The sequence below is a fragment of the Gouania willdenowi genome, chromosome 13, assembly GCF_900634775.1.
Source record: "Gouania willdenowi chromosome 13, fGouWil2.1, whole genome shotgun sequence".
NCBI classification, from domain to species: domain Eukaryota; kingdom Metazoa; phylum Chordata; class Actinopteri; order Blenniiformes; family Gobiesocidae; genus Gouania; species Gouania willdenowi.
In genome coordinates, this window is record NC_041056.1 from 9,746,565 (window position 1) to 9,890,743 (window position 144,179).

General features: G+C 37.5%; 1 protein-coding gene across 1 annotated transcript; it reads right to left on the reverse strand.

Moving 5' to 3' along the window:
* Nucleotides 1–6,829: 6,829 nt before the first annotated feature.
* On the reverse strand, nt 6,830–67,669 carry LOC114474580 (roundabout homolog 1-like). Its single transcript, XM_028464991.1, has 4 exons — nt 66,938–67,669; nt 41,920–42,009; nt 7,066–7,392; nt 6,830–6,915 (listed from the first exon to the last, which is right to left on the reverse strand). The coding sequence occupies exons 1-4, from the start codon at nt 67,062–67,064 to the stop codon at nt 6,830–6,832; spliced, it is 630 nt and encodes a 209-aa protein (XP_028320792.1). The 5' UTR covers nt 67,065–67,669.
* Between the last annotated feature and the right edge of the window lie 76,510 nt (nt 67,670–144,179).

Consider the following 144,179-nt stretch of genomic DNA (forward strand, 5'->3'; position numbering starts at 1 on the left):
ATGTATGTGTGTAATATTGTGAAACACTTTTTGGCATTTCGTTATCAACCAAACTGCAAATGTATTCTCCAGGTTTAATTACATGGATCACATTGATTTATGCAAACAGCCTGAAGCACTAAAGACGCTGGGCTGAACAGACCACACGTATCCTGCATGATAAAGACTAATCCGTGCATGAACGTGTGGATAGAAAACTAATTGAAATGCTTGCATTGGTTACTATTTTTTTTTTTTGATAAAACTGAGCTGAAACTTGTGAGTATTCTGCAGTGGAGGTGAAATCACGCAGTGAGAACATTTATTATTAGCGTCAAACATCACACCATAAGCAAACAAACGTTTTCTAACTTTTTAAAGAAGCAAAAGAGAACTACACGGAAAAAAAAAAAAAAAAAAATCATTGTTTAATATTGCACAACAACTTACAACAATGTTTTTCAACCTTGGGGTCATGAAATGAGTAAAAATAGATTAGTGATTAAAATTAGACTTCTAAATTATTATTCTTTATCACACACAATCTCAAACATCAGTAATCTATACTTTCACTTTCTCACATATTAATTATAGTTCAAATAAAATGCAGTAAAAAACAAAAAATCTTGTCACTTTGTGCACTAATCCTGTGTAAAAATCAAGAACAAAAAGTAATTCCAGAAAAAAAAATGTCTATGGGGCCGCCAGATATTTGAGATATAAAAATGGGGTCACGACCCGAAAAAGGTTGGGAACCACTGACTTACAAGCTAGGATGTAGGATGTAATGTGATACGACGCAATACAATATGATATGGTAAGATACACAACAGTGTGATGAGAGATAATGACACAATGAGATGTTGTTAAAGTCAATAGATGAAATACAATACGATACAATGTTTTAATACGTGATACAACTCCATGATTAACTATAGAATAGGGCTGGGCGGTATGACCAAAAACGTATATCACAATATTTTTCAAAATGGTTTCACAGTATATGACTGTATTTTTTTTTCATGCATAATCAGGTGTTCACAGCATTTTCTCCTGGTTGAGAGATGAATTACTGCAGTAGATTGATTTAGGATGGTCTATTTTACTGTCATGATGAGTGAATATTGTAGAATAATTCCACACTAGTAATAATACATGTTTGCAACAGCAGCCCAATGGCTCTTTGCCTTAGCTTAGCTTTAGCATTAGCTTGATTTCTAGTTTTAAATGCTGCATACTCAGTGGTGTGGTGGTTTCTTATGGTGAATACGGTAGCGTTTTGTTTGCAGCTCCACCACGACTTATTTCCGCATTACAGGAATTACAAATTGCAATCCTTTGTTCTTTTTTTGTGTATTACTGCCGAACTGCCGATATGCTAAGCTAACGGTGCCTCCGTGTCCGTGAGTGTTGTTCTCCTGTCGCAGAGGCATGCGCATGCAGGCACGTGCTCACAGCTTTTAATTGTGTCTTTCTTATCTATTTACACGTATGATTTACACCACAGCTAACACCAGAGCTACTGTTTACCTTCCTATTTAGAAGTGCAACGTTGAAAAGGGTCCGGTCTGAAACTCGATGCAGCGTAGCGTTCTGAAAGTTGTGTAATCAAATACACCGGTACGGTGCTATATTAAAAATTCATATCATAACGAAAATATATACTGGTATTCGGTATAAATCGGTATACCACCCAGCCCTACTATGGAACCTTCAATAATATGAGTTTGTTAAAATGGTTGCAGCAATTTCTAAACCTAAAGCGGGATTACAAAAATACAAATCAAGTACACTGATCAATCATTTTTTTTTTATATTAATGGCAAAAATTGATTAATCATTAACAATGTAAAAAGAAAAAAAAACTAATTTCCAGGAATGACTTTATACTTAATTTAGTGCAAACTCTCTCTAACACACATACACACACCATAGGGCTTCATAAGAGGGGGTGTACTGTGCATTCCAACACGAAGCAGACCTGAAGCGGAGGCCGAGGCTTGGCGGTGGAGCCCACACGCCCCCACACCCCCACTGCATGTTGACTCATGAGGCAGACCCTGGCTGTGCCGGTTGCACCAATTTGCTCTGAACCTCCCTGAAACAAATAACTGCCACAGAGCTGCAGTACGCTGTGCCTCCAGTCTTCTGGCACCACGCCAGCTCCGTCTTCACCTCTCCTGCTGTTTTTTTTAGTTGTCCTGGTTTTACATCAGCGTGATCATTGCTCTGTTGTTCTTGGCTGGCTTTGATTCTAGTCCTTTTTTTTATATTTGGAGCACATTATTTGTTGATTTGGAAGACAAGACAAAAGATCACTAATAATTAAAGAAGGCATTTATAGCAAATGTTTTCCTACTGCTTTATATGCAAATGTTTTCAAACTTAAGGCCTGGGATCCAAATCTGGCCCTTTAGAGATTTTAATTTGGCCCGCAGGAGAATGTATAAATGACAGAAAATATAAATCATGGCATAAATTATGAATTAATTCAGTTGTAGATAGGGCTGACCGATATGGACCAAAATGCATATCTCTATATATTTCTCAAAATAGCGATATACTGTATGATATAAATTCTCTATTTTGAATACAAATAAAGTCTGACCAGAAACACAATTTAGGGTTAAATTTGCTGATGCGAAATGCCACACAGGCATATTTATTAATAAACATCTGCACAATATTGGCCACTTTTGGCTTTTTCTTCTATAAGTGACAGCAAATGTGAGTGAGTTCTGTGGTGTGGCTTGTTTAGGGAAAGGTCTGGGTTAGGATGCACTCAAAAATCCATTTAACTGTGTTTTCCATTCTGCATAATGGTTGTATATATTTGATATATCTTGAATCTCGACATATTGCCCAGCCCGAGTTGTAGGTATCTGAACACCTCAAAATATACAAATTCAATGGAACTCCACAATATTTGCTAGAGTTCACAGTTTTCCTGTGCTTCTATCACAGGTTTGATCGCAATTGTTGAAAGAACTCAAATATTTTCCAGAATCCTGCAATTTTCCTCAAATTATTCTACAACAAAAATCACAAAATCAAATAAATGTAATGTTAATGTTCTACAGGGACTGATATCTGTCATTCATTGCTTGGATATGGTTGTTGCCTTACATACTTTATATCATTTATATGTGGAAGTACAAGCTAGGACACGATAAATTTAAGACTTTCCCACCTAAAATCAGATCAAATGTTTGGCCACTGAACAAAAATGCGTTTGACACAAAGGCATTGATAGTCTAACACTATTTCATCAATAACTAATCAATCTAGTGGTGAAAAAACTGTAGAGCGTAGAGAACGTACAAAAAAATGAGATGGAGTCAAAAGAAATGGAATGTGTCAAGAGTCGACTTTTCTACGTGGGGGAAGGGTGGTGGTGGGGTTAAGCTAGAGGCTACAACACAACACTCTGGTTCTTGGACAGTCGACAGATGTGATACTAGGGATGTCCTGCAACACAGAGAGGCAAGTAGAGACAGCAGCGGGAGGTGGCTACGCTGCCTGTAAAGAGAACTCCACTAAGCAGATGACCCTCAAGCATAGCTCAAAACCTGTCAGGTCGGACCCCACTGCAGCCTTCGACATATCTGAAGCTCTTAGCTTCCCTAATCAGAGGAGCAGGGAGACCAGCTGGCTGTGCGAGGTGAAAGAGGCTACACCACAGCATGCACATAAATGGGATGCAGGGATAAACTTGGCAGAGGAGAATTGTAAACAGTGGGTCCAAACTGAAGTTGCCTCTGTTGTTAGTGGCCCTAAAAAGTAAACCAAGTGAGGCCTGCGGCCAACCTTATGTGGCTAAGCATGGAGCTGCATTCAGCCAAGCCACTCGGCAGCGGACGCTGAAACCATCGCCATCTCAAGTGGAGTAGTGCGTTGTCCATTACCCCACTTTTACTATCTCCACATGAAAGAAGACACAAGCTAATTATAGAGCCTCTCAGCACAGTAGTGCATGAAGTCATCATCACAATACTGATTAACAAAGCACTACAGTGCCACCAAATAAAAGTTATTTAATATATTTGCCTCTGTTGATCCAAATTAAATCTATTTTTCACTAAGGGTGTAAAAGAAAAAAATATTCTGCAATATAATTGTGATATTTCATTTGCGCAATTATTGTATCAATCCAAATTGATTTTATTTAATCATGTTTTCATTAGGAAAACTAACATATGCGTAGCATGTAAACGCCAGGTTACTACGCGTCAGTGAACCACATCAGACCTTGTTAAACTCCCTCACTCTTCAATGCATTTTAACTTGGAAGTTGACTATATTTTCATAAATTATGGGCACTTTTATAGATGTATGTGGTTATATTTTTTAAATAATTGAGGAACTTAACAGAATCAGAATCTGTTGCAGAAGCTAAAGTTAAACTCTTTTGAAAAATGCAATTTGACAGTTTGATAAACATACCACTTGTTTTTTATATAGATACTTGAATTACAGTTAGTTATTATTTACTTGTTCTTGCAAATTTAAACAAAATGAAATAAATTGTATTTCATACCATTTTGTACTTGTAAATGTCAAATTTGTAATTAGTGATATCGCAATGTATATCGTATTGTTTAGTATCGGGATATATCATAATAGTGAATCGTATTGTATCGTCAGATTCATGGTAATGCACACCCCTGTTTTTCATGGCAAAAAAAAAAATCCACTTCTTGAAATGTGCTGTATGATTAAACTCGCCTTGCCTTTTCATTTTCACAAATCACTTACTGACAAACGAGTTTCTGTTCTGTTTGTTCATGGCATTAGAGAAACATTTAATATTAATAAGGGATTACATTCGTGAAAATCCTACTACGTCTTGGCAACAATGCAGAACAAGCTTCAATGGTGTCTGTATTTTATTCTACACTAACCATTCTCAAGCATTGAATTCGTTTTACGTTTGATGTGGAAATCTCTAAAGCAAACACAACAATAACATATTAGGAAAAGAATCCCTGAAAATCTCTTAAATGCGCATGGCAAACAGGGTTCGGTGGTGACGGCATTAGGCTTGGCTTTGGGTTAAAACGCTGAGCTGCAGAGATTGTGGGAGGTATTGTACATGTGGTTAATGATAAACCAAACATCTGCGCTTGTAGCCTAGCAAAACAGGACTTGTTGAAAGTTGGATTATGTTAGCAGTCAAATGGGAAACTGTAAAAGCCAAGATTCCTACAAAAACATTTCCAAAAGGTGTGTTTAGCTTCTTAAGTGAAAACGTCGAGGGGGAAAGGGATCAGATGAAAGTAAACACCATTAAAACCATAACTTCCTTTTTGGGAATTTCATTGATTAGAAGCTTAGAAGTGGTTTCTCCACTCAATTATTTTGAAAAGTACTAATATAACAAGAAAACAAAAGGGAAAAATAAAAGTTTCACCCTGCATAATTATGATTCAAAGTTTACTTGGGTCTTAAGTTTAAAAGGCGATTATAAAGACATTGCTGGGTTGCTTTTCTTTCTCCTTTTGGTTGGGAAGCTTCCATCCTGGTGGCTCCAACAACATAATTATATGTAGTTTAGCACGAGTTGCATGGAGGGGTGAGTAAGACAGACTATGTGAGAGACTGGAGCACAGTGGTCTGTTCTTTTGGGTACGTTTGAACCTTATACAGAATAAACAGCATAAATGGTGAAATAGGTCAGACGTGCTCCCGTCCTCATCTTTTCCACCGAATGGTCTCTTTTTCAACATAAAAAGCCATGAGTCTACATCGTCCACAGCATAATTCTAGCATGAAAGCTTTCAATAATGTGTAAATCTGCCAACGCTACTGTGCATTTTTGTAAAATTGCATAGGATTGTCTTTATATTGTACAGTTTCCAGAATTACAGATGTTTAGAGCAGCTTGACTGAATTCAAGCATATAAAACTTCTTTAACCGTATGAATAAATACTGCATTCAATTGAAAAAAGGACAATCCGATGTGGTTCAGGAAAACGATGAGGTCACAGAACGTGTTAGGAAGTTGAATGTCTAGGTTGATAACTTTGTAATTGTGGATGTGCCATATTTTAGGTGTTGAGTCGAGACACTTTCTTTTGCAGAAAGAGCCTAAATCCCTAATCTTTACAACTAGTATAGCTAATGTCTCATGACAAAAAACACCAATACACTCAAACTGTCAGTAGCCAGTGTCAAGCACATTAACCAATCCCGCACACACGCACAAACGCATTCTTCCGTCTCTCTCCACCCCCCATCTTGATTAAATTACAGTGAGAGGGTTGGTGACAGGCTCTGGGCATGCCTAAGGAGCGGTTGATATCTGAGCCCTTCTCCTCAGCATTCCCTCTCAGCCAGTCAAGGAAGCGTAGAGATAATATATCTGATGAGCTGACCTCACCAATGAATGCAGCCTTAAAAGAATCACGAGAGCCAATGTGCCAACACAGGTCAGTGCACAGAAGAAGAAAGAGTCAAGCACTTGGAAACAAGTCTATGGTACTTCCCTGTCGAAATAAAAATCTACTGACTACCAACTATCATTAGCTGCTCATGAGTTTTGAAGCCTGCACGTTGATCCCAGCGGTATTACTTATAATTACTCCACTTCAAAGCCAGTTAGTATTTGCGTGAGCGCAGCACAGAATTAGAGGTATCTGTGATACACTAGAGTGGAACGTGTAAGACAGCACTTGATGAGAGGATGACTAAACATAGATGCAAAGACTGCACTCCTTTTTTTTATAGGAAACCACACATCTATCGCTAGGACAAAAAACAGTAGTAGCAGAAGCAGCAGTGCTAAAACAGAAAGAGCTCTGTTTCTATTGTGGCTCCTGACCACCTACCAAGCACCCTATACAGAAGCATTCACCCTGGAATGATCGGGCCACTTCTTCCATGAGGATCCACAGCCCTACAGGGGTTGCTGGGGTCTGACACATCCTGCCCATCTCCTGAGAGATTACTCAACTCAATGAACACATTGAAGACAGGAGCACTGGGGGGAAAGTAGAACCTGCAATTCAGCTTTAAATACATTCAAGCCCTTCTATTCACAGCCACGGGGTAAGCAAATACAAAACAAAAGGGCATGCTGGACTTACTGGCTACTTCCAGTGAAGCGTTGTGGCTCACGGCCTCTCCCAAGTAGTTACGAGCGACGCAGACATAAGAGCCTTCATCCGGTTTGCTTCGTCGTCCGTGGACAATACGTAAAAAGAAGAGGGAGCCACTGGGCAACAGCATGCGCTGAGAGCGGGGATTGTCCCTGTCCGTTTCCACGCGTTCTCCATCCTTGTACCACTCCACGGTTGGCGGCGGCCTCCCCTCTGCTTTACAGTTGAGTGTGGCAGGCTCCCCTTTGGATACGATCAGGTCAGACGGGTGCTCCACAATCCGAGGTGGGGTGTCCTCTTGGCGGAGACGAGATCCTGAGGCAAAATGAGAACGTGTGAAAAGCTGAATATTTCTCAGAATTAGAAATGTGCATATAGCCGAATGGCTTGTTGTGGCAGATTCAATCTTGCTTTGAAAGGATTAGACATTAACAATAGAGGTGTCCTGATCCGATATTGATATCGGATATCCGTCCGATATCAGCCAGAAAATGAATATCGGATTTTATCGGACTGCATCTAAAATATAGTTTTTCCTCTATTTTATGTTTTTTTCTCTTTTATTCAATCAGAGAAGGTTCTTATTCTAAAAGGTTAATTATATGTAATTCATTGGTTTATAATAAATGGGTCTGTTTTTTTTTTTTTTTTTTTTTAATAATCTAGCTTTTTCTCAAAATAAGTAATAAAAGTATGTATAATTTGTGCTGATATTGTATCGGTTCGATATCGGTATTGGCCAATACGCAAAGCTGCAATATCGGTATTGTATCGGAAGTGGAAAAGTTGTATCGGGGTAACCGTAATTAACAATATACTAAATAGTGTGTGTGCATTTACAGGCCTGTCAGTAACTCTGACTCAACAAGTTAACTTGTCATTCGTAGATCAAAGCACACAACACAGAGAAGGCAACCATGAACATGACAGTGACGCACGTTTTTATCTCGAATGTAAACACTCCATTTACTAACATTGTCGGAAAAGTTTTGCACATTGCATTGTGGGATGTGGAGTCCCAGAGACGGATACACAGAAGTGTTTCTACTTCATTCTTACTGTTGTAGTCAGTGAAAACACCAGAAATGTGACCGGAAGTCTGTTTTAGCAGAGTTTTTGGGGGCAAACACAAGAAATTACTGGAAGAATGAAGAAAAATAACTTCTCTGTATCCATTTCCGAGACTCCACATCCCACAAAGCAATACACAAAACTTTTCCAATAATGTCAATAAAATAAAAATCAGACAAATGTGGATTACATAGCCAAAGGACAAAGAAACACAAGCCTATAGAAGTGGCAAATGCAGTTTGAATTTGTCAACACCTTGGTGTTATCTCTGCATATTACTATTGTTCTCTGGCCATGTCAGGTGTGGCTATCAAACCCACTTTATCCACAAATCAGCTTCCTGTTGTTATTTCCGGTTCATTGGAGCGGATGGCTGCTGATATGGTAGAGGTGCAATTAAGGAACAAAGAGAGGGATGTAGTTCCTCAGTACAGAATATTCCAGTATAAGCCTTCAGAGCCCATTCAAGACCAATTAAAGAGACTCGGGTCTAATTAAGGCAGAGGCCTGCAATTAATTTAGCCAGGATCCCATGAACCTGCCACACTGCCTCATTTATGTGCCATGCACCCCATCCCCCGACACCCGAGCTAACTGGTGCTGAGAAGGCATCTTCTAGAGGCTTGCTGAATTTTTTTGGTCATGTCAGCATAATTAGTGACAGATCCGCTGAAAAATTAATCACATCAGCGCAACTGAATAATGTGGTCAATGAAATGCAAATTATCCGGTACTTCAATGAAGGACATGATTACGAAGCTTTTCAAACTAACTGCTATGACCGGCAAGGAATAATTACTAGTTTTTTAAATGGCTCCATTGATTATCTCATTGGTAATTGAAAAACACTTTATGGGTGCTGAAGTTTATATTTAACATGTTCTAAACTTAAACCGTTTCTGATCATAGCCCTTTGCCACACTGCATTTAGTGACTGTGTGAAGGGGCATTACAGTGGTTGTGTACAGTGTAATGAAATGCTAATTATTGAAATGTATTCAACAAAAATAACCCGTCACTTGATTTGGCAGTACCAATTACTCTTTTTTGAGCAATTACCGGTATACCAATTACTTCCTGGTTTATTCTGCTTGGACATAGTGTGACAGAAACAGATATATAATAAGGCAAAACAAGCCCTCACCAAAATCACAAATATTTCGTTGAATAAATTGGTCAAATTGTACATATTCTTGGCTATCAAACTCCCAAGAATCTCTGGAAAGCTAATTATTCTCCATTTGTAACCTGCTGCCACCACAGGATTTGAGGCTCCGCTAACAAGGACGGAGCCTGAGGTCGAGCGCCACAGATCACTGTTGTGACAATACCGCTCTTGGCTAAACAAAGCTGTGAGATATGTTTTATTAAAAAGGACTTTGAAGAATGCCGCTGCTATCTGCTCAGTCCATTCCAATCCTGGTCTAGAGAGCTCCACTCTAATTTTAAAGTTGGTCTGAAGTTTGGGGTTTAATGGTGGAACCATTAACTATTTAGATGTAGCCCACTGTGTAGAGATCTGTACTGTGGAGAGGAGCTGTGTTTGATCATTACTGTAGCTGTAGACTGCACAGATATGCCTTATCAACATGGAAACAGAGAAATCAATGCACACAATAATGTATAGTGTTTTTTTTGCTTGTTTTTTTATGGTGTGTATTATTTTGATGATTCCACTAATTTTACGACATGATCTTAAAAAGAACAGGCTCCTAAGACAGGTGAATTAAAGCAGAACTAAGTAACTTGCTCTTAGAGCTCCCCCTAAAGGTCCCTTTTTGTTATGTCACTGTCGTAAACACTGCACCCCACCTGCCCCACCCCACAGCTACATGCGCATCTTTGCTCTCCCAAGACGGAAGCAATCGATCACTGAAAAACCCTAATTCAACAGTGACACTAAGGGTGCTTTCACACATGTGAGCATGTGAACAGTATGAAGAAGAGAGACAAGTAAAATGAATGAATGATGTGGAAGTAATGCAGAAGGGTGTGTGGAAATGTGTGATGTGTTTGTGCGCTGACAAAGCGGCTCTGAAAATGGATGTATGAATGGATGGATGGATATTTGTGTGTGTGCTGCCTGATGGAGCGCTGGGTTGCGAGTGTGTGCGCGTGCCTGTTGCGCAATCACACATACTACCACAACACTGTGTGTTGCTGCTGAGCTGTCACTGCATGTAGTTGCTCCGTTCCTCGGACAAAGGTCTTCTCTGCTTTTTTTTGCTGGCTCCGCCATGACAAGTTTGAGAAAAGTGAATTTTTAGACAACCGTGTGCAGCCACGGGGCTGGCCATAATCTAGCATTGGTTTGTATTGGGCTGCCGTAAAACAGTACATCTTGCCACCGGGTCGGAGGTTTCATGTAATGTTTTCTGGCCAGAGACAGCAGGGGTAGATGAAAGACCCCCAATCACCCCATAAACCCTTGTATTACCCTCACAGGGACTATGAGAAGAATTTATTAAAGGTGAAAAAGTTACTTAGTTCTTAAGGTACAAATCAGACTTAAAACAAAGATACAATAAAACAACAAAAAATTCAAAGACCTTTAGTAGAAAGGTTTCAAACTGAAACCTTTCAAGGGTTTTCCCTGCAATGTAATCAGGTTGTTCCACCTAAATATGTAGTTTTATAATGTTTATTTTTAGTTTAAAAGGATATTCATAATAATTATGACTGGGATGATCTTGATTAGAACATGAACTGAAAATGAAAGGGTCAGTTTCAGGTGGGAGATAAGCGGCAATGATTAAAAACTGTAGAAATAAATAAATAAAGAAGGGAATAAACACTGTTTCATTCCACTTGTCTACAAAATCACTCATCACTCATTCATTCCATAATTTTGCTCTATAGTTGTTTTTCATAGTATTCTGACTGAGCAAAATGTTGTTGTCAAATAAAGGGGGTACTTGGATTCAGAAACAAGAGAAAAGAGGTACTAGAGCCAAACAAGTTTTAGAACCACTGGCCTAAAGGTTCTTAACAGGCAGATCGCTGGCCTATAATATTAATGTGGTTAATTTGCTGCTATATAAATAAAATTGAATTGAAGTAAATGAGTAGAAACTCACTCTCTTGCATGTTTTGCTTTGACTCATCCAACCCTCCTTTTTTTTTTCTTTCCAAACGCTACCTTTCCTTCGCTGACACCCTCTCCCCTGCTTTCTATCCCCCTTTCCTGCCCGCTTTGCTTCCAGACAGAGAATACGAGATGAGCTAATGCGTATACACACCCTCACATAAGGGATCCTGGGACCTCTACTGCAGGGATCTCATCGATTAGTGCTTGAGGCAAGATTCTCCCTTTACCTTCCTCACTCACTTGCTCAAAGCTTTTTCTCACTCATTAGCTCGTATATACACACACTAGTGCAAAGACTAAATTTAAAAATGCTTAAGGGAGCCTTTGCTGTAGGTAATTAAAAACAAAACAAAACAACAACTACTCTTTAAGTCCATTCTCATTTCTAAAAGTGACCTCAGTAATAAACAAGAAACCACAACACACAACTGAAACGTCACGGACCATAATGCTGAACATCCACCCGAGGGGTCCAGATATTGACCTTTTGGCTGCATGCATGCTAATGTTCATGAATACCTTTAGGCATTCTTTTGGCTCACTCAGAAATCGAGACGGCCTCTAATCATTGACAGGCATGACATGATGAAGAGATTTGTAATGGCTATGAATAGGGCAAAGTCCTTCTCACTATTATATTATGAGCTCTTTTGCTATATATTAAAAGTATGTCTTGGACTTGGTTATTGATTCTGTGTCTCGGGGTGAGATTTGATATTCACTTAGCGAGAACATAAATCCATGTTTGAAATATATATCCTGCAGCATTAGCATGCACACATAGTCTAAGAAGAAAATGTACAAAAACCTGCAACTTTTGATGCCAACAACACAACAGGAGACGTATGTCATATTCTATATGACTACAGTATATGCTACGCACAAATAACCATAAAATGCAGCTCAGTGAAACTATTGTTAGAAAGCAACTGATAATTTATACTCTCTGTGTAAATACACCAAACATTATCTTTGCTTTACATCTTAAATCTCTGGAAGCTGGAAAATCAATAATTTTGTTGTGAATACAAGTAAGGAAGAGGACTCTACAACAACCTTGACAGTGTGTAGCCTCGGGATGAGAAGAACGTTGAGCTGTTTGCAATTACATGCTTATATATTCCCTCAGGCATGATGTGGACAGCATTTTCATTAATAATTAATCCACTCTAAATCAGTGAATAAAAAAGAATGAGCATTTAAGATAAAGGGAATACAGAAAAAACAATTGCCTAACTACAGTAATCATTCCACCATTCTAAGGTTACTGCATTGCCCAGAGTAAAACAGGAATTGTAGTACTGTTTCTTTAATAGCAAAAGAAATAATCAAAAGGTGTGCACTTAATTACGTGAGTAAAGAACACAAAGGCTGTTTTTGTCCTGATTGTTCCCCTTCCCGACCAAGGATGGAAAAAGGCCAGATTATCTAGTTTTATTAGATTATCCTGTAAGATTAACCTGTGGTCTGCAGTGTGTTATGAGAGAATTTGTTACAATATTCGGTTCTGACACGGGTCTATGCCATCAATCAAAAACTCCTCACGTGGTTATGGAAAGCCGATGACTCTCGACCCCATGATTCGTTAAGTAGAACAGAATATAGCCAATTAACAAACAAGCTGACTGAGAGACACGTAATGCTGCATTAATGCTGCGTTCAAGGCAACTTGGAAGTTTGCATTTCCAAGTTGAAAATTCTGATTGAGTTCAATCGAGTTAAGTCGCAGCACGTAGAAATCTCTCAAACATGGCTGACTGGAACAATATTAGATTTTTCCCCCTGACTTTACATAATAGGTACTCTGGTTTCAGGTGGCGTTCCAAGTCACTTTTTCAAGTAGGAGATTGAAAAATCCTGAGTTGCTTGGAAATCAGCAGTAGATAGCGTTTGATCATGCAAGATTTGTGGCTTAGAGGAAGATCGGTGCTAGGACAGAATGTGTGTATGTGTGTGTTCTGTGTTGAGATTAGCACAGCATAACACACGCTACAATTAAAACTGTTCTATACCGGATTTTTCTATTTTCATGTGTGGGGTGACGTCTGTAACAAATCTCTTTAGATTAAGAAAATCCTTATGTACCCCCAAGAATTGTATTCTAGAGGATGTTAAAAAGCTCAAGGATTCAATAATTATATATAGAGGTGTTTTTGCCAGTTCTATTAAAGCTCTTGTCATCTTTGTCCCGCTGAGCAAGGAAAGCTGAGCACAGTAGAGTAATCTCCGTCTTGAAATCTATTAATCTGTCATTAGGAGATTTAAAAGGAATTCAATGGCAGAGATAAGAGCAGAGGGCGTGTCCCTCGGGGCAGTTATACAGGGACTTGAGTCACGCCCGCTCTGAATAAGGATTGGCTGATTAGAAACTGTAGTCAGAAAAATAAATCTTTCCAACAGGATTAAGGATGAAAATAGAAAGACAGTTTGGACAAATGACAGAGATGAACACAGAGAGGAAAGGAAAGGAATGCTCCTTTGCTCTGCTCGTATGACATCGACAAGAAAGAAAAACTCCGAAATTCTTCCCTGGAATGTGCTGCATGAACGACTCAGATCAGACCTGTTTTTTAATGTTACACAATGCTATTCCTTACACTTCTAAGAGACGGGATTAGCAGCTTGTGTGGGTGTATATGGAAATCTACAGGTGGATATGTTATGGCTTCTTCCTCTCCTCATCTCTAAGTATCTATTTACCAAACAGGAGGAGATTCCATTACTAGGTTCTTAGTACAGCAACACTTCAGTGATGCTACCTCGGACCAATTCGGTGCTTTTCTTCAAATCCAAGCAAATTTGAGATGGATTACCAGCAAGTTTATACCCGACAGCGCACCATCTGATTGTTTATTTACATTTGCCATTATAGAAACTCAGCCAAACCTGTCAGGAAAGATTACAGAGCTTCCATTTATAATTGCGTGAAATATGGTTTCTGCATGCTCTTAAGGAAACCTCGCACAAAGCTTCTTTGTTATCATTAGGGATCAGACACAGTAAAGACTGGGCCGCACGTACAAAGGAACACTTGTTTGTCTTATGGCTTTTACTCACTGAGGATACTACAATTTACACGCCCAGTTTTTAATTGCCAACCATGACAAATGTTGGAAAAAAACGTAGAATAACTGTTCCTCTTACATTATCTTTTAGATACATAAGCAGTCTATCTTCTTCCATTCTCTTGGACCATTTGTTCTGTGTTTGATTTTTAGCTAAACCTAACTTTATAAAGGCATCTCTCTTTCCTTTGCTTTGGGCCAAAGGTTACTGCAATAACTTCAGGGTTACTCGCACTGGTGGTTAATCAGGACTTGAACCAGCGGAAATCCCAAAGCCTGGAGGAGCAGCCTCCGTTCCTGACTGTGTCAACTGGGACACACATCCCGACTTCGTTCCCCATAACTCATGCCAAGCTGGGAGAAAGAGAGTGGAAAGGAGCACTCTTGTGGGAGGCTGGTGCACCGGCTGGCTTTGCCGAACCGCCGTTCTCCATCCACTCCCATCCCCCAACCCACCCCGATCTGACTCTTAAACAAAAGAAGCAGTATTTCCTTTCCTGCTCCAGGCTGTTCGTAAACCAGACACATTGGAAAGACACCAGGCATAATCACAGGTACAATAAAAAAAAACTATGGATGCTCATAAAAGGCCGTCAGAGACAATAAATCTCAGGAAATTAATAAAAAATGAATGTGTAAGTGTAATTCATCATCATGAATTGAAAGCTTTTTCCTCACTATTAAAGTATCCATGGAAATGTCATAACTGGTTTTTCAGGACAAATGAAAGAAAGAAAAGAATAGAAAGAAGTAGGTGTTTCATCTCAACAGCACATAAAACCAACTGTACACCAATGACTTTTTAACAGAAACCCAGTGGACATCATTATGGTTTGGTTGTAGCTCAATGTCAATCTGCTCTTCTTTAGAGACTCATGGAGACAAACAGAAACCATCAAATTCAGCAAAAGACAATGAGGGTAAAAGTCATTCCTATTATGTCTATGTTATTCCCATTCTTTGTTATACCAAATCACTGAGATGAAGTGGGAAATCTCATGGAAAGAATGGGATGGCTTGTTAGGAGGCTGCCTGTCAACCAGCCTCTGGAGACCAGGCAGATGGACTGTGTTGGCCTGTCTGCTCTAGTTTGCACTTCCACATATGCATACAGTATTAAATATGTACTGCACTCGTAATATTAAAGCAATAGGTGACAGATATCAGTCCCAGCAGGATCTTTACTTTCAATTCATTTGATTTTGTGACCAATTTGTATGTAATTTGAGGAAATTTTGTGGAATAATTTGAAGGAAATTGCAGGATTTTGAAAAAAAATTGTTATATTAATAACTTAATTTCAGATTAAAAATTACTGCCATCATGTGATATAAGTGTGGGGAAAATGTAAGCCCTGCTAATAGTTCCACTGAATGTGTGTATTAATTTGGATACAACTGAATTATTTGGTAATTTACACAATGATTTATAGCTTCTCTGACTTTTTTGCTTGAGCAGAATTGGATGCTCTAAAGATCCGTATTTGGCCCCCGGGCTTTGAGTTTGACATGTGATCTAGAGTATTTGAGGTTTTTATAATAGTCTAGTGAGTGTTTTCTGTTAATTAGCATGTTATATGACATTGTAAAGTCATAACAAAAGAGGAATTTTGGTCGTAAATATTGAAAAGGTTTCATATTTACGACTGTCAGCCCCAACCTGCTTCAGAGCCGATTATCTGGACAGATTCAGTCTTAGCACACTTCAGACTACAGGATAATCTCATAAAAATAAGATAGTCTGGTAGTCATTTATAAACAGACAATGAGGTCCATGCATTCCTATCTATTTTTAGATACTAAAAGGTTCAGGGTAGCAGCTTATTTGGATAACCAGACAATTTTGCTATGAAAAATCCAGTTTTGATTGACTTATTTGATCCACGCAGGGCAGTTTTGGAGAAGAAAAAGGTGGATGATGGTGACAAATGTACTTTGTGCTCATGAGTTATATACAGTTTGCAGATTTTTTCAACCCTACTGTAAGAGCTGTTTATGCAGATTAATCCAAATGTCGTCTGATCCTTAGCACGGTTAATCTTGAGAGCCAATATTAGATTTAATCCTTTAAATGTTTTTTTTTCTTCAAGTATCTTGTAGTGTTTGCATGCACGTTTTCTCTCATAGCCATAAAGCTCTGCAATGTGGAGGAGAATCGTACTGTTTAGAGACAAAAACTTTGTACCATCACGTAGATAAATATTTTTAACAAATACCTTTCGATCTATACTGTAAGAAAAGTATTGTTCAATGACTGCAGTTGTTATATGGTACCAGGGGAGTATAGTGCTAGTTGACCCTCAACTCTATAACAAACCTAGACATATGAACTAGGTTTTTTTTGTTGCAGGATAAAAGAAATCATGCAAATCAGTTTGTATAGTGCCCTAAAACAAATGTAACTGTTAATGCCTACACTATTAGTGTATTCAGAGGGGAATATCAGCACAAGGATAATGTATATTTAACTGCCTAATGCATTCTTAATGTAATATAGAAACTGCTGTCTGCACTGTTCTGAGCCAAATATTATGTTCCAAGGTTGTCTCTTTTCAAGGTGAGGCAGTACAGTGGCGAGAGGCTAGGGCCTGGCCAGGAGGAAGTAGGACCTGCACAGTCCCTGGGAGCATGGCATACGGGCTGGATGCCAAGAAAAAGAACAGCTCTGATGATATGCCAAAGTGAACTGAGGCAGACTTGGCCAAAAATCACCTAACGCTTTGTAAATGTTCATTTGATAGCAGCTCTGATACAAGCCTACTGTTGGCCCAGGATTGTGTTACAGTTCCTGAGAGCTGAGCTAATGACCTTCAGTGCTTGCGCAGGCTATTCTAAAGGCTCAGTCCGACAAAGTACTAAAACAAATCTTAGACAGCTGGGTGCTGAAAGGGAATTTCATTTACAGCATTTAGTGCACAAGCTACAATGGAAACGTCTGAGTGTGGAACCTTGGCACGTTTCCTCCGATTGCCCTTTAGGTTGAAAGGGTAAGCACACAGCACATAGCACCAGAGTGTCAATGTGTGCACCCTAGCATATGTGCACATACATAACAATGGTCTACAAACTGTAGACACAGAGGTATACTATAACTCAGTGGTTCTCAAAATGTTTTGCGTACCCCCTTTCTCTAGCTTTTGAATCTACATACCCCATTGTCCAACTACAGTATTTTGCTCAGAATTCTGTGAAAAAAAGTGTAATGGTGGAATGAATTAGTGATAATTCTTTTCTATCGTTTTAATCATTTACGGCATTCTCCCACCTGGTGTGGGACCAAGGCTGACTTGTATTTTCAGTTCATGTTCTAATCAAGATCATTTCTATCATCATTTTGCATGTTTTTTTAGGTCATTTTGTGTATTTTGTTGTCGTTTGCCTATTTTTCTTCTTATTCAGTAAATTTTTCTCTTATTTTGTGTGTTTTTCTTATCGTCTTTTTTGTTGTTCGTATTATTTAAATTATTTTCTCTCAGTGTGTGTTTTTTTGGTGTCATTTGGTTGTTTCTAATGTCGTTTTGTACGTTTCTGTTATTTTTCTGTATTTTGCAGTGGTCTTGTGTATTTTTCTCTCATTTACTGTGTCTTTGTTGTTGTTTTTTGTATTTTGCTGTTTATTTTTACTAGTCAGTATATTTTTCTACATTTTGCGTGTTTTTGTTGCTGTTTTGGGAGTTGCTGGTAATATTTAGTATGATTGTAATTTTTAACTAAAAATAAACATTATAAAACCCCCTATTTTTTATGTTTTCAATTATTAATTTTCCTCTCAAGTAGTGCCATCTGGTACCTCTAGGGGTACACGTACCCGCATTTGAGAAACCCTGCTGTAACTCCAGTGAAATGTGGCTCTGAGAGCATTGGTTAAGACTCAGAGTAGTCATGTGGCCAAAGCCCAGAGACACCAGCATGAGTCTGCTGAGTAGGGCATGGCCTGGCTCCAGTCAAATGGAACACAAACTGTTTCAAAGCTGGCTTGGAAAAAGTAAAGTGGGATGTGAGGCTTGCAGGCCTTGTGATGCACAGTAAATATTTGGTTAAAATTAATGAAGGGGCAGTGTGTGCCAAAAAGCCTTTATTAAAGACACACACAGGGGAAAACTGTGCCCATTCTGGCATTAGGAAGAAATTTCCTTCTGCAGACAACTGCTCTCTAACCCGTCTGCTTTCCAGCACTCACTCACCACAACCTCCCCTTAAAGAGGTCCAGGTACACAGTGTATCAAAGGAACCCAGATTTATGTTATGCAAGCACTAAAAGAAAAAAGGAAGAAAAAATAAAGGCTCCGTCTGCCAGTATCCTATATTTCACAGAAAACACTTTTAAACATTTGAGAAAAAAAACTGTTGACTATGACGCAAGAGGGATTATACAGGCGGAAAGCAGCTGCATGATGCATGTAGGAAGATAAATAACCCACCAAATGTTTTGTAAGTGATAAAATCATTGAGTGGCTGTCCTTCCTTTCCACTTCTCAGGATTTTTACTGATTTCCTTTGACATAATTTCTGATGAATAGTTAAAAACAAGTGCACTTCAGACAATTTAGGTATTTTCATAATTTATAATTAGTTTTTGTTTACTTAAGAATTAAAGCTGCTGGAGAGATTTTTGATTTTTTTACCGAATAAAGTCATAGTGTAGGCCTCATAGATCAATGAATCGAAGATAATTTGCTTGAAAAAAGATGTAAAAAGTTTGTTTTCATCTCCACCGTAAAGTCGCGTTCACTTTCCGGAAGGTTTTGCGCATTGCATTGTGGGATATGGAGTCCTGTGTGATGAAAGGTTTGCTTGTTTGTTCCCAGTATATTCCTCGTGATACTACGTCACTCCGCCAGACATTCAGTTTCGTCCGGATTCTGATCTTTCTGCGTACACCCAAAATTTTCAGGTGAAAACACTAGAAATGTGATGGGAAGTCACTTTGTTATCGTTTTGGGGAAAATATAAGAATTCACGTTAACAATGAATGAAAAATAAAACATGTCCCACAATGTGTGAAACTTTCCTCCTGATTTCAATAAATGGAGTTTTTACAGTGGAAATCAAAACAAATATTCAAGTGGCAATTTCTTTTTTCCAGGAAATAATCTAAGTTCAATGTATCGATTTACGAAGCCTACAAACAATTTTTGAATCCAGCAGCTTTAAAAAAAAAAAAAACAAAATACTCAAGTTTTCAACAGAAATCAGTTGGAAAAAATGTTTGAATTAAAAACATATTAAATGTAAAAATAAAACATTCAATCATTTTGCAAGTGTTAAAGTGAATGGCCATTGCTGTAGCACTCAGGTTGATGCCAAGCATGCTCAGATTAGAAGAAGTAAAGAAAACAACTATTATCTATTAGGATTTAGTATTGGACAGGATGTGTAATTGTAAACTCCTTGTGACATTATTTTTTTTGCTACAATGTATATTTTGTGGGATTACTGCAGCCAAGGACAAGTTGGGAAATGCTGCTGCGGCTCAAAGCCTGAATTGAAAGTTTTGAGGCATGAAGCTTACAATTAATTCTGTGCTGACAGACGTAAAACTAAGTGCAAAAAAGCAATCTAGTGTTGAAATGCTGAGGAAATTGTAATGATCACTCAATAACTGTGATTTATTGGAAGTTTAAAATTAAGGAATTTTTAGAAGAAGAGACAAAGAGGGACTGCAGCTGAAAAAAATAGTGTCAGGGTATGTAGCCTGAAAAAAAAAAACTGCTTCTGAAGTCTTTCAAACCTGAAGTGTTTTGACGAGTTAAAATCGGAGGCATATTGTAAGTGTGAAATGTTGCTTGTGGCTAAAAGGTTAAAAATATTTGCTGTCATGTTGCTTTCAATGTTGACAGGTGAATAAGTAGAACTGTCACAGATGCAGAATGTAAAAAAAAAAAAAAGAAAAAACAAGAATAAAGTTGGTTTAAAGCTAATCATCCTTTTCAGCTCAATGTGTATCAACACGTTTGAAAATATCCACTGGAAGCCTTCGCACCATGCTTACAGCTGAATCTGAAAACAGCCTTGCATTACTGATTTTCACCTTCTCATTAATGACGTTTTCCAGTGCTTTCCTTTAAACAAAGAGCGCCTCTCCTACTTTTATCACCATCTTTTGTGTGACAGAATTAGCCTGCGGGAACGCAGTAAAATAAGCTGTTTATGAGACTTTATTTTTTTTTTAAAACTTCATGAAACATTAACTGTGATTTTTCCGATTAGAAAAAAAAAAGTCCTTCAAAAAGTGATGAGAAAGACAAAATCTACTATTAAAGTGACAACAGAGGGAGGCACCAGAGTCATGAATCAACTAATTACCAGTCTCTCTTTTAACTGCTAATTTAATCTATTTCTCTGAGCCTCTTTAATGGTATTTTCCCCCCGTCAGTTATAACTAAAGAGAAGTTTAGCATTTCAAAAGTGTATCCAGGCTCTTTAAATGGGAGGGCAATAGAATGGCTGAGAGCTTAAAGAGACAGAAAGAAAAGAAGGGTAGAGGCAAAAAGCTGTCCTCAATGTCCATCGCTCGGTCTCACCAGTGGAGGAAATTTTATAAAAAGGAGGTCTCACTCTTTTTTTTTTTTTAAATGTGCAGCTCACTACACACTATCTTCATCTCAACAGTAAGTCCAGACTTAAGCTGTGGCAATGGAAGCTCCTGATCACACAACATTGGCCTAGGTTACATGATAGCTTTAATTCCCCTTTAATTCAGAATAAAATTTAAATCCTCTTTAAATTGACCTTGTAAACACTTAAATCCGAATAAAAATGTAAATTACGAATTAAACTTGAAGCCAAATTAGGTGGCTAGTTCAATCCAATTATAATTCCGAATTAAATAATTCCTTGATCTTGCAAACTCTTAATTTAAGTTAATTCCGGTTGTTGTCGTGATGACGCACTGGTAACCACATAATCCAAGATGGCCGCCCGAACTCAAGCCGAAACTTTTTATTTAATGAGAGCCTTAGAAGACATGGATATAATAAAAAGAGTGAATGAATGGAAGCATAAACATGCAGACATTCACGCAGACTTACACACAGTATACACGGACATCAACAAACAAAACAGGCTTCATCTGACGTGTGATAATAAAACCCGGAAACATCCGAAAACATTTCAGAGACATACCGAAGTAAATGCGGCTCTGTACTATATGCACGGGTTGTAATATCACCAACGTTATCATTGTACCGGTTGTTAGAGCTACTATCTTTACCAGGGAGCAAATATTTATTCCTGGTTATTGTTTTCAGCAGTTTTACTGGGATTTATGAACCAACAGTTTCTATCTCCTTCTCCTGCTCAGTGGACGAAAGTGAAACCGTATGTTATTGTCGAGCTGCTGCTACAAAACTACAATCAAAATGAAAGTGAAAGCAGTTCTCATGTGGTCGTCTATGTTGTAGCTGACAAGAAAGGGTTTGTTGTGGTTTATAACAATAGACGCGATACGTCACGTTCGCCCCCTGTCCAATCAGAACCCTTCAACACCCAGACCTAAAGCAGAATTGAAGAAAAGTGAATAAACGTGTTTCCATGAAATCCTCCATTCGGAATTTTTATTTCCAAGTAAACAGAGCAGAACACTTGAATTCCGAATAATTTATTTTGAAATAATGTATTCCAAATTTTTAAAAAAACAATGTAAACGTGGCCATTTAGGAGAAAAAACAATGTGGGTCATATTTGTCAAAAACAAAACCCTCACTCCACACTAAAAGGTGGTGCCACTGTGTATTTTGTTCAGTGCTTTAAAAAAACAACCTCGCCTCTCCCAGATGTGCACCTTAAAAAAAAAAAAAACCACAGCAGCCTCATTGCCATACACAGTAACACCTCTACCATCCTAATCAGCACATTCACTGCCCTGTGGGACTGAGAGGAATAGCAATTTGAGCAAAGGGAGCTCAATCAAGAGTTTTCCCCCAGCTAGTGTATCATAGTAGATTTGACTGCACCGTCCTCCCACCTCGTCCTCCGCCCGCTCCACCTCCTCTCACACACCATGGGGTAAGCCTTTGTGTAGCTGCACTCCTCCCCTCTATACACTCCCCACACATCCTCGCTCTCTTGTGAAACTTTTCTTTTTTTTCCCTTCTACTCCTCCCATGTATTACAATCACCCCGCTAAGGCAACACAATAAGGACTCCCTTTCCCCAACCCCACAGGCTTACTTTTTTTTTTTTGTGTGGAGACCTGCTTTATTTAAGAAAGACATTGCAGTGACCAGTCACTAAAAAAAAAAGGCAAGTCTTAAAAATTTGCCCCCAAAAAAGTGGGGGATGGGTAAGAGGATGAAGGGATTTCCTGAGCTCCCCTTTCACACAGACGCACATTGGCTTTTCTTCCATCTCACATCTAAATCATTAAAGTTCCACTGTAAAGGAATTTTACAATGATTTTAATGTTGATAATAGTTTTATTTTCCACATTACAGTATCAGGAAGAAAATATTAAGAATTATAAATGTACTAGGGGTGTGCATCGCGATGAATCTGACAATACGATACAATTCACGATTTGCATGTGACGATACGACATATCCTGATACTAAACAATACAATACGCATTGCGATTTCACTCGATATCAATAACTACAAATTTCACCTTTACAAGCACAAAGTGGGATGAAACACTATTTTTAAATTTGTAAGAACAAGTAAATGGTAAGTAAGTGTAATTCAAGTATGTGGCATGTTTATCAAACTGTCAAATTACATTTTTCAAAAAAGTTTAACCTTTACGTCTACAACAGATTCAAATTCTGTTAAGTTCTTAAATTATTATTTAAAAAAAAAAGTAACCATACATCTAGAATAGTATTTTTTTATGGAAAATAAAGTGCATTCAACTTCCAAGCTAAAATACAGGAGGAGTGTGGGAGTTTAACAAGGTCTTATATGGTTCACTGAAACCTAGTTACTGGGTGTTTACGTGCCATGCATATGTTAGCGCAACTAAATTGATTAAAAAAATGGAATGACATTTTTTTGGATTGATACAATAACGTCGCAGTGAAATATTGCAATATATCGCCTTAAAATGTACCATTTGTGATTGGATCAAAAAGAAAAAAACACCATTCCATCTGGTTTATAGGTAAAGTGTCTGTTAAACATCATCCACATAAGAGGTTACACCTATAACCAAGAAGTAGTGGCCACAGGAGAAGAAGAAAACCTGCCATTTGTCACCTCTGAAAGAGTGAATGGATGAATTGTTTGCTTTCCATGTCAACTTTCAGAAAATGGTTCATTAATTACCCTGACCGAGGGGGTCAAATGTGATGAACACGCCAGCTGTCCTCAAATATTTAGCCTTAGTCTGCAATATTACGGCGCCTACTTGTGATTAATATTAGTTGCAATGAAAGGTTTTATGTATTTCCGTATCTTCCATGAAGCTTCTACAAATGATTAACCTCAAGACCCATTGTGATGTATTCTGAAGAAGTCATATCTCCCTGTAGAAATACGTGTCAAAAAAGTGGCAGCCATGGCAAATTACTATTGACGTCAGATGGATTTCCTAATTAATCCAATTACCGGCAAGCAGCACTTTTAGGTCATTCACTGAAGAGCAGTTGGAGAAAAAAGCAGATCATTAAGACTCACCACCTAATTTATCTGCTCGCCACAAAAAAAGAGAAAGAAATTGCTTCCAAATGTTTGTCTTGCTCGTCGTCATCGACTTCGTCAGAGCTCTCACCAACAGGGAGAGGATCTAACCCCTACATTTCTCCATGTGGTTTCCACTAAGCCAAAGTCTGACTAATCCCATATTTTAGGGTGTTAATCTCAGTTTGATTTGGATTAGGATAAAATGAATGTTCTTTAGTGGACGTTATAGACTTGTGAAGAAGGTTTACCGCGCACAGGTGAGACATTTTTTCGAGTTCAGGGGGTTAAAAGCTGAGAAACAAAATAATTCCAGAAATCATCAGGATCACAACATGACCCTTTAACGACATTGATTTTTAAAAAGTGGATAACGGTGACAGATGGGTGCAGAAAGTGGCTGCTTATAATGAATCACTTTTCTGGCCATTTCTAAGGTACTTGTGAGAAGCCCGGGGACAGGGATGGGTCTCACCTGTGGTCTGTGGTCATTAATTGGGACTTGGAGCCTGCTGTGTCCTGTCATGTGGTGGTGATGTAGGAGGTGGAGAGGCTGCGCAATTTATCAGCACTTATGAGTCAATTTGTCAGGCTTGGTGCTGCTGGAGCTGGAGTTGATTACTAGGGCACAACCAACTCCCACGGCCTGGATTTGTATCAGCGTGAGCACGCAGTCACACCTCAACACGTGCCTGCGCTGGAAACAATCACGCAAACGGAATTGCCGCAACATGGGACGTATAATTTGAAACGTGCCATATGATAAGACGCTGCCTGTGGGGCTATTTATTATATAAACCCTTATCTGTGTACTCTATCGTATCCTGCTGAGTGTGAGCACCTGATGCTTTCATCTGAGTGGCATCTTTAAGGTGAGTTTAAGGTCTGATGGGCCGTTGGAGGAGAGATAAGAGACGATTAGTGAACAGCATGGGGATGTATTAGCTGATAACTGTGTGAAACATTAGGTAATACAACTTTAAAATAGAGCAGGTGGTAAAGTGCAAGTTGTTGCACATTTGACAAGGCAGAGGTCACGTCATTCCTTGCCCTTTATTCTCAATATTGCCCAATAATTGGTGTGGGCAATAAGCTTTCATCGATTATTTGACATCGGTCAATAGTCCAGCTAATTATTCAGTCGGACTGTAATGCGTAACTCATATTTTTGCTTTTTTGCTGAGTAAATTCTGTCAATCTTTGAAGCTTTCAGCATTATAAGCTTCCACTTTTGAATCAGCAGTATTGATTACAATATTACAGCACTGGTAGCAGTGGAGTGTTTGCCTTTTCTGATTTATCTATGTTTACTTTTTGCAATTTGAGCAACTTTATTTTAACATGTTTGTTTTTCCCCATTGTATTCCAGAAATACAGTTTGCCTTTCCTTATTTATTAGTGCCTTTAAAGTCTTTATGGTTAAAGTGTTGCAAATTAAAGCTCCTTATTTTAATATAGTAGTGTTTCGCTTCTTTGTTTCGATTCCTCAAAACTTGTAGTTCATAAAGTGAATTTGAAATATCACAGGAAAACAGAAAATAACGTGACACCGAAAACGAAAAACCTAAAACATGACCTTAAAAACACCCAAAATTATTCCAAAAAAAACTAAGTAAATTCTTAAAAAAAAAACAAGAAAAGACTTCAAAAACACACTAAATGAAGAGAATATGCACAATACCCTTTGTTATTTCCTGTATTAATGCTCATATTGGTCATTATTCTAAATGCTGACATGAATGTATAATGTGGATCAGAAAAGCACATTTTTGAGGCACTTGCAGTGATAAAAGTTTATACATCCCTAATGTACAATACTGTACATATCCTGTGTAAAATATATTATATAGTTATAATATGTTCTTATTTCATTTATCGACCGATATAACGATTGTCAGAAGATAATCAGCTATTTCGATGTGGGCTTTTAAAAACTCCCAATATCGGTATTGGCCTTAAAATTCCTATATCGTTGGGGTTCCGATTCTCATACCCAAATGGTTTGAAAAATACATTCCCTGAGATTTGATACTTTCTCTGTGACAGGATGGAGTTGTTAACCCTTCAATTAGCAGCACATATGAAATCTCTTCTTGGCTAATGGCGTGAAATGCAATTTCCCCAACACTAGTGTTTAATCCACAAGCAATCCTTTAAGTATTTGCTGTGCAGTCTCTCTCTATTAGGAGGCCCTATTCTCACGCCTCCTGAGAAAACCACCTCAGACATCCTCTCACTATACGGTGTAACACAAAACCTGGCATCTAATGGTCTTACTCAGAGCGTAAGACCATTACTGCTCCAGGATCTGGTTGAGGGTGGATCAAACTAAAACCAGCACCTCGGTCTCGACGCTCACCTCTTGACCCAACTTCCTGTTTAGGTGTCATAACTTTTCTACTCACGCCTGTGGTGTTTTACACATCCACCATAACTACACCCTAACTCTGTACAGAAAGGGACAAAGAACCGATTCATGGAACCAGTCAAAACACAAACGTCCAAAGAAAGACCCTCACTCAAAAAGGCACTTTTGCAACCAGGAAGCAATTTAAGTCTTTATACAGAAGAAGTCTGATATTTGTTCGTAGGAATAGGGAGACTGGTGTTGTAAACTAACACCATAATAGCAAGAGCATGACTGAAATCCTTTACAATTATACACACAGTTAAGGCCATCTGGAAACGGGCTATGAACTTGGACCGGGAGGTCTTGAGGGATTTTCAGGTTTAAACTTGAAAATAATTAAGGCAACTGCAGCTTTACCAACTACACCATGTGTGCGCCATTGCCATTTCTAACTGGAAATGGAGCTTTGGTTCATTCAACCCAACACATCTAACAAACACCTTTTGGACTAAACTATCCTCTTAAAAGTCACCATTGTTCGTTTAGTTTCACTTCTAACAATGTGTTACAGGCTGTTAACTAAGTTCTTCATCTTAACTCTTTAGATAAGTTAGCTGGAAACCCCCAAGCTACCACGGTCCAGAAAGTCCATAAAGACAGCCATGTGAGGATTAAGGAAGAAAAACTCCTCAAGAACAAGCAGAAGTTACTTTGGGTGACATAGACAACTCAACTGAGCCGGTAACTCAGACTCTTGTTAAAGAACCGACAATTTAAAAAGGTGAAGGAATGTAGTATTTAAAAAAAAAAAAAAGAAAAACATGGCACTCAGCAGTATTAGTGATCCACAGGAGGAAGATACATGGAAACATGTTCCCCACAGGGGTTTGTGCTGTCTGTATGACCGATGATAGCTGCTCTCTCTCCACTCATCCCATATGGCCTCAGCACTTTATGGTGGACTTTATGTGTGCTCAGCTTTTAGATGGTGGACAACCCTAAATGTGGAGGTTCTATTGTGACTATTTTTGTCACACAACAACATTTGCTGTCAAAATAATATTAATAATAAAATACAATTTAAAAAGTGATTTTAAAAGAGTTCAAGTTGTTCCTCCTGATTTCTTCCCAAATGATTACACCATAGTTTCCACTGACTTACCTGTGCACACATTGAGAACTCCAAACAAAAATACAAATCCAACTGAAGTTGGAGACATCCTTCAGGTTCTCTCTGATGGGAATTGTTCTTGTGTAATCCAAAATACTCAAAAAGCCATTTATTTTGGCATCCACTCCCTCATGTCAATCAAGAAAGAAAATCTCCAAATCTCTAAATCCAGAGTTTGAGAGAGGAAGATGATTTCATTTGCCGCTGGTCACCTAAAGCAGAAGGAATCCGGGAGTCCAAGTGAAAGTTGATTCAAGTCGAAATAATGTCAAACCAGACAGAAACAGTTCAAAAGTGACGGAAGTTTTACAAGCAGAGAAGTCACAGTGTTTTTTGAATCCATCCCGCTGCAGCGCAAAAACGATCAGCCTTTTGTTGCAAAAACGGGGAAAAAACTAAAAAGTTAAAGTCCAGAGAGTTTGGAGAGCAACAAACACCGCTGAAGTCTGCAGTCACATCTCACCAGGAGCGATGATGGTAAAGTTTGTTGGTTGTAATAAAGCCCGTCTTCTGTCATCCAAATCAGGGCAACTTTTCCATCCCTGTGCGTCCTGCGCGCACCGATGCTTCCTCACGGCACAGCAGAGCGCACAGCAGAGCGCACACACACACAGCACAGCGCACAGAGGCGGATTCACACACACTGCGTTTCATTCAAAGAAAACGACAAGGCTCCACCGACAGTGTGTGCGCCTTTCTACCCCCTCCATAGTCCCACAGTGTTTCCCAGAGAGGGAATTTAACCTCTTCCCGCCTGGATCAGTGTGAGCAGCTCCAGCTCCGGAGCGCACACGCTTTCTTTCTTTCTTTCTTTCTTTAAAAAACGCGTCCAAATAATAAAAGCCTAAAACCTCCCTCATGTGTTTTCTATTCTGTTTTTGCGGGTCTGGCCTACAAAACAAAAGTAACAGCCCAGTTGAGTGATACTCCTACAGGGACTCACTCAGTGTGTTTCTAGTTCTAATGTTGATGGTTTTAACATAAGGTTAAAGGGGGATTGTTTAGTTTCCTGTGGCTTCACAGCTCATTGATATTTCAAAGTTACACATTTATACCTATTGGCTGCTGAAAACTCTTATTTTAACAGTGAATAGTGTTAAATACAAAGCCAATGGTTTGCATATGTTGTTAAGTGAAAAATCAGGCAGAAAACACTAAAGTATGTGCACTTCATTTCATTTCAGCAAACTCATGGAAATTTGTTCACAGTTGAGACTGTTGCCCTGACCTATGCAATCAGGTTTTACCATTAATTAACTATCCAAATGTAATTTAACTCTAATCTCTAATATATTCCTCATTATAATTTTGCCTAATGTCCCCAAGTAAACATGCATTTCCCATTTCATATATATACTGTATATATAAATATATATATATAAAATTATTATTATTATTTTTATTTTAGCGGTCTATATTTAACTAAAGCATGCAAGCATCAGTTCTAAACCTGGAAGGGCTCCCCAATTGTATCTGAAATTTATGAAAAAAGCTAAATAAAATACCTCAGCAAGGTTCACAGCCTAATATTTGTTACCACACAGCGCCCTCTAGTGAAAGTAGCAGGACAAAACATCTACAGATCAGCTGTATTTCAGAGTAGTGGATGGTACTGGGGGCCCTGGCTGAATATTGTTGAATTTTCGTTCTTAAATTAGACATACCAATGACAATCAGTGAAAAGTAACATATGTTTAAAGGCAAGCTGATCTACTATCAATGTATAAATGTTTCAGTGCAAATTAAAGCAATCATTTACCAGTTTGCATGTATAGATTTATTTGTATATCTACAAAGAAAAGAACATAACCCTTTATTTAGGAGCTGAGAGTACAAACAATACAGTTGTCCCCAGTGTGAATTATAAACTAAAACTATATTTTACTATCATGCATCACCTCAGGACAGAAAGCAGTGTGCAGACAATTACAACCATACAGCCAATTGAATTCCTTGAGCAAACTCTGCTTACATAACATTGGAGAACTCTGGGAAAACCTGTCGCTACACTCACAACGTCCAAACTGTGCTCAAAAAGACAAAGGCCTGCATTCAAACTGCTGACTTTACAGTAAAAGGCAACTTTACCAGCCTTGATTCAATCAAACAGATCAAAAGGTAAGCAATCAAAATATCTCTCTTTCTTTCTTAGCATAAAATGTGGTCAAGCCAATTAGGCGTAGCCTACAAGCTAACCATTATTCAAAGTTTTTTCCCCCACATTGTGATATGGATCCACAGTGCTATGGGTTATAGTGTTTTAAAGGTCCTATATCATACCATATTAAGACCTTCCAAAATCAACTACAGCCACATACAGTATGGGTAATATTTTACATTTTGCAAAATAAAATACTAATTTAGTAAGAAATATGACTTATTTTCTTTCAACCAGGAAGTTGAGATGAACGGTTTCTCGGAGCGCTGCCTCTCCCCGTGTGAGTGCCTCCCATTTCATGACGTAGCCGTAGAACCCCGGCAGCATGGGCAACAGGCACGCCCACCAAACTTTGTAAACAGTTCCAGAGAATGTATTTCAAATATAAAGACAAAGAAGTGAGTATGGCTAACATTTTGCTAGAGGTTTTTTTTTTACTTATGGCTGTGGCCTCTCCATCAGTGGGTTTTAATGTGGGAATCGCTCCAGTTTGAAGACGTAATTTACTGGACAATCCACTTTGGAACTGGTTTACCAAGCATTCTTCAGTAAAGTGATGGTCACAGACTAACGTAACGGATGCTGGATGGTGTGTCGCGTGCTCCCAGAGATAAATGCCAATCACTTCTGGCGTGTAGACTCTTCTTTAGGAAGTTTGAACAAATTCCGAGGATTTTCGCAGTCTAACACCCATTTACTGTTACCAGACATTGTCTTTTGGTACAAAAACAAAGTCCGTTTCTTTTCCCCATGCAGACTGGATAAGAAAGGACAACCATCCAAACAGGTGTTCTTCGGCCACTCGCATGCCTCTAGCACCAGAGAGAATGGGCGTGTTCACTGTGGAGGCGCGGCCCCAGCAGCAGGCACTTCCTGGAGGGGACGGTTCAGAATTCTAGTGATGTCACTAGAATTCAAACCACTCGTTTTTCAGAAGAGGGCAGAGAAGCAGCTCACAGAGCAGGATTACTGAGGATTTCTCAGAGATGCAGGAAGGAATCCCAATACGTTGGGGTGTTTTTAATAAGGAATTAACATTGTAACAAGGTTGAAAACTCAAAAAACTTAATTTGCATGATATAGGACCTTTAAGTGTCAACGTTTGTTGCTATTGTTGTCTACATATCACTGCTCATCAACAACTAAAAGTTAATGAAAGCAGATCAAAATAAGCTGTAAAAATGCACGTCTGCAAATTCTGTTTGTAACATAATAAACAATTTTTTTGCAAAATAAAGCTACTAGTTGAGAGGTGCTGTGTAGTCAAAGCATTGATTTCTTTAGATTACTATAATCACTATTGTATTCACAGTAAAAAAAAAAAAAAAAAAAGCAATGACTTCAAACACACACATGGATTTTACATGGAGGAGAAACTTTGTTTTCTATAGTTATCTCAGTGTGACAGGAAATGAGCTAGCGTTAGCATGTAGTTAACACGTTTTCAATAATACCATATTCAGGTTGACATAGGGCCACGGCTCCAGCACATGTGAACTAAGCAGAAAAAGGAGATAAGGAGGATTTAATGGAAATTGAAAATGAAGAACTGTTTTTATCCGGCCAATGAAAACACAGGAAATGCTTACAATCCACACTCATTTCTAATCACGCTCCCCCTCGCTTTAATGTAACTCATCTTCAGATGGGTTCTCTTTATGCCACTCTAAGACTGCTACTCATCTCTGAACATGTCTTAATCACTCATTCATCCATGTGTGCATTACATTACAGTCGTCCCACTTGGTCGACATGTGTTTGGTTTTCATTGAGAGCTTATACAGTCCCTCATCTGTAAGGTGGCAGTTCAGCTGAATAACACAAATTAAAAGGGAAAAATTACCCTCACCAGCAGCAGAGAAGTTAACATGGAAGCAATTATTAGGCGAGACCACTCTGAGAGCCATCTGCATAAGAGGATGCATGAAAGGCCTGATTGCTACACGTGGGTATGTGGAGGTTCTGATGTAGCAAAGCAAAAGTTAAACAGATGTTTTACCATATGTAATGCAGGGTTTTTAGAAGTTTTTTACTAAATACTATAAGACTTCACATAATAAAGGTAAGAATCTGATGTTATTTCACAGGCATTTTTGAGAGAAAGCCAAAAATCAACATTGGCTGGAGGTGAGGCTTTAAAATGGGTGAAAACATGAGGTTACGCAGGTTACAATGAGGATGTTGGTGGGTCAAATTATTCATCATGTAATGACACTGAACGTCACACCAGACTGTACCAGAACATACTGTATAGTACAGGGGTCAGCAACCTGCGGCTCTGGAGCCTCATGTGGCTCTCTGGCTCTTTTTAGCTTAAAGAAAAAAAAAGAACAAATGAAATAATGAATTGTTACTTCTTACAGAGGGTGTTGATAGATTATTGACATTAATGTCAAATCAAATTGTGATAAAACAATTGGTTAACCTAAAAATAAATCACATTGTGCAATAACTCAGCCACCTTCCAACTCCTACAACCTCTACTGACCATCAACTTTCCTGCACCTGTGGCTAACCTTGAGTTTTAAATTCCTTGTAAGATAATTAAACTAACAAAAAGACTATTTTGGAAGAATACAGAAATTGCATATGTGCGGGGAAAGATGTATTTAATTGCCAACATGCTGCCTTAATATGCATGCTTGATATGTTGCAAGAAATTAGCAATTAACATGTGTTGACCAACATGATCAAACATGTTATCAAATTCAAGTTATTTTTTGTAGCCCTTCAAATCCATTAGCTCATAAAATGATTCGATATTATTTTAACTGTGTAGAATTTTATACACTGTATTGTCTTCATTGAGAAGGTTTTTTTTTTCCGGCTCCAGAATGACTTTAATCCAGGCGAGATGACGCAAAACGGCTCCATCTGGTATAGTAATACTATTGGACAACCATAGCTGGCATACATTAATGTAAACACAACATGTAAAGTAATGTAGTAAAAAAAAGATAAATCAATGTTCATTAACATTTGGATTTTATGTTACAGTAGTTAATAAATCATTGAGAATATTCATATTATACCTCTATCGATAGACTGAGCCATTAGAAAGTATTATAAATCAGTGCTTCATACTGCCACCTTCTGACATGGAGGAGCCGTTATTGTCGTCTAAAAGACATTAAAGGCGCCGGTGCCTATTTAGAGCTAAATATTTATGTCATCGTTGCAAAAGCTCATCTTTAATGAGGTGGTGAAATTGGTTTTACAGTAGAGCCCTGGCACAGTAGTTAAACATTGCTCTGAAAACCTACTTTCCTCAAAGATTTTTAAGTTTCTTGTAGTTTTTTTGCATAAAAAGAAGTAAAAGGACATGGAAGACTTGTTTCATATCATGGAGAACAAGTTCATTACCCATTTGATGAAACATTTTAAACTGTTATCTACCAATATGCTGATTTATGTAAAATACATTTAACCTCTAATATTACATTTTTATTAATAAAGTTTTTTCTTGATGATTTTCTTCACCTTTCTTTATTTTTTTGTGGAGCAGAAATGAGAAATGCTGTCCTTTCACTAAAAAAAAAGTAGTTTGATGGATGGTGAATTACATCTAGCATTTTTTATTTATTTATCTTATTTATTTAATCTTTCTTTGGGTTTTCCTTTTTTCACTATATTTCATATTTCACATAAAAAAACAAAAACAATGCGTGAAAAAATTATGAAAACTGGGTTCTGTAAACAGTGGACACTGATCAAACCATTGCAGACAAAAATTTGAGTTAGCATTGATACTTAGAATCGTAGTAGTACACAAACCAGCTCATTTTTGCCAAAATATCATTAAAAATACTAACAAAAAATAAGTTTCTCGCAGAAGCAAACTACTTGGAGTAAATGCCACTTGCACACACAAAAAATCCACTCCTGTTGATGTCAGTGTTTGTCAGATAGTAGCTACTTAATAAACTACAGCCTTTAATACTTACTGTGTAACACGTGGCTACATTTATTGGAGTGCCTCTGAGTCTGGTGGTTTTGGTGAAATCCAGGATTATCAGTCAGGCGTTTACACCAGTGAGACCTCTGTAATCCAGAAAGGCGACGGGAGCCGTATGGACCGTCGTAGTCTTTAGGAACTCCTAACACGACCAGCATGGCAAACAAGAAAACCAGTAGATGCACAATACGCATGTTGAAGTGTATCAGTGATGAAACGCTTGCGTAAAGAACGTCTTAGTTAATTGTGCCACAAATATATATATTTAAAAAAAAAAAAAGAAGAAGAACTGGAAAATATTGAAAATCAATTCCAAAGAAAAGTCTCTTGAAAACCCTCAGGACACCATATTGCAAATGTTCCTGCACTTCCCACCAGTTCTCATTGCATCTTCCTATGAGTTCTGCCAAATACATAAAACCCTGCAGTGTTGGCCATGGTTTCCTAAATCCAGTGATGTTACCCTAAAAGATGGGATCCTAATGAGGGCAGCTCAGTCCACAATATGCGCAGTAGTTGAGTTCAATCCTTTCTCCTTCTCATCGCCCACACAGTGAATGGAGTGAGTGTCTCTCATCCTCCCGGCCCTTTTCATTCTTTTTTTTCTTAATATTCAAACAGAGTTTGTGGACATTCTGTCTTTTCTTATGATGTTTCTATGCTTGAGGCAGCATGGGGGTTCCTGTAGACGACATGCTGGTTCTTCATTCAGATGTGTTGGCCCCTCAGAAATCCTTGGCCCCCGCGGCAAAGAGGTGGCAGGGTGACACACTGGCGTGGGTTAAAAAAAAAAAAAAGGAGCCCACATTCCCTTTTCCCTGACTAAGACTATTTAATGGCTTTCATTTCCATCTCACCAGCTCGCCAAACACGATAGCGTAAAACAAAACACGTCTCCCTGCTGACAGGCAAACACAATGCTCTTTAGCAAGAAAGAGAAAAATAAGAATACTCTCTGAAATGTGGAAAAAAGTTTTTTGGGACTTTATTATCTGAAGACTAATGCTCAGGTCTCTTAATATGTTAGGATAGAAATGTACTTTTTAAAGTTCAGTTTGAGTCTCCTTGAACCGACAAAGGTGAACACATTTACAGTCAGAGTTCTGAATTGCCTTTATAGACACTCCAGCTTTCACATTTACTCTCGCCTTCTATCATTCATGTCATGCTCTTGAGCGACCATTCTTTGGCCTATTCATTGTAGAGCTCCTCTATTTAATGGACATTTTTTTTTTTTTTCAGATTTACAGACTTTGTGAGCTATAGAGATGGGTGGCTCATTTCCAAAGAGTTTTTTTTTTTAATAAGACAACACAATAACACACTGAAGAAAAACTTTGTTTGAATGAAGTCTTTTAGCACTTCCAAACCGAGCAGTAAACAGCCACGGGGCGTCTTCATTCTGCCTCGGTTCTGATCGGTTCCACAGTTACAGAAGAGGAACGTCAGTCACAAGCAGTACTGTAGCAAACAGAGAATCAAATAGAGGAGAAATGTCATCTGTCGTGCAAGGTCAAGGCTCTCAGGCATGTTTTATGTGCATAAACAGACTTTAAGCTGCTTGGACTAAAGTCAAAAGACTGGATGAAACACAGGCTAACAACTGGCATCAATTTCCTTCAGTTCAAAGCTCACTACTTTTCCCAACTAACCAAAAGCGCACTGGAAGCTTAAATTAGACAACTGTAAGCATATGGAATGGCACTTACCCTACTAAACCAACACTTATCCATCTTTTACAGCATATGCCTGTCTCTTATTCCCAATCCTCCCTGCAAGAACTAAAGCTAGACTAAGCCTATAGGTGCACCATTCAATGTGGACAACTTTGACATTGTGGACTTAACAAGTTTTCTTATGTCTTTTTTTAGGATCAAAATTCAAATATCTTTTGAAAAAAGCATAGCAGTGAGGAATGATCTGTGAGGAGGTTAGATCATACTCTTTATCTGTCACTGTTTCAAGACATCATTCTTAAATAGCAGCTAGAGGTGCCTCTAAGTTTCTGGTCACAAACCAGTAAAAAAACCAATAAAAATCACGTTGGGTATCCAATAATAGAAAAAAACACTGGCCTGGCCTCCAACAAGATCTGATCTACTGAGCAGATTCGGCAGAGTATATAGTTTACAAAGGATGCATTAAAGATGATAAATTTCAAGTTTTAGATGGAGGTAAAAGCTGCAGTGTCTTTTGAATTTGAATGTTTTATCACCTCCGCCAAGGAGTTTGTATTTTTCACCGGCGTTTATTTGTCTTTCTGCAGGATTAACAACAGTTCCACCAAAAGAAAACCTTATGCCATGGAAGATTCCATTAGATTTTGGAGGGGATCTGGATCAATAGACTGATTCTGGATTAGTTTGAAAAAGAAGAAGAATCCATATCTCTCATCATTGGTGAAATTTGAAGTCATATCTTAGTTCATGAATGACTGATTCTAATTTTGACTCAGTTATGTTGGGTTGGGTCCTCTATCACACAATTTCATCATGATTTAAAAAAAGAGAAATGGGGTGCTTAAACATTTGGACCTGCTGTATATTTATTAATGAGATAAAAATTTCCTCCAAGCCTTTAAATCCAGATAAACTATCAATATCTGGAAAAAAAGGATATTTGGTGCTTGGCGGAGGTTCATGTTCTCCGAGTGCTCTTGCTGAACATTTGGAGGGGTCGGATAAAAAAAAGTCAACTACATACCAGATTGTTATGGTTTACTATTATTTTATTTATATTCCTATTGAGTTGCAAAAGGTCATAACCAGTGTATGTATGTTTAAGTTAAATAAAAGCATGGTTATCTTTTTTCTTCTGTCCTTTCCAAAAAGATTGTTTCGTTACCGTGAGCCCATTATTGTGTCATCCCACCCCTAATAATAAGTACTAATAAGACATTCTATCAGGAACATTTAACATTTAATGACTTTCAGATGTCTTTTAACCTGAGCATAATATTGATGAATTATCCTGTATATCAGCAGTGGGCAAACTATACATTTTCAGAGCCACATTTGGTTTGGTTGTCAGTTACTCTGGCCTAAGGATGTAGTGAAATGAGCTTCACCATACAAAAAGTAAAGCTAGCATACTCAAATTAATCGAAAAACTCATAAAAACACTGGACAAGAGTGAATAAAGTCTTGCTAATAAACCTAGAGAACATGTCGTCTCCTCAATACAGCCTCTTTGTTCTTCTCATATACATGATAAAACGCAAGGGATCCTGAAAACTAAACAAATCTGTTTCTGTTTAGAGGACGGCCACCATGCATGATGCTGCTGTGAGCAATGTGGAACAGATCGAGGGGGGGGGGGGAGCACAGTTGGAAGGGGAAAGAAAGAGTGGGAGCTTCGCAGGTTGCCTTAGTGAGGTTTGGGGGACAAAGCCACAAGAGGCGATAAACAGTCTGTTGCTTTTCCGCTTGCCTGTGCACACTGAATCCCTTCCCTACGTCTTCTTAACGGGCCTCACATTAGCATCTGTTTAGTGTCAGCCTCGACATGGACTATGGAGGCTGATTAAAATAGCCCAACTATCACGTAACATCCTGGCAGAGACATCACAAATACACAGGTTTTTTCAGTTGCTTCTGTTTAAACCAGCCTCTGTGCACTGTTAATGATATTTCTGCATTATTGCAGCATTTTGAGTCCTAATGCAGAACTTGAGGCTTAGCTTGGGCGTCTTCTTTAATTCAGCATGTTGATTGACCTGAGTTTCACTCTTTCCCTCTTTAAAATGCATCATTGAAGAAAAGAACCAGATTTTGTCTCACGCTTAATTTGCTTAATTGGTTTCTATACACAACAGCTTTAATAACTGACAGTGAGGCTGGGAGTAAACAAAGCCAAGAGTTCCACTTGTCCTGATCTCAGCTGGAACGTTGCCACGGTGATTACATTACAGAACGTTTCAAATTCAAGGCCCGGGTGCCAAATCCAGCCCTTTCGGGCATCCAATGTGGTCCGCAGGAGAAAGTATAAATATCAGTTATGTAAAATATCAAATAATTTAATTGTAAATATTTCAGTTCATCTAAATACACAAATTCAATGAAACTCCACAATATTTGCAGGGCTCAAATCCTGCAAATTCCACAGATTTCCCCCAAAATAAATAAGAACTTGTCACAAAATGAAATAAATTTAATTAATGTAAATCCTGCAGGGACTGATATCCGTCATGTATTGATTGGAGATTGTCGGTGACTTACATACTTTAACTGTTATTTAAACGTGGAAGTGCAAACTAGGGAGCTTTAATGTTGAAAGTGCTCGTTTTCTCGCCTAAAATCCTTGGTCCACTTGAGGTCCAACTGGTCCCTATTTGGCCCCTGAACTCAAATGAGTTTGACACATCTGCATTACAGTAACAGGACAAGGCCCGACCTAAAACATTCTATTTTTTAAATATTTCATTTTTCAGCTATTACATTTAAAGAAATTAAAAAAATAACATTATCCAAAATATTCCAAACAGAAACGGTTTTGTTCATAATTCAGACAAATTTGAACTACATGTCGAGCAAAAACACATTTTTCTCTGTGTTTTTTTTTTCTAAAACTTCATGCAATGTACTTAGAATATGACTTTGTATTGGTGTTTCTGTTTGATCTTAGATCCAACTCTGGTGTCTGATCTTTGAAAACCTTGAGCAAGTCAAAATATAAATATGATGCTCATGCAAAAAACAGCCACCATTTATTGAATAAAAGGTCTCTGTTTATCGTTTGCCAGTGCTATCACTCACATCAAATGGGTGCTGTGATAAATGTAGGCTATATTAATATTGGAAAATGTGGCCGCTGCTGATTTCACACTACATGCCAGAGTAATATGAGCCGGTGCTGCTCAGATTTACAATCTCGTGATGACATCCTCCTCTCTCAGGTGCTGAGCCTTGCCGGGTTACACAGTTAAACAAGACTCCCACACGGAATCAAGCGTCAGAATAGGTTGGGCTGAAATTCTCGTGCTACATCATATTACTGCCAATAAAATCAAGCCATGATTTTATAGATCATGAAGCTGTCAGCTGCGGTGGACAGTCATCGCAATCATTTCTACTCTGAGGGATAAACAAGGCCATCGGTGAGGTCCTGACACTCTTTATGAGCGTGCTCATAAAACTGGCTAATTGGTCTGAAAACAAATGCAGCGCTGGAAACAAATTACGTTTTTGACATGAATAATAACAAAGATACGCCTGTGATCGCTGTACACGTATGAGATGGAATTTTACCCGAAGCAAATAGGGGTTTCTAAGATCTTGTATTTACAATCTATTCCGATAAACACAGAAGCACCTGTTGTTGATGAGATTGGTGATGTTGCCAAGTTACAGCAATGGTGGTTTGAATCCACCCAAGGCTTGTTGAAGATAGATGCCGTGTTTTTCCAAAGTGTTTGTGAATCTTTTCCAGGCATGTTGATGTTTACTGTAGCCAAGCGACATATATTAGACCATGAATGCTAGTGATGGTCGTCATTAGAAAAAGCCAGGGGCTGGGATGTGACAGGTTACTTTCATTGTAAAGAAATAAACGTGTTAATACCGGTAGTTGTCAATATAAAACATTCTTTAAAAAAATAAAAAATTAATACTAGCCATGACCCAATGCACCCTTAAAAATATATAAGCTGTAGATTTTACAGCTATAAATTAGGGGTTACATTTCTTCATTGAGCTGCTTAGAAAGCAGTTATTGTCATTTTACAATGAAATTAAAGCTGCTCCCTACATAGTTTATTATTATAAAATCATAGTGCATGCATCATAGATCAATAATTCAAACTCTCCAAAAAGGAGAGAAAAAGGACATAATTGGTCTCTTATTGGCATTTTCAGAAAAGTTTCCCCGCATTGCATTGTGGGATGTGGAGTCCCATAGACGGATGCACAGAAGTGTTTTTACTTTATTCTTACTGTGATTTCAGACAAGGAGGTCAGTGATTCCTTTGACACCATTTTTGTTCTAGTTTAGAATGAAGTAAAAACACCTTCATGCAGCCATCTCAACACGATTCCACATCCCACAATGCAATGCAGGAACATGTCAAAAGGAGTGTTTGCGATGGAGATGAAAACAAACTTTCAAGCAGCAATTCCAAGCTTTTACATCTTTTCTGAGCAAAGAATCTTCAATTTACTGATCACTGAGTTCTAGACTATGATTTTATCAAATAAAGAATTATCATATTTGTATATTCATCTTTGAGTAAAAATGTGAACGCAAAAATTTTCATTTAGTTCCGACCCCATGGTGTCTGTACACTCCACCTCGTGCATACTTGGGCTAACATTTCTATTTCAAGTCTTACTGCTGCTCCAGTGATTCTTGACCACATTACTTCACTTGGGATCCTGACAAGAATTGGCTAATAGGCCCATTTCATTAGACAGGCCTGAGCTCAGTTGTGGAGATCAGGGAGATGAAAGGGATTCTCAGCTGCATGTAGGGCATTAGTACATCCTTATAACTAATAATATCTCATGCGAGTCGCTCCTCCAGGCTTGGCCAGGGATAAGTCTCAGTTGTAGCGCTGATAGGAAATGGGCGTTGCACGAAGCACTCCCTTTGCTTCCTGTATCATGATCATCACAGCACTAAGACGGATCAACATGACTGAACGCAATGGAGATAGGACTCTTAGGTAATGTATGGGACGATGACACAGTCAAGGAAAATTGGTTTTCTAGGTAGATTCCCAAGGCCAGTGGAAGATCCTGGTGATGAAAGCACGGGATGAATATAGAGATGAGTGCTCCGTCTTCTTTGTGGTTAAACAGCCACAAAGCCATACATCACATCACAAAGCAGATATAGAAACTGGAGTGAGGAGGAAAACATACACTCTGCAACCGCCCCGAGAGGACCATAAAGACTGAACTGATACACAGCACAACGGCGAGGAGAAGAAAATAAATGTGTTTTGTTTCTTCTTTCTGATATTGCAGAGAAATCCTTGTGGATTTGATTAGCAACACACACAAAAAATACTTTCTCCTTGTTTAGTTGTAAAAGTAAATAAACTTCAACTTTCGAAAGCCTAATATATCACTTTTATTGGCAATTGCAACACAGCTATGGTCTTTTGTTTGGATCAACCACATATTTATGATATAAAAAGACTGTACTATGCAGAAGAAAGGGGGTGACTGTGGATCAGTGGTAGTGTGGGTGGTTCAAGGTTTGAACTCGAACCCCTTCTATCCAAGTCATTGTCATTGTGTCCTTGGGCAAGGCACTTTAACCTTCGTTAGGCTTAGGCTTTCGTATGAAATATATTTTATTGGCATATTTTACACTCAAAACATTGGCTTTAACATGCCATGTGCCAAAAAATTTAAATAAAAAATAACATACAATCTGCCTGTGGCTTTTAAACCAACTTTGACTTTAGTGCATCTTAACTGAGGTATATGCCTAGAACAACAAATAAATACAGAATGTTAGTACTTTTTTGTAGATTTTATTGAAAAAACACAAGCTGGTCAACATGCCCAGGTTTCAGCACACTCACTCAATAACTCACTTTTTTTTTTCATCTTTTACAAATGAATGGCAGTCTATCCTGATTAATTAAAAGTAGTCTCTGTTCATATGGTATAAGAAACTCCCATATTTACATTATCCATTCAGGTCCTTGCCTGACTTTGCATAGTGTAAAAATCACAGAAAAAACACTGAATATTGAGCTTCTTACAACTGTTTGGGACTGAACGCGTTGCAGAATATCCATGTAATAATTCCAGCAAGTTCATTTTGTCTTCTTTTTATAAACATATATTAAGGTTTTGTTTATTCAGGGATTTTTTTTTTAATCTCCTAACATGTTTTGACTGTCAACTGCCAGTCTTCCTCAGAAGTGGTGGCTTTGAGGTTATGAGAGAACTCGTAGGGATACTGAAGAAGACTGGCAGTTGACAGTCAAAACATGTCAGGAGATAAAATTTCCTGAAAATCACTTGTGTGAATAAACAAAACCTTAATATAAATATCAGTGTAATGTAAGTGGGCATTCATATATCTAATTCATTAATTTGTGCACAATAATTTTAACAATAAATATATTTGTTTTACAAAAGTGCTTGGATTTTTCAGGTCCAGTCCTTTTGAAACTAAACTTACAATTAATTTAAACTAATATAATGCTATTTGTTGGCTTTTAGAAAGAAAAATAAATAAATAGTTCTTGATTACTGTATATATCATTGGTCTCAATTTAAATCCATTGCTAAAAACTAAATGAGAAACAGTTTCAAACATGTATTTTTCAACAGTTTCAGAACTATAATGAAAGATAAATGTGAAGTAGACGGGGAAACGTTGCCCTATGGTGTGACAGGAAAGCAGCAGCAGTACCTGTGTAGCCCAAAGAGTTGTCATCCTCGTGTTCAGCGGTGGGAGCTGATGTAGCCCCTTCACTGGCACCCTCCTGAGTGACTCCCATCTCTGTCAACGATAATGGCACACGGACTGAGAAACTGGACACATTCCCTTTGCTCCCCATGTCAATGGTCCAGAACTTAAACCCTCTGCTTCCTTGACAAAAGCTGAAGGCAAATATGCAGAATAGAGCAGGACTCCATCCATGCAAACTCTGAAGTCCAATAATCCACATGGTCCAACCCCCAAACAATGAAAAATGTATATTCCTACTTGTATAAATTTGAATTGAAAAGTCTAAATATAATCTTCAGTTGTTCTCTGAGCTCAGCAGGAGGTTATCCTGTGGTCTTGTGTTAACTATGAGTGTAAAAACCAACATCTCTACCTTATCAAATGGCTGCACCCCCAGAGTAGCACAAGGGGAGGCTACTCTGTGTCTGTGCACACAATGCTCACATGGTCCTGATGCAAATACAATGATGCACCATTAATTGCTAATCAGCTTCTTTTGATCCAGGCTGGCCTTTGTAGCCTGGGTCTTCTTCAGATTGACAGGTTGAGTGTGCGACAGGAGGTGTTGGGGCGGGACCGATGGGGGGGGTCAAACTAAAGAGAAAAAGGCAATGTGGGTAACCGGTGTGACAGGAGGCCAACTGTGCCCCTTATCACGGCTCTCTGTGAAATAAATCAGATTCGGCCATGCCCATTCCCTTTGTATGTGGCTGAATTAATGGGTACTGGGGTAGCTGGGGTGGGAGGTGGGACGAATCTTAATCACCCCACCCCTCCAGCTGAGTGGCCCGCAGTCTGTCGGAAGTATCCATTTCCTCAATGATATTTGGCATCACATTGAATAAAAAGCAGATAGGGAGCCAGAACCGTTCACTGGAGACTACTTTGGATCACCAGAGTGTGAAAAAGGTGACCACCCCCCACCATTAGAAAACTGACAGCAGAATTTACTGGACTCTTTTGATACAGGGTGATACTAAAACCCAAAAACATCCAGAAACATACCAGAGAAAGTACATTCTGCACCGTACTGAATGCACATGGAGCAAATATTTATTCCTTGTTAATGTTTTCCAGAGTTTTATTGGGCTTCATTTAGCGTCGATTCCTACAGCTCGGAAAAACATAGAAACCAGTTGTTTTTTTCATTATTTAGGGATGTGCCAAAATGAAAATGCCTTGCCGGATACCGAATATAGTGCATAGATAGCCTAGAATACATTTTTAGACATTTTTTTTTAAAGAAAGTAAAAGTTTATTGAATATTATGACATATTTTAAATATTCCAGTAGCCTTTGCTTTTCATAAAAAGCACAACAAAGTTTTTCATTTATATTAGGCCTTCAAATAAAACAAAACATGCATTCTAAAAAGATCTAAAGTGCATTAAATGGGAAGTATGATGAAAAAAATCACTGTATAATGGTTCTGCTGCAGTGATATACATTCCTTTAGCCTCATTCAGACAGACAGAGTGGAAAAAGTTCTGTTTCCTTCCTCCCTTGTTATTCATTTTGTAAAAAGTCAGCTTTAAATGGGCGAGTTGGATTTTGCCCACGTTGGCAGGTGACGTCACCAACTCTCTAACAGCTAAAACAAACACTGCGATTTAATATAGAATATATATTATAATTTATTGCCATATATGTAAATACAAATTGCACTACTGGACGCCCCAAACTGCACTACATTTTCTGCTGCTGATCGTGTTGGGAGTCACTGCTTGGAGCCACGGACTCATTGTTTACACACATCAGCTGTTAGCACTCCATGCTAATACACTACACCGGGTCTCGCTGCATAGGCTGGTGTAGTAAGAAGGAACCGATGGGAATGTTTACGGATTCGTGGCTCACAGCGCTAAACAATGTACTCGGTTGTGGAATTGAACGGTTTACGCGGTGACGGACGACGGAGAGTGGTAAGGAGAGAGTCTGGCTGTGTTTGTGTGCGAAAAAGAGGAGCTGCTGCTGTGCTCCTGCAGCAACGCGCGCACTTTTCCGACTCAAAATCACTGCACGTTGTTTGATTGCATCATTGCGTCACACGCTACTATTCAGCCTTGCTTTTAACTCACAAAACTGAAGGCCGAATGTGGCTTTTTTTGCAATATTCGGCCGAATATATATTCAGTGGCCGAATATTCGGTGCATCCCTATCATTATTTATCTATTTTTATTATTATTATTATTTAAAAGGTTACCTCATTCAGATTTAGTCTACATATATGTTCATAACAGGAACTATGCACATTGCACAATAATAAAATTAAATTTATGAACTTCGCTGGTAAATAGCCCTATTAAACTCTGGAAAACAATAACCAGGAATAAATATTTGCTCCCTGGTAAAGATTATAGCTCTAACAACTGGTACAATGATAAACTTGGTGATATTACAGCCTGTGCCTGTAGTACAGGGCAGAATTTAGCCTACTTCACTGAAATGTTTCTGGATATTTCCGGGTTTTAGTATCTCCCTTGACACAGAAAAGGACAATAATTCACAATTGTACCCTGGACACTTTGATAGGTGTGAACACAAAAGACAATTTAAAAAATGCTGTTATCGTAGGTTAGTCCACCCCCCGCTGTGCTCGTAATGTTCCACTTATGGGGTGACGGTGAAAGGGCTTCATGCTGAGCCCCAACTCATCATGCATCATTTATCTGCTTCACTGTTCATCCCAACATCAGCATCTTATACTGACAACATCCCAGGAGAGCCACAGAGAAATATACCCATGTGGGTTAGTCAGAGTCACATTAATGAATGGAGCCACGATGACACACGAGTAACACGTGAGGTGACACCATGCTTGACATGCAGCACAACAGACATTCACAGCAGCTGCCATCGTCTGGCTGACACTTATAGCATGACACCAGTGAGACAATGTTTTTCATTTGTTCACAGTAAGACGGAGCTTAGTCTGGGAGGCAATAACAAGTCTGAATAGCAACAACACGTGATACGTGACTGAACAAGAAACTATTCACCCCCCACTCCCTGCACTAAATGTCTTTGAAGACATTCAGATGTTTCATAATTGTATACCATGAAATAATTATAAAAAATAAAATAAAATTTGTTCTTCAATTTCAAAGTACTTTCAGTGTTTATTTTGCACAGTTAATGCTATTGGCATATTTAATTTCATGCATTGCAACATGAATTTTAAGTTTTGGCCCGCGGCCCTCCACCGCAATTAATTTTTGGAACTATGCGTAACTGCTCATGTTGTACGTTGCTTTGGATAAAAGCATTTGCTAAATGAAATCGTAATCTTGTAATGGTTCAAAAACACACAGCGACTAGCAACATACACAAAAATAACTGAAAAATACACATAAATGAGACCAAAAAAACTAAATGAGAAAAAAATAAATAAATATATATATACAAAAAGACTTCAAAAATACACAAAACAGCAAAAAAAAAACAAAAAAAAAACACAAAACAACAACAACTTACAGACAAAAAGCATCTGTTCTTTCCTGTTTTATTGCACAGATTGGTCAATATTCCAAATGCTTCCAAATATTTTGGAGACCCCCGCTGTTATATTTGTTAGGAAGTATATTAGGAACACATACATATAGTACATCTCTTGCCCTTATATCTTGTTAGTGCGTTCCTGTCTGATCCACAGTCACACCTTTAATTAGAGGGTACCTTAGGCCATTAACAAGGAGCCTCTCAGACATGTGAACATAAAGCCATTGATGTGGTATCCTAATGGGGACCATTTTTACTCACACCCCTCCACCCAGCACCACCTCCCTGTTGATAACTCATTAATGTGGCACATGTAAAATTAACTGACAGGGTTCAAGTTCCTGCATTTCTCCTCAAGCATGAGTGGGCCTTTCAGGGTTGGGGTCAATTATAATTGTAATTGCTTAATGTATAATTAATTACAATTATGACAATTATAATCGTGATTGTAAATTTTAAAATTCTGTTGTCGTTGTAATTGTAATTGAATTGTAATTGAGTTAAGACAATTGACTTTGTTACTTCAATTACCAATTATGGCTTACACGTATGTACTGTCGTTAATTATTAAAATATGTTTCATATTAAGTTTTGCCACTACTCGTACAGATGGTAAGGGTTAGGAGAGTAGTGATTAGAATCAGAAAATGTTTTATTCGCCATGTACAGTTTAAAAAACAATACAAGGAATTTAACTACGTGGATGGTGAAGAACAAAAATAAAATAAAAAAAGGATACAATTTTACAGAGTAACAATAGTATGAATGTAACTGATGTTTTGTTCAAAAAGTTTATATTTAAGGACAAATTCCAAATCTCATCTCTAGTTGGGTTTTTACATTAGATAATCTAATAAATACACTAAAATATAAATGTATGAAATGACATTGTACACTCATAAAAAGGACACAATCATCCAAACGCTACATGAATAAAAGTTAGTAAAATTGAAATTTAACTTTAGTAATTGAGAATGTAATTGTAATTGAATTTCAGGGGAAAAATATTCATTATAATGAATTTGTTATTAAAACTGCCCGTTATTGTAATCATAATTAATGGATCATTGAAAATGTAATTGTAATTGACCCCAACCCTTTCCCTGGATACTGACATATATTGATCTACATTCACAGGCGTTAGACTGGAGTCGAGCTGTAGTTTTACCACAACAATTTTTGTGATATTTCGTTCTCCGACCACTTCAAAGCTTGTGACAGATGTGAGGGGAGAAGCTGCTGTTGTTAAAGTGTCATTGGCAGCAGCACTCTAAACCTGTTAGCCTGTTAAAGTGATGGATGGGCTAAAGAAATGATGAGTTTGGGGATTCTCACTACGGGCCTTGTTAACACCACTGACTGATTGTTTACTGTGCGACGTGTTTCTTCACAAAGGCGGAGCAGAGGACCAGTGGTTTTCTGTCAAAGACTCAAAGCCATTTGGACGACTACATTGATTTCTGTGAAAATGCTCCCCACTAATATCTGTTTACTTTTGGCCTGTTGACGGATAAATACGTGACCAGGAATGTTAATTATGGGGTTCAATTATTCAGTCCCTTTTTTTTTCACAGCTGCAAAACTTTAAAAAAAAAAAAAAAAACTTATTCTGCATCTATTTTTAAGCCATAATTAAGAAAAAGGAAGTGAGTTAGGTTCCCACACAAGCGTTCAATCCACTCATTCCTATTGTGATTAAAAGAGAACAAGTCATTCATTGAGATAATAAATAATCAATGGGCATCTCACTAAAAAGAATAAAGGTATATAGTGTGGTTAAATGAAGATGTAGAGTAACTCTAGATTAGCTATAACAATATAATATAATATAGGCAAGGCAAGGCAAGGCAAATTTATTTGTATAGCGCATTTCATACTCAAGGCAACTCAATGTGCTTTACATGATAAAACATTCAATTGTTTAAAATCAATAAGAACATTTAAAATCGTCAGTAAAATCAATTAAAATCATCAGTAAAATCATCATGACATCAACAACATGACCATAAATCTCTCTCTCAATCATACGCAGTAGAGAAAAAAAGTGCCTTTAACTTTGATTTAAAAATGTTCACATTAGATGCTGACTTCAGCTCTGCTGGCAGTTTGTTCCACTTCTTTGCAGCATAACAACTAAAAGCAGCATAAACATGTTTACTGTGAACTCTGGGCTCCATTATCTGACCTGTGTCCATAGATCTGAGAGACCTGCTGGGTTCATACCTGACTAACATGTCACTGATGTATTCTGGACCAAACCCATTCACAGATTTATACACCAGCAGCAGAACTTTGAAGTCTATTCTTTAAAGTCTATATAAACAATACCAAGGACAGCACAGTGATTTTGCTTTTAATTATTTAAGATGGGCTAAATATCTGTAAGAGCATTTATACTAGTTAAAGATTCTGGAGATAAACATTTTTGATCAGATAAAGACATAGTGTAGGTCTCATAGATAAATTAATACTGTAGTTTCCTGTGTTTTCCCCAAAAAACTCTGTGAAAACACCAGAAATGTGTCACCTTGGCAGACTAATCACTAGTAACAATTAGAGATGTCCCGATACAACATTTTCACTTCCGATATGATACCGCCTTGCGTATCGGCCAATACCGATATTGATCCGATCAAAAATTTCAACCTTTTTAAATCTTTTTTTTCCCGAGCAATCGATCTTCAATGTATTGATCTATGAGGCCTACGCTATGGCTGTGTTCGAAATCACATACTAACATACTACACATGCAATGAGTATATCCTGTCTACTATATACTATTAGTATGATAAGGAGGATTGGAATCATTTCCAGTGAGAAAGTGACCAAATAGAATATCAACATGTGGTCATTTGATCCATAAAACTCACGGAAACACATTTCATGCCGACATTTAGGAAATTTAATCGTGCTACTGAAAAACCTACTTCAAAACAAGAGCCCAAAAGTGCTAAAAACTAATGGAAAACAAGAAAAAATGCTTTTGTTTTGAAAAGGGGATGTTTGACTCTTAGTTTGAAGCCCCAGTCCCAGGACGATTGTAAGTCGGAGCATTTCTCCAGTAGTCAATCTTTCCATACTATCTAATGTGAATGCACTAAATACTCATTTTGATGCGAGACTTAGTATGAGTGTTATGTTAGCATGACATTTTGAACACAGCCTGTGTCCGTCCGTCCGTCCATTAATCTATCTGTCAAACCCCCACGACCCTGAAATAGGACAGCATGTGTCTTTATATGCTAAAAAAAAAAATCCAGCCGCTTTAAGCATTTTTCAAGGTTTTTTAAGCCATGATGATAAAAATGGACATTGCCAAACAATTTAGCAGTACAGTCCCTTTGTGCTTCCTGCTGCAACATTAATCTGCCAAAAATAGCTGAAGTGAATGGTTTTACACTGTGAACTAGTGAACCACAGCAGTAGGTGAAAAACCCCTGGACTTGACAACAAAACGCATACAGTGGATAATGCCATGCATCTTAACTGTGAGTTATTGTGACGTGTTGTACATCATGAGGTCAGCACTATGACAGCTTTCAGCCTGTTACTTATCGTCATTCTGTAGAGGCAGATTTACATAGAGCTAATTTACTTCAAAAAGCAACAATAAAGATGCCAGAACCTTGGTGATTTGGCAACCGCTATGTTGAGTGATGTTTGATACAATTGGAATAGAAAGGGGGACAAGAACCAATTATTGTGCATAAGTGTCAAAAGATCCCGGGGAAATTTACATGAAGATGTTGACAGGTTTTTTTGCACTCTTTCCTTTTTTTCCTGCTTGCTGCTCTTTGTCTTGTCTTAATCTAATAGGAGCCACTATCTGCATCTCAATCCTAAATCTAAATCATGGAATTGATCAGCTGGTCTCTCAACGCTATTGGTCAAATTTCTCAACAAGGAGGACAAGCAATGGGAGAGCCCGCATGTCCTGAGGATGTGGAAGATGTCCACCAGATTGGAATTATGATAACAGGTCTTCTGCTGATTGGAACTGGCATTTTCCTGATTTATTGCAAAATTTGGATTACATTGACAGCATTATTGGAAAGCCGCTAGTCATCGACGTAAGGGGCCGAACTCTCAGAACTCTCAGATGGAATCCACCGTGGTGCAAGAGTTTGTGTCAAGGGAAATTGCCACATTATTGGATTATTGATATGAATGACCAGGAACAATAGGGCTGGTAGTCAATATTATGACTAGCCCGTCTGAAAACAACGTATCTTCATTCATTCGGCCCTCTGAGATGAACAGCCTGTCGTCAAGGTCTGTTTTTTTGTCCACACTCGACCATGGACGGTATGTTGATTTGACGCTCTGACCTTTCCCTCACTTTCCCATGAACACCTGGGATCTTCTGCTTGGCTAACAAACTCTCTAGGTCATCTCTATGGCAACCCCGTCCCACGTCATCGGCATTGGAGAACTGTGACAGAGTGCGGCAGAGTCTCAGAAAACAGGCACATACTCACATGATCACTCCCCCACACAACAGGTTTTTTTCACCGTCTCCTCCGGCCCCAACCCCTCCTATTTCCTGCCGATGGCAGCAGGAGGCGAGGCCGTAAGGGCAGCGCCACCCTGTGGATGACCTGTGAACTACGATCCTAAAGACTCATCCCCCTTGTGGTAACATGCTGTTGTATTGAATTGAATGTTGTGTTTGTTGGTTTTTGTCGCAATGTTTGCTGAGGAGTTTTTTCATGATCACAAACTCCACCCCTCCCTACAAGGGCCTAGTTTGGTTTTGTCTTTTTCACCTCTTCTTTTTACTCATTGTTCCATATTTCTCATCTAAGAAACGGAGTGCCGCCCTGCTGCTGACTGCTCCCCGTTCCTGTCCTCCCATGTTATATGTGATTGTCTTTTCATGTTTCTTGGTCGGGATGTAACTGTAACTGAATTTCCCCTCAGGGATTAATAAAGCATAATCAATCAACACACAATTTAAGAAGAATAATGCATATTAGTTGAATGAAAAACACTAATGAGCACATCATAATGTTATGATAAGAAGAAAGCTTTCTTTGTCTGCGTGTGTGTTGGTCTCCTATGCTTCTCAACCCTAAGGCAAACGCCGTTAAAAAAATCTGTTGGATGGATAAATTACTTGAGAGCTTCAAAGATATGTTTTTGAATCATATGAAAAAATGACTAAAGTATACAAGAAAAACAGATTCCACTTCCAAACTCAGGTAAAAGTGACAAGGCATAACATCAAAGTCCACAGAAATGTCTTTGAAAAGAGTTTTTTTTTTTTTTAACGTGCCATCCTTGGAGTAGAGAAGTTCAAACATTTCTTTTAAACACGACATGAAGGAAGATGCTTCGCTGACATTAACCAATATTTGAGGTCAAGAGGAACTTTTCATCCTGTAGATGTGAGTTTTATTTTTAACTCCACACTGCAGGAACTAATAACCTAAGCAGTACTGATGTGTTCATTTTGTAAGTCTTCATGTGTGTTAATATTGCTGCAAAAGCCTTTTTTCCATCTCTGGTGTCTCACATTGGGGGAACAGTATAAATGGTTTCTGTCATTGAGTTCTTCACACATTCAGGGAACAAGTCTTTTCCTGAAAAATATGATTCATCATTTTGTTGTTTGTTTTTACATTCAAATTTTCATTAATTTCATTTCATTTCAGTAATGAGTACTCTTTTGGGGTATTTCTATCCTCCTCCCTACCATTCGTTGAAAACTAATATCCAGCTTTAATTGTACATGTTTTCAATAAATTATTTCTACTCTCTTTGGCACATATTCTTTTAATATAAGCATGAGACTATATCTTGATATTAACTTTGAGTTATAAAACAGAAAACTTTGGTACATGTTTACATGTCACAAAAAGATCACTTTAAAACTTAAATTTGTCGATAATATATTTTAAAATCTTTATATGTAAACATACAATTGTTGCAATTTTTTTTAAATGCTTTTAAGATAGAAAACTATTAAATTTGATTTGAACTACAAATTTTGTTTTTCTAAGCCATTGTTATTCAGCCTCGGGGTCGTGACCTCATGTGGGGTCAGCTGGGATTCAAATGGGGTCCTCTTGAAATGTCTCGTAATTAATATTATCAACAATAATAATAAAAAGACTGAATTTCAAAATGTTTAAATTATTCCTTTTAAAATTATACCACCACACACAATCTTAAACAACTGTATTCTATAATTTCACTTCCTCAAATATAAGTCTTGTAAAATAAAATGCAGTATAAAAACATCTTAGCTGGTGCATCTTGTGACTTTGTGGACTAATCCTGGCAACAAAAAACATTATCAAAAGCCAATTGTAGAAGGAAAAAAAAACGTCTCTGGGGTTGCCAAAAAATGTGTGATATCAAAATGGAGTCACGATTGGATCCACTGTCACATTTATTCACTCACCATTGGAGCAAGCACTCCATTTGGAAATCATCAGTATCCTGTTCAAGGATACAAAGGTAGACCAGGGCATTGGCATCAAACTACTTCTATTTCAAACCCAACCGGCTTTACCACTTGAGCTACTGCCTCAACATGCCTTTATAAAAGCTTCATCCAACAATTGAATGAAATAAAATGGCGTTAAAGTTTTTGCTTTACTGGAAAAAACTTCAAGAACACTGAAGCCGCGCAATGCCTCCTGCAATTCTGTGTTCGGAAAATGTCACGTTCTTTGATCACAGCTAAGTTACATACATCACATTTAATCAGGGCTCTTTCTCCAGGTGCTCGCTCACTGTTAGCTTTTAAAATAGTTTGTTTTCATGTTTGTTTCTGAAGAGAGCAGGTGAAATCATTTCTGTTTAAAAGCTGTACTTTTCCATCTATTTCAGCCTGAATCCATTTGGATTAAAGGGTTTAATTTTACAAAGACTTTTTTTGTTCGTTTTCTGGCAGCACAAACACTAAACAAATCACACACTACATAAATATTTGGTAAAGAAACAGAGGTAATTTTGTGGCAGGTGTTAAAATAAGTGGAAATAATAATAACAAGTCACATACAAACACACATAATGGGATCCTCATTTCCATCGTGTTTAAAGAAAGTACAAATGGGAACAATCAGTGCATTTAGTGCATGTTTAGGTTTTACTGTGAACTGCTGACGATAAAGAAAATAGAAGTCCTTGTTACAAGCATAAATAATATGTTCAACATTTACTGCGGAATCATTGAAGCCTTTCGAATGAGGTCAGCATTAATAACTGAATGATTGAATGAATCTTATGAGAGAGTTTGATCTGTTGTCAAACTCTGACAGCTGCATGGACAGAGTTCAGATCACACAACAACAGACCTGAAAGTTAACACTGCAGCTGTGTATATTACATCCGTTTCAGTGGTTACAACACACTCAGTCAATGCACTTCAGTGCTTTTTGAAGTTGAACCATGAGTCATCTGGATACACAAGACTTGGTGATTGTTGATAAATTAGAGGGCAAATGCCAGGGACGGAAAATATGTGCTAATTTACTCACTGATAGATTTGCTCTGAGGGCATCTGCAACAAAAACCCACAGAGAAAAACACAGAGAGGCAGATCCAGGACAAAACAAGTGCTGATTGCCTTTTAAGAAAGCTGAACATCGTATGGATACTTAATATTAATATTAACCTAACCACTAGGGACAAGTGTATCATAATGTATCATGTTTATCCTGCAGTCTGTGCCTTCTCCCCGCCCTCCGCTCTCTTTTCTGTTTCAGGTGTCTTGATGTTGGAGCTGGCAGTTCCTGGTCGATGGTTCATGACTCAACTAGTCTGGGACACTCTGATGGTCTATCCCTCCATCCTGTTCTGATCGTCCTTCTGTTCACTAAACCCCAACCAGTCGAGGCAGATGACTGCCACCTCTGAACCTGATTCTGCCGGAGATTTATTCCTGTTTTAAAAACTAAATAAAGGAGTTTTTTCTTCCCACTGTCGCTAAATGCTTGTTCATGTGGATCTTCTTGTTTTATTTCTTTCTTACTCTGAATTTTATATGTTAAGTGTTTTGAGATTACTTTGTTGTATTCTGCGTTATACAGTATATAAAGTTGATTTGAATTGAATTAATTGCGATCCAATTCTAAGCAGTGAGTTGGTGGCGTGCAGCTTTCCGCTATAGCTGCCATGGGTAAATTAAATGATTAACACTCTTAATGGGAAAAAAAAAAAAAAAAAAAAAAAAAAAAAAAAAGAAACAAAGCAAAGCCTACTCAATTCAGTTGTCCTGTTCAGTGATGCCAACACATTTCTACCCAAACACTGACCAATAAGAAAGTACCTAAAAAAAGTCAATGTTCCATTCCATTACCCTTGGAAATGAGCAAAATCTAAATAACGCAATAAAAACTGGTAATGGAAACACCCAAATTAAAAAAAAAAAAAACACTCAAATATCGCTAAAGAAGTTTTAACGCTTTCATGCGGATGAATTTCAGGCGTTTTGATAATGAAACGTGAAGCGCTATGGAAAAACTTTTTCCGCAAATACACATCATAGGACGTGAGGTACCTGGTCACATGACCACTTCTCTCTGAGTAAACATTTAGTATTTGATGGTAAAATGTGAAAACCAAGCGCGAGAATGAGTCTTGTTCAAGTGTTATAAATAGTTTCTTAGCACAGAGCTTAACATTTAAAGAAATTTTTTTTGCAGTTTGTCATTCCAGGATGTGTACACAACAGTGGCTGTTTGTGGCATAGGAAAATCTCTAGCCGTTAATTAAAAAGATCCAGAGGAAGAAAAAAAAAGATCCACCAGGTTTGCATTACCTCCCTTGTCTTTGATGTGGCTTTCAGTTGACATCAGCCACACTCATCACTTCTTCTCTAACACCTCCATATTCAGTCAAGCTGTGTTTTTATCAAAACATTGGAGAAAACACAAAGTGCATCTTGGGTTCGCAACATTTGCTGAAAAGGTCGACGACTAGCGATTCGACCCTGGGTTTAATCATCTCCGCAGATGGTGTAGTTTTATGTGGTGACATAAAATTTGCAACAAGATTAACTGACAATAAAGCAGCTCTGACAAAAATGTCCATGCTTTAAATGTTTTTGATCCAAACGTATTTCCATTGACATAGAGGTCATAGAAATTAAATGTACACAGGGGCTGTGTTCGAAGTTGCATACCAACGTATTACTCATACTAAGTCTGACGTCAAAATGAGTATGTAGTGCATTTCAATTCAAAAGTATGGAAATATTGAGTATGCGAGAAATACCCGGACGTATACTATATCGGCACACTACTCATACTCAACCGCTCCATGAAGCAGTTTAATGTCCTTGGACCGGTGTCATGTACTGAGTTTACCTCTGTACTGAGATTATAACCCTAACCGAATCCAATAAACAATTAAAACACGTGTCCGTTCACTTTGAAAACAAAAATAAACAAAAATTAATTAGCAAAACATAATTTTCCGGTAGTGCGCATGTGCGCGCATATACAGTATCAGTAAGATGCAATCTCAGTACATGACACTGGGTTCAAGCTAAAAATCAAACATCCCCTTTTCAAAACAAAAGCATCTCTTCTTGTCTTCCATTAGTTTTTAACGCTTTTATAAACAGGGCTCTTGTTTTGAAGTTAACCAGAAGTTTAGCACAATGAAGGGTCTCTTAAAACCTCCTAAATGTCGACATGAAATGTGTTTCCGTGAGTTTTATGGATCAAATGACCACATGTTGATATTTTATTTGGTCACTTTCTTGCTTAAAATACTTTCAGAACTTTCAAAGGTGGCGTATTAACAGAGATATTTAGCATTTTGTCATAGGTTTGAAATGCATCTCGGGAAACTTCAAAGTATACTTCAGTGGGAGTGGTCCATCCTAATCACACTAATAGTACATAGTAGACAGTACTGTATATGTGTAGTATGTTAATATGTGATTTTGAACATACCAAGGGTCAACCTAAAATCAAGAACACATAAATTGGACCACTGGCTTTCACTGATGATGTCAAGAGCTAGATTTGTATTCAGAGCTGCCACCTTTTCATAGTTGCTAGGGAAACTTCAGTATTGACGTCAAGGTGAGCCATTATCCTATCTGTTGTTCAGTTTGCTTACAACCATCTCCATCCTACCACATACTGCATGTCAGGAGAAGAGATTTTTCAGATAAACCAACATATTTCCTCAATATGTTCCCTTATGCGTAAAAGAGGTGAAAATGATCACTTAAAAAGTTGAGTGAGGGTGTTGAAAGAAAGCTGTCAACTATTCTGCCCTCTTTAAAGCAACTCTCAGCCGACTTCACAATCAATACTGGCAGCTTCAGCAGCAAAAGCTGTCAAAAACCCATTTCCCCTCCAAGTGCATAGTAGTTTGTGAAATCACATGAGCTCTGTAAAGACAGGCCAAATCTGAAAGCCAACAGGAAAATCTCAATCTTTCCATGCAAGGCTCTAGCAGGACATTACTAAACTCAACATTGTGTGTGTATATATATATATATATATATATATATACACATACACATGAACTGTGGAAAACATGTTAGAACATAACTGAAAAGTTGAAATGTGTTAATCTGAGGAATTACAGATAGCACCTTTGTGTTTTGTAATAAACAGATTAGGTAAATAATGACCTTCTAATCCTGCATGGTATTTAACTGTGGCATTTTCATGTTCATCAGATTTTTAGACCTTAACTAAACTTTATTAAATTAAAGCTACTGTTGCTACTTTAAAAAGCTAATTAGCAGGTGTAGGATGGATGCATGGATGGTGGATGGATGGATGAACAGATGGATGTGTAGTTGTAACTGCTGTTAAAAATGCTTCTGGCATTATAGGAAAGGTCTTGTGATGAGCTAAATGACAGATGAATTACATGTTAACATGTCAAGAAATAAAACTCATTATGCTGTCAAAAAGAATGAATAAAAAAAAGCAGTTTGCATTAGCAAAGTAAAGTTTTGAGGCCACATTTTCCTTGTGATGGATGGTTCCAGATTTAAATGTGGATACTAACCCCCTGTACTTATTCCTACATGTACTGTCTCACCGTTTTCCTTTCTGGATCAAATACAAAACACCAAGGAAGTTACCTTTACGTGTTCTGAGGAGCTAAGCAAGTATTTTACTAAATATAACAGATAACAATAGGCCAGTTGGTGTCAAACTCATTTTATTCAGGGGCCAAAAAAGGAGCAGTTTGATCTCAATTAGACCACAGATTTTATGCAGGATAATTAGTTATTTCAACATTATTGTACCTAGTTTGCACTTCTACGTATACATAAAATACTAAATATGTAAGAAACTGACAATCTCCAAGCAATAAGTGACAGATATCAGTCCCAACAGGATCTTTACTTTAAATGTCTTAGATTTTTGTGACCAATTTCTATCTAATTAAGGGAAATATTATGTAATAATTTGAGAAAAATTAAAAGATTTTTTAAAAATGTTGAGTTTTTTTCAACAATTTAGCGTTAAAAATGACTGCGATCAAAAGCACAACCAAAACAGTGAGCCCCTGCAAATACTGTTGATTATATACAGTTTCATTTATACAATAATTCATGTCTTCCCTGTCATTTTTACTTTCTACTGCGGGCCGAATTGGATGCTCCAAAGGGCCGGATTTGGCCCCCGGGCCATAAGTTTGACACGTGTGCAATAGACCATCAAAAATTCCTATGAAAATCACATCTTTAAAACAAAGCTTGTTTCCACCTGATATCCTGTCACAGCGTGTTCAGGGCTCAGCATAATTATAGACTGAAAACTCATTTGGGATACTTTATGAAGCAGTCATCATAATGTCTTTCAGCAAAAAAAAACAAAAAAAAAAACACTTAAATCACGTAAACCTAAATAAGTACATCTATCTTTAACACTGACTTTAGACTACATGCAAAATAAAAGTATACATTTAAAGAAAATTAGAAAGTGGAAAATGTGTATTAATGATCACTGAACATCAAATGGAATAAATAATGTGGGGTTTTTTTAACGTTCAAACAATTTTTTTAAATAAGCAAAAGAATCAAATGCATAATATTCACACTTGTCTTTCCATCCCATATTGATGGATAACCTCTGCCCACTGTTACATAAATCCTGCAGGAGGCTCAGCAGGCAAATGTTTGAGGTTTTTCGAGCACACTTGAAAGCTGGGGTGTCATGTGACACGTGGGAGTGCCAAGGCACCCGAGGGCCAAAGGCTGAGAGAGACAGATTGTAAATCCAGAGAAGGCAAGAAAAGCAACGAAGGACAGAGTGCTAGTCTCCCTCCACACCTCCTGTCAGGGCATCACACGGCCTCTCTCTCCCTTCTGTCCCTGCGTCTCCACAAAATATCACTAATTCATCACTGACGGCTGACTTTTCACATCCCAGTTTTTTTTGTGTTTTTTTTTTTTTTACAAGCAATATGACATTACCATCTGTTTTTCAAATGTTGTCTACTTTCTGAGTCTTGAGGATATTTGGTGTATAGATCATTTAAAAAATATACATACAGATCTGGGGATTTTGTAATGTAGTTGTCACATAATATAATTATTATAGTATAATTGGAAATCTATGGATGAGGATTAGGGCCACATGTGAATTTTTTTTGAAGTTCTGAGTTTCATCTCACATTTCTGAGGTTTTAAGTCAGAATTCTGACTTTATTCTCAGAATTTTGAATTTTAAAGTGAGAATTCTCACTTCATTCTCAGAATTCTGTCTTTAACCTGAAAATTCTGAGTTTAAAGTCAAAACTCCAAAAAAAAAAATTCACACGTGGCCCTAATCCTCTTCCGTACAAATCCCCTGCAAGAAGGAAAATAAAATAAAATACCATTATGTTGTCAGACATCAGGTGCTAATATGTCAAGCGGTGCCTCCATGTGGTGCGGTGCATTTCTAATAAGCCTAATAATAATAATAATATATTAAAATATATGTTGGAAGTGAGGATTCTTGTTAAAAGTCATTTAAGTGTAGGCCATGATTTCAGGCTTGTTCGCCGACGACCAAATACAAACAAAAGTCTAATGATTACATTTCATCTGCTTGTGTATACTGTATAAGAACACTATGAATACAGTTAACACAATAGAACGCTATGAAGGATTGTGCAATGACAGAATGCGATGGCTGAGTGTGATTATTATATTTATCTATTTATCTAATTTGTTGCTTTTTATTTACGGATGATGGTCCTGATGTGATGGCATTTTAATTTAATTGTAAATGTTTTACAATGACAATAAAAAACAATATTTTCTATTCTGTGTCAGCAGAAAGTGTTATTCATTGCAATGACTTGTGTTCAGACTGAGTAAAGTTGCACAGGTTTACATGGCACGCAGAGGATGAAATGTATTCATCTCAGAGGAAAAGTTATTATCGCTGTGTTATGGTCTGTCCAAGGTAAATTTATTTGTACAGCGTATTTCATACACAAGGCAACTTAACGTGCCATACATGTTTAAAAGTGCAGCATTTAGAAAACATTAAACAGAGTTTGATGTCAACAATAAAATGGATAAAAATCTCACTCTCACTTATGAACAGAAGAGAAAACTGAGAGCTTTTAACTTGGCTCCAAAAATATCTACTTCAACTCTGCTGGCAGCTTGTTCTACTTCTTTGCAGCATAACAACTAAAAGCTACTTCATCATGTTTGGTGTTGATACGTTGATAAGAGCAACGTTGATAAGAGCAACAACATAAAAACACCAATGCCAAATGCTATAAAAATTGGAAAATGTTCCAATAGTCTTTTCTTTCTTTTTTTTTTTTTACTGATACATGCCGTTACTACGGTGTTTAAAGGTCCCATGTCATGCTATTTTTCACCCATCTCCATTTGTTCTAAGAACCCCAAAAACATAGTATTTGAGGTTTATTTTCCCAAACTCACCTGTTTTCCAGAGTTTTAGCCTCTGAAAAGTCACTTTCTGAGCAAATCTACACAAACAGGCTGATTTGTGTCCTACTTATGCATATTCATGAGTGGGTGTGTCTATAAACGGGAAACTGACTTCCTCCTCCCCGCACGGTGATGTAGGGCCAGAGGACGGCCCGCCCTCCTCCCACCCACTCCGTAGCCGAGCTCATGCTGCTTTATAAACAGGAGACAGAGCGTGGGGGCGGGGCGCTCACCGGTACATACATAGACTGTAGAAAATACATACATAGCACTGCGCTAAGGACGCTGAAATGCTCACCTTTGTGGGCGTGTCTGTTTATATGTCAATCACAGCAGAGAGCTTCCTGGAGGCGTGGCTTCTCCAGCTCAGTGCCGTGTCAAATTCGTCATCAAAGTGGGAATGCGTCATCAAATTGGAGCGAGGTGTTTGGGCTCACCCTGTAGTAAGAAAGGAGCAAATCACCCTCTAACTAATGATTGAGGAAATCAATGAAAAAACACTTTGAGCATGTGTATGAAGCCCAAATAACACTTTATGATTATTATTACGATGAAAGAGTTTTTATCTACTTATTCCTTTATTCAAACATTTTTAATAATGTAACGACTGCTAGAACACTAATGCTTCCTCAACATTCTAATCCCAATCGTGATCATGAATATAAAGATATGCAAAGTGGTGAAAGCTGAAGTCAATGTGAAGTTTATCACTTTAGTGAGAAACTCTAGGTGGCGCTAACACTAACAGTATTACTTTGGCCTTCTGTTGTAAGCACTAACATTTAGTTTATACCAGATAAAACAGATATAATTCTATAACTCCTAATGCTTGTTTAAATCAGTTTAAAACTGTCTGCCTCTTGTAACATTTAAAGTTAGTATTTAAAAAAATAGCTTTTATATAAAGTTTTTTTAAAACATAAATCCATATATTTTTCTTTGCAACATGTGCCTGTCAAAAGAAAAGTGTCTTTTAAAATAAAAGACAAGTCCATTATGAGAGACAATAAGTATTGACCAGCTGTTTCCGACCCACCCAGTATAGGTCCGCGACCCAATTTTGGGTCCCGACCCACCAGTTGAGAATAACTGGTTTAAAGCACAGAAAACTTGATTTAGCTTAACATGGGCCCTTTAAAAAAAGATAAGACCTGTTTTTTGCTGAAAATCAGGTCCTTGAAATCGCTGACATTTTCTCGTGCGGAGGTTTGAAGAAGAGTTTGACGCTGTAAATGGCATCGGCATGTTAATAGTAAGTACCTGAAGATACCGATGATAGCATTTTAGTGCCGTATCGGGACCCCTCCTATATTAGTATATCGGTATCGGCACAACATAAACGAAGTGTATTAAAGAAATTGAATAATTCCTGGTGTAATTCTCAATAAGATAACGAGAGGTAAGTTCAAAATCTCACAATCCACTTTTTTTTTTTTTTTTTTTTTTTTTTTAAGTTTCAATTGTTCTCAGTCAAGATGTTGAATTGGAAAACCAATGTCTTTCATGTGGGCACACACACACACACACACACACACACACAGAGAGATACGTGACATAAGTTTCTCGTTAACCAGAGTTTTGTCGATGATTTTCCATCACGACTTTGCTGATTTTCTCAAACAGAGACGGGGATTGTTGGGAGTAAATGATGTGTGTAAATGCTACGTCAGCGACCAGAGGATGCTGATGAGCACTAGCATCACAGACAAACTAACCACCGACACAGCTGGATCCTTTGGACGCTTGTGTCACACATCTGTGCAGACAGCAAGACTGGGAAAATTATGCAGCTCACTTGCAAAAATGAAAGGGTGGAGGTGAAGGGGGGAGGGGATGTTTCATTTTTGTGGTGGTGCAGAAAAAAACTGTTGAGAAGATTAAGGATGACATTTTTGCTCGTCTTGGTTAAATATTTAAAAATCTAGTATTGCACCAAACTGGTCAAAATAAAGACTGAGCACAAGCTTTTTTTTTTATTTTCCACCAAATCCTCATTTGCCCAAATGCCTCTTTTTCAACAGCATGACCGAGTGTTCCAGACAGGCTTTACAATTGACTGACTCAAGTGTAAAGACCGTCTTCCCGCTGGATGTGTAAGGCCTTTCCTATAATTGCCACTTCATTAGAGAAGCAAAGGGAAAAACTGAAGCCTAGAGGATTTCAGTCTGGGACGGTGAACAGCTTTCCTGGTCTTTGCAGCGGTTGGATGGTGTTTGGATGGATGGTGAAGCTGCTGCTGCTGCTGATGTCTTTTCATTGTGCATTTAAGTCAGATTACCTTTCATTATGTAGTTCACAGAATCAAATGCTAAGTCCTCAACTCTGTAAATGTGATGATGAAAGAGACGAAAAATGGTACTCATTAATGAATTCTGTTAAACATGAATGCATAGTGCAAATTAAGGACAAAATATACTCAGTATAATCATATATATCATAATTGTTCAATAAACGGATCTGCATTTAGGCTTTTTGTGTTCACTCATATACAGTTGATTTATCTGGACTGGGGTGTCTTTTGAGTAAGTAACTTAAACATATTTATGTCATTAATTTCAAATATTTTTTTAAAGTACTTTAACATGTTGATTTGAGTTTGAATAACTAATTTTGTTTAATGATGGGAAAGTTTGCATAATTAAATTCAACTAAGTAGGGTTAAGTTAATATCTCACTAAAAAAAGTGCTCGCAGACAACATAAATTAATTGTGTTACTCATCTTTCCTCTATACAATTGCTATTCCTCTTTTAAATATGCTATGTACAATGTGTTTTCCTTTGGCGTTTCTGGCAATAGGTGGACTATTAAACTGCACGAGCCACTATTGGGCCCCAAAGCTGAATCATTGGTCTTCATCTGAGAAGAATGAAAATGATCTAATAAAATAAACTAATGTTTTTCAGACACATTTAGTCCCACAGTGTGTGACATCAGCTGGTATCTATTATTAGAATGATTGACAGGTGCCAATCATAATTTCCATTAGATAAGATACTCACAGAAAATGACAATGTCTCATTTATTTAACATCCTGCATCAGACCCAACGCTAGAAAACATATCAAAATAAGAGACCCTGACACCCTAATCATCTACTCTGTAGTCACTACAAAACTATCCATGACCTGTTTAACTGCTTAAACTGCATCTTTATTAAAGCTGGAGTTTAAATTTGAAAACCCAACATCTTTGGTAAGCTGTTTAGTTAAGGTTGTTTTGATATTTACATTCAATACATCTTTTTTTAAAGATTGGAAAAGCATTGTGCAGTAAAATCTGCTATCTGAGCGAAGCCTCTGAACGTAGCTTCTAAAGCGTTAGCCTTTACCCCAAACCACATGTTCCAGTCAACAGTTCATTAGCCTGTGTCATCCCAGCATGAAACCGTCAGCCTTGCATGTCACCACTGACATCTATGCAATACGTGAGTTCAGCAGCCGTTCACGCAACTCTCATAAAACAGTGAATAACGTCATTGAAAAACCTGGGAAGATTTGAAATATTGTTACACAAACAATGACTAACATTCATTGTACAAAGTGTTATTACTGATTTTTTTTTTTTTTTCCTGTGGTGTCTGTTAGCATCCTGAGCCGCAGTAAATCAGCCATAAATCCTATAATCTGCCTCATTCATCAAGGATTGGACTACGTCAGAGGGTGAAGTAAAGCCTCAACATAAGACAAGCTAGTGATTCCACCTCGTTCGCTTCAGCCTCAAACGGACCCAGATCGAATCTATGGATCGATTAAAGCTATATCATGATCTGTGATATGTAAACTAAACTTCTGTTTGCCTGAGAGTCCCATTTATCCAAAGAATATCTAAAGAAGAGCAAGAGGGTTGAAGAGAATGGAAAAAAAGGGAGTTATATTGAAGTTCAGTGGACACAAGCAAAAATAAATAAATATAAAAGTTGCTAAAAATAAAACAATTCTTTATTTATGACGCATCCACACTGACACGAGCTCAGGGACTGACTCAGTTTGATCTGCGCAGACATCTAAAAAGTGATTTGGTCGGTGTTGACACCAGCTGTTGCTTCTTTGAACTTGTAAATGCATTTGAAATTTTAACTTTGAATCTTTTATCTATTTATTTTGTGGGAAAAAAAATAATTTTGATGTATTCATACATTTTTAATAATGCAACGACTACATTCTAATCCCAATCGTGGTCATGAATAAAAAGATATGCAAAATTTATCACTTTAGTGAGAAACTCTTGGTGGAGCTAACACTAACAGCATTACTTTGGCATTCTGTTGTAAGCACTAACATTTAGTTTATACCAGATAGAACATTAGATATAATTCTATAACTCCTAATGCTTGTTTAAATCAGTTTAAAACTCTCTGCCTCTTGTAATATGGCTTTTTATACGTCTGCTGAAACCTTGTCATTGACATGTTTTTTAAATGGTAATATATGCAGGTCAAAGAGCTCAAAGAAAATGACCAGATAATTAAAACAAACAGACCCATTTAGATTCAAACACAATGGAGCAGTAGTGTGTATGAGTTTTTTTTTAGCTTATATTGTGTGATGTAGAAAGTATGAGAAATAGTGACAAAATAAGACAAAAAAAACCTGTTCTTCAGCATTAAATGTATTTAGTTCAAACACCTTCCTGTGCTTGAAAGCAGAGCTCCACTTTGCACCCTCTCAGCTGTGATTTTATCTCAGCTATAATAACGTCTGACACTATCACATTGCATCCGTTGGCTCAGACCCAGAACACTGCTGTGTTCTCTGTAAGCAGTCAAAGGAAACTAACAGTAAAATGTTGCTCATTCTTTCTGAACCAAAGAACTGGTTCAGAATAAACCAAAGATACATTCAACAAACATGCTAACATGGTTTGCTGTTATCACAGATAAAGCTTTTCTCCTCACTCGGCAGGAAGCTTGATGAAAAACCACAAACCTAACACTGCAGTGAGTGAAAGGTTACAGTGAATCAGTGATTAAATCAAAGTTCATGCTTCTCTACCCGTTATTTTGTTGGACCTGCTGAGAGAGAACAAGCGACATGTCTGTGGATCACTTTGCTTTGCCGCGTTTGTGAACAACACTCGACTGTTTTACGAGAATAGATGTCAAATATAAAGACGTTTCTTAAGATGTTTGCTACTGTTGAAGTAGAATGACTTTCCTTTAAAGCTGCAGAATGTAGAACCTTGAGACTTTTATAGAAACAACCACGCTCGCCCTTTCCTCGTTTCAAAACCCATCATCCCTTACCTCACGAACACGCACAACTGTGGAGCTCTTAGCGACTTCTTTTTTCAATAGAGACTAGTGACAAATGTAGGGACTTGTGTTATTAGAGAATTTTGCACAGTCACCAACGTCCTCTTTGAGTCTTTCTTGAGTCTGTTTCGACTTTAGACTGTTGCTTCTCCATGTCTGTCTTCCTTTACCTTCTTGCTTTGCCATGTAACCGTTGTGGAGACTTCTGCTGGAATGTCCTGGAATGTCCGTCATTGCACTTTCACCATTGATGGTACTTGAACTTGCATTGACTTCAGTTGAGCAGCAAATAGAAATGCCCAAAACAGCTCATAGAGCAATTTGTAGAAAGACCTCCGATTGGCTGAAATCTAGCATCACGCTCCTGGATTTCTAAAGCTTAAATATAAAGCCAAGCAGGGGTGGACTGGCCATCTGGCAATCTGGCATACCGGGTATCGTCCCGAAGTGGGCTGGTTCGGTCCACTATGTGTTTTTTTTTTGGGGGGGGAGGCAGACAGGTGGCCAAAAATGGTCCAAAAGTGGCATAAAAGACTGAAAAGTGACTCAAATGGGCCAAAAGCAGTCAAGAGCGGCCAAAAAATTGGCAAATAAAGAAGAAACGGGTGGTATGTAATGGCAAATGGTAGCTTAAAAGGGCAAAATGTGGCAAATAATAGTGAAAAAGGGCAAAAATGTGTAACAAAAAGGGAAAAGGAAACAAGTGGTAATTTATGGGCATAAGGTATGCTATGTGGATGAAAAGTGGACAAAAAAAAATTAAAGAAAAGACAAAATTTGATAAAATTGTCATAAAGAACTTTAGTGAAAAAGAAAAAAAAAGGGATATTCAATGGCAAAAGGAAGACAAAGTCTGAAAGAAGTGTCAGAACGAGGAGAAGAGTTCCAGTTTCCTCTCAGAACACTTTGAATTACAATATGCAAAGGCAATTATACATTTTTGACCACATGAAGCAAAAAAAAAAAAAAAAAAATACATACTGCAGCTTTAAACTGAGACCTGTCTGACATAGTTAGGCACTGTTTCTCGAAATAGCTCAGTAAACACTCTGACAACTGAAGACCTCCTGTGTCATTGCCACTAAAATCTGCAAACGGCATCACTTTTCATGCCACACCGCGACCAGCATGTGTCTCCTTGGGGAGGCAGGTGACCTACTCATGGTTGACATAGTGCGTTTCCATCCAATTCCAGCCATTTAATCTTGGAACAGCATCAAGAAAAATAGTGAGCTCCCTTTAACCTCCACCAGGGGAGAAGTCACAGAGTGGGAGAAGAAGCCTCTACTTCATCACTCAGGATCAGAGACTGATGACATGCCAAACAATCCCATTAGATAACCCCCCCCCCCCCAAAAAAACAAAAAAAAAAAACAACAAGGGTGGCAGCAGCAATGTCCTGAAACAACCAAAGCTCTCCTCTCACTATCTCCACATCCATGCACTCATGTGTCAGCATATCTAATGAAGTCAGAGCTACACTCAGCTTTCACTTTGAGGAAATCGGCACAGCCATCCCCTAAGTAGCTTTTTACAACTCAGCGCTGATCAATTAATGAGCACGAATGAAACCATGGGAGAGAGGAAGATATTCACACAACCATATCAGAAAGATGCTGAGAAAAAGACCAGCAGGATAGTAGAGATTATGAAGATATGCAACTACACAAAAATCCACAAACCAAGAGGGACTTTTTCCTGCTGTGTACATATTTAGGATTCCTCTGAAATCCTTAAATCTGGCAACACATGCCAAGGTTGATGGAAGATTTATTTCACTCTCATACCCAAGAGCAGCTTGTCACAGAGAAACAGCTTCAAGCAGCAGCGAAAGCAATAAAAAAAGATGTACTTATAGACTAAGGGTGCAAGAAGAAATTAATATATCTCGCATTTTAATAATGCTGTTTTTTAACGAAAAAAACATTTAAGTGCGCTAACATGCATAGCACGTAAACACCAGGTCACTAGGTGTCAGTGAACCACATACTGGGCACTTTCATAGATTTTTTTTTTTTAAGAATTCAAGAATCTTTTGTAGAAGCAAAAGTTTTGCAAAACATAATTTGACAGTTTGATGAACATACCACTTGTTTTTGATATTGGCAATTGAATTACAGTTAGTTACCATTGGTATGAAAAAAAAAAGATGAAATTTGTAAATATTAATATCATGATATATTGTATTGTCTAGTATCGGGATACATCTTATTGTCACATGCAAATTGTGAATCGTATCGTCCAGTCAGCATCTTGGCAATGCACACCTCTACTCAAGACCATAGCGAAAGAAAAAAAAAAAAGTATTCTCCTTATCCATGAGATGTTAGGGCTACTCACGGCTACGGTCCCCTTTCCACCTCCAGCTTCCCTTGTTCCTCGCTGGTCCATCCCCTGGTACGCACACACCACTCAGCACCTGCACCAGTAACACCAGCAACAGCAGGGGTATCCCCCCGCTGGCCATGCCTTGTCTTAGAAGCTATAGTGGCGATGTCTAAGTGGTAGGGGGAGTTATCCAACACTCTTCCATGTCTGCACAGCTGTACAGTTGCATCCAAAAGAACAGCACGTCCCCCACGGGTTCCCTTAGAGCGCTAACCCTTAGGTCATGGACACTAGGGTCCCAAAGCAGGGCCACACATTTACTGGACACCCCACTCTATTCTGAAGTTTAGTGGAGAATCTCCAGCTTCTCAACTTCCTTATGTACAAGCATCTTTGAAGAAGCTGTGAGGCTAAAAGTGGAAATATGAAACTTTATATGATTTTCTTCTTCTTCTTCTTTCCTCCGTCAGACAGAGATCAGTTGTCCTCCTTCAAAGCCTTAAAGTCCCAGCTTCACAAATCACAGGACCAGAGGATGCAAACGGGCAAAGCAAGTTTTCTCTCTTGCAAAGCAGAAGTTCTTCAGGTCCCTGTGATGCGTCTGCTGGCGACACATCACTGATACGCCACCAATAAGCTCCTGTCATCCGCTGCATCAGGCAGTGAGCATGAGTGTCCAGGAGTGTGTGTGTCTGTGTGTGTGTGCCTCCCTCCTGACTCTGCACCCGCCTACCCACGCGTCTCAGATCACACCAGGCTGTGCTGATTTCGAATAAGAAATAAAACACAGAGATAGTTGACTACAAAGCAGCCTTGACTTTGTCAACAGAGCAAGAATTGGAAGTGTGTGTGTGCGTGTGTGCGTGTGTGTGTGTGTGTGTGTGTGTGTGTGTGTGTGTGTGTGTGTGTGTGTGTGTGTGTGTGTGTGTGCATCTACGAGTGACTGAGGAGGGAGGGAGTGAGGGTGATATTTGGAGGAAAGAATAAGTGAGACGAGCATGTAGGGTGTATGCGTGTGTGTGTGTGTGTGTGTGTATCACCATTTCTTGAGTGCAGCAGCTTTAAAACATAATTCTCTTAGTGAGTGTTTTAAAGCTGCCTCAGAATGTACTGGATATACATGAGTATGTAACAGATACAAGGGTAGTCTAATGCTGGGGCTAGTTGCACACACAAACACACACACACCCCCACATGCACACACAACAAGCTTCACTCTGTATATAAAGTATACAGACCAGTTGGATTAGGCATTAGTGACAGTAAGTCTGTAATCAAAACCTACAACAGTTACTAAAATAATAAATTAATTGCACTTCTAGAGCATGTTTTAGCACATAAAAGCCCTAATGCCGTCACCTGATTAGTCCCATTTTATTCTATTCCGGAATAGTTCATTTGGTTAAAAGATTTAAAGGAAAATCTTAAAAATAGTAACAAAAATGTATTTATACAGTATATCATTAAGTAAGACGATGGTCCCCAACCTTTTCTTTTTTTGGATTGTGACCTTAATTTGATATCAAGAACTTCCTGGCAACCCTAAAGACATTTTTTTTTAGAATTACTACTTTTGGATCATGTTTGTTAGACTGTATTACAAATACAGAGTAGCCAGGATTAGTGACAAGTTGTGCCAGCTCAGATATTGCATTGCATTTTATGATAATATTAGAATCAGAATAAGAATAATTTTATTTGCCATTGCACAAGAAAAGCACAACAATATTTAAAAAAATAATTATGAACTAGATTTATATTCGACAAAGTGAAAATACAAGATACAGTGGTTTGCTTTAATTTGGAAAAAAATTATCAGTCAGAATTATTATTATTTTATTTTTTTTAATCAATTACTAGACATTTCAAGCGACCCCATTTAAATTCCAAATGACCGGGATCCCGACCCTAAGGTTGAAAAACAGTGGAGTAAGTCACATTTTGATGTTAAATGCTAGACAATCCAACTGTACACACTACAAAGCTCATAAGCCCAGGATAACGGACAACAAAGACTATTTTTGTAGAAAAAAAAAAAAACAAGCTCAGCAAGTTTTGGTTTAGAGTTACAGTTCGTTTCCTGCAGCCGCCCCGGATGTCAGGAGGCAGGTGAACGCAGGTTAACGTGGGAAACTGGAGGCATCAGCAGCAATCATCCTCGACTCCTCCCACCACGTCTCTTTCACATGCCCTTCATCACTGCTGTGTTCAAATTCCATTAGCAAGCGTAAAATGCTGCTAAGAAAAACACAGTGTGGAGCAAATTAATGAGTGGGTAAGGTCAGAGTCGAGCTAAAAGAGGCAATGTCAAAGTCTTTTTCACTAAATATTCTTCATCACATAAAATACAGGTATTATTTTACAATTATCTCCATCTGTGGATCACGTGTTTTCATCCAAAGTTGTGTACAAGGCTTTAAAAGAATGATCATTTACTGTAAGTCAGCTAATACTTAGAGACAGTGCCCCTGTAAAGCTAATGAATTACATTACATTAGCCACTGATTGAAGTCTAATTATTACAGCTCTCAAATCATTAGGGTCCTTGAATAACTAGCACTCCTCCAGGTTCACCTCCAACCCTGAGTGTGTTCAGCCGACATGCATTCAACCTTTGAAATGTCACTGCTGCTGCCAAGTGTAACAGAGACAATTACTGTAGATGCCTTTTCTATTCATGGAGGATAAACAGTGTGGCAAGTTACAACAGCATCCCATTACACAAACTGCTCCCAGGAATCCACATGTGTGTCCAAGGTGAGGCAAGGCTTTGTGTGCAGGCTGAGAAACAGATCACACTGTGATTTACTCAACACAATAAAAATATGGTGTAATTGCTTTTGAAGGTTGTGTGACTAAAGCAAACGTTGCTGCACAGATCTGTTCGTCATCTCAGCCTTTTCTAAATCAAGAAGGAATCCTACGTTTGCAAACCATACATTATTTCAGTTAAAAAAAAAAATAAAAAAAAAAAATATATATATGTATATATATATGTAAAAGGAAAAAAATACTGTTTCATCTCAATTTGATTTTTGTGGCCAACTCACTGCTCACTGGACTTCTCTGAGAAGTTGTTTCTGTGTGACATTAACTCATTGAGTGCCATTCAAGTCTATAGACGTGAATTGTATTTTTCGGATTGGGGTTGCTAGGAGACAGTGTGACAAAGCTCTCCAGTGAATATCAAACTTGTACCATGATGTAGTGACCAACTGATGACATGTAGGTGGCAGCAGCCCACCTTTGGATGAGAGATCACCTGTGATGGGCCGAGCTCAGAGAGAGAGGAAAGGAGTTTACAAGACAGAAAATGGCGCTACGAGAGTTGATGCTGAAGTTCCCACTAGCTCACAGCAGCGCACACTCGACCAGAGCATGTGTGGAACCTAAATGGAATATCAATAGTGTCACGATGGTGAGAGAAATCGATAAAAAAACAGGGCAAATGCTGACACTCGGCATGTCCGGGATGAGGAGGAAGTTGCGTGTGTGGAGACTGACGGGGGAGAGACTTGGAGGAAGGTCAAAATACAGTAAGCAATCCATTAAATTCTGACCTAGATAGCAAAATAATAATAATGTTGCCATCAAAAGCCTGGTCTCAGTGTTGTTTTTGTTGTTTTGTAGAAGAAAACCAATGTTAAGGTGTCCCTAAAGCAAAAAATAAAACAATGCTTCAAAGTCACTAATAGATTTTTTCAAGTTTTTGTCACAAACTGGCGATTTGTGTGAAACTTGCCTCTATTCAACTGCTGATTACAGAACGACAAAACAAACTAGAAACAAAATTGTTTTTCTGTTGAAATTAGAGACTTTAATCTTTCAGAATCTGGAAAGGAAGGCAAAATGTGGGGGGGGGGGGGGGGGGGGCAGCGGCAAATAATCTTAGAAACATCTCAGCAGACAAAATTCATTCATTCAGCATGGGTGTCAGAATTCAGATTGTCATAGTACAAAATATTCTGTGGGTCTTTAAAAAATTAGTCAAAATGCTATAAAACGGCTGGCACTGGGTGGGCAGAAATTTTGAAAATGGCTGGCACTGAATGAGTTAATCAAGAAATAATAATGTGCTTTACTATGTTTAATTGTTTAAATCAGTAAATTTGAAAATTCACAACAATGAATAATATGTTTTAGCATCTAAAGTGTTTTTTTTCAGTTAAAGAGCTTTCTATATATTGTTGTATTAACCACTGTAGAAACATGAAAAACAACCAATGCTGTTAATTTAGGGCAGCTGTGGCTTAAACCTTACTTTGGGTGGTGGTCTAATACATTTGTTAAGCACCGTATATTATATATTATTAGGAGATATATTTTCTAGTCTGCACTAGAGAACACAGGTAAGCAAACAAAACGTTTTTTTCGTGCTGAGTTTCAAACTCAATGTGTTTCGGAAGTTATTTTGAACAATTGCACTCATGGTTTGTGTTATTGTAAGGGTTAAGGTAAAGATGATAACTGTCATTGAACTGTATCACTTTGCATCCCAACCAGGCAGTGCCACAACATTTTTTTGCACAGCACAAAAAAAAAAAACAATTATTGTGCACTTCACAGTAATTATTCAATGTCCATTTTGCATCAGTGTCATAAACTTTGTGAACCAGGGTTGACTGAACACACCCAACATTCAAAGCATTATATTTTTAAAAGACATTATTGACTCTGAGTGCCATTTAGCTGACCCATCACGTTTAATTGTCATATATGCAACTGTATACTGGGTGTAAATGCATCATAGGAAACCTTTTATGTTTGGTGGAATGCTACGAATGCTAGCTGCCCTGTGCTAGCATCTTACTTAGCTTAATGCTAATTTTAAAGGTTTTATGTCTTGATTACTCTGAGGCTAAATGAAAGAAGAAAAGCTACAGCAGATGTGACAATATATTGATATATATATATATATATATAAGATAAAGATGATTAGCATCAGGATTAGCATAGCCTACTTTGATCAGTCCCATAGGAACCCGTATCTGACGCAACGCAATTACTAATTACGTATTTTAAAACAAAAGCAATTATTATTAGCTACAAAAATTAAAACACCACGTGTGGATTTCGTGATAAACAGCTTTTGTGCAAAAACGCCAAAGACGAGTAAAAACTTAAAATACATTAATAGATTTAAAAGGATCCTGACGTAACACTCAAATATCCTGAGAACATGAATGCATCGCAATACTCAGAGTACATTTTATTCACTATATTCCTCACCTCTAAAAACATTTCTTATTCATAATGAAAGAAAAAAAATTTCAACTTTTCAGTCTCGTTCATTTTAAAAAGATTTTTACTTTTTAAAATGTATTTATTTTCAACAAAATGTCCACTTTCACAATTACTGATTACTTAGTCGCATAATTAAGGTAAAATACAATGGTTTTTATGTTTTAAAGTATAATCACCTTTATGTATTTTACATTTCACTGTTTTTTGAAGGCCCAAAAGTAATGTTTACATTCAACACCGTAGCCTATAGGTAGGGGGCTAATGGTAGGGGGCTAATGGTAGGGGGCTGATGGTAGGGGGCTGATGGTAGGGGGCTGATGGCCTGGTTGTTTTTAATCACTGCATGTAGTTTGTCTTTATAAAAATATAATATCAGAACCAATATAGTTTAAAAAATGCATCAGAACTCTTGTCGTCATGTTACTGTGCTGACTATATGGTGGCGATGCTGCTTTCCTAGCATTGTTCATGCTTTGTGATGTGACAGAAGGGTTAACGGGCAGTGGAACGAGGCTCCCAGCAGGGACGAGCAGATGAAGGACTGGACATTAGAACACAGCTTGAAGGGCAGCAGGAGATTTAGTGGGAGAGATGGTTGATTGGCAGTGTCTTATGGAGGAAAAACAGAGAGACAAAGCTGCTACATAGCAGAGGAACTGTCAGTGGAGTCATGAAGTTTCAGCAAATTCTCTAGTGACGAACAACGAAACGAGTCACTCAACGACGGAGAAATAGAAATCTGAGCCAAAGGTTGTTTTGATGGATTTTAGGAATGAAATGCAATCGAGGGTGAGATAGTAAGTTTGGCAGAAAATATTTACAAGAAATAGAATCGAATAGAGTTTACTGCCATATGTACAAGTTAAAGGTCCTATATCATGCAAATCAACTTTTTTGAGTTTTTAACCTTGTTACAATGTTAATTCCTCATCAAAAACACCCCCAAAGTATTATTGGGATTCCTTCCTGCATCTCTGAGAAATCCTCAGTAATCCTGCTCTGTGAGCTGCTTCTCTGCCCTCTTCTGAAAAACGAGCGGTTCGAATTCTAGTGACATCACTAGAATTCTGAACCGTCCCCTCCAGGAAGTGCCTGCTGCTGGGGCCGCGCCTCCACACTGAACATACACGCCCATTCTCTCTGGTGCTAGAGGCATGCGAGTGGCCAAGATCTGTTTGGATGTTGTCCTTTCTTATCCAGTCTGCATGGGGAAAAGAAACGGACTTTGTTTTTGTACCAAAAGACAATATCTTTTTTTTTTTTTTTTTTTTTTCAAAAGACAATATCTGGTAACAGAAAATGGGTGTTGGACTGCGAAAATCCTCGGAATTTGTTCAAACTTCCTAAAGAAGAGTCTACACGCCAGAAGTGATTAGAATTTATCTCTGGGAGCACGCGACACACCACCCAGCATCCGTTAGTCTGTGACCATCACTTTACTGAAGAATGCTTGGTGAACCATGGCCAGTTCCAAAGTGGATTGTCCAGTAAATTACGTCTTGAAACCGGAGCGATTCCCACATTAAAACCCACTGATGGAGAGGCCACAGCCGTAAGTAAAAAAAACTCACTTCTTTGTCTTTATATTTGAAATACATTCTCTGGAACTGTTTACAAAGTTTGGTGGGCGTGCCTGTTGCCCATGCTGCCGGGGCTCTGGGGCTACGTCATGAAATGGGAGGCACTCACACAAGAGGCGGCGCTCCGACAAACCGTGCGTTTCTACTTCTGGGTTGAAAGAAAATAAGTCATATTTCTTCATAAATTAGTATTTTATTTTCCAAAATGTAAAATATTACCCATACTGTATGTGGCTGTAGTTGATTTTGGTTTTAATATGGTACGATATAGGACCTATAAAAAGAACTGGTGCAATGGAATTGTTGTGCATGTCCCAGAGTCAGATTGAAAAAATAATGGACTTTCTCTTGCATTAGTTAAGTTTAAAAAAGATTTAAAAAAATACTCAAAGTGTGCATTTTTATCTGAAAACTTCATCTGAAACCTGTTTAAATATGAATTATTTGCTGGTATACTTATTTTACATGTTTCTTTTTAAGTTTTCTTTTTGTTCATTACATTATGTAAACTCATAAGCACAGCTGTATTGGCCTATCGCTAATAATAAACCATTTAACATTACAACTCCATTCAAAGAAGGGTGTGTGTGCTTCCAAATTACAGACTAGCTCCAAATGTGCTTGTTACCCTAGTCATTGTTTTAATTTATAATTGGAGGCTTTTGAGGGAAGGCAGATGGAGCATAAATTAGCCATCATTGCTGGCTGCACATTGACACTCCGGTGACAGGTTTTTTTTTTATTTTTTCCATCCTACATACCAAAGCTGCGGGCGATTCATATTTCATGACCATCTCCATCGTGAGAATGCAAAGAGGAGTCAAGAAAAAAAACCACCTTCATTTACAAACGCGTGGGTGTCGACTGAAGGCAAAAGGTGGTGGACGTGGCAGTGACAGCTCATCTACAGGTTGTAAATATATACACTTCTGGTGCTTGAGTGAGATTCACTCCAGTGTTATTAGAGACATGCATTTGTGCAACTGCTGCAAAGCCCCCCGCTGTGTCTGCATGACTTATGGTGAGCATGTGTGCAAAATGATAAATGGGGCCACACCCTGCAATCCCTGCAATGCCAGGTTATGAAGGTCCTGCTCAATGAATCAACACGGCCTTGTTTCCGTGCACAGTTATGCATTCACTTTGAATGACAGACTCCACTACAGGAAGTCAAAGCCTATTGGCTGAGCGTTCACGGCGCTAGTTTCCATTTGTATAGGGGTCTATAGGACAAAGGCAACAAACTGGGCTACCGCTATTAGCATAGCTCCAAATCAAAACAGAAAGATGTCGACGCAGGAGGATGAACGTGTGGAAGCTGCTATGAACTCAGCTTTAGAAGAATCCAGCATTTCGTTTTTTGAAAGAGCAACAGCGAGAGGCGCTTTGTGCATTTTTAACCATATAAACCATACCTAACACACATCCGTCAAAGCAAACGCAGTCAATTAGTTTGTCAAACTTGGGGAAAAACAATGGCAACATAAACAAGCCAGCACTGCTCACCTTTAAAGCATTGCCATGTCTAACTGAATCCATATATCCCATCAAATGTGTTCTCAAAATCTTAGACATTCAAAAATCCAATGAATCCCAGCATTTAGTCCAAAACACAGTAAAACTGCTGTGAAAAATAAAATATGTTCTATTTACAAGAAGAAAGCAGCTCCACCCTTTACTCTGTGAGGCTGACTGTGTCATTAAAAATGCTCATTTTTAGATAATGTTGTAAAAATCAGGCTTTCTGCTTCATTTTTCCTGCAGAAGCATACATGGACTGCTGGGAGCAGTGTCACTTTACCATTTACATTGTGAAGTAGAATTGCACAACAGAAGAAGAACCAAGTCACATGACTCAAGCGCCAAAAATAACTTTTTAATTTTTAAAAGAACAAATGAATTCATATACTGTATATTTTGTACAGTCACTGTATTTAATGGCACTTAAAATATTTGTATATTATGTACATTATATTAAGAATTGTATTTTTTCCAAATTAATTTGGGAAAAATGTAAACTTTTAACCACTATGGGGGGCAATGCCACCAAAATGGAACTAGGGAAAAAGCCGAAGCTGATTTCACAGGTGGATGGCAATACAGTCCTCGGTGATGTTGTTTTTTGTAGTTTTGTAAATGTTTTGTGTGTTTCTTAGGCATTTTGTGTAGTTTGTTGTCATTTTATATTTTTTTGTTAATTCTGGTAGTCTATTTGTAAGTTATTAGGAATTTTGTGTACTTTTATTGTCATTTTCTGTATTTTTACTGATATTTTTGTAGTACTTTTGTGTATTTTTATAGAAAATTTTGAGTGTTTCTTAGGAATTTTGTGTATTTTGTTGTCATTTTGTATATTTTTGTTAATTCTGGTAGTCATTTTGTATGTTATTAGGAGGTTTGTGTACTTTTGTTTGTCATTTTCTGTATTTTTACTGATATTTTTGTTGTAGTCTTGTGTGTTTGTTATCTTAGTGTGTTTTTCTGTAATTCTGTGTTAAGTGATTTGGGTGCAGGTGGGGCTCGAAAGTTCACCTTCGTTCAAAGTGGGGAACGCCCCAAAAAGGGTGAGAACCACTGCATTAAATAACATTTTCAATTTATTTTCATCTCAAGCTCACACACTGTACATATTCTGTTGATTTATGATTGAAGCTTCATGGGGAAATCACTGCTCTGAATGTCATCCTAGTTTTGTGCCCTCAATCTCTTTCAAAGTCCTGCTCTCATTTCCTGTGATGGTGTTTGTCAGGCGTCTCACCTTACAGGAAGATTCCAACCTTCGCTGCTGTCGGTTGAATAGCACAACGCTCAGTGATTTACAGCCGCTGTGCATGCTGGGGCGTCTGAACCATAAGCACACCCTGAACACTTAGCGTTAGTAGCTACACCTCTCCCACGGCACGCTTTAACTCATCGCTTCACCTAAGCATAAATTTACACTTCCTGTCCCACTGGCAGCTAAAAGCACTCACATCTTCACATCAGACTCAGAACCTTTTCTTTCTTAAATATTTCATGTTAAAAGACAATTTCCCTTTTCTTATTGCACTGAGATCCAAAAACTTAAGATTGATCATAATTCTCCGTACAACTAACAACCAACGATTTAAAATGAGCAAGACATTTTTATTTCAGCATAAAAGCCAAATATTCAACCACAAAAACAATTCTTATTAATTTCATGATTAGAAAAACATGTTTAGTTGAAAATGTTTTTTTTTTTTTTGCTAACATGACAGATTAATTAATTAATGTCAGCAATACAATAGATTTATTAGATTAGGAATCCAAATCCAATATATATATATATATATATATATATATATATATATATATATATATATATATATATATATATATATATATATATATAATTATTATTATTTTTTCTAGTATTTGAAAAAGAGTTAAAATGTTTTCCAAGTGTCTTAAAACTCTGATTTCATTATTGTGCTAATGCTGCAATAAATTTTTATTTACAGAAACGCAAACCCTTCTTTTTTCAAGTTGTTTCATTAGCGAATATACAACAAAATTTCGACATAAAATCAGCATTTCAATAATAGGCCTGAGATGAATAATACATAATTCCAGCAAGTTCATTTTGTCTTCTTTCTTGAAATATGTTCAATTTTCATTTACTCAGACAACGTTTTTCAGGACATTTACTTTGAAATTTAAAGAGTAAACATGTTACTCTCCCACACCTGGGACTCTCTTCTCCAGAGACCATCTGCAAAGGGGCGTGGCCAGCCTGACAGAACCGTCAAGTTGGCCACGCCCAGAAAGAACTCATAAGGATCAGCAGATACCTCTGAGGAAGTTTTGGATGCACTAACGTTTCTGAGTCATGGGGAAAGCAAAGAATTGTCAAAAGGATCAGTGGGAAAAAGGTAATTGAACTGTATAAAACAGGAGAGGAACATAAAGAGATATCCAAGGAATTGAGAATGCCAATCAGCAGTGTTCAAACTGTAATAAGCCTTTTCACACACTCGCAAATCTCACTCTCGTTCAGTTCTCGTGCTTGAGTTCAAAGGTCAACAGAGATAAACTCGTCTTGGCTGACAAGAAGTCTGACAGAATTAGATTATTTTTACTGTTAGAGAATTGATTCCTTGAAAACGTGGTATCGGTCTCCAAGGCAGAAATGCAAAGTTAGCTGCTAAAGCTAATGCTGCACACAAGCTGAAAATTCAGGTTTTTCCTGACCTTTCAAACAGTGACCAATCAGCTAAACAGCACGTTCAATTATTGGCCTTGTCATGGAGTGAGCCGTGACGCTCCCACTGTGTGGGCACAGTCAGCTAATGCCCACAGCGTAACATCTGTTAAATTGTTGCTACTGCCATTATCATTCCATTCATCTGTTATCATTGTTCTGGTTACTGGTTTCATTATGCTTGTGCACCCTCTGCAATAACCACGTCAAACAACTTCCACTGTTTGTTAGCAGCTAACTCACCACCATTTTGACAGCAGCACTTCCAGGTTTGCAGGAAACCAGACAGACTAAACCAAGTCATGTAAATAGGGGTGTTTGGTGGGCTGGTGTTGGGACAAACCATTTGTACAGGGGTGTAACTTTTGCTTGTTATGGATTTTTAAAACATTTGAGGTGAATTAAGTAACATCAATTTATCATGGATGCTTGGATAATTGATTGGATAATGATAATATATTTTGATATTGAGTGAATTGATTTTTAGATTGGGTTTGGTTTGCCTGTGGGAGGAGTTACAGGTATAGACTGCCTATAAATGGAGACCCAGGTAGTCGGTGTTTTTGTGCACCAGGTGTAATCTGTGTGGAAGTGAGGGGACTGCCTTACTTCTATACTGCTGCTGCTCCATCGGTTTTTAAAAGTGCTTGGATCGACCGAAAGTGGCTTTAGCGGAAAACCCTGGTCCCCCCTAGAGTCTGAATATGTGTAATATTAATAATATAAACACTATTAAAACAGTCAAGATCTCTGGAATAAAATTACAAACACTGTACGATTGGAAATATCAACAGTGTTTACGTTTATATCCCTCTGGACTATAACCCACTTATAACTTCAGCTGAAATACAGGACGCTATAAAAATAAATGGCGTGGCTGTTTCAAAGATGCACAATAAAGATGAAGAAAAATGGCTGCATGGTTGAGTCGCCAGAAGAAAGCCATTACTACGCAAATACAACAAAGCATCCCGCTTACAATACGCCAAACAGCACATGTTTCATGTGTGATTTAATGATGAATTTCTGAAGTTATGTAATGAAATGTGAATGAATAAAGAATTATTTATTTAAAGTGTCTATTCATACGGTTGCCGTACGGAAACCAGACAAGTACGTAGCGTGTTAGGTTATAACCCTATATTGCAACAATTGTTAGGGTTAGAGTAAGGTTTAGTCTTAGTCACGTGACCTAAACTGGCCAAATAGGGGTGCTGCGTTTGGATATAATATCAGTATATTGATACGGTAACCGTACGTATAGCCATTGCCTTTTTTATGTACTGTATTTGGGACATTTGTGCCTTTGCCCTCAAGGTTCTTCGCTAATCTTACTTCAGGATAGCTGTAGTCTCCTGTGGACAGACGTCATCTTTGCTGACATGTGTAAGGGCTAGGCATCATGAAGACAGGATGGGAGTGATCTTTAATGTGCGGAGACAGCGACCAGGAGAATGGGGGGCTAAGGAGCGTATAGCATGGCTGTGGCCTCGTTCCAGCTGGTTGTGGTGTGTATCCTTCCGTTTAATACTCAAATAAACTCCTCCAGTGCTGATCTTCAAACATGTCTGGGGATCAAAGTCAATTTCCTGAAAAAAGTTGTCTGAATAAATGAAACCTTAACAAGGATAATACATATTTAATTATTTGAGTAAATATTTGTAATGAATGGTTTTCATCAAATATCAACTGTGTAAAAGAACCACTTCAGCAATATACTATGTGACCAGCAGAGGGTAGTGTTGGACTAAAAACACAATAACAGTTCTTACATAACAGTGAGCCATGGGACACAGGAGTGGAATTACTATAATTACTTGTTTATGTGATACAAAACTGTGATCCTGAATTTGATTATCACAGATTAGATTTAAATTAAAAATCACATTTTAAATCAAAGTGATCAAGATCACTTAAAATCACTTGAATAAAATATTCACATAACATATTGAAACACTTAAAAAACTAAAAGTTAAAAATATTTGAACAGTCTTTGCAATAAAAAAATTGAAACAATGGAAAAAAAACTGATAGAAGTGATTTAATTGGAAATGTCAGTGCAATTCTAACAGTAGGGGGCAGTATTGTGATACTTAGAGCTTTATGTGAATTTTCAAATATGTGAATTTAAAAAATAGATAAATAAAAGGATGTTATAATGTAATTACTAATTTTTTTCATGTAAATATATTTAAATGAGTTTTATCAGCAAAACCAAGAGTTGTATGTATTTCTCAGATACTGAAGTAAACATAATGCAAATATTTATCATAATATTACAAATGTTTGCATAATATTGATTATTATTATATTTGTTTACAACAAACTATTCTTTTTGCACATTTGTTGTGTTTGTATGCCGTTGTATTGTTTTTTCTTAATTTTATTATTATTATTTTTTTTTAATTTATGTCTGTCCCACAGATGTTTGTATATTTGCACTATTATCCTGTGTTTAATTCATTTTTGTTCCTACTGTTTGCTATTCTATTGTGTTGCTGCAACATGTGAATTCCCCCTCTCTATTGACAATACACAGTCTGACCAGAGGGGGGGCAGTATAAAACAGGGTAAACCAAACCATTCATATTTCTGGACACATTAGGCCCACAAACACATGACACTTCCTGCATATTGTGTAGGCACTTCTTTGGTTGCCATATATGTGATTTAAGCAAATATGGCTTGTTGTTTTTAATTTAAATGTGTTTCTTTCACTTCCCCTCTCACTTTTCACACTGTTCACGCTGATTATATAAGTGAAAGCATTGTGTTGAAGTATATCCTGACTCCCTTCACAGGCCTTTATGATTTATTGCCGAGAGTAAAGAGCTTGCTCCTTCTGACAAAATGAGAGTGAAACAAAGAAGGATGAGGGAAGACATGTAAAGTGCACTTAGATTAATTATTCCATCCATCTGTTATTTATGGACAGGGGTCCTGAGACCTCTTCTAGGTTAGTCACATCATCAGGCAAGGTGCACAATTATCAGTGATCACAGAGCACATAAACATCACTTCATCCAACACACGTTATCAACTATGGGTGGAAATATTGTTTCCTACTGAGTAGCACATGCAGACTGTAGTGTGACCACATAGAATAAGAGTGAACTCATCAACCTCTAAACTAAGAGGCGTCCCTGGAGCTACTGGCAGAGCAGCTTTATTTGGATTGATTGTCAATAAATTAGCTGTTGTTACCTAAAGTGCCGTAGCACAGAGACCGAGTAATAGAATGAATGTTGACCTGATTAAAATACGGTCATGTAAGTTGAGCTATAGTCCGGTGTTTCTCAAACGGGGGTACGCAATTCCTAAATGTCCTAAATCTAACTTAGATGTATACATAAGAAAAGATTATCACATCAGAATATAAAATTACAATCGAAAACATTTTCTAAAAAAAAGCTGTCCCCTTTAAAGATACCTCGAACAGAGTAAAGAAAAACGGAACAAGGATAATAACTCCAGAAGAAATAATTGTGCACTTCTCATTTTCGAACTCCATCAAGGTTTTGATGCCCTGAAGCCACACACTGAATTTGGTTATCCTATCTTAAACAGTTTATGAGAAAAGCTGTCCCCATTAACTCAAACCTATATCCCCTTTTCACACTTTGTGGCGGGGGATTAATAATGATTATGAAAATGATCTTGTTTAGAACATAAACTGAATGTACTAGAGTCAGTCTTTGTCCCACACCAGGCGGGAGATGACCAGAAATGATAAAAACTATAGAAATAAAACTATTCAGGAGGCACTAAATACTGTTTCTTTACACTTATTGACTAAATTATTTCTTTAAAATGTGTGTTATCACTCATTCATTCCATCATTATGCTCTGTAGCTGTTTTTTTTAAACAATTTTGAACAAAATGTTGTAGTTGGACAAAGGGGGTACATGAGCCAAAAGAGTGACCCACTACTTTCACTCAGCCAGGACACAGCTGTGCTTTTTTTTTTTTTTGAATGTTTATATTTATTTTTGAAAAATATTTTGTTATACTTTGTATTTATACTTTCTTCGACTATTTATGCCATTTTTCCTTTTTTTCCCTTGTGTGTATGGAAGCCTATGCACATTGACAATGAAATGATTCTGATTCCAAATAAACTTTTTCAACCTTTAAGTTGTGCTCATGTAATCAAGATAGTCTGATCTCCAAACTGTGATAAACTTAACTTTGTTCTACATAACCATACCGAGAATATTATAACAAAGCCAAAAATATACCCTTTTTATTGCCTTTTTTAAGTTTGTGATGTGGTCAAGGCATCAACATCAGTGCCATAAAGTTAAAGAAATACATTTATTTATCAATATGAAAGTAATACTTGTGTTATCTTAAATTCTATGCGAGTCAGTGACCAAATATCAAATAATTGCAGTTTAAATTGAAAATACATATTTTTTCATCACTAAATATTTAATTCCATGTTTATTCAAGTTGATTGTTGATTTCTAAAAAAAAAAAAAGTGTGTGTATGAATTTATGGAGCATATAGCTAAAAGACAGTTATGCTCGAAGTCAAGTGATATCAACATTCCCTTTTAATATTCAAATTTAAAAATCTTAAGAAAGTCTCATTAGTGTCCAAATAAGTATTAACTCTAGGTTTTGAATTCCCAATAGCATCACCTTGATCATTTAAAATATAAAGAAAAAAAAAAGTCATAATTTTCTCTTAATCTCCTAAAGATGGCAGTAGAGCCTCATCATGAATACATCAACTTCTGCTACACTTTCACTGAGGCACAGCTTAACCAAGCAGTTTCTTTGGGACTAATTAAAGTGTCCTTCATCCAAAGGAGAAAATGTTAATGATTAAAACAGATACCACAGTGTCTGCGTTGGGGAAATATTTGCTAATTGGTTGAAGAAAGCTAATGCACACGAAAAGTTTATGCAAACCTAATGCTGCCATTCTCTCTCGCTCTCTTTGCAAATCCGCACACATTAAGCTTTTAATCCCTTAAACAGAAACTTTCACAAGTTCACATTTTTAATTGCATTACGTAAACAGAAAATGCACAACCAGCTTCTTCTTCTTCTTTGGTTTAGTTTGGCTGCAGACGCAGGATTAAGTTGAAAACTAAACCTGTAGGTTGTTTAGTGAAAGGAATGATCAGAAACTCTATAATTTATAGTTAACACATTAGAAGAATGATCATTTGGAGATGATGATGATGCTGGTGGTGGTGGTGGTTCTGTGATTAATGGGACCATTTATACTGCACAGCTGGATAGAAAAGCCTACTCGGCTCTATTAGGATGAACCACTAATAGAAGCAGGTAAACGGAAACAGTGCCTGTCACTGACATGATATTTACTGATTTCACCTGAACATCATTCAGAAAAGTGTCCTTGTGTATTCACATCCTCATTTAATGAATCACCAGAGTGGGAAAACATTCAGAGACTGCCAAAAAGACATGCAAGACCCCCTCCCCCCCACCACACACAGACACACTTTTAGACCAATATGCAAATCCACTGTTAAATTTCATTTTTCTAATCCCTTTAATCAAAAACTGGGGAATAAAGCCAGCTGGTAAGAACCCATGTTAAGATGTAATTAAGCATCTGATTGAATTTCAGCGCATAGCAGAGTGTGGGTGCCAAAGAGAGCGCAGGAGGAGGTGGAGAGGGGGAAGAAGACAGAAAGAGGAGGGGAAAGGGAAGAGGAGGGATGGGCACTTGTACAACAGATTGAGCTTTGGGGGTTTGGTTGGAAGGGGCGGGGGGGTACATTGCCCAGTGACGGGGGACCTGGAGCTGGCGGCGAGGCTTGGTATTCTCCAGCATGCTCCACTGCATGAGTGAACAGCGATCAGAGGCACATTTTTATACATTACTACGAAGGCTGGCTTGTCAATCACATCCCTGCTGGTTTTGGAATGGCTTTTTTTTTCTTCTGCCTAAATCTCAACATAAGGGGCTGAAATAATGGCACAAACACACACACGCTTCACAATGCTTCTGATGGTGGATCTGTGATGGAAAACCAGCATAGGTTGCAGGGTTGGGGTCAATTACATTTTTCAGTAACACTTTACTTGACATTTCGTTCATAAGACTGACATTACGGTGTCGTTATCTGTCATTAGCACGAATAAGGTGTCATGAAGGCTTGTTGTTCACTAAATTATGACACCTTTGGAGCTATGTTGGCATTTTTTGGGTTAGATTATGGGTTCCAGTTGGGTTAGGTAGATGCTAATGACAGGTATCATGCCATAATAATGACAGCGTAATGTCAGCATTTATGTATAAAACTTCAAGTAAAGTTTTTTTTTCCGATTACAAGTACGTCTTCAATTATCCATGTTCAATTACAACTCAATTACGATTACGGTGACCGGTATTTTTTCCAATTACAATTACATTTATTAAATTTCAATTATTATTTTTTTCCCTGAAAGTCAATTACAAATACATTCTCAATTACTGAAGTCTAATTACAATTAACCACAATTACTGAGCCTTTAATAAATAAGCCCACTTATATAGCCCAGCATTTCTAATGATAACACGTTGGTTTTGACCGATGTGTTAGATCAGCTGTAAAATACACAAAAAAATATTTATCATCAAACTTGTTTTTAATCTCTTGGTTACCTTGATAGACTTCCTTATCAATGAATATATTGGTAATAATATTTTTTTCTGTCAGCATACCTCTCAATTTGAATTATTTTTAAATGGAAAAATGATCCTCAAGAGAATGGATACTAGATATGAAACATATTTTAATATTTTTTCGAATATGTATGTGTAAGCCATATATCTGTAACATGGATGCACAGTTATACATTTAATTAGATTGTAATTGACAGTTTTTTTATAGAATTACAATTACAGTCAATCTGAACTAATTTACAATCCAATTACAACAGCAATTGATGTTTCAATTACAATTACAGTTATTACATCATACCTTACATATTACATCATTAATTATCAATTACACAATTACAAATATAATTGACCTTAACCCTGGTGCCCACCTTGTATATTTCTAAAATGTCCCGATATAGTATAAACATATTTCTCACGTACTTTCCATACTATCTAATGTGAACGCGCTACATACTCAGTATGAGTAGTACGTTAATATGACATTTTGAACACAACCATGGTTCATAATGCTTCTTTTGGTGTATCTATGAAGGAAAGCCAATGTTGGTTGATTCAATTTCTACTTTACCTTCTGTCCTGAAATTCAGCATTGGTTGGTCGAGGTCCAGGAAAACATACTAATTGGTATAAGACAGATAGCCTCTATAACCTAATCCATGTTTTGTTTAATGGAAGAGCAAAATGCAGAGAAAAAACAGGGCGAAGGGCAATCAAAACACACGCGCACGCACGCACGCACGCACGCACGCACGCACGCACGCACGCACGCACGCACGCACGCACGCACGCACGCACACACACACACACACACACACACACACACACACACACACACACACACACACACACACACACACACACACACACACACACACACACACACACACACACACACACACACACACACACACACACACACACACACACACACACACACACACACACACACACACACACACACACACACACGTAAGGACATTCATTCACACCAAACGTATTCACGTGCAGACAGAAAATAAAAAAGCCTGGACTGAGCAAAGAGAAGAGCTGTCACACCAGTTTAGCTTATAGAAAAGATCCATGACAGGAAGCCTTTTAACAACCAACCATGCATAATACCTGAGGGGCTCTAAAGTCCACCATGACACCAGGATGAAGGCTGGGCTACGAGGTAAAGCAACAGGTCATCTTATATATGACCTCTTACTGTCCTCCCCCTACTTATCCTTCACCCTCGGTCTGTTGCATCGCCGTCAGTGTCCTGAGATCCATCTGCTGACTGAGCTGCACTGGGATCAACTGGGTTTAAGGAGAACCAGAGGAAATGATTTCTGACCTAAAACACCTGTGGCTCAGCATCTCCAAAATTATGACAAATGTAATCCTTCCAGAAAGTTCATGAATGCATCACCTGGTGTTGTCATTAAGTTTAACAAAAGGTAAACACCATATGTTACAGCATCCGTCCTTAGAAATATGATTATTCCTTTGTGCTTTTGTCTGAATCGATAAAACCCAATGCAGTTTTTTAGGCTGGGCTACAGGACTCGAAACGTCACTCACTTTGTTCTTCTCAAATTTACGACGGTTGGTGGTACCAAATCATTGGCACATACCAGGGGGACCCCGGGGGCCCCATTCTTCAAATGACTACTCCTCCATTAGATTGATATGCAGTTTGGTATGAATTAATATGATGAGATGCTTGAAGCCTTTTTTTTTTTTTCCGGTAATTTCCAAATGTATGGAAACATAGTCGAGTGATATATTTTTTTAAAGTTAATTCAACGTAGATTACGATTATGCCTTGCACAATTTAATATGGGGTGCAGGAGCCCACCCCCCTTTCAATAAAATTGTTTCTATGGAAACAGTCGTGATATAGTTTCAAAGGCAATTCAATGTAGATTATCATTTTACATCGCACAATTTCATTTGTTTTACTCGGTGGAACCGAGTCATTTCAGTAAATTCTTGGGAACGTGGTACGTGCTATTCGGCCGGGAGACGTTCCACGGGCCCTGCCATAGTTCATCAGAACTTGTAAAAATTGTTTTTTTCGCTCAATTAAAAAAAGTGTTAAAATGAATGTGAAGCGATTCAAACAACTGCCTACAATGTTTCTGTCCAATTTAAATCCATTAGTAGAAGTAAACATGAGGTTTACACTGTGTTTTGAGAGAACTTTGTAAAGTTGTCTTTCATTGATGCTCAGTTAACGTCATGACAAACGTTCACGCTCAAAGCTGTAAAGATATATTTTGTGTAAAGCACTTAATGGTTTTTTACCTGTGAAAAGCGCTCTATAAATAAAGATAATTTACTTAAAGTTATAATAAGTGTTGAAAGAGTCAAAATACTGTCCCTGGGACTACAGGGGACTTGCCTCTTTAAAATGACTATTTTCACGCTTAAGACTACATTAATATTAGCTTTAAAGTGGATAAAGACGTTTAAATTTCCACTTGAAAGTTTCTCTTAATCTCTACCATAAACACTCAAGTTATTGGCACTGTCAGAAAAGTCTCAAGCATTGCATTGTGGGATGTGGAGAACTGAAGACAAATGCATAGAAGTGTTTTTTTTCTTCTTTCTTACCGTGATCTTGTGTTTGTCCCCATAAACTTAAAGTGACTTCCCAACACAATTCTAGTGTTTTCAAAAATGAAAGTTGTAGCAAAACAATGGCCGAAATTGAAAGTTTAGAGAATACAGGGAACAAACTAGAACAAAAATGGTGTCAAGCGAATCACTTTCCTTCTCGTCGGGTGTAAAAACACAAGAAATCACGTTAAGAATGAAGGAAAAACATTTAAAATGCATTTGTTTACGGGACTCCACTTCCCATAATGCAATGCACAAAACTTTTCCTAAAATGTAAATGAGTGTTTCCATCATTTATTTTTCATATAATCATTTTTTTTTTTAAATTCTTTATTATATTTAAGAACATGATATTAACAGTAATACAAAATTATGGTGCCTGCTTTGTGGTACAAAAGTGTAAATGTATAAAAGCCCCATATTAAAAACACAGTGGGGGGAAAAAACATTTTGTGTTGACACTGACAGATTAATTACATCCTTTTTAGAGCCATTTACTACATTTCTGCACACACAGAGTGTACTCTGGGCCTGCAGCACAGAGTAATGGAACAGTAATGTGTTTGTATATACAATTCACCATTAGCGCTCCATAGCAGGCTTTCTCTCTCAGGGAGACAAAAGGACAACGTTAAGCAGTAGTTCAGTAAAAGGTGATGTATGATCAAATGTGAAAGCGCTATTGATTTTCCTCAATTGGGTTTGCTTTGTTTGCCACTATTAAATATGGATTGTGTACAGCTGCCATCTTGACTTTGTCCTGAAGTTGACACTCTCTCTATAAAGAGTGATAGCTTTTTCAATGAAGCCCTTCGTCAAGAAAGGATCGGCCCTGACACAAGCACAGACCACAGGTTTTATTCACCTCTGTGTATCATATAGCAGTGGCACGGAGGTCAAAATATGTTACAATTAACAGTAGAAATGCAAGCAACATCATTAGGAAATCTTAGATTGTGAAATTTAACCTTCCTATGTTTAATTTGACAACATTTGATGTTTATCATTCAAAGTTTATTTTATTTTATTTCTTAATTTGATGGCTGCAATTGATTAAGCATAAAATCATCAAGTATTTTTTTTTAATATGCTGAACACATATTGCATGTACTAGTGTTCCTCTGGGGTCATTTTGACCCCTAAGCTGTTTTCGCCATGTAAAACTTGTCTGTCCGTCAGCGCTTTCACAGTAAACGTGACGTAGAGGAGAATGTGTCTGAGACAGAGGACTTTATAATGAATAACCCAAAATATGTTACCAAAAGGAAATAAAATAAAGTAAATAAACATGTTTATGAGAGGAAAGGGGGGGTCACCAACATCAGTCAATATGGTTTATTCTGTGAGAGTCATGAATGTAAATCCCAAACTAGAAATGATTTGGATGAAACATTTTCAAGTCTGCAGGAAAGGTCATATCACCACCACAACCGTTAGGGTTCATAATCTTGTGGTCATCCATGTTGTCAGTAAATCTGAGAAGATTTGGATAAAAACTATTCAAGATTAAATAAGTCTAATTTAAAAGTTTGGCCTGATGGTGGCGCTAGAGAACAGGTCAATGTTTCATTATCAAGGGGTTATTTATATATTCAACAAATAAACAAAGTGCCTGACACAAAGACTTGGTCAACAATTTTCTGAACGGTAAATATTAACCCTAAGAGTAAAATGTGTTAATAACAGGGATTTAACTGGGTTCACAATACTATTCTCTCATGATTTATTTTACAAAATGGGACTGTAGACAAATGATGACTGAAAAATATTCCTGTATTTTTTGGTGGGAAAAAAAAAAAAAAAAACCTCGAAAATACTGTACTATTTTCCTTCAATATTTCATTGTATGAATACAGACAGTTGGATATTTCAAGAAACAACTCAAAACCGTCCTCTTCCATAGAGCATTCCCCTCCTAACAGACAATCTTGGACATTTTGCACCCCCCATCACCCCCTTTTTTTTGGACTTAGCAGCTTATAATTGCACGGCTTACTTTCTGTTTTATAGTTTTAAACCTGGTTTTATTCCTATGCACCCATTGTTGCAATTTGAGATGTGTTATAAATGTAAGTGCATTATAAATAAAATGTATTAATAATTTATTATTATAATATAATGTAATAGTAAAAAGTGAAGAAAAGTATTGGTTTGAAACCCTGTAATAGAATACCATTTCTCAAAGACACTTTGCTGTACTGCTGGAGTTCTCAGAGGTTCTTAAAACTATAGGTCTATCTTTTCACGCTTCACTTCAGAGGAGATAAATTAATGCAGAAAAGCTAACTTATGTTCCCCGCACATTATCCTCCCATTCTTTTTAAAAAAATATTGACTTTTCAGGGACGGAAGTACAGCACTCAAGCACTTAATGTTAACACTGTACCTCCGGAAAAACACCCAGCAGCAAATAAACCAGTGATGGGATTATTAAGTTTAAAACATTCATTTAAAAACAACCTTCCGGGGGTTAGAACGTTGACTTATTGCAACGGGAGTCGAGGGTTGCAGTGAAATGTGGTTGCAACTACACAACAAACGCTCTGTAGTGCATTGATAATGGTCAAACATCCAATGCGGGGAAACTCCTGCTTTAGTCAGGGGGTGAATAAATCCAGGTTGATGGCCATCTAATGTGCTGTTTAAAGACATTGCCTGTGACAAATTGCACATTACCTCCATGTCCTTGTAAAGCCGATCTTGCATTGTTGCACCTATTAGAGACGTTTGTTTGATGAGAAATTCTTCTGACCAATAAAATCAACGGAGGTCAATGCTGACAATTCTGAAGAGCATCAGACTGAAACACTTAATAAACTGTGATGTTGGAAGAGATTTTGCACTTCCCTTTAAATTACAGACGACATGTGGGTACAGGGGTCCAACATACACAACTTCCTCTTGCTCTGTTTCCTAATAGAAAGTTTTAGCTCCACCAAACAGAGATGAGACATGTTGGTGCTTAATTAGAGTCCAAAAATCAAACCCAGGCCAAATAATTCCAGGACTGGACAGGGAAGCCAAACTCAGCTTAGAGGCTACACGGAAAACAAACCAGACATATCAGACGGCTGAATAGAGGAAGCAGGTATGGAAACAGACAAAAATGCACTGAGCAGCCACACCTTAAATAGTGAACGAGGGTAATCAGGAAGATGAGCTTCACCTAGGACAGACATAGGCAACTCATTTTGTGCAGTAAATGTACAAAATGAATCCAAAAATGTACAAACTGACAGGAAAAAGACTTAAAATCTTAATAAATATGCAAAACAAAAATACACAAAGGAAACACATACACACAAGATAACTCCAAAAATACACGAAATGACAATTAAACAAAATGACCATAAATATGCACAATATGACACCAAAAATGACACAAAACATCAAAAAAACACCAAAGTGAGATCAAAACACAAATTAGTCCAATAACACACAAAGTTACAATAAAATCCACAGAATGATTAAATAAATGCATTACACAAAAATACATAAAATGACTAAAACTAGGGATGTAACATTCACTCAACTCCTGATAAGATACAATTCTCTCACAATTTATTTTACAAAATGAGACTGGAGACAATTTTTTTTTCGGAAAAAAACAACAAAATACTGTATTCTTTTCCTTTATCTTTCATTGTCAAATGAATCCCTTGATAAACTATTCAAAACAATGCAATTTAACTAAAAATAAATCCTGAATGAAATAAACAAAGGAATAATACAAATAAAGAAGCCGATTCATTTAAATTCTGGCTCTACAGTAAACAATGCAAAACTGCATAATAGTTCCTTTTCTTTTTAAAAGTTCAAAAAAATGTATTTTGTGCCTTAACAATTTGACTTTCAAAAAAACAGTCAGTGTACTGTATTTACATCAGATATATGTTTCGACCAGCAGAGGGCGCTGGTAACCCAGTGGTCGGTTGGCATGCAGCTATTCTAACAGTGAAGAAGAGATGCTATGCTATCAGACAGAGCTAATAGGGAAACGTGACTTTTACAGATATTCACGTAATATTACAGATATTCTTTCAGTGCTAAGATGGTAAGGAATCATTTATGAACATATTTAAGAGTAGTAGGCGATGCCGCCCCACCGCCTATGCTTCTGGATGGATAAATTATCTTCGACATGACGAGTGCTGTTGTTTGTATCAGGAATTTTCTTCCACACTACTTGCTTACAATGAGCTGACCAATTGTGGCAAGGTCAGGTCCATCATCACTCTCTAGGTTGCCAGTTTGTAATTACAAACAAACGCAAGGCTGGATAGATTACTGGAAATGTGCCCTGCAGTCTTGATACGCGCAATGCACAGCAGTACCAGTGACACGTAAGTGGGGTTGCCAGGTTGGGGGCCCTCTAGTGGCCAGGGGGCCCTAAGCAACCGCTTAGTCTGAGTATAGGCGCCATGCCTGGCGCCGATGCTCACGTCAAGTGTGAGTGATGTAGTTCAAACAAAAGAACAAATAGACAGCGCCCTCTGAAAATTGAATCGCAGTACTTTTTTTAAACAGCAGAATATCAATGAACCATGACACCTATATATACATTTTTAACTGCTTCACGATTAATCTTTACATCCCTACTAAAAACACAAAACTAGAACAAGAAAAAAAGACCACAAAAGCAGACAAAAAAGATAAAAATAACCTTTATTAGTCTCACAAAGGGAAAATGTGCAGAGTTCCAGCAGCAGATAAATAAAACAGTGTACTAAGAAATAGAAAAAGGAAGATATATACAGGGCCTATACACATGTGTAACATGATGACATGAACCAACTGAAAGCCAAATACAAGGAACAAAGCCCATTTTAACATTTTAATATATAATCGGTCTTAAAGAAAAAGCAGTAAAATGAACTAGGGACAGGAACCAGAAACTTCACAAATGCCAAATATCGGTAAGTTGTATCATAAAGTATATTTAGTCATTTTGAAGTTAGAGGTCAACAAGCTAGATGCACTTCAGAGATGGTTTATTTTGTCTTTCAGATTAATACACAGTGTCAGGGATACAACTGTGTCGATATGCACGCGCACACACGCTCAGGCATGTGATCCCTACAAAGCTCATTATTCTCCGTCCCCTGACATTTCAGCCCTGTGGAGAGCTCCCGTATTAATCTCAAACCGTCTCATCTTCCCTGCCTATTATTGCCCCTAATGACAGTTTTATCACAACTTATTATTGTTTCCCCAAACCTGAAGTGAAATTATGTAAATGCGGCATGTTTGGTGTGAAAAACATCTTTATGTTTTGTTCAATAGCCACTCAAGCGGGAATCGAATTCTGCTCACTGACAGTCTAAAGGAATCGGCTTGTTACGGTGTGAATAATGCTCTAAACACTGGGAGACGAGGTCGGGTTGCTGAAGGTTGACAAAAAGAGAACCACTTAGGTTAGCAGCCGCCTTATCAGACCATACCTCCGCCTCATTCATTATGTCCCATCGCTTTTCTGAATTTGCAATAACCAATATCATTACAGGATGATTTGCTTCCAACGTGAGGTTGAAGTTACATCTCGAGCTACGAAACACTGCTCCAAGATTTGTAATTTAAGCTCCAATATAGCTCCGTAATAAAGCTTCAGAACCACAGCTACCCACCATGCTCTCTTTGTTTTGCATCCATCTTCTTTCCACATACACACAAGGAAAGGCATTAATGGAAACAACAACATAAACAATTGCTTTTAATGGGCTTTCCATGAATGCACAGGACCCTAATTGCAAATAAGCTTCACAGGTGTCTGAGGTCTGTGCTTCATTGTTTGCCTTTGAGTCATTTACTGAACGCTGAATTTGCCTGTTGTGCTTTTTGTCTTTCAGCTCGTCTTTGTTCCCCCCTCTCCCCCCACCTCGTGGGCCTATTTGCAGTCAGTAATACAAACGCTCCTGCCAGCCCATTTATTTAGGTGGCTAAGTGAGCAGTCACACAAATGGCAGGGTTGATATCCAATTATGCTGCCTTTTTGGTTTCCAGCCTATGAGCACCTCTTTAAGAAGTCAACAAAGCTGCTGCAGCCTGAGTTGACGTGCAGCAGGTGGCAACCTTCAAAGGCTACGCTACATGCTACCTGAGGGATCTCTAAGAGACTGGATCCATACATTAAAAGGTTTCTCTCCCTTTGTACATTAAGCAGTGTTGACAGTTCATGTTGCTTGATCTTCTATCACATTGCCCTTGTCTCATTGTCTGAGACATTCACTGAGCAGTAAATCTTTTGGCTCAGCAGATATTTTATCCCGCTCTGATGCTTACTAGTCATTGGCTTTCCTCTTTCTGCTTATTGTACTGCCTTAGTGTGCTGGACTTAGGGTGGAACCATCCATGCCTGGTGGGGAGCTTTCTCATCTTGACATATGTAGCTTCAATCTCCGCCATTGGCCAACTTATAATACCACATGGGTATGTGATGACCAGTAGTGCAGACATGTTGATGGCTTGGACTTTGTTCTGACCATTCAGCTGACTTCTTAAAGTGTGTTCAAACTGAACGTGTCTTCAGCGACTCTGGCGACTAGATTACATTTCAAATCAATGGATAATGACGCTCCCTTCAAGCGACGCGACTCACGTAATTCCAGTTACTGAATCGCGCGATCTGAGTGACGCTGTATTACAGCAACATCATACTGGGGCCGAAATGTAAGTGGCATACATCCTTGAATAAGTCATTTAAATTCTAAGTATATTTAGAGTGAACTCATCCTTTAGTAACTCAAATAGGTTGAGCATTTTAAACCGTAAGTACAAGTGGCACAGTCTGTGATAAGTGCTGTAAACTTGCGGCCGTAAAGAAAATGTAGAGCCCCCGGTCCGGTCGTCATTTCACTAAGAGTGATGAAGATATTAAGTGACTCATCAGGGGCGATTTAAGCAAGTATAGTCGCTAAAGTCACGTTCGGTGTGAACGCACCTTTCGGGCTTGCCTTACTCGCTGTAGGAACTTGATTGTGGTTGACTGAACAAAAAAAAAAAAAAAAAACATCTTCCTCCCATGACTCAAACTTCATGTGCAATCACAAATCCTATCGATGTGCAAAAATTCACATCAAAGAGCAATCCATTACCTGTGCCATATTTATTTATCTGACCAAGAGGTCAGTTTATATTTTTATATTGCAGGTTATGGTAAAGTATATAGTGTATATATTGTGCTGAGTAGTCTAATAGTATTATATATTTAGATTTATTTTTCCAATACTTGATTTAAGTGTGTCATATGTCATTCCTCATTCTTGGAGAGCACCTCAATTTTGTTGTATATGCTGAACACAGACAATAAAAGCTTATATCCATCTATCTTCTTTGTGGCATCGTTGCGATTCACATCAGATGGTCCTCTTGGCCTCTGTGCTTCCTTTGTTAGTTCATGTATTACCTCTTGTTTCTTTACTAATCCAGCCTAGCTTATCGAAAGTTCTAGGCAACACTATCTCACTGACCGCGTAACTGCATCTGATCAGAATCATAACCACGGCTTTCTAACTGTAGTTATCGTGATGCTCCCGTGGCTGACAATAACAGTTGGCCAGAAGTTGAAAGCTTAAAGAGGTGCTGCATGGGGAAACAGGAACGAGCCCCCCCCCAAAGCTTGTAATATCCCACACCTGCACACTTGTCAGTTTGTCAGAATCAGAGGCGCAAAGTCCCTGCTGAAGAGAAACACCTTTTCCCTCCCCCCACCCTCCTCGTCGGTACGGTCATTGATTCCAGGACTGCTGAGGATAGAAACAGCAGCCTGCAGGCAGGGACAGATGGACCGGTGCTGCTGGCAGGCTCCAGCAGCACCGTTACCATCTACAGTACAGGGGCTGGCCCATCCCAGATGGCCGGGAGGACAGGGAACAATGAATTATGAGTGATGCAAAACCACTGGGTAAGCACGCTGAAACATTCGTCATAATTTGGCTGAATTTAGGGCTGAAGGAATTTTTCACAGAGGAGTGATGCGAAGGCAATGAAAAACAAACAAATACACATACTGTACATATGGCTGGTATCTAAAAGGACAGTTTTGGCAGAGACGAGCGGTATTCATCATTCTCACAGAACAAAGAAAAGCTTCGAGAGAAAAATGTTTCAATATTGTCAGCTTGTAGGTGTTGTATTTTTGTCTTCATGTTCTTAACCCTCATATTATCCTTGGGGTCAATTTGACCCAGTTCAATGTTTATCATTCAAAAAACAATAGTTTCTTTTCTTTTGCTTCATATTTCATGACTTTTCCTAATTTGACGGGTACAATTGATTAAGCATAAAAGTATGATATTTTTTCAATGTCCTGAATGCATTTTGCACGCATTGGTGTTCCTCGGGGGTCAATTTGACCCCGAGAGGTTTTAGCTGTGTAAAACTCATCTACATCCCCACAAAAAAGGTTTACTGTCAATGAGGTTTTGAAACAGCTCTTTCACAGTGAAAGTGATGCAGATGAGAATGTGTCAGAGGACTTTAGAGTGAATAACTCCAAATATGTTACAAAAAAGGAGATAAAAAATAAGTAAATAAATATGTTTATGAAAGGGGGGGGGGGGGGGGGGGGGGGGGGAGTCAACAAAGATTTGGATGATATACTAACTCTAAAACTGAAAGTTTGACCTGATGCAGGAACGCTCCTATCACCACAATCAATAGGGTTCATACTATTATGCTCATTAATGTCAGTAAATTTGAGAAGATTTGGATGAAGAATATTCAAGATAAATTCATTCTAATTTAAAAGTTTGGCCTGATGGTGGCGCTAGAGAAAAGGTCAAGGTTTCATTATCAAGAGAGTAATTCATGTATTCGACAAATAAAACAAAGCATCTGACAGAAATTGGTCAACAATTCTCTGGAGGCAAAGATTGACCCCAGGGGTAAATGTGTTATTGTTAAGTGTAATATTTGAGGACAATAAGAAGGTTAAGCTCTATTTTAGATGTAGTGATCTTTGTAAAAAAAACAGAGATTTAACCTTTCTTCTCTGGGCGTGCACAAAAACAGGAACACACAAACTAACACCTCTGTCTCGTCAAAACCATGAGCCAACTTCTTATTCCGTGGTAGTTTTAGTGAGTTCAGGTGAGTGGAGCTCGAGTGTCTCTCCTTAGCTGGAGGTCAGGGGTTTTGTGCGCCTGGGACTCAGACTTCCACAGGCTTCTCAGTGCTCTAATGGTGCACTGAGGGAGAAGAAGGGGTTTGAGCTATAGGACACTGCATCCTGTGGCAAGCTTAATTGGGTATAAAAAGATCGAGCTCTTACTCTGTCCTCAACCTTGGGATAAAACCATGGTGGTATGTTTAAGTAAAGACTCTTGACGTAGTGTGCAGGTTAAAGCTCAGATGCCTGGTGGGAAAAGAACAATGGATGCCACGAGTATTTTTAGAAAACGGGCTTTGGTGATGACCACACTGCATGTGCACTTAAAGCTTTGTTGAAATTGCCTCTGTTTTAAGGATAAACTGACATATAGATTGATAAATGGATGAGAACGTCACTTCTCTCTGGCTTTCGTCAATTTCTTCGCTCAGACAATAAATCACATTGAAAGCGGCAGCATGTGTACGAAACACACAGGCATTTTACACTGGTACTGGTAACAATAAAATATCTACACTTGTAAAAAAATAAATAAATAAAACAGGCCAAATGAAAAAGTGAATAAATCACTTTAGTTTTTCAGATCAATAGACTTTTACAAAAGAAACGTGTTTTTCACCACTCCATCAGTGTTCAAACACAGGCTGGCATCATAGCTATGGAGTGGGTGAGCTCAGCAGGGAGAGCTGCTTTAATGTGTGTTAATACACTAAAAGCCACAGGGTCTTTTTCCAGGTGATGGATTGGCACTAGTGCATTAGTACCTTTGACAGCTCTGGTACTGCATCACAGGACAAAGAAGAACTTAAAAATTGCAGACCTAAAAGCCACATTCAAATTTATAAATCACAGAAAACAAATAATGTGGTATTGAAAAAAGATCACATAATAGTTAAAATCATAGCATTGGAAATTATGGGAGCCTCATTAACAAAAAAAAACAATTAGGAAAAGTAAAATAATTATAGTATTTCATAATTATGACTAACATTTTTTATTATTATTATTGAACTTTTCCAAGGTTTTTTGTACCATATAGTAAAAAAAATTGAAAAGTTTAAAAAAAAGTCATAATTATGAGATACTAAGTCATAATTATAAGATAACTTAATATCTAGCAGAGTTAAAAAAAAAAAAAAAATTGTTTAATTTTCTAGTTTTTTTTTGTTGTTTTTTTGTTTTTTTACTGGCAAGAATGGGCTTCCATAGGAAATAGATGATTCTCTAAGAATAAGAAAAATAGTTGAATATGTAGATAAAAATACAGAACAAATAAAATAGAGAAATATATATATATATATAAAAAAAAGAAAACAGAGAACAGAAAAAACAAGGTTAGAATAAAAAAGCCAAATTTTTATAACGAGAGGCTAAATATGACTTCTTTATATAAACGTTACATTGCTTCTTCCAAAAAAGAAGCTATAAACCACGTAGTAATTCCAGCGAGTTCATTTGGTCTTTTTTTTAAAAACATGTTTTGTTTATTCAGACAACTTTTTTTCTGGAAATTTGACCTCCAAAAAGACGTCATAAGATGCTTTGATCCTTTCCTTACGAAAGAACTCATAGGGATACAAAGCAATCACCTCTGAGGAAGACAGGCAGTTGGCAATAGAAACATGTCAGTAGATCAAATGTCCTGAAAAAAAAGTTGTGTGAATAAACAAAACCTTCACATATTAAGCTATAAACCACCTGCAATAGTCAGTCTGTGACTTATAGTCCAGGTTTATGATATATTGATACAAAAGTAGAAATATATTGTTAGAAATCCTTCAAAAGTCCTGGACTCTGCATGTTCACAGAAAATAGCCAATCAATTCCAAGTAAATCTTCATTGGACGTACTGTATATCATGATTGTAAGAAACATTGGAAATGTCAGATATTGAGTGAGCTTTATCAGATGAAAACACCCCAACCCACCTCCGGTATAGCAGCTTATAGACAAGCTCCATAAATATGGATGTAGTAAAAGTGTGTGTACAGAGGGCTGTAAAATGCTCACCTGTCAGGACCCAAAGAAAGAAAGTAATGAAATGGTATCAAAGCCATGTAAATCCTTCCCTGCAGATGGAGTGCTGATGTGGCGGGGGGGAGGGGTTGGGGGGGTGGGTTCGTCTGTATTTGACAGTACATGTCAGATGTGCTGAGGACATGTCAGGATTGAGTGATGGGAGCCCTGTCAGCTCTTCAGTCACTGGCCTGTCCCGGGGCGCTGTGTCAGCAATACCACGTTATTGATCCGTGAGCGAGCGTCTTTGGGGATTCGACTTGCTCTGTTGTCACAGGGGGGGCTAAACTGATTAAATAGAGAAATCAGGTGTATAAATAAGCTATGTTCTGCATGAGCGGGCCCAAGAATGACACACAGACATAGTCACCTTGACATAACCAAAGCAGCAGCAATCAGTGCCGTACCAACACTGCAAAACTCTGACTGACGCACTTTTAATGACTGCAAAGCTTTCAGACAGTCAGTGTCTGAGTCATTCAACAGCTTTAGAGGAAGACTTATTTTTATATATATATAAAAAAAAATGGCAAAAAGATTTTGCCATCAATTTATATTGCACCTATAAAACGATAAGACAAGTGTTGAATCTGATATTAAAGGGATCATTAATGTCTGTAATTGCTATGCTGAGTAGTATCCCGTCATTTATTATTGTTACTGTCACTGCAGATCTTCAGTGCACGACACGTGCCAAAAAAGACTGCCTGCAATACTTTTTTCACCTCATTAGAAATCCAGAGAGGCGGATTTTCTTCTGACAGCCTTTGAAAGGAGGAACAACAGTATGTGCTCATGTTTCACCTGCAAACACTCAAGATTCTATTGACGTTTCATTAAAGACAACATGAACGTCTCATTATAGGAATATTCAAAGATTAAAAAATGTAACATTTACTTCTTTATTGGCTCCATGGATGTTTCGCAGCCCCGAGAGGTTTGATCAGCTTTATAGATCAGTGTTTTTCAACCTAGGGGTCGGGAACCCATGTGGGGTTCCCTGGAATTAAAATGGGGTTGCCTGAAATGTCTAGTATTTGGTAAAACAAAGAAAAGAAAAAAGAAAGGTAAAACAATGCTTAAAATTAGAATTTAACTTTTCTCTCCTTAGTCAATAATATGTTATATTTGGAAGACTAATGCTTATTCGACAGTTTTGTGTAACAGGATATTAATAGGTTACAACAACCCATTAAAATCGGTACAAGTACTGACCAACTTGGTACAAATTTAAATATCATTTCTGTATTTCCACTGGTTTTACTTTCTCTTTGTTTACCCGTTTGTCTGACATAATTGTTATTTTTGTGTAAATGTATGTGTTTATAGATGTATACAGTTTATTTTTATAACTCCGACTGCTTCCTGTAAAGTGTCTTTGAAAAGCTCTATATAAAACTGACCTAATATCTATCTATAAAGCAAGGAACCTCTGTCTGTGCGTGCGTGCGTGCGTGTTCCTCAAATATCTCAGCACATCGGGATCAGATTGACCTGAGAGTTTCAACATGGCTGCAGCTTGGTTCATGGACATGCGGCGTCAGATTTGTTTAGACTGCACCAGCAGGTGTCCTCAATGAGCAATATTGTAACTAAGGTGAGTAATAAAAAAAAATGTATATATATATATATATATATACATATATATATATATATATATATATTGTAGCCTATATTACAGTGCTAAATAATATGCTCTGTTCAGTTCATTTAGTCGACTGGCTACAAGTTAGTCTATTTCATCCCATTAGCTTTGTTCGTTGCAAATTTTTATACACCGACTACGACGTTGATGTGAACAATAGAAAACTGTGAGGCCTTCTATTGCCTTCTCATTTCAAATTCACCAAACCCTTCTGAGCTGTGACTGTGGAGGTAGGACTGATGAGCCTTTGCTGGCTTTGAACACTTTGCAGAGCAAGTATGTGCTACGTGGATCTTGTTGGGTTCTTCCTTTCTTACTATACATTTTATACTGTTGAGATGACTTTGAATTGAATTAATTAATTATAGCAGCTTTCATTTGTATGCCAAAAAATTAGTTATGGTTTAACCCAACCGTCATTCATAGTATTAGTGCAACCTATTGGTAAAAGGAAATCATAGGCATTATATTTGCACAGAACATTGCAGGAAAGTTTGTGATATAGTCCTTGAAAATGGTCAGCTACGTCTCAACACTTTAAAATTTCTGCCACACTCCGACATGCAACACACCTCAACGTGCATAACGTCCCGACATGCGTGTGGTTGCGAGGGCCTGTTCATCACGGTTTACAGCTTTCATTTTGATTGTAGTTTTGAAGCAGCAGCTCGACAATAACACACTGTCTCGCTTTGCTCCGTGGAACAGGAGAGAGAGAGCAGTGGAGAAATAAGTCGTTGAGTGAAAAATGAACTTTATAATGATCCGTGCATCATTAGTAAAGCTCTGCTGCTCCATGCCTGTTCTGTTCACCGAGATCCGTGTGTGTGTGTGTGTGTGTGTGTGTCATTTGCCATTATTAAACTGAATCCAGTAAATAGCAATACATACTTCCTACGGGCACTGTGCTAGTTATAATTACGGAGAATATATGTAAGAATATATGTGAAACAATAAAAAAAAAATACTTTGTAAAAAAAACTAAAAATGTTTTGAACTTTTATTCTTTTTCAATACTTGAACTCTCAAATAAAAATATCTGAAGTGAGTCTTGTCTGCTACTCTGTATTTGTAAAACACTTTAATAAACATGATAACTAATTCTAGAAAAAATATGTCTCTGGGATCGCCTTTTGTGAGATCAAAATGATTGGGAAGCTCTGCTATAGATCATAAGTGTCTTTCGTCATTGTCTTTTACTTTTCCTCTATCAGAGCAAAAATAAAATATTCTTTGAAGCTGTCACAGGTAAAACACAGATGATAAAAAGCTACAGTTTGAAAGCTTGTAGAAGTGTTGAGTTTAGTTTGGTTTTCATCTCTATGCTCTGCTCACTGCTGCTGCATGAGAAAACATGAGCTCAGCAAACTTGTACTTTTCGCTCCGACATGCAGAAGACAATGTCAGCACACAATGAGGAGGATGGTTCCCTCTGCAGAGCCTCGTTTTTCTTAGAATAGTGAGGGAAAACCTTTAGGAAATTGCTTCTGAATCCATGATTTAGAAACGATTGGTGGTGCACTGCAGTTCAATGCAAGTTCAAGGTAAGCATGGATTCTGAAGCGGATTTAAAGAAATATTTTTCGGAACAAATCAATGGTTCAAGAATTTTTTATTTTCTGCAAAATAAAAGTATGGAAGAGGATTAGGAAAGAAAACAGAGCCACTGAAAAAGAAAAGAAAAGAAGAAAAAAGAACTGGAAAAAAAAAAGTTAAGACCCAAAAATATAATAATAACAGGACAGGAAAAAAGTTTTAAAAAATGAAGACTAAAAATATATATTTCTTAAAATCTTTACAAAAAAAAATTATAATAAAGCAAATTTTAAAAAATAAGAAAATATATTTTCAAAAAAATTAAACAAAAATAAATAAATAATTAAGACAAAAAAAAAAAAAAAATCACTTTTTAATTTACAAAAAATAAAAAAACAAATAAAAAAAAAGAAAGAAAAATAAAATAAAAAAATCAAGACAAAAAAATTAGGACTTAAATAAATAAATAAAAATAAAGATTACTATTGTGATTTCTATTCCACTACTGGCTCCTTTTTTTTCTAATCCTCTGTCATATAAATGTGATGAGAAAAAAGACAGTTTAGGATTGTAGACGTTCAAATATATTGAAAGAAAAAACATCTCTATTCAAGCACAAAAGCCCTCGAAAAGTAGAAATAAAAAGGTAAAGGATCAAGGTAAAGGATTGCTTCCAGGAAAACCATATGACAAACTTTGTGTTACGCTCTTCTTGTCATTTCCTCCCATCAGTCAAAGACATGTTGGAGTCACCCAGTGGGACTCTCTAACCCACCGTCATTAAACACGGCTCTTATCTAGTGATCACATTAGTGGTGTGGATGTGCAGAAGGCTGTAAAGGATGGAGCCAGCTTTCCTTCGATCTCAGGACTCAGAGGAGCTGAGGATGAGGGAAAGGTTGAGGAAAACTCATGAAGACAGGTCATTGATAGAAAGATTAATGACACCAAGCACAAAGGTCTGGAGCAGCGTGGCTTCTCTGTACCACACCCTGTGACCACCATCCATACAAAGCCCATCACAACACCAACTAACTTGTAGCAGGAAATGACACGATAAACTCATGAAGACGATGTTTGTCAACATTGTGGTCGGGACTCCATGTGGGGTCGCCTGGAGTTTAAATAGGGTCACCTAAAACATCTATTTGATTTTTAAAAATGACTTATTGTTTTTCAAATCGAAACACAATCTTAAGCAACTGTATTCTATACTTTCACTTTGGAAAATATACATCTAGTTGATAATAATAATAAAATTCAGTTAAAAAGTATCTGAGCAGGCACAGCTGGTCACTAAACCTGGCTACTCTGTATTTGGTCAATGCACTGCATTATATTTCATAAATTGGGTGTCATCAGGCAAGGTTTGCATAAATATTATGATGTAAGTAAAAATAAAAATACGTTGAAGTCTAATACAGGACTATAACAATAAGAATAAAATTGGGCAGAATTTTTTAAAATAGATTCAGAGTAATTTTAAATATTTTTTTTAAAACAGCAGTCATGGCCAGACCACCTATAATATATTGTTATTCAAAGTGTCAAAATATCATAAGTCATTTAGTAAAATATACTAAGTTACTACATTTGGTTTTTTTAATGCATTTATTTATTTATTTTTTTAATTAAAATAAATTCAATTAGAATATTTAGGTGTCACATCATGGACCCAATACAGAACAACAAACATGATCAAAAAGTAATTCTAGAAAAAAAATGTTTTAGAGTCGACAGAAATTCTTGATATCAAAATGGGGTCAGGATCCTAAAAAGGATGGGAACCACTGCTAGGAAACTAAAAAAAAGAAAGTAAGCAAGCTTTCAATAAAAATGTGTAGATCTTATTTTAGACGTGAAAAATACAGTATGTGGGCATTACTGTGGATAACTGTGGTTTATGTGTAACTTATAAGCAGAGGAGAGGTAAATGGGTTGGATGACGGCATCTTCAGCACTGCTGCTCATATGGAAATGAGCAGAAATGAAGTGAAGACTGTCAACTTTATAGTTTTTACACTGTTGCAGTGATATATGGTACTGGGTGTAATTAGTTTCACTGAAAACATGCAATTAGACAGAGAGGAAATTGTCACATGCAGCGAAAAGGCTGCAAAGGGCCATCGTCAAGATTCATGTGCTCACAAATTTGCCACTGTATTCACTCTTTTACCACCAATAACTGTTGATATTCTGCCTTGGAACAAACACATTTAGTAAAAAAAAAAATGCACAAAATGAAGCAACAGAGGTTTTCCTGACTGATCCCTTCAGGTTGAACGGACAAAATACATAAAAAATGTCTATTAAACAATATTATTATCATTATTATCATTGTGTGCTCCTCGGACATGAAAGTATACACTTCATCACTGTATATATTTGTTGCTTACACCTATATCAAAGACGTGTTTAATCATTTATGTCACATGTAACTGTAAGTATAAATGACTTATTGGAGTGGTTAGTTTCTTTGCTTGTGTTGTTTCCTACTAAAATAAAACATAGGGGAGAAAATCTGGAATAATAACAGCCTCTCTCTCGAAAAAAAATTGCTCTTTAACTCTAATATCTAGCTTTCTAACTTTAGCCCATATTTATCCTGGGAGAGTGTTTTTCTCCTCTACAGAACAAGAACTCCGGGTTTTATCGATCTGATCCTAAATTGGAATTGATCTGCTGGCAACTAGCACAGACAAAAAGAGCAATTATACAGACTATTATCTCTTTCAATGTACATATAGGTATCTGAAAGTTGGAAAAAAGGGAGACTAGAAAAAGAAGTACCTGAAGCCGTTTAATAAGTGAAATGGATTTTTGTGCATATTGGGCGTCTCTGTTAATGACTTGGATTGCCTAAGTCTATAATGTCAGATATAAAGTCTATTACTTTAGCTAAATGATTGTGCCATATACCCACACCGCAATATTCCAACTCAACATTATTTGGTAGAGAGGAAATAATACATGTAAAGTAGGACTTTTTATTTTGAACTGGAGTTGCCTATTCAGCATTATCCTGTCACTTCATGCAGCCACGAAAGTGACAAATTTGATTATTAGCCAAAACAGCCACACCTAACACACACATTTCTATTGTCTGCTCACAGGACCTTCCATTATGGTAAATCTAATCCATAACCACAGTATAAATAAAGGGGGAGGTACACAGAAATATCTATCAAGCTGTATATACAGTTACTCAGACACAGAAGAGATTTTAGGTGTGAAGACAAAAGGAACCGCCATAGGTGGCCAACTTAAAACTATTTTTCAGAATTAATTTCAAATTACTATTATTAGGCGGGATCATTATTATGTGTCATTAAACCCTATTGGCTTTTTCTACGCACGGGACATTTTGGAACGCATTTGGCGACTGCGATCCGTAGATTTTTAATACTTGTATCTCCTGCATACCACTAGAAACCAGCAGTTGTCGCTGGTACCAAGTGACTGACACTCAGCACATCACACAGAGAACAGAAGTCTGCTGCACCTGGTTTCCTTCCACAGATCCTGGACCAGGTCTTCACACACAATAGGACTCTTAAGGATTTATTTCAGCAGTTTTCAGTTTCAGCTCCTGTTTTCATGCAGTCTGTAGACGTTTCAGTAACAAGATGCTCACGTTCAGCCGTCAACACAAAGAAGTTGATCACAACAAAGGAAGAGCACCAGTAGATTCATTACACCACAGAAAACTGCTGCTTGTCTGGTTTTTGATTTTTCTGTATTTCTGTTTTGGTTTTAAAGTAGTAAAACAAAATAACCACAATTTATTTTAATTTCATTTTTAAAACAAAACAACCAAAAAACAAACAGTACACGGATTGTGTACGAGGCAATGATTTATCGAGTCATCATCTAGTATCCATAGCGACGCCTCATAACTGATCAGCTTTATTAATCTCTTTGTTAAGACAAATAAAGGTGTATTGGTGCATGTACCGAGTGTTCTTCAGGTTTTTTTAGCAGTAGTTTCCTCTTCCTCTTCTTCTGTGTTTCTTATAAATGTGTTTTATTAATAAGTTATATGATGTAGTTACAGTATATAATGTATATGACTTATAAGTTACAGTTATAAAAAAAAACATATATAAAAGTGTACTATGAAGTTTGCCTCCAACTGGAGGGTCTATCACTTGGTACCAGCAACAACTGCTGGTTTCTAGTGGTATTGCAGGAGATATTATAAGTATTAAAAAGTTAGATAGCATTCGCCAAATGTGTTCCAAAAGTCCTGTGCACAGAGACAACCAACAGTGACCCAATTTAAAGACACGCGCATACGGTGTTAATACAGACAAACAGAATGGATCACACAGACAACTGTGTTTACAAATCCTAATTCTACACACGCGGATTGAAACACACACACTAACAGTCACTTTTGAATGTAAAACGCCCCAAGGTGGCTCCTCTTTTAATTTGGTATGTTATTAGGTCACTCTTCTTCGTTTACTTCCTCTTTTTACCTCCTCTTTACACAAGGCGATTGTTACGAGTGGTGAAGCTCATGTTTCTAATGTATAATAAAACAAGACTGTGTGGAAATCAAGAAATCTTGCTCAATTTGCTATCCAGCAGCACACGTCCACGGCAACATACATCACCACCACACGGATCAAGGTACAGACACACATTGAATTACGCACATACAAATGGTTTAACACATTACAATTCTACACACACTGATTGAAACACACACACACACAGATCAAGTAAAGTTATTAAACTGCTGCCCACTATAATTTGTCGAAGGGGAAGACAATCTGATGAGTTGGCAAATGTAACATCCAAACTGAAAATCAAATCCGAGTTGACAGGTTAATCGCAGATGGCAATGCTATCATCAGTTTGAGAAACTCCATGTCCCATATCACTTATCGATGTCATGTCACCATGGCTGTGGCTTTTATTAACGAACATATAGTTGCCATTCTCCAACTGAAATGATATCTGACGGCTGTCAATCTTGTCGAGGACATGGCAGCACTTTCCACCATTGTCTTGAAGAAACCTACAGACTTCTCTTGGCCAAAAACTGAAACCCGAAGAAGAGGCTCTCATCTTCGTGTTTGTACAGAAACTTCTGCCTTCTCCGTTTATTTTTTTCACAACATTCAACAACAGAGCAGCAACAAGTGTAAGTGCTTTTAGTGGCTTTAATGCCCTGTTTTGCGCAGTCACTGGTCGTCCTCACCACCCACAATGCCGTGCGCTCGATGTAGCCTTACATACATCCTGTTTTTTTTTAGTCTACGCCAAGCGCAGTTGCATCATGTAACCGTGGCCACTGGGGAAAAACTGAATTAGCTTAAAGTCCACTACAGACAAGCTGGTAAATAACCTTGTAACCAGATTTTGCTCTTCGTGAGAGTCTGAATGAGCTGGACGCTTTAAATAAAAAATGTAGAATAAACACAATAGAGGTACTAACAAATAGCAAAATTTACCTACACGTTAAGTGGCCACACCATCAAAAAGTACTAATACTTCTGACTTCTAAAACTTTTACAACCACATGCACAAACTGATGGATCTATCAGTCTGAAATTCTCAAACACTGGTCATTAACTTGCTATCAAAACTACCCAGGCTTTAAATTCTGTGACCAATACCAATGTTATAGCTATACTATGATCATGAAGGATATATCAATATATTTTTGTGAATGGCTGCTGCTCACGGGGCCATGGTAACCTTCAAGCTATGCTTTGTGCAATTGACTTCAAAAGGCTGATAAAAGTAATGCTGAGTATACGGCTGCACATGTGCAGCAAAGCATGAAAGTGTGACAGACACGGGCAATAAAACTAAGTAAAGAACAAAGACACATTGGGAAAGTGTTTCATCTTTCAAGCCGACTCTCTGAAACATGGCATTAATATAGACGGTAAAGGTTGGTAAAAGTCTACCTATGGATCACGCATATACTGTATGTAAAAGGAACAAAGTAGAAATGCTGACACTTGAGATAAATAACCTAAAGGCACCACAATCAAGCTGTCTGGACAAACAAATGGATGCTAAATGTCTTTCAATATCTCTTCAGGGTATATGTGCCTCCATGGTTGCATGAGTTCCTATTTTCCTAGCTTTGTTCAGTTTTGTTCATCTAACCCCCACACCTTGGCCCGTCATAAGGTCACATCATCCAGGCAACGCCGTGACAAAGGCCAACGTCCTCCGAGCATCCTTGAGTAGCAGTGATGGGTACCCAGCCGGTGACTGATCACCTGCTCGTTCCCTCTTGTCAGCACTTTCGCTCATCCAGCCCGTCATCAATGCTTGGAGATAATAAAACCAATGTCAGCGTGCTTCTCGTTGAAGTTCACACAGAGAGATAAAGGCAAAGGATTTTTCAATTATCCTCTTTGTTCCACACTATTCCCCTACTTTCTTTGTGCACACAATTTCCTACGTGTCATTTAATGCTGACAGCATGCAAAACTAATGTTTCCCTTCTCTGATTTCAATGTTCATTAAGGCAGTGGTTCTCAACCTTTTCAGCCTGCGAGCCCCCAAAAAAAGTTCCAGAGACCAGGGACCCTCACTGTACCTGAAGGTGTTTGAACTAGAGGTCGACTGATATATCGGCCGGCCGATATATCTAGCCGATATATGGTCCTTTTTGCATTTTCATTTTTTTAAATTTTTCTTTGTTTTCATTTAGCCCTTTAGAGTAGCCATTAAAGGAAAAAAGAAAAAACAATAAATTTAGATGAATATACAAAAAAAAATAAAAAATAATAGTATGTGCATGGGAGAGGTAGAAGCCAATAGTGCCTGATCAAATATCCTTATCCTATAATATACTTAATAAGATAAGGATATAATAGGATAAAAAAATTTTGTCAGGCACTTGTGTGGGCAGCTGCAGCCACCGCTTGACTGTCGGAAGGACCCTGCATTTCAGATGTTTTTTCAATTGTCTTTCATTATCAATAAACAATTAGTTTAAATTGGCAAAAATAGGTATGAAATATGATGAAAGTGATAATAATGGGTCAGTATGTGCAACATTAGATGGGAAAATTGGCAAAACGGGTTTATAAGTGCAGAAAAGGCATTGAAATTTGATAAAGAAGTGACAGAAATGGGAGTAATGTAGCAAAAATGCATTAAAAGGAGCAAAAATATGGCAAGAAAAAGTGATAAAAATAAGTTAAAATATTTTAAGTATGGGCTGAAATATTCTTAGTTTCTTGAAGTCATCTGGTGACCCCCTCTCAGTGTCTTGCGACCCTCAGGTTGAGAATCCCTGCATTAAGGCATGATGCTGCGCTCTTTTATCATTTGAATTCAGTCAAATGGTAATAAGGCAGTTTCTTGATGAGTACCTCTTTGGTTAATTAACACAGCAGGAAGCTGGAGCAAACATTAGGTTAATGGGGCTGTACATCAGCCTTATTACCTGGACATGATCATCAGTGAACTTTGTCCTGGGAAATCTCGTATTGCCCATCAAACAGAGGCAATTCTGCAGTAAACTGTATTTTCTGCCAATCCACAGATGAATATTTAGTGTAAGATTTTAGGGAGACAAAGTAATGGCATAGAAAGGCAAACATTGTGGGAACCAAAGTGAGAAGCGTTTCTAGCAATGTGGTTTAACACAAATTCTAACAAAAGAAGCTCCATTTTCTTTTCTTATCTCTCTGCTTAACGATCCCTACATGAAAACAGGAATTTTCTCAGTTATTCTACCTCACAATACTCCCTCCAATTTCTTATCCCACCCACTATGTGTGCAGCAAATGGCTGTGCGGGCGGGCTAGGAGTGTCTGAAGAGATAGCAAAGGTGCAAGTGGGACAACATAAAGAGCAGATAAGGGAAACTCATAAAATAGCAGCATTTCATTTCCGAAAAACCACAATAGATTCCAGGGCTGCCTGACCGCCCGCTATCAGTTTAGCTCGTCTACAGAGTCACAGTTCAGTTATTTTTTTCTTGAGAAATTTGAGATAGACCAAAGCCATGTCGGCATGAACTACAGTATAGCAGATGTAGAGTCAAACAAACTTTTAGTACAAAAGATGTCAAATTGGAGAATATTGCTAGTTTTTAATGCTCTTTTAAAAGAAAAGTGGATCATTGAGCTTCATTAATATCATATGAATGCACCTTACATTATGCCTTACAAATAAAGTGCCGTGATACGCGGTTTTATTAGCACCACTGAACAGGAAGGTATGGTTCAGCAAACTCAACGGATTTCATTTAAGGTCATTGGTACATTTATTTAGTTTTAGTTGATCTTTATTAGTAGTTTGTTATTTACAGCTATTTTTACTGACTTTTCACAGTATTGTTACTGTACAATCAATTGCAAAATGCTCTAAAAGGAACCACAATGTGCTTATAGCATTGATTTTCTTGAGTTCATTGAAAATATACAATGCAGAACTAAGTATATCAAAGTAGCAACCCAACTATTAGCTCTGATCAGGAGCATTAAACTAATAAAAGATACCATTGTGCTCCATAAATTACAAGCAAAGAATACAACAGTTTAAGTTGCACTTGAGTAAATGTGATATTTTACATTGAATCCCAGCATAAAAATATTGTTGTGTTTATTACAAGTTCATCACAAAATTACTAAATGACAAACTGTCAGATATGTCCAAAAAAATAAGAACAAAAACATTCAAAAACAATATTTTAGAGTAAATTCCTGTTTTCATGCGATGAAAAAAAACTATAAACTCATTTTCTACCATCTGAACCCAAAAGCAAAGGTTTTGCATGTTTTTCTTCGAAGGAATATTAAAAATCAAGGCCAAGACTTCTCATCTTTTCCATTGATTGTCTGCACTTCTATGCATCTGTGTCTCTTGACTGTTGAAGTCAGAAAATAAGAGGAAAAAGTGGTTCGACTATAGAGTCAGCCCTCATGTCCCCTTTGAGCATTCTTTCATATGCAAAACAGCAAAGCTAAGCATTGGGCTGAAGGCATTGCAAACAATTAAAGCCTCACATTGTGCCACTGTCTGGGACTCTTGCTCCAACCTGATTGACAATGAAATAGCTGAAATAGCCTCAGTGTAAAATGGCCACTTGTCAGAATTAGGGGATCATCTTCAATACCTGGTCTCAGCTGGGAAAAGGAAAAGATGAGCGTGCATGGGAAATTGAGCTCAACAATTCACCTCTTGATAAAGACCATTTAGGCTACATGGACAGAATACCCGGTGAGACTGACAACCTTTTCAGCTCCAATTCAAAGCAACATTACCAAAGTCTTTCAAGGAGAAATAAGCATTCGCTCAACTTTTTTTTCAATTTATAACTTTAGAAACTGTGAATTATAATTCTGCACTTCTTTCTGTCACATATACATAGACACACTAGCACACAAAGACATTTGCACAGAAGCAAAGTAATTCATACTGTAAAAACTAATTTAGTTTCTTAAAAAAAGACAAAAGAGCTTGAACTTGAAACATGTAGAATTCTGAACATGTACATCTTAAAGTCTGTCTGCACAGCCAATTATCACGGCTGAGCACTAGTGTTGTACTCAAGACAACACTATCAAAGACCAAGACTCGCAGAGACCAGAATGCACCGAGAACATATAGTAATGGCGCCTTTTCTGCTCACTTCCTCAGTTCGAAAGAAACCAAGCCAATCGGAGCCGTACAGAAAGAACGTCACATCTCCCGTGCAAAGCAGTGTCAAAACACACATGGCGCCCGCCACGGAGAAGACGTTCGGAGCTACGCTCTGCTCTGTTTTGAAAGACCTGAATATATTGTTAAAACCACAACAAGAAGAGGCTTTTAAACTGCAAGTCTGTACCGTACTACACGCCATTTTCCTCTGCTGGCTCCATTTAGGGAAAAAGATCTAAGCTTGTCACGTTTTTGTCATCACATCTGCTCTTCATTTGATTGGTTACTCTACGATTGGTTCTTTGACACGAAATCCCTAGTCCGGCCAGTCCGAGATCAAGACAAAACCGAGCAAAAAAAAAAAATCATTGGAGTCAAAGACAAGATCTTCAAAATCTTATTTGTCAATGAGACAGTCTAAAGTTTAATGTGAGTGTGTAATATTTTAGTAATTTATCCTCTATACCCTTTACTCCGAGTTTAGTATGATCAAGTTTATTCCTCATCCAAAGGTGGGACAATACAGAGATGATGTAATGGCATGTAATGGCTAAAGGTAGCTTAAATGAGCTAAATGTGGCAAAAGGTAGCTGGTTTGGATGAAAAGTGGGAAAAACTGGTTAAGGAATAGACAAAAATGGACAAAAATGAGGAAGAATGGATATTTATTGGCAAAAGGAAGCTAAAATCTGATAAAATTAAAAGGTAAAAAGGGGTTACAAATTTTCCCCCTTTTAATGTTTTCTGGGGGAATAATAATTCAAATTAAGACAAGGAGCCACATGTTGCATATCACTTAATATCAGCTTTATCAAGGTTTTAGTAAATTAATTTAATAAAATAAATTGTGAGCCAATGGTTGCCCTACCTTTAGAACACCCTCACTTTTAAAAGTGCTACTCCACCCCTGCATGCAGCTAAACTGTTATTGCACCGACTGATCAAACAGTGGATTATATTACATTCAAAAGCAATACAGGAGCGTTGTATCTGACGTCAATTTATTTTGTTTTTCTTTTATCAGAATTTTATGAATCCAAAGAGATGCTAGTGATTGAAATGTTTACAACACACCACTGTCTTGTCACTTCGCATGAATATTTTAAAGGGAGAATATTACGTGGCTTGCAGAATGATGTGAAAGTTGTAAAAAATTAAACAAATGCCGAGAGACAAACAGAATTAACTTCAAGTTTGATTGTCTTCAATTTTATAACTGGTGGGTTTAGACAGCAGTTAATTAATTTTATGACTACTAAATCAGATTTGAAAGCACTGTAATCTTCTTTTTATGAATTTCTTGAGATTTTTTTTCCCACAGAACAAAACCCATTCAGCCTGATTTAGTTTAATACATTAAACGGTCCAAGTCTTACCTGCAATAGCAAAAGTAAATCACAATGTAGTGTGTTGTCAACTTTTATTAAAATTCCATTCAATATCAATAAAACGTGCAATAACTTATTTGGTTTAAAGAATATAAATACATATATATATATATATGACTTTCCTTTGTGGCTATAGAATTAACAGTTTTATTCATAGAGTAATTCAGAGCCGACAGAATCAAAATCCAAACATGTTATTAAAGAAGTGGACAAACTAACAGTTTTCATTTGTTTCCACTTAGCATAAGCCAACACCTCATAACTGTCTTAACACCTTATCGATCATTCAAAATGGTATATTCTTGCATTTATTCCTGATTATTCGTATTTAATCTCCATCTAATTTTTGTTATTCTTGTGTTAATATAATCATTGACTTGGTCTCAATAGTTTACTTTTTAATTATGTATGTATCTTTGCTAAAGTTTCTTTTCACCTTGTTATAACTTCTATTTGGAGCCAATGTAACAAACATAAATTCCCCTTAAGCTTAAATATATGAGTGAGTAAAAGATAATAGAGAAATATGACAGCTCTTACAACAAATAACAGCCTCCACTGTCTGACCATGTCATTAATAATAAAGTTATACTTCTGCTTGGATAAAATATGACTAACTTAAGGGTATAGTCAGGTGGAGCCAGTGACGTGCAGTCAGGGTAGGCAAGGTAGGCAGTGCCTACCCAAGGGTGAATGGATATTTTGATAATTTGTTTTAATTATAATATAATTATAAATTATTTATTTTTCAATTTCCGATAGCCTACAGTACCTATAAGTTTGAAAGTGTCAGCATTTTGTGCTTTTCATAGCCCAAATCTCTAAACATCACTATTTCCTAATTGCTGTAAGGCAGGAGGAGGCCACACCCCTTCTCAAAAGCACATTGCTGCTCTGCCTCTGATCCCATAGCATGTTTTTATGTGTTTGCGCATGCGCAGTCAGTTCCCCAAGATGAAAACCATTTACGTAAAAAGGCAGCTCTCTATGCTGCCTTTGGACGTAACCGTGCTATGATAAATGCTATACGTACATTAGTGAATTGATATCACATGACCACTGCTGCTACATTCTCTAGCTAGGATGATAGCGCTAGAGACGACAGAGAAACTTTCTTTTGAGGAAAAACGACAGCTTTTAAAAGATGGGAGACCAACACCTGAGCTACCAGACCTTCAGCAAAGGTAAGGTCAGAAAATTGTTTGTATTTTCTACAGTGAATGGTTGAGCCTCACTGAGGCTGTTCTGAGTTGTTATTGTTGTTGTTGTCATTCTCCATGTTTCTGTGTTTCCAACACAAACAACGGATGTGCTGCCGTGTCACAAGAGCTATCTTGTATGGAGACTACATTAAATAATTGTTTATGTTTCTTTAATGGTGTTTTACGACATTGATTTTGTTAGATGGCTAAATGCTTGTTCATGTGGATCTTGTTGGGTTTTTTTTTTTCTCATTATGAATTTTATATTTTGATAAGTGCATTGAGATGACATTGTTGTAAATTGCGCTATACAAATAAAGTTGAATTTAACTTAATTGAATCAACACTTGCCAGCAGAAACATATGAAATTGTCATTGGTGTGGACATTGGTGGTCTTGATTTGGAACGCCCTGCCTACCCTACCCTAGAGCTCACGACACGTGACTGCGTGGAGCTAGTGTTTAAGCTTTCAAACAACACAAAGAAACTCATGACACTGAAGTCTAAGCCCAGGAGGAATAATTGTGTTTGTGAAAAAGAAAGTAAGAAGGATGACACTAAAATCTGAGCTGTCACATAGTGCTTAGGAAATAAACAGCACAACTCTGAAAATGTGAGGGAAAAGCCAGAGTACGAACGCAAGATCAAAACAATGAAACGAACGCCTGAATTTCCTGAAGCAGAGTTTTCCTCATTAAATGATTGCCTGAGGGTGGAGAAAAGCGTGATGAGGAAATGTTGGCTTGTGCCCTGCATTGTAATTAAACGCTGGCCTGATGGGGTGAGAGCCAGAGAGATGATAAGGAAATGTGCCTCAGGATCAGATCCATACAGCACCATGCTGATCTGGGACCAAATAGAGAGAGAAAGAAGATTCCTACAGTACCCTAATTAAGTACCCGCATGATAAATATTAATAATGCAAACTATTTTTACAAACTAAATTTGGATTCAGTCCCTCAGTTATGTCTCTCAATTAAATTTCATTTATTAAAAATTAATACAGGACTTTCAGAGGTAAAAGTAATCGATTACAAGTACACAGGACAAACCTTTTATTTTATATAGATGCCTTTTGTTGTAAATAAAATATAAATTTTGTCTCTTCCTTTTTAAGTTTATACATGAGATATTTACTGTATGCAAGGGAACCGTGGCAAGAAACTTTGACTACAATTTAATTGAGCTACTTTTTACTTGTACTTGAGTATTTAATGTACGACTTACTTTTACTTGTACTTGAGTACAATTTTAATCAAGTAACAATACTTCTACTCGAGTAGGAAATATCAGTACTCTTTACACCTCTGAGAGCTTTACCATAAAGGTTTCCTGAAAAGTTACATCCCCCAAGTATGTAAAGTATGTAACTTCAGTCAATTTTAAGTGCAACGATGTGATTGACCATGACTGTGAATATTTGTGCGTTAGTTAAAGAATATAATGTGACTAACAGTTAAAGGTGGATTCTGCAATCCTGTTCAGGAATTAATTTTTGTGATACTGGGTGAAATGGTCCTTCTATCCTGAGAGCAGTCAATACGTTATCTATTGAGAAAAAAGAACTAAAAAATCAGACCTTTGTAGCATTTGGAATCCTATAAACCAATGAACAAGCTGCACAAATAAAAGACAGGTACCTGATTAAAAGTTCACTGATAGCAAACAAAAAAGCCATAACCAGAAACTGGTTTTTCTTTTCTTTTTATAGAATTCTTCAGACTAAGTTTGTGTGTTTTCAACAGCTAATTTAAAAAAACCAAACGTAATCTTTTTAAAAACAAATCTATATATCTTTGTGTGCAACATGCATTTCACAGCAAGTCCAACATGAGAGATATTAAATATTTATTTATTTTTGACCAGCTGTCCACGACCCACCCAGTACTGGTCCGCGACCCACTTTAAGGTCCTGACCCACCAGTTGAAAATCCCTTGCTTAAAGGACATTCCCATGAAAAGAATAGGCAGAAGTTGACTTTAAGTGAAATACACCCATGAAATGCCCCTGACAATGTATTTTTATTAGGTTTTTGTTGCATTTGTTTTTTGTTTTACTTTGTTACATTTGTAAGTTGTTTGTATGTTATGTAAATTCCAAATAAAAACAGTTTTCGAAAAAAAAAGAAAAAAAAAAAACAACCTCTGAAAAATTCCCCTCACTTGGTCCGAATGGAAAGAACCAATCAGATGCCTGCATACCATTTTGAAAATTCTGAGATAAGTTCATTGTTTCTAACTCAAGATAGACAATTTCAATATTTAATCATTTCTGAATTGTTTGGTCTTCTGGCAGCAAACCAAATAGATACATATTGTACATTTTTAGTCTTATTTTAATTCCCTAATGGCTAAAAAGCTTTTATTACCAACTGCCAAAACATGTTTGCATTAACTGCAAATCGAATTATATCCTCAACAATGAAGGCAGGTACTCCTGAAAAATGAGCACCTCTGTGGAGTGATGGGACTGATGCTAAAGAGAAACGCTTGATCCGTCTTGTTTTATCTTTAAATTAAATCAGAAACAACCTTCAGATCTAGTTGTGGTCAAAGGGTTTGAAAGACTCTTCAACTTTGCCCACAAGATTCTTTTTTTAAGACAAAAGAAGCAAAGGCCACTGTCCACTGAGACCAATGAGCGTAGGTACACGGTTTATGCTTATAATGCAGAACAGAAATATGGAGAGCATCAGCAGCAGATCCATTCTCCTCCAAGCTCCATCTTACCACTACCTGTTATAAACTTCCTCTGTCGTCTTGTACAATTGGTTCTGTAATTTAAAAAGGTCAGCATGGCTCCTGTGTAATTTAAAGCTCTCGTGGTGCTGTATTAACCACATATTTAATCACCCTGAGGGTGGTGTGCCAGCTGAATACTAAATGTAACAAGAGGTTTCCAGGTGACACATTACATGCAGCTATATATGTTTGAACAAAGAGAAATGACAAAAGTAGAACTGGATGGCTTGTGTTAGGTTTAGGGGTCTGAACTACATCATAAACAAACTACTAGGAAAGACTCACCAACTTACATTCATACATATTTTACCATTGCATCACTGTATATGGCAAAATACAAACTGGACATGATGACAATATTGTAGGGTATGGAGGTATGGAGTAGGTGATAAAGAATTCAACTAAACTGACCTATTATTCATCATCTTTAATATTATTGTTATTAATATTATAGTATGGTGTGTTGTTCTTCCATGTCCAATAACTCGTCCTCCACATTAAGTCTTATTTTACTGACCAAGGTACCACAGCATTAGAGGATTACTAAGGCATTTGCCTAAGTTTCAGAATTATTGATCAATTTTTTTTTCAATATTATATTTATATATTATAATAAATTCTGAACTAATTGGATCAGAGAGTTTATAGTTACTTTAAGAGGTTATACTGACTGAGGGCTTGAAAGGTTTATACTGATTCAGAGGGGTTATACTGACTCTGAGGGCTTGTAATGAGGGTTATACTGACTCTAAGGGGTTATCATGAGATTCATACTGACTCTAAGGGGTTATACTGACTCTTCCAAATGCATTATTCTTTATCTTATTTAATAGAAGAAAATATTCAATCTTCCCCATCCATCCATGTTTAATTTTTCAGGGAAACCAGTGTCTATAGAAATCTAATACTGTACAACCATGCAGGACTCATGTCCACAGTCGTTTACTTGTTAGGAAGTGTTACAAAGGATTATCCACAAAAAAGCCAAATTATTTAAATGTGATTCAAACCACAGAAAGACTTTCTACTATGGTTTGCTCCATTCAGGCATTTCAGAGCTACAGATAAGATCCTACTGAATTATTTCTCTTTACGCATTAAATAAGAATTTATCAAAAACTGTAGAAAGTGGACGTCCTCCGTCCTTTGTTACATTGTTCAAACCAATCCAGTGACACCATCATGTCAAAAGAAACAATGCATTTAACCTTTGTCATTACACATTGTTCTACTGACCATTGATTATTCTATGCTAATGCCTCGTAAGATAATTTATGAAAAAACAGTGCAAAATATTTTATCACCAATTGGACAAAAAGTTTCTACATTTGATGCAATCATCTAAAAATCTTTCTTAAAGCTGATATCTGGAGTTTCTTAAAGGACGTCTCGATGCCCCGCCCTCAACAGCTCCACTTCCTCCCCCTGCCTCTGCAATCTACCAGAAGCCTCTACTTTTCTGCACGCGCATCACGGAACATAACAAGATCGCATTGATATAGGTCTATGGGTCAGGTAAGAGCCAAAATCATATTTACCTGTTTGCTGTTGTGACCTGCAGCCTTGTTCCCATGCACAGTTCAGCATTCACTTTGATTGACACTCTCAAAAACACGAAGTCGAAGCCTATTGGCTGGACGCACTCATTCTCATTTGTAGAGGGGTGTATAGGACAAAGGGACTTGTGTGTGTGTGTGTATATATATATAATAAATTGGTCAGTTTTTCTCATACCTACTGTTGCTGACTATTGTTCTTTATTTGAGTAACATCACTTGATCAAGCCTTTTCTAACATTCCACACTACAAAATAAGTAATAAAAGTATGTATGATTCATGCTGATATTGTATCAGTCCGATATAGTTAGCGGCCAATACTCAAGGCTACAATATCGGCATTGCATCGGATGTGAAAAAGTTGTTTCGGGACATCCTTATTAGCGATCGTTTCCAAATACTAAAGCATTATTCAAAAATTCAGTTAGAAATTCCTTTGTAAGCAAAAGTAAGTAAAAACAAAAACGGCATTGCAGAGCTCAACTCAGCCATGTTACATCATTACATGTTAGCCATCATACTTATGCTACTATTATGCCTGAATTCAACTAATGGATTTAGTTGTAGTATTTTAAAGATCAGTCCAATTGTGTGTGTGTGTGTGTGTGTGTGTGTGTGTGTGTGTGTGTGTGTGTGTGTGTGTGTGCTCAACAATCTCTTGGTATCAGCGCTGTGTGCTCAGTATCATTTATGCTACGCTGGTTAGCAATCATTGCTCCATCCCCTGCACAAGGTCATGAGGGTCAAGTCTGCCCAAGCATTTAAAATCTTTACTACAGTTGTATGGGGGAGGAGTCAAACTGCAACACTGCAGGATGAATTGTAGAAAAGTGTGAAATATTTTTTATGATTTAGAGACGTAACATCAGAATGCACAGATAACAGGACCATTAGTCCTGAATGTGAAACACTCAAAGAAATTCAAAGGAGTTTAAGTGTAAAAAAAAAAAAAAAAACTTAAGAGCTGAAAGACCATCTTCTGTTTTATAGCCAAAGAATATTAAAAGTCTCGGTGGTTGGGAGGCCCTGCTGTAATGTGTTGAAACTACAAGTGATAACTCAAATCTGGTACCCTCCTAAGCTTTGGCTGATTTGCTACTAAAGCTAATTACCTTGCCCAAAGCACTAAATGTCTTATCTATGAAAGACTGTCTTGTAACCTTTTCTCATGCAAATAGATTTGTAGATATATCATCGTTTCTTTAGAGCATTTAAATGCATCTTTTCTCATAAGGGCAGAAACAGAAAAAGAAAGCTCATAGTTTACTTCTTGGATGCCAAACCTAGTGCTTTATTACAAATTGTCCTTTGAGAGGGAATTTGAAAAGACTACCATTCAACAAGCCCATCCATTCGACTAAATCAAGGTACAAGGAGCCAACTCTGTTTTGACCAATAATTACTTCATTGATTGCAGTACGAAAAGAAATACTCCCAGATTGAGTTCACTCTTAGTAAAGAATAACAGTGAGGACGGAGCTTTAAATGCCCATCAGAAAAAAAAAAAACAAGTGTAAATGGTTGTGACAATATGAGCCTTAGTAATAGTGTGCTAAGTTAGAGTAAAACAGTCCAACATAATGATATTAATCTCATTTTAAATGGAAAATTAAGGAAAAATGCAAAAAACTTGCATTACAACATTACCCTGAGGTGTTCGGTCATCCTAAATAAAAAGAACCAAATATAGCTCAAATATTTATTGCAATTACAGTAAAATAGATTTCACAGCAAAAATATTTTTTATGAGCTTAAAGTAAATAAAAAAATTGGACTCTTAAAAATCAAAATGTAAAGGTTTGAAAAAAAAAAAAACATATGTGGTCAGGTGTAGATGTGGCCAAATCAGATTTACTAAGCTACGACATGTCATAAAATATGTAGCTAAAACACACATCAAATTAATAAAAATAATATTCGATTGGGATAGGTTTTTCCACCACATGGAGCATTCAAATGGTTATGTTTTCCTAAATACATATTAAAAAAACATCAGTTTGTACCTTTCACTTTGACGTTTTTCCCCATTCATAATCAAAACAGGTCCCTGAAAACACAGTACTTTCTCTAAAACTGATTCAAAACACTAATAAAGGACACTAATAAACTAATAAATAAAAACTTAAATTAAACAAGGGAGATACGAGTTTGTTAAACCTAGATTTAAAACAGTTGTTACACTTAATGTGTCAACAGTAAATCACTGAGGCTGTCACAATGGTGTCAGGCACACTATGATCAAACAAACAAATGGAGCCAGACAACAAAGCTTTGATGACCAATGAAAGGACATGCCGGCTTAGAGAGGCATTAAATGTCTTACCTGGGACCACAGGAACTTCTTGGCCAGGAGCCATCCTAAGCAAAACCATAATGAAGAGGGGCGTGGCCCCTGACCACGTGCCACGCATTACCATTCTCACTGGCTGGGCATCATTGGATAGGAAACTGATAGGGAGAGAAAGAAACTGTTAGAAGTGACACTTCAAAAGGATACAAAGTGTTTGTTTTATCAGCAGAGGAACAAGTCACAAGATCAAGGCTTTTATTATTCATTTTTTATTCACAAAAAAAAAAAAACCTATTGCATTTTACTCTGCCACTTTCATCCATTCCAAGAAATTCTTAGGAGCAACTTACGGTTTAGTATTTCATTTAAATGGTTTGTAACAGCTTGAAACAGTGCAGTGTAGCTAGAATCATATACTACTGTAGTTTGATAGATTGTGGGTTCAAGTTCCAACAGTTCTCTCCCTGCAATTGTTTTTTTTGTTGTTGTTTCATTTATCTATGTCCTGGTTTAGGAGTCATTTCATATTTGGTTGTTCTGTAGTTTCTTAGTTTGGTTTTTTGTTGCTAATGGTTTCCTGTCTGGGTATTTACTCCCCATCTTGACAATTTGTTTGTGTGGAACATCAAGTATTCCCTCACTTCCCTTCCACACAAAATAACGTTTTTCATTCTTTATCAGAATCTTGGAAAATATTTTGTACTTTGTTTTTTTTTTCTTTCATTTTGTCATTAGTTTTGTGTTTAAAGTTTTATATGACTCATATATATATATATATGCTTCATCTCTGCATCAGGGGCTTACAACTCAACATCTCACTTCCCTGACTTTATAAATCTTTAAAAATGTTAAGAAACTTAATCATATGACTCAATCTTTATTTAGTCTCAGTCTCTCACCATTGATTAAAGGGATAGACCTCGTATTAAGAAAAAAGCTAACTTAAATATTTCTCTAATGTGGTCTGGTGCTGATTAAATGTTAATTTTAAAATTGCTGATTAACTCTATCTCTTTCAGGCTAAATTCAGTGGAAAAACTCTTGCCATAAACATGGAAATGTTTTCTCAATCTTCCATCTGTTGAAAAACCTTTGGGTTCTTGTTTTGTATGCGGAGAGATTTGTATCATGTTTAATTACACGTGTTTTGAAATTATGCTAATATTTCCAAGATTTACACATTTTATAATTATGTGTGCATTTACAGTAGATCATCAATTGTAAATATCCAATTCTGCTTGTGAATTGATGAATCGACTGATGCACAAATGTAATTTTGAGACAAACGAAACGCAGTTTGATTAGAGATTCACACACAAATACTATACATGCAGATCTATGTGTGGAAAGTGCCACCCCTTCCTCTACATCCATTAGGGGCAGTGTCGTGGTTGTTAGCAGTCAGTAGCCACTAAAATGTAAACCAACCATGGGTGAAAAAGGTGGAAAACCAGCCGCTGACAGGCTACGGTCATTAGCGAATAAAATAAAATTGCTTCACTCGTCGTCAGCAAAATACAAAAAGCAGCTTATTTATTACAGCACTTAAATAAATATGTATGTGTCCATAAAACATTAGGTTAAAGCTAGGGTTTTTCCAGATACACTTTTTAAGTTTTTCGTTGAAATTAAGATCTTATGTTCTTTGAAAAGAACTGCGATCAATGGAAAAAAAACATTTTTTTTTTTTTTTTTTTTTTTAAATCCATCACTTACCCTACCTTTAACACATCTTGATTACACATTTATCCACCAAATATCTTACTATAGCTACATATTTAGCGTCTAATATGTGATGGAAAAAAAGTAGTGCCGAGACGCAATCCTATCGCTAAAAATTCTCTGGCACACATTCATAGCATTTAATTATTTTTTTTTAAAATTAGGAGAGCCATTGACAAAAGCAGTCTTTTTGATGAGAATATTGGGGAGCTCAAAGCTGCAGGGCATGCCATCATCACCTCGTTTCTCCAGTGGCATGAGGCAGAAAATATGCATTGTGTTTGCAGAATAGCTTCATTTGCATCAGCTATTGAAGAGGGATTTTTAAACTAAATGTCATGATGAAAGCCTAGTTGTTGATGTCAAATAACTCTCACCACATTTTCTCCAGTTGGTCATACTGTTCCTGAGCACTACAGCCTCCTAGATGAGATGTTGGGAGTATCCCATTATTCTTGATAATTGTTTCAGATTAACACTGCATCGTTTTCTTGCAGGCAATCTGATAAACACACAATTACTAACTAGGAGATAGCGGTGACAAGTCGGCTCCGTGGGGATTTAGGATTGTGGTACACACAAGACCGTTTCACCAAAAGGAAATGGGAAATTGGACAGTGATTCACCTCATCACATTGGGTCATTTGATTAATAAATGAACTGATGAGATTAAAATGAGATTTATCCAAACCATGAAAATCAAACACAAGTGTGAAGATGTATCAAAGTCCAAATCGATGACTAATTCTTTGTACTCTTTAATAAGCTGGCTTCCATCAAAGATACAAGCATGTTTTACACGACTTGTTCCAGTGGGTTCATCTCCATCCACCACCGATTCAGTTCAAGAGGAATGAAAGTCTCCTATTGTCTCTTTTTATCTTGCTCAGTAACTGCTGAATGGCTTCAAGCCAATTAATCAGGCAGTGACAAGAAGCATTGCTGCTGGCTCAGTGACCAATTCCCACAAAAGACAGGAACCATCAGCAGAACAGTCACTGCCCACAAATTGATTTCCAAACACCGCTGAACCAAGGCAAAGTCGTTCAAAAACTGTGGGTTTTTTTTACAGAGACCACATCCATCTACATGACCCCGGCACTTCGACTCACCATACAAGGCAGTTGGGAATAGCATACCAATGGATGCGTTTCCATTAAGGATTTTCGCAAAAAAGAAAAGCATTATTTTTAAATGTTGACAAAATATATTTGCGCTTTGAACATATTTCCTTTGAAAGTTGTAGTGGGCAGGAGCCTCGTAGCTCCCGTGAAATCTCATCCTGCGAGACTTTGCTGCAGGAAGATGGACGCTCAAACACTCCGCATTCCTTTGTTGTTTGCCGTCTAATGTGGCAGTAATAATACTCAAGTACAACGCTAAGAAATGTCTTGGTCTCTCTTCTGTCCACACGTACCGCGCCATGTTTTCTCGGAAAGAAGTGGTCATGTGACCAGGTATGTCACGTTCTGTGACGTGTCGTTGCGGTTTCCATTGAGCTATTGCGATACATTTCAATATTGAAACATCTGAAATACCTCCTTATGAAATCGTAACACTTTAGTGATATTTTAGTGTTTTTTCCATTAACAGTTTTTAATTGTGCTTTTTAGGTTTTGCGCATTTCCAAAGGTAATGGAAACCCAGCTACTGTAACTCTCAACACCAATACACATTTCGATAACGTCTTCTTCTGCACTTTGAAGGCTTCTCAAGGCATATAAAAAAGTTACTCACTTGCTCAATTTATTAAGTTTGAGCTGCTCCAATTTCATGTGTAGTTTGCCAAAGATTCAACTTTGCTTTTTTGAACTACATCCAACTTATTTCTATTATAGGCAGCACAATTTCCCTTATTTGTCTACACCTTTGGCACTCACCGACCCTCCCGGCGCAGTGTATTGTGCAGTTTAATTGCACATCAATTACACGGCTTAAGACACTGAAGTTTAGCATTAAAGTAATCCTCCTTAGGTCTCGTTAGGACTATGGAACATAAATATACATTAGCTGATGCAGCAGATGCACTAAAACAAACCTCGCTTCCTTGCAGAAATACATTTGTTTTTTCAATGTATATGGGAACAAACAAATACATTGAGTAGTACATTTTAAATTTCCTTAAAAAAGAAACAGTCAGACCAACGAAAAAATAAAACAATGCAGGAAGCAACAATCAGGTCAAATTAATGTCATTGGCATGTGTGCTAATTAGGTAGATTTTTAGAGCTCAGTAATTAGGGTTTTTATTCTACTATGGAGACCCACCTGCAATTCTCATTAAGCCATGGTTTGTTGAGTTGTGCCGTGTCAGCATCATCCACTGATGGATAGTTCCCGGGTCTCTCAGGCTCTCTGTACTCTACGTCATCATGGCCACTTGCTCCTCATAAAAATGCCAACACTGGATTAAGCATCTCACGTCCACATTATGCACGTTCACTTCATTACAATAAAAGGATTAACCTGCCCTAGATCTGCCAGGAGATCAGTGAGGATAGTGATGACATGTGGCTGAACTGTCCTTCCTCCCCTTCTGCATTAATCACATCATACATGCCCCTCTCCAAGTTGTGCTACCAATCAACTCTCCTGTAGGGGGGCGGATTACAAGGTGGCAACAATGAAGAACGAGGAACACATTTAAAGCCATTAGGACACCCAGCAGTTGACTTGCATAACATTCCACACGGACAGATGGAAAATCCTGTTTATAATATTCTGCTGCATTATGACTAAGAGTTTGATTCCAAGCCTTGACATCTCTGGGTTGAGCTTGAAAGTTATTCTTGAGAGTGCAAGGGAAAGTAAATAAACAGCTTGAGATACACTTAAGTTGTACATTAAAATCAAGAGCTCTGAGAGAACGAAAACCTCAGTAAAACTCCAAATATCCTCTTTGCCAGATATTGACAGTTATCCAGATCAGTGAAGGTTTGGAAGAAATTTCCATACCCATTGATATCCATACAATAGGTTCAAAAGTATCCCTATTGTTTTGAAAAGTTGTGATTAAATGCGCAATCCTGGTCTGAATGGATAAAAACTTGGTGAGCTAATTGAGGAACCAACTTAACATAACAGTCAAATTTCATACACATTGGTTAATCATGAATCGAGATACGACTTTTTGAATAATAAAAAATAGGGCATTTTTGATTTTCAGAATCAGAGTAACCTGGCAAGAGCCAGATTGATGTGTAGCCCTCCCTTTAACTTGAGTTCTCTACATCGATCTGTGTCTGGCGAATCCTTTCGGAACCAGGGAGGGTTATGAACAGAATGCTTGAAATCCCAGCCTAAACCACAACACTGCCTCATGATTGGTTTGAACCGTTTCAGTTCAGATTTGAAAGGCAAAACAGGAACAGTAGAAGATGGATTCTGGTGTTTGTGAACACAAGGATAATCCATCTTGCAGGCAAGGTTAGAATCAGTAGGTCTATATTGATCCAGATCTCATCCAAAATGTAATGAAATTGTCCATTGTGTAAGGTCTATCTTTGGTCAAAATTCACAGCTTCATTACCTCCTTGGCTGAGGCAATGAAACTGTCTTGCTTGAATTACAGATAATTGTAGAATGAATTTACTATTTATATGTACTTTAGAATGCAAAGGTAGGAACAAATTATCACAAATAGAAAGATATCTCTTGCTTTAGTGGTTTTATGTCACGAGATGGTCTGCTGTGGCAACTTTTTAATGCAAGATCTGGGGAATAGCTTTAATGCTTGAAATTCATCGTCTTAACTATACTCCCACAAACCGTCCAAGACTCCAACTAGTCAGTCTCAGAAGTGAAGAAGCTTCTTGAATAAGAGGAGGAACTTCTTTAAGCAAAACTTAAAACAACTCTAGCTCCTTTACCTCAACTTTCCTTTTGTACTTTATACTTGTACTTATAAACTGGCTGTACATTTAAATGTGGTTAAAAGAAGCACTAAAATTGAAAAAAAAAAATGTCCCATTGTATGTATAGATATTGGTGTTTTGTCTAGTCCACTGTGACATTTAATGTTGTGTTGTCCTGATGGAAAAAAAGGACAGGATCATGAATATGGTTCATTACCCAAAACAGACCATCACTGACTTCCTCTTTCTCACTCCTGTCTTTCACAATAGTAAGATGTGATATACAACTATATCCCATTTAACTTCATTTGGCAAACTCCCATTCCACAGTGGATAATGTCCTGTCTAGTTATTGCCCTAGAATGAGGTCTTGGGAAGACGAAAAGGCAAGACGATTGATATGTAAAAAGACCCAAAATGGAATAAATTAGAAGGTCTAAAAGCACTGCGGTGTGACCAGAGTGATGAGCCCTGCCACATGAGGCCTCCCCATAGTGATCCGTCTTCTTATGAATGTGATCTGTGATAAATTAAAAGCTGATTATTTCTAAGAGAGAGAAGCCAAGAGCTTGGCCTGCGGACTCTCTGCAGGCAGTGATGGATTAGTCCATAGTCTGCACTATGGACACGTCCCCACTGACTGCACCACGGCAGACGCCACAGGCTTAAGTGCCTCCTATTGAGATGCCATCTCTGACAACTCTTAATTTATTTGAATAAATGCAGTGTGGTTTCTTAAATGGACAATTTCATCCTTGTATAACATGGATGGATGGCTTTCTAAAGTACTATCACCACAAAAATGCATAAAAGGGCATATCACTATGTTGATGTGTCAAATGCTTTGGCAACAATACATGTTATTGTTGGAAAATCCTGAAAAATGTAATAAAATCCAGACTTTTGTAACTGGTATGTTTTTATTGTGATTAGGGCTAGGCGATATATTGAAATTCACAAGAGAGTTTTTTTGGCGATATAGAAAATTATAATATTGCCTAAATCTACGGTATATATGTTTACAGCTTATTTTGTATTAAAATACTTCTTTAAGGAGTCGCTGCTTTTGCTACATCTCAGAACAGCATGAAAAACACAGATAGGTTTCTGAGTGTCTTAACCCAGACCTTTCCCTCACTCGCACATGCTGTGCCTTACACAATGAGGTTGTCATGTTGGACAATTAAAAATAGCAGCCACCCAAAAACAGGATTTTCAGTTAATAGTAGGGCTGGGCAATATATCGTGATTTAAGATATATCTAGTTTTCTATTTTGGCCATATAGAAAATGACAATATCGTCTATATTGAGATATACAGTATCTATATTTTTTCCACTTGTTTTTATTTATAAAATCAGAGTACAAATCACATGATACAAGTATTTAATATTATTCACAGAGTGTTCTTTATAATTTTTCCATATTTCAGAGACATATTTTTTTAGCCTATTTTGTATTAACCCTTTAATACCTGTAATATTAACATCTCTGCCTGGATTTTTTTTTCTGCTTATTTTGTCTATAAAAATGGTCAGTAAATGTCCGATGAGGAATTGCTTTTACCCTGTTTTCCATAACATTTCAGACTTCCAATAATTGGCAGTTTTTTTTTTTTTTTACAATGTATTACATATTCTACCAGTGTAATAATTTAAAATGAAGAAAATATGTTATTTTATAGCTTATTTTGTATTAAAATATTCATTTTAGAAGTCTGCTTTCACTACTTTTCACACATGCTGTCCCTTATAAGAGAAAAAGCCAAAAATGGCACATACTGTGTAGCTGTTTAAGAAATGTGCCTGTGCCTCAGAAATGATTAATTGATCAACCAAATCAATTGGCTTTTTGCATTAGGAAACCCCAAATAACACTTAATTGTCTTTCTGGTTGGAATTCATTAGTTAAAATTATTGAAATTTATATCGTATATTGCCATTTTGAGGAAAAATATTGAGATATGAAAAGTGCGATTAATTCTTAAAGAGAAAAAGGAGAATAAAAAAAAAAAAAAAAAACTCTACATAAAGTATTGCAAGGATAAAATTCAATAGCATTTGTGTCTAAGCTCCAGTGCAATGTCCAGGAGCTCCCACATAACCAAGGCTTTCACATTAAGGGCTCATTCTCATGTGTCTGAGCCCTTTTTCCTCTCGGCATCATTTGGATGGCCCACTGTGCAATTTGTCTGCAGTGATCAGGTCTGTGTGGGCTGGCCAGCCAGGCTATTGTGTCCTTTTGTGTCCCATATGTCAGAAGTGTACGCCGCCGACAATGCAGCAGCAGTTTGTTTGAAAGCACAACAGTCATTATCTGCTGTGAAATCGCTGTCATTATCCTGCAGCAATCATAACTAATTACAGAAAGTTGCTTTGTAAGCAGGTGGATTATGCAACGTTAATTACGTGAGCACAATGCAGTAAGCGCACGCTTAAATGTCATGCGTTATTTTGTCCCAGACAAATACCACACACGTTTTACCCTGTTGCCATATGCAAAGAATAGTAAGTCCCTTGACAGTTGGTTTAAGCCTCTATAGAACAATAACACCCCCCTATCATTAATAACGTCTCATTAATGATGGCCGTAATTAATCTCTCTTAACAGGATTATCTGACAGAAACCAATATCTCTGTGTAGGGATTAAATGGATGAGTCTCTTCCTGGAAACCTGTCCATCTCATTACTCATGAGTGGACGGAAGTCAATGAACATACTAATTATTCCATTGATAAAAGGCCTCAACAATTAAATTATGTCACATTGTCCAAGAAATGGCAACCTGTAGAATAGGAACAGCAAATAAGTCGCAATTTCCCGAAACCAAAAGTCAATACTTAACTACGTTATCCACCAATGAAAGAAACTGCCCTAAAAGAGATTTGTTTTCAATGAAAAGTAAATAAAAACCTATTATTATTATTAGCAATCTTTCCTCAGGGTTACACTGTTGTTGTGGTTTGCTGCACTACTGTCCTGAAGTAGGAAGGCCCTATTTTTTCACTCTAACACTGAGGATCTAGGGATTGTTAGCGCAAGTTATAGAAAAGGCTCTTAATTTGGTGGGGGGGGGTCAAAAATATGTGAGTGCACGTTCTATCTGCACATTAGCCAATATTGGCTTTAAGATTACGTTTTAAAGTCATTCAGCTACTGTACAAAACCGATATAATAATAGGCTTTGCTTCTTTGATCATGGAGGTTTTTCAGACGTTTTGATATTGAAATAGATCACAAAAGTGCAATGGAAAAACTTTCTGCTATTACACATCACAGGACGTGACGTTCCTGGTCACATGACCACTTCTCTCCGAGAAAACATTGCATACGTGTGGACAGAGGAGGAGAATAAGCATAATCCTTGAGAAATATTACTGCCATATTCGACGGCAAACCACAAAGACAGTGTTATAAGTAGGTTTTGAGCGTCTATTTTTCTGCAGCGAAGTCTCGCAAGATGAGATTTCACAAGAGTTACGAGGGTCCTGCCAAAAACAACCTTCAATTTCAACACGTTTAAAGCACAATCACAGTTTGTCGAAATTTTAGAAATATCACTATTTGCAAAAAACTGAAATGGAAACAGCTTTTGTGAAACATAATGCCAAACTGTTGGATATTATTTGCATGAAAAAAATCTATCACAATTTAAGGTATTCAAATGGGCAATTTAAACATTCAAAAATAATATAAACTCATCCTGCTACTAGTGTAAAATATATACCAAAGGTTTTTACTATATTAGATAGTGCTTCATTAGAAAAGATGCATATCATTGAAAATAAAAACTGAACAAAAGAATAATTTTCTCAATATGAAACATTACAGGGTGTTTCTCTCGAGTATTCATCTTCACATAGGAGCCTTTTACCAACGCACTTTAGCAAATTAAATCCTCAGAATAAATTCCTCCATCATTGCTGTATTTCTGTCCTGACACCAGTATCTATCCGTCTCTAAAAAGCAGAGCAGCAGGGTCTGCCAACTCTGTGAGACCTGGAACCACAGTAGCAATAAAAAGTGACATCAGCAATGGGAAAGTTAATAGTGTGTTTCCAATGCACTTTATGGAAAAGGGAGCACCCAAGGTTTTATTCACTGTAACTGGCAGTGGCTGGCAATCTCCCCCTGCCTCTCATATGCCCTCATGAATTCCAACATGCTCTGTGTAATAACTATCTAGGTTTTACAGAAGAATCTACTTGACAGAGAGTAGCATCTGCACCCAGCGTCAAACCCCTAAACACTAAACAAAAAGGCAAAAACTACATTGAAAATGGAACATGGAAACAGGACTATTGGGAATATCCAACCCAAACAAACACAGCAGACTTATACCAAGTTATCAAGAGAGAAGTCAAACCCTCTACACACATCTGTAGCTGAGTATGAGTCTCTCTCCTCTTCCTAAAGCTTTTTAATCCACTTCCCTTCCTTCTCTACTTCAGTGCTGATTGAAGAATGCGTTCAGCTGAGCGAGGGAGGAGGAAGGGAAAACTAAGAGGAGGACAAGCCCCTATGCCAAAACATATTTGGGGGCTTGTTAAGTGGAGTTATTTCATTGGCTTTTCTAGAGTATGTCAGACTTACACCCTGGCCCAACGATACAATGGAGAATGCAGTTAAACTTAAGTGTACAAAACAAAAACGAGGAGAGCATCCACAAAACTTAACCCCACTGACCTTTCAGGATCTGTCATACAGCTTCTAAACACCTTAACTCATTCAGTGTCAGCCATTTTTAGAATTTCTACCCCCCTCAGTGCCAGCCGTTTAAGAGCATTTTGACTGACAGAATATTTTGTACTATGACAATCTGAAATCTGAGAACAGATTCTGAAAGACTGAAGTTTCTACTTTCGTCAGAAAAAAAATGTTTTTAGCTCGTTTCGTTCTTCCATAATCAGCAGTTGAATAGAGACAAGTTTCACACAAATAGCCAGTTTCAGAGCAAAAAGCTGAGAAAAAATCTTTTAGTGACTGAAACATTTTTTATTTTTTTTGCTCTATTTACAACTATAACATCTGAACATTGGTTTCCTTCTAAAAACAAACCAAAACAACACTGCGACAAGGCTTTTGAAAATGTTCACAGTTGAATATTTTGTATCTACTTCCCCGTCAATCACACAGACATCACTTCCTCTTCCTCCCGACAAGCAGAGATGACCCGTTTGGCCCGGTTAGTTGATCGTTTTATCTCACGATCGCAGCATTATCAATTATCCACTCATGTCCACACATGTTCTGTGTTAGTATGTGGTGCTGTGAGCTGCTGGATACTTCACAATATCGTTTCATAGCGCCATAATCTCCATTGTCCCTGGATTGCCCTTCTTAGCTAATAGTAGCATCAGTGGCTAATCTGTCGTCTAAAGGTGCGCTACTGCCACCTTCAGGGCACCAGGTGGTCGCTACATCAACAGAGAAGCCTGATATTCACAGTAGAACTCCGTCACAGTGTATCAATTGACGTAATATTACAAAGAATACAGTCTTTTGCTTGACACTCTTTTTGTTCTGGTTTCCATAGAATATGGACCCCCAGGTCAATTTTTTACTGTAGAATAAGGACCCCCTCCAACATACAATATGGACCCCATCTATAGAATATGGACCCAGTCTATAAAAAAATGACCCGGGGATCCGTATTAGGGTCCATACAATATTACACTGGCATTCCATAAGACAAAATTTCATCCGTATCTGGGTGTTTTCGCGAAAGCCGAAATAACAACTTCCACCATTGTTTGGGAAACTTGCTGGCAGTGTTTTTGGGGTCATACTAGCGAGGGATGTCTCGATACAACTTTTTCACTTACGATACGATACCGATATTGCAGCCTTGGGTGTTGGCCGATCATACATAATTCTAATACTTATTGTGTAGTGTGGAATGTTAGAAAAGGCTTGATCGAGTAATGTTACTCAAACAAAGAATAATAGTCAGCAACAGTAGGTATGAGAAACACTGGCCCATTTATTATTAACCAATTGGTTACAGAAATTTTCTACAATTAAATATTATATAATATATATCGGAGATTTTAGATGCAGTCCGATAAAATCCGATATCCATTTTCTGGCTGATCTCGGACCGATATCCGATATCAATATCGGATCGGGACATCCCTAATACTAGCATCAGTAGTGGATAACAACAACTTTGAATGAAATACAAGTGTCGTTTAAAACTTAGGGATCATTTCCAGCAGCTTTAAAGTACATTTGTGATGTTCATTGCACAATAATTTATAATACCAAAACATTATTTTCAATCCATCCATCCTAATTTCAATTATTCCCTCAGGCAAACGTCCAGTTCACTTCAGAACGCGTAAATCACTTTCTTTCACTTACGACATTCACACCACTGAGCTTTTGACATCTCATACTGGTAAACCTTCATGCTCCAGCTAACAGCAGGCAAAGATCAAATGTGTGACATGAGTCGTGAAAACTATACAGGGATAAACAGCAGCCAGAGAAGAGCAAAAAAAAACATCATGAAATATAATGAGAACAGAGAGGGTTTGCACTGCAGCATCTCTACTGACAGACAGAAGCACTGGTCCTGAACATGTACGTGGTTCATCAAACCTCTGACATTGGGAGCTCTCCTCTGTGGGACTGTCAGCCTTCAGCAGAGCACATCATCTCTCAATAAGGATTCTCTCATATTAACCTAAGCCGGCTGCTCAGATAGCAGCAGCAGCAGAGACCACAGAAAACAATTCAATAGGAAAGCCACACAATCGCTAATTGGAGCTATCGCCCACACTGTAATTAACAAGACTGACTCATTTTAGCTTGACTAAATGCATTCATATAATCCAGAGCAAAAATAAGCACATTCATCTAATTAGTTCACCAAGCTTACAAGATTAATCACAGATAATTATGTGATACACTAAAAATCCTGAGATTACAACATTACAAGGTCCGTTCTCATCAATGTACACCAGAAAGAATTAAGGAAACACTGTTATTATCAAATTAAGCATATCTTATTAGTTGTTGCATGTCTCTGCATTGACTGGGTTTCCCAGCCTATATATTGGATCCTTCAATGAGTATGTTTATGTTGAGGCAACCATTACATTTGTTACACTTTCTATTATTTACACTTCATATTAAATGCTACCAGCTTAAGAACACAATTAGCTCTGAAAGTAATTCCATACTTCATACATAATTATTAGATTTCCCACAATATATCCTTTTGGTTGTTTCATGACTTGACTTTAGTCATTTTGGGAATTTTTGTTATTTACTGTGTTTTTTGAGTCATTGGGCGTTTTTGTTGTTTTGTGTATTTATCTGTTATTTGCAGAATATTTCCTGATTTGAGTATTTTTCTGTCATTTTGAATAATTTGTTGTGATATTTAGTGTCTCGAGTCATTTTGTACATGTGTTTGTTTAGTGTGTGTGTTTTATGAAAACGTTTTTACTTTATGTACTTTTGTTGACATTTTTTGCATTTTATTGTTTAGTGTTTTTTGGGTTATTTTGTGTATTATGTTGGGCTTCTTATTCCATCTGACTTTTTTGAATTATAATTTTTGTGGAATTTGTTTTGGGGGCCAAACAAAATTAGACCGAAGGCCGCCAGTTGCCCATTTCTCACATAACGTATCTCCTCACAATATTGTGGTTACCAGGACGGCGTTGTTATTAATGGATGCGTGTATCTGGGAGATATATAAAAAAAAAAAAACATCAGCGTTAATTTGTTGTTGGGGTCGGAGCATAAATCACAAAGAGTGGGATGCAACCTCCTGAGACACTGCCCTTGTTATCGCTCCTCTGGTCCTCATAAGTGCAGGTAACACTCACACTGCAAACATACAGGCCAGAACAAAGCCATGCCCCACCCCCCACATCTACACAATTTGAGTGCACATGAGGACAGAGGCGTCAACAGGCTTAAATCATGTTATATCACCACCTCATTATGATGGTATCACGAGAAGAATATAAAATAAAAACTATGTGGGCTTTCAAAGAGGCGGTGCTTTCTTTTTGTCACCTTTAAGGCTTAAAGGGTATCTTTAACAATTGTTATTCCTCCTAGGAATAAATCTGTTTTATTGGTTTACATTTGCAGACTTTTTGTTTGCAACTGGAGTCTTGGTGTGTTTGTCACAGAAAAAGCTGATTATTACTACAACAATTATTATGATTGTACTTTTTCATTGATGAAACATTACTTCGGCAACAGTTCCTTTTACTTGTGTTGTGCTCAAGACAAATTTTGTGTTCTACTCATGCTAAGTCTGACGTCAAAATGAGTATGTGGTGCGTTCCAATTAGATAGTATGGAAAGATCGAGTATGCGAGAAATACCCAGATGTATACTATATTGGGACATTTCTTCAGTATGCATGGTGGGCACACAAGTCATACTCAACTGCATTACAAGCGGAACGTAAAATCATTCTGGGACCAGACTCAAGCTAAAAATCAAACATTCCCTTTTCAAAACAAAAGCATCTCTTCTTGTCTTCCATTAGTTTTTAACACTTTGGTAAATAGGGCTCTTATTTTGAAGTTAACTGGAAGTTTTGTCAGTAGCACAATGGCTGGTCTCCGACAATCTCCGAAATGTCGGCATGAAATGTGTTTCAGTGAGTTTTATGGATCAAATGAGCACATGTTGACATTCTACTTGGTCACCTTCTCACTTAAAATGTTTTCAAAATCCACAGAGATATTTAGACTCATTGTGCTTCAGGTTTTTGTTGTAGGTTCTAAATGAATGCATCCTGGTAAACTTGGAAGTATACTTCAGTGAAAATGATCATCATACTAATGGTATACAGTAGACAGTATATACTCATTGAGTTTGTAGTGGATAGTACAGTGTGTGTCTTTTTGAACACAGCCCAAGAGACTAGAATACACCAAGGCTGAGTCTTCTTGGAGTCGAGACGAAGACAAGATCATAAAAACTATTTTAAAAACCATGACAAGGTCAAAGAGTTAAAAAGCATTGTCTCTTTGATTTTCTTTTGAATTTGAGTTAACTGTATTCTAAAATTTGGCAGGGAAAAATTGTGTCTACAACCCTCTCCAAGCGCAACATGCAACAATCGCAAATCTTGACTAATCTGTTTGACTAAATTCTTGCAAAAATGAATCCGTGCACTGTATCTATTTAAAAAGCCAAGGACAATTCCCAATAAAAGATGTTTGTTTGTCAGATAAATGAGGCCTAAATAAATTGTTTAGAGGTATTTCTGACTAGAAATACGATGGACTGATGTCTGAGTTTTTGCAGTGTTTGACACATAAGGCACTAAAAAATAACAGTGAGCAAACGCTAAATGTTTTAAGACAAATTACAACATGAATTAATCAGGAATGGTTCTAAGTGCTTCTCCTTATTATCAGAATAATGAAGTTGAAAAATAGCAGGTCAGTGCTGGTCTCAACTGTTCTTGATGGAAAATCCAGAGTCCAGCCGGTCCAGGACTGAGACTAGCCCAAAGTAAAAATGTTCTTGAGTCTGAGTCAAGACCAAAACCTTCACAATGTGGTCTCGGGACAGAGGCCGGCCTCGATTACTACAACACCTCTTTTCACTCCAGCTAAAAGAATACATTTTGGGAAAAATTCAGCATTGGTAAATAATATAAAAAACAAAAAATAATGATAAAACAAATACATATAACAGGCAAATATTAACACTTGTTTTGCTCTAGAAAACAGTGTTTTTTAAAGAATTATCCATGTAAATGTCAAGGTTTTCTGCCTTACATGTTGTCGGTGACACGCTTGGGCAAGTACACGTGTTTTCACATTTCAATCTGATTGTTTCTGAACTACTTATTGAAATAGCTTTCATGTAACTACACAAAACTGAAGAAACATACAGGCGGAAGGTTGAAGGCAATTTTTTTTTAAATAGAAGATTAAAGCCCAAGGCTACTGTCTCCCTATTTCATAACAATACTTCTGTGCAATACGTTTTATATCTTCTTCATATTTACATATATTTATCTTTTTTGTACCCATATTGCTAATGAACAACTTTCACTCGCTTCTACTAACTGTAATCTTTGCATTCTTTTAACATGTTTTGCACTGTAAATAGGATAGAACCTCTTCAATCTTGTTTTACTTTGTATAATGACAATAAAGGCATTGAATTAAAATTCAATATGATCAACAAGCAATGCTTATGGATCAGCTTTGCCTTAAAAATGTATACATTATTAAAGCTGATATCCGGAGTTTCTGAGAAATTACCCGATGTCCCGCCCTAAACAGCTCCACTTCCTCCCACTGTCGCTCCCAATCTACCAGAAGCCATGCCTCTACTTTTCTGCATGCGCATTGCGGAACATTACATGGTCGCATCGGGTCGCTTTGATATAGGTTTATGGCTCAGGTAAGAGCCAAAAATCATATTTACCTTTTTGCTATTGTGACGCGCGACCTTGTTTCCGTGCACAGTTCAGCATTCACTTTGATTGACAGACTCCGCTCCAGGAAGTCAAAGCCTATTGGCTGGGCGATCACGGCGCTCGTTTCCATTTGTATAGGGGTCTATAGCACATAGGAGGGACTTATATACATTAATATATATGAATGACCACTGGCACTAGACCATAGTAAAAGACTAGTTAGGTAGTTTTTTGCATTTCAAAAGAATCATACATAAACATATCAGTTTTAAAGTGCAAATGCTTTGAACAGAAAATAAGGGCGGATGAGGGATTAAACAGAAACTGTTTCAAAGTTAAAGTGGTCATGTTGATTTATCTCAATAATAATAATAACTAATCTCTTCATCATGGTGACAGACTTGCATCTAAAATACTCTCGTTGTCTCTGCTCAGTGTAATAAGTGCGCTACAATGGATAGGGGAAATTATAAACGCTGTTTTATGATTATGACCGTGTGAGTCGCACTTAAAAGCTTTTCTCAGTGTCTCTAAAAGCCTTAGGGGTGAGAGTCACAATAATACTCCAGTCTTAGACAACTGATGAATATGTGCCACCCATGGCAAAGAGGGATGACGCTTTGTTTTGGTTATAAAATCAATTCCATGTAGAATAAGTATTACTTCTGTCCATCTGTAAGCAAATACTACATTTACAACTCAAACATTTAGCAGCTCCACAACGAAAAAGCACTTTAAACATAAATAGAAGTGACTGGTTTATTATGGTGTTGGTGGATATACGTCTCCTATAGTTTAGCCGATAAAGGAAGATTTCTTCCCATTAAAAGGGAGTTTTTTCCTCCCCACTGTAGCTGATGGTTCTTCCTGTGGAGTTATTGTTTTTTTTCTCTTAAGTATATATATATGTATAAAATTTTATATTTTGATAAGCGCTACAAGATGACTATTGTTGCAATTGGCGCTGTATAAATAAAGTTGAACTGAATCATCAGTGGTTACTATCAGGGACTGTCAAGACAAAGAGCAACACAAACATTTATTTGCGGCTGTATATCTTCTGTTCATCCCTCTTTGGGAACAATCTGGTGTTCAACTTTTATAACAAAATCTGTGTTTTAATGAGTTTTTGTTGTATATCAAGTAATTTAAAAAGTACACTAACATTTACTACTAATGTATCACATTCATTTAAATGACTGAAATACTGTTGGCTTTGTGTTTTAATTTGCCTTCAACGTTTTAAAATTACTTTTAAAAAGGACACTGTTGCAAGTTAACGGAGGGTCGTTTTGTAGAAAATAATAAGTTGCTATTTACATTAATGTTGCATTACTAAAGGTGGGATGAGATCACGCAACATTTTATCACTAGGGTTTAAAAAAGGTTTCAGATGATTTTTATGGGGAATTATTTATTGGAATAAACCAAACATTGGGAGTATGTTTTCAATAACTATCATATTCCAACAAAAATAATACCATTCATTCAAAATAAAATTTCAACTACGGTTGCAAAACTTTTAAAGTTGGAAACCTTCCATGGGAATTAACAAGATATGAGAACCTTTCAAAGTTGAAGGTTGGCCCAACATAAGGATGTTAAATATAGTTGGAAAAACATCTATAGTATAATATCAGCATCAGTTATTTGGAAGTTACTCCCAATTATCGGTTAATTCCATTAAATAATTCCTATGAAAAGTTTATAATTTTGATTATTCTTAAAGGGATCCTGCACTGTTTTTGCAAATGTGGCCGAAAACCTTTGAAATGTCCTTATTATTAGATCTATGCCTAACAAAATGCGTTATTTTGCACCATATTTGTTTCATTAACGTTTTAACTGGGACTACTTTACCCTGTGCGCCGCCATGTTGAAATGACGTCACTGATGACGCAAATCACTGCTTTCAGTTCTATAGGAGGTGAAGCATTCAGGATAATTTAGCAGCTTTTTAGTTAAAATTACAACTTGTGCTGCTTTGGGTTGCTCTAAAAATTTGTAAAAGTTAAAAAAAAGTCAATGTAAACCTCTTGTTTACCAAAATTTGATAAACAAAATCTGTGCCCCAAAAAAATCTGTGACCACAGGGGGCAACAGTTCCAACTCTGCTGCTTTGTAGAAGGCATGAAGAAGAGAAGAAGAGCTCTGTGCATGTAAATACAGCCACCCAGGATCGACTGCTGCTCAATAATGCCGACCCAAGGTGAATCTGTCTGCTGCAAAGAACCGGTGTTCTTTTCAGAAGGTATGATTTAATGGTTTAAGTCTGGATTTTTTTGCTCTTCTCTTCTTCATGGTGTCTATGAAACAGCAGAAAAGGAACTGTCGCCCCCTGTGGTCATATTTTTTCGGATTTTGTTTATCAAATTTCGATAAACAAAAGGTTTACATTGACTTTTTTTTTTTTTTTACTTTTACTGATATTTAGTGCAACCCAAAGTAGCACAAGCTGTCATTTTGACTGAAAAAGCTGCTAAATGATCCTGAATGCTTCACCTCCTATAGAACTCAATGAGCTGAAAAGGGCGATTGGCGTCATCGATGACGTCATTTTAACATGGCGGGGCACAGGCTCTCCAACGGTAAACTAGCTCCATTTTTAAAATTTAATAAAACAAATATGGTGCAAAATAATGTGTTTTGTTAGGCATAGATCCTCTAATAAGGACATTTCAAAGGTTTTAGGCCACGTGTAAATCAGTGGAGGATCCCTTTAACATCCCAGAGCTCACAACATTTACTGGAAATTCTCCAGCTTTTTGCAACCTCAGATACCACATTTTAAAAACATCATCTGGTGTGCATTCTGCTGCACACCAGATTGTTATGGTGTTTTCTTATTTTTTATAGTCCTATGTAGTTAAAAAGATCAAGTAGTGAAGTATGTCCAGAGTTAGTCAAATAAAAGCATACTTATTGTTTCCAATTTACATTTTTGTGGTATTTTTGTTATTGTGAACTCACTGTACTACACAAACCTTAACAAGGTGCAGGTTTTGCATAATTCAGCATCATATATATATGTAAATATTAATGTACACATTATTTTTAGTATTTACAATTGTACAGAATAAGTCTCTGCATCTTAAGTACCATTTATAAAAAAAAAAATTTAAAAAAAATAAATTAGTTTTTTTTTATGCATATGCCTCAGGATTTCATACACAACAAACTTGAAATAGCATTCCTTTACTCAAACATAACCATGTAAACACAAACAGAAAATAAAGCCAAAGACAAACAGCTAGCAGGCAGACTGGTAGGGTATTGCTGTCTCCTGCAGCCTGATGTAGATGGATGGACCAGTGCTGCTGATGCCTGAATCTACATTAGCTCCTTACAATAGTCAGCAAGGCCCCAACCACACAATCAAAGTGAAGGAAGCAGTGCAGGCTGGGAGAACATCTACTCTCACCAGCCTTGTGGGGAAACGACCCTGACACAGTCATCCGTCTTATTTATAAAAGGGGTTCCACCCGCTAACACATATATACACACAAGCACGCACGTGTTAGAGTCCAGCTCGTGAACGTCATTCCTGATTTGTTGTTTAGATGCAACATTAAAGGGACAGAGTGCATTTGAACTTTTGGAAATACTAAAAAAGGGGGAAAGAAAATAAGGGGTTGAGGTTAGTTGAGTCGTTTAGTGCCCGAGGTGGACTGGAACAAAAATTCTGTGCTGGCATTTTCTGTCCAGATCACACCACGTAGAAGCAGTTATTAAGTCAGTGATGCTCAACATGTGGCTTTTTATGTCTTAATTTTAACTATTATTACCCCAGAAAACCCTAAAAGGGGAACATTTTAACATATTATTTGGTCATTATGCAACTTCCTTTTTCTCATTTTCAAAACACAATTTTCAGATTTTATCAACCTTTTGCCATTAAATATCACTTTTTTTTTCCTATTTCCTGTCCATTTTTGCAAGTTCTTTGACACTTATCCAAATTGTGTCCTTTCTTTAATTTCTTTTGGCTACTTTTCATCCAAATAAGCCAACTTTTCTCCAATAAATACCACTTGTTTGTCATTTTGCTCCACATTTTTGTCTTTTTTGCTATCGTTTGCCACATTTTACCCTTTTCCACTATTGTTTGCTACATTTTGCCAGTTAAAGCTACCCTTAGCCATTACAAACAAACTGGTTTCTCTTTATTTGCCCATTTTTTTGGCCACTCTTGAATGCTTTTGGCCCATTTTAGTCACTTTACACTTTTTCTTGCCATGTTTTTGACACTTTTGAACCATTTTTGGCAACCTGTTACCATGTCTGCCTCCACTAGCGCGTTAAAAAAACACGAAAAAAAAAAAAAAACATAGAGGACCAGACTGGCCTACTTCGGGTTGATGGCCCACAGGGATGATGCCTTGTATGCCAGATGGCTAGTCCACCCCTGGCCTGAGAACAGCAAAGTCAGATATAATTTCACTTCAACGCAAGTGAATTCTGCTCTAGTGTTTCAGATGAATGTAATCTGGGAAGGTCGCGGTGGCACCAAGTCATGAAAGAGAGATTCACACAGATGAAAATCTAAAGGAGTCCAAGCAGGAGGAGGGAAAAGGGCGGAACAAGGGCGTCACTGCAGTACAAGCTCTCACTCAGTCGCCCTGAGGCTGCTTGTGTTTACAGAGCTGTCAGTCACATGTTGAGACCTCCCTCTCAAGGGACACGGGCCACCAGGGCGATGAGAAAATAATAGCTTCTTCTGTCAGACCTTCAAGGGCCAGGGGTCTGATGGACACCACTGAGAATTAGAGCCGGCCTTTGGGACACATCCCATCCTTTTCTTAAACAGGCAGATTTACACGTTGGGCAAGGTAAAGTAAAACATTCTTGTGCGGTCAGTCATTATTATACAGGTTACGATACCTTTAATATCTAAGATGTCCCAAAAGGGTCCCTGTAATATGGTCTGGATATTGATTTATCCATGTTTAAGATTTGAGCTACTTTATTCTTGATTTATTTTATTCTTTTACATTGTATTCCAGAAATACCGTTTGTAAAAGTTTGTCTTTTCTTATTTATCAGTGACTTTACAGTCTTTATGTTGACAGGGTTACTAATGAAAACTCCCCATTTTAATTTGGTAGTGCTTTGCTTCATCTTGAATCATATTTTGGGTATTAGGAATTTATGTTTATGTTATCTTTTTATTAATCGACTGATACATCACCATTTTAAAACACATGGACCCAAAAAAGTCCCATATCAGTTGGGCTCTAATCAGAAAAAAAGAGTTTTTTATATGTATGTATATAAGGATAATTTACAGTATTTGTGCTGTTTTAACCAATGTATGTACATGTTGAATTCATGCCTCTACCGATACAGAATAAAATAATTAAGTAATGACCACAGTCAAGTACTCAAGCCGCAAACATTCTTGCTCAAAAAAAGTTTAATAATAGTTTTTTGAGAACCTTTATTTTATTCTTTCAAAGGCTATTTTTTCTGTAATTCCATCCCATATTCTCACTGGCTCTCTCTTCCTCTCCAGTCCCTTATTCTAGTATTGTTCTAATAAAGGAAGTCTAAGTACTGTTTACACTGGTTTATTGAATTGTTTGCTCTCCTTTTTTGCCGAGCTAAACATCGCTGGAAATTAATGATGCAATTCTCTTAGAACACATTGAAATATTTTCAAAGTGAAAACTGATTAAACTAACTTTCAGTCAAGAAATATGTACACAGCTCATTAGTTTGCCACTCATTAACTTTACCACAGTGGTTTCCATTAACATAGTGGTTCATAGACATCCCTGAGTGGTGTAAACACAGTTGGCAGTTAATGAAATCAAACTACCGGTTTGAAATCAAACAGAGTCTGATTTAACATTAACCTGTCTTCTTTCCAATTCCAGAAGGATATGGCTGGGGTGAAGAAATACTGTCCCACTGAATAAAAGAGCCTCTGTGTGGCCCTTGGTTATAAGCATGATGGGGAGCCACTGCTCTACCAATAAAATCTGACTTTAAATCAGTGTGAACCACCATTAAATGGCTGAAAGATGGCCTAGTGGAGCTCATCATTAGAACAAACACTCAGAAATCATGGGGTAGCATCTGTTTTGTGCACATCCTCCAACATCAATGCTCAGAGCAGTAGGCCTTATGCTACGTTCACACCAAACGCGGTGTCTGCGGCACAAGCGAACAGATTACATGCAAAGTCAATGGTTTAGACGCGCTGGGAGGCGAATTATTCGCCGGTGGGGCGGCGCGAACTGTTTCGCGCGTTGAACGCGAATGCTGCGGCAAGCGCGCTCCCGATTTTCGCGTTATTCGCCGTTCGCTTGAGTTGAAAATATTGAACTCCAGCGGCAGTTTCGCGTGACGCGCAGGCGCGAACGCCAATCAGAGTCCTTGTTGGCAATGACGTCAGGCAGGCAACACGGAAACCAGTATTTTCACCCGTTCAACCATTGAGGAGAAGCTAATCGTAGCGGTGTGTGACCACCGGGAGCTGTATGACACGGCCTGTTATTTTAACCGGGACCAGGACAAGGAAGGATTTGGTGTGGAGGAGAATCAGCGAGGAGGTGGAGCAGCAGGTAAATGTTCTCTGTAGTTTTCATCTTTGAAAGTCGGCAGTGAGTGAGGATAGCATTAGCTAATGATAGCATTAGCCGCTAACACCAGCTATTTTCACTTATGGGTTATGAGAGGAAAAAAAAGTCAGGATAACCGTAGTGGGTCATCTGCAGGAACATCCAAACTGTGGAAATACCCTGTGGTCATGTCCTTCATCGACCCCTTTGTTTCACCGCGAGAGACAAGCAGCAACATGGGGTAGAGGGTTGAGGAAGACAGGACTGCAGAGTATGGTCAACCATCAGAGACTGGAGGTTTGTTTATCAGTGCAGACATGTAGAAATATATACCAGGTTAATATTCAGGCCTTTATGCATCACAGGGCTTCTTCTAGTGGGGGATCTAAATCTAGTATAGTGATTTAAAATCTATAGTAATGTGTTTCATATATTGTGTTTGCTGTCACTCAGAGGTAAACAATCAGATGAGTGATGGAGAAGGACAGGGAGGGGGAACAGATAGTGCTCAGGGAGCAGGAGAAGATGCTGATGATGGTGATGATGGTGCTACAGCAGCATCTCCTGCAGAAACAAGTGCAGCCAAACCATCTGATATGAACATGACAGAAGTTGTTTTGCATTCTGTTATAAATAAAATGTATCTATAAATGCTTGGTATATCAGTGATGACAATGTTGATCATTACCTCATTTAATGTTTAATTAAAATATATCTATGATCTTATTTAAGTAATAGTGACTTGATAAGCTATTTTATATATATATATATATATATATATATATATATATATATATATATAATGTTTGTTTATTTTTAAGGAAAAAGAGCAAAGAAGAGGCCCAGCCAAGGCTCTCCAAGAGAGGTGGAGCAGCTTATCCTACAGACCTTCAGGAGACCACCTCCTCACCACCAGCTCTGACTGAGGATGAGATGTTTTTCAGAGACCTGCTTCCCATCCTGCAAATAGTGCCACCAGAATTTAGGGAACGTTAAATTTCAAAGTTTTAAAGTTCTTGATTATCATCCGGTAACACTAAATTTGGAATATTTTAATTAGGTTTTGGGATGGGCTGGGGTGGGCGGCACTCTTTGCATGGCAGGAACCACATTGTGAATAGTTGTTTATACTAGTTTGTTTATTATGTAAGTATTATAATATTGAAGTAAATAGTTTGTTTAAAATTGAGGTATTATGTTAATGTACATGGTGTTCTTTCAGAATTGTTGATTAAAAACACATTTTGAAGTGTACTTTTGCTTTCTTTTTAATTTCTATCAATGCATCTTAACAG

Excerpts from the sequence above, each read along its gene's own strand:
- LOC114474580 (XM_028464991.1), bottom strand. The coding sequence starts at position 67,064 with ATGGCCAGCGGGGGGATACCCCTGCTGTTGCTGGTGTTACTGGTGCAG. Across the intron at positions 7,393-41,919 it reads CAACTCTTTGGGCTACACAG|GATCTCGTCTCCGCCAAGAG; the intron begins GTACTGCTGCTG and ends ATTTTGCCTCAG. Across the intron at positions 6,916-7,065 it reads CGCTTCACTGGAAGTAGCCA|GAGATGGGCAGGATGTGTCA; the intron begins GTAAGTCCAGCA and ends GTAATCTCTCAG.